Source organism: Pteropus medius, unplaced genomic scaffold (genome assembly GCF_902729225.1).
Source record: "Pteropus medius unplaced genomic scaffold, Ma_sr-lr_union100, whole genome shotgun sequence".
NCBI lineage: Eukaryota > Metazoa > Chordata > Mammalia > Chiroptera > Pteropodidae > Pteropus > Pteropus medius.
In genome coordinates, this window is record NW_024349798.1 from 10,513,916 (window position 1) to 10,658,094 (window position 144,179).

The following is a 144,179-nucleotide window of genomic DNA, read 5'->3' on the forward strand; positions in this document are numbered from 1 at the left end:
TCTTATAGATGAAGAAGCTAAGGCTCAAATATGGTGAATACATTGTCCAAGATCACCCAGTTAGAAGTTAGGAGGGCCAGGATCTGAACACTAGCTGGTCTGACTTCAGATTACTGGTATCCCTCTCTATGGAAACATTTTACCCAATTAGAGTGAGATAGCTAGGAACACCTGTACTTGCTGTTCACCTACTACACTCTCTCCTGCACTGCATTTGCAAAGGCAAGACTGGTCCAAAGAAAGGCTGTGCTGCATTCCAGATGGGCCTTGGGCCAACCCAGGGGGTGATCCAGTAGTCTATACCATCTCCTCGTGGACCCTGGCTCCTAGAAGGTCAAGGTTCTAGGAGATCCGCGGCCACTGTTACCATCCCTGGATTCAGGGATGGCTTTTCTTGGCTCAAGAGCAAGAAAAAGACCCGGGTGGGAGCTGGGCAATAGGGTCAAAACCGGGGGCAGGCAGAGAAGCTGGGTGCATGGTCACCTTAGCATCTGAGTGAGTAAATAAGGCTGACTCAATGAATCATAAACAAAAATGCTTAAGTAAGGGAACAAGGAATAAGATTAATGACAACAAAGTTTCACAAAATCACTAAATACTAATTATGATTGTATGTTATCTTAATATTCATTTTCTTTCCCAGAAATATCAATTCCACTTCACAGATGAAGAAATTGCTTGCCTGAAACAGACAGAGCCTGAGAGGACAGAACAAGCTGGCAACAGAACCTGGGTCCTCCCACCCCCTACCTCAAGCTCTTTCTAACACACTACACTACGTGTCAAAGAGAGCCCTGAATACATATCATTGATGGCAGGAAGTATGTCTACAAATCAATGGCAACAGCTTACATGGGATACGCTACCATCATTTCATCTCTCAGGTAATCAATGCGTCAACCCATCCTGCTCTACCCCATAGTGGCTTCTATGACCAACATTTGATACTCCGAGGACTTGCTTGCATCCCCCAGGCAAGAATGTCTATCTTCCAGGAAATCTCAGAAACACAAACTATCACTGAGGAGCTGAATATCATGGCTTCGCCAACTTGGGGCTTCCTTGCTGCCACCACCAGACAGCTGGAGCCCAATGAGACAAGGTTTTACAGTTAGTACTTAAGGCGAGTATCACAGGTAGACAGAATTACTCTTGAAGGCTTCAGTTGGAGATCATTCTTCTGCACCATCTCTAATTAGGTCCAGCCCAGCCAGCGTTGCTTCATCTCCAGTAAATGGAGACATCACAAGTTCCCTTAGGCATTAGATGGTATGTGTGAGCTACATTTCGGACCAGGTTCCTTACCCCCCCCCCCCCCAAAAACTTCCTTTATTACTTAGCAATCTGTTCATACTATAAGCGCTGTGCAGAGCCTGAGACTGCATAAAAGACCTGTGGTCACATCTCCCCAACTGCACAATTACCCCAGAGCACAGGTTCCTGACTGCAGGGTGGAATGCCCCACACTCCCACACTATTTTAAACTCTCTCCTTCCTTTCTCCTTCCTTCTCTTCTCTTGAGTAGAGCTGAATTTATATATGTCATTTGCATCTAGGATGTGACTTCACCATAGTCAACAGAGCATGGTGTTTGGAGCAGTCAGCTTTGGTTTCAAATCCCAACTCTTCTACTTCCTAGATGTAAGGACTTAGAAAAGTGCCTTTGCTTCCCTCTATAACTCCCTTGTTCCCGTGTTCCTGTTTACCTTGGGCTATAAAAACCTTTTGCTTTGTACTGTTCTTCGGAATTCTTTTCTGTTTGCTAGAATGAATGCTTCCTGATTTATGAATCACTAATAAATGCCAACTAGATCTGGATATTAAAGTGCCTGTAAAATTTTCTTTTTTATATATAATTTATTTTGTTTTCTTTAATTCTTTAATGTCACCACATATTTGACTCCTTTTACCCCAGATATTTTCTTTCAACAATAATCAATAATAATAATGTTTTCAAGTCTAAAGAATGGAAAGTTATTTTCTAGAGGCTCCAGTTGCTTTTGTAGGGACTTAGAGTATGTTGACCCAAAATACGCCACTTCGGCATACTGATTTTGAATTAAAGGTACTTGAGAAACACGCAGTATAAGAAAGAAAACTCTGACCCTCCTATATCCCCCTGAAAGCAGAGTGAAAGATGTCTTCCCTGTACCAGGAAGGGAGACAGCATCCTTTTCACCAGAGACAGAGTATTTAGGGCCAAGAAAGCTGTATAAACAAATCTTGTTGCTTCAACTCCATTTCACTAACCCTTGTCCAAACCCCTTTGTCTTTTCAGTTCTTCACAAATTGTTTCTTTGTCTAAAAGGCATAAAAGCTTCCTGCTTTGGTTACTTCTTTAGTATCATATCTTTGTGGGGCTCCCATACTAATGTACAACGTAATTAAATGTTTTTCTCCTGTTAATCTATGTTATTATCTTAACCAAGAATCTAGTAGGGTGAAAGGAAATTCTTTTTTTCTCCCCAACACTTTCTGCAAATAGAGAAAAGTAAGTGAAGTCCCTTTTCTGCTTTATTCAGTTCTCTCAGTGAGTGGGTTTGAATCCTACCTCTGTCACTCACTTGCTTGGAGATCTGGACCCAGAAACTCACTCTCCGGCATGGCCTCGTTGTCTTGGGGTTAAAGCAGGCCCTCTCTCCATTTACCTGGCAGTCTTTTGTCTGAGCAGTCTGCTCCCCATACCCCTGTGTCAAATCTTCTCGCCTTGGGCCATTTTGCACTATTTACATTGCATCTGGTTACCTAGACGGGGAGGGGACTTGGAACCCCTGCGGGCACAGAATGAGAGATGAAGAAAAGAGACTTCTTATCCAGAAGGGGAAACCATCTACACAACAGTCAGACCCTGCAGGAGGCCAGAAGGGGTGTCCCCCCAAACACCTGGGCCTTATTATGCTAAAAGTGCCTCTTTCTTTTCTCCTGCATTATAAAAGATTTCCTGTTAGTTTGGAAGATGCAGACTCGAGAAACTGGGAGAAGGCTGAGAGTGGAAAAGGAGTATGGAGCTGTCTGCCCTATTCTAACCACAACTCTGGCACATGCATCAGTGGCTGCCTTTAACAGATTGGCACTTTGAGCCAGTCATCAACACTAAGAACTTTCATGTGGTCAGCCATCCCAGTTACGCTTTAAAATTGGTTCCATTCTTATTCCCTTTCTTAAGAATGAGGCAAGTAAGGCTCACTGTGGTTAAATGATATGCTCCTGATCAGAGGTAAATAAGCATCAGGCCCAGTCCTCAAAACTGGGCCACCTGAGGCCAAACCTTATACCTTATCAAAGCATAATTCTCGAATATTTCTTTTTAAAAATTCTCATTCAACTAGATATTATGCATGTGTCCAAGTCTTATTTAACTATTTTATGAGGGAAGCAAAATAATGACGAAGCTCCATCATCACACCTTATTAGGATTATTGAACTGTAAGATGCCTGGCCCTTTGCTCTTGGTCCTCTCAAGGAATCTGCAACTGTCCCTTTTCAAGGGCTTTCCTCTGGTCCCTTTGCACTACTGCTCCCAAGTCTGGTGAGGACCAAGTGGAACTATCTCAGCAGGTAATAATGAAGTCTGACACAGCCGAGGCTGTGAGCTTCCTTCCAGCTCTTGAGGATGTAACTCATCATGCAAACAGACCACAGGGAAACATATTATGTACCTTCACCCTTTTACTTTGGCCACTCTTGTATTTATTTCAAATGTCTTCTTCTCACTGCCTTTCTCTATTAACCTCAGCTTCTGCTGGAAAGTCAAATGCCTCCAAGGAAAGTCATCGCATTCAGAGGCAAACAGGCAGAAAATCTGCTACAGGCTCATTGGGAAATGTACCATAAGCAAAAAGTCTTCTGTTCAAAAGGGCCGCTGGGGTCCTGACCTTGTTTTCTGGGGAGGAAACTGAGATAAGGTTGGGGGAGAAATTACTTCTACATCTCCATTTCTCCTCTTACTGATGTTCGCATTTTTCCCTTGGAATTTATTTCCCCAGAATAATTTTAACCATCATGGTAAAACATTCAAAACTTAATCCTGGTGTTTCCTTTGATTCAGAAAGTGAGCCTTTGCACAGGGCAATAATATCTTGTAATAATGCTCACAGTAAGGAAAGACATTCGCCTACGTATAGGAGAAAATCCAAATAATAGTGGCTCATTCAAGCAAAACAAAAGATATTTCTCTTTCCAAAAAAAAAAAAATATGCAGGCTGTTTTGGTGGTTCTGCTTTGCAAAGCTCTCAGGAATCCAGAGCCTTTTATGTCATTGTTTTCATCTCAAAGGTGATATCTTTGTTCTTATGGTCCAAGCTCTACATTCCAACCAGCAGAAAGGGGAAAATGACAAAATGAAGAAACACGCCTTACTTTGTAAGGCATAACCTAGAAGCTGTCCACGGCTCTTCCTGTCACAGCTCATTGGACAAAATGAAGTAAAATGGAAACACCTCATCCCAAAGGAGGCTGGGAAATATAGTTTTCATCCTGGGCAGCCTGTCCAGCCAAAAAAAAAATGGTGGATTTCTTTATACAGAAGAGGAGAATGGCTTTTAGAGAATGACAAGCAGTTGGTGCCGTGACCAGACAGTATTTTACAATATCCAGACCCGACTGGCGATTTTATTTGCCGGGGGCTTCTGTAAGAGAAATTTACCCAAGAAAAAGTTGTTAAATACTTGGAATTCTTTCCATTGAATTATATAACAAGTGAAAAAGATGTGTTCCTTTTGTGGATATGTGTGTGTGTGCATATCTATTTATCTATTTAAATGTATATATTTACTTGCCCTGGAATTTTCTGAAAAGGATCCTCAGGAGCCTATTAAAAATGGTTAACTTTGGAAAGTGGAAACAGACTGTAAAGAGTAGGGAGGTTTTACATTTCCTTTTATTCTCTTCTATACTGTTAAACGTACTTACCATGTATATGTATTTCCTTTATAATGATGAGAACTAGTTAATAAAAATAAGTGAGCTTCTGGCTTTGATTCAGAAGCATACAATTCAAAGTTGGAAAGGAAGTTAGAGGAAATTCAAGTCAAGATATACTATCGAATGGGAGGAAAAGCAGATTCATTGAAGATTCTTTTGACTGCTATGATCCTATTTGGGTTTTTTAATTATATGTAGGATATAAATATACATATGTAGGTGTGTATATAGATATAGCTACATAAAAAGAGAACAAATTGGAGAAGTACACATCAAATTGTGAATTGTACTTATCTCTAGAGGTTAGGGATGTGGAGGAGTTTCCTTTCCTATTTTATGTATTTCTGTAATGATTTCATTATTATATTGACTCATACCTTAATAAGCAGAAAAAAAAAACCAACATAGATAAAAATGGTAAGATTGCAAGCAGTTTTTTTAATTCCTCTGCAACAGTTCTAGCATCGAGGCTTTGATGAAATAATTTCAATAAAGGAGAATTCATTCACTCATTGCAAAAGAATGTACGAACTGTGGTCCACTGTGCTGTGCCCCAGGAATACAAAGATGAAATAAATCGGAAAAGGTAGATGTATTGAAGCCCCAGTAATGAAACAAGGGTAAGGATGGAAGAGCCAGTGAGCAAGGAGGAGGAGAGTGAAGAGGAGAGCAATGTTAGGATGGATCACACCTGTCTTGCCCATGGTTGTATCCCCAGTTCCTAGACTAGTGGCTGGCACATACTGGGTGCTCACTGAATATGTGTGGAACAAATGAGTAGCAGAGGAGCAAGAAATGGCAAATAATATAACTTCCCAGATGGAACGGTCATTCTACTAGCAGTGTAAGGAAGAATCAGAGATAGGATAAACTAAGACAAGCGTGATGGTTAATTGGTGGTGGGGTGGGGGTGGGGAATGCAGGACTGAATTTCTGAGAAGAATGGAAAAGAGAAGGGGAACCTCTAATTCTTAGACTGCTCTTTCTTTTGTGACATCTTCCTCCTTGTACTTTCCACTCATTGGTATTTTGCTATGTAAATAAGTGTTATGCTGGTGTGGTGATTAGAAAGTTAATGATAATTATCATCACTTCCTTTGGTTCTCTTACAATTAGTCTAGATGTGATATTTTATTTGGTATATACTCGATTCAATTATACTGAGCTGGCTCTGATGATGGAAAAATACAAAGGAGTTCATTGTTAATTATAACAGAATATTTACATAATTTCCAAACAGTCCCAAATTTAGTTCATCCTTTTAGAGTGAACCACAAAGGGTGATTTTGAGTTGCCTTATAATTTTCTTCCGCAATTTCTTTACATTGAAATTGTTACCTTTATAATAATACTTTGCGGGGGAGGGGACTGAAAATAAAAAAACACCACAAATATTATTTCTTCTGTTATAATCACTCCAAAAGTTTTCGGGGGCATTTTGGAAGGACTATAAAAGAAGAAAAACAATTCCAGGCTGCTGAAATGTGAAGAGGCCAAGTCTCCCCCACCTTTGCCAGAACATTTCCATGAGAAACTGATGGGTTGCAAATCCTTTGCTTGCCTTTGGTACTTCTATAAATCTCTTAGAGGTGAGTAAGCCTATTGACAGTTTTACATCCCAGATATGTTTTTCAAAGGTCTGGGATTCACGCCTTTTGAAAAGTAAAGTTCTGAGAAGATAATACTCTAAGAAATCCTCCTGTCTCCCTGTCACTGTGGGCACCTTTCTCTGAGCTAGCAGGGGAGGGAAGAAAAATTTTACTATCACTTTTTGGCCCGCTAAGGCAAGGAAGTCTTTTCCATCTATCCAAACAAAAAAAGCTTTTCAGTCCCTCAATACACGGACATATTCCCACATGCTCAGTACCATCTGGATGTGGATGAGATTCTCCACTTTGCATCTAAAGGTTGGATCCCTCGGACAAAGCCAGGGCAGATCTGCCCCTGAGATTTCCTAAATCTGAACTGGGAGCCAGGAGTTCTAGATTGTGGTCTCAGCTCAACTGAGGCAGGATAGTTAGCCTAGGAATGTTCCCTCTGCTCTCCAGGATGCAGCTCTGGAATTATTGCTTAGTCCTTTGCAGCTCCAGAATTTCTCCCTTGTCCCTCACTCGGCCTCTCTCTGTTTTGACTGCCAGCCTGAGAACCAAGCCAAAACCAGGAGGCAAGATGGATAGCCTTGAGACCCCCTCCCCTTAAGGATAAGGCTTTGGAAGTCTTTCTCTTATCCTTTGTCCAGCTTTGGCTAATTATAATATCATATCACCTACACTGCAAGCACCAAGTCTCCACCCCCCTCCCCGTCCCACTCCCCAAGAAAACAAAAGCCCGTAATCCAGACAGCTCAGGGCAACTCAGAGTTTGCCTGCACTTTTAAGTGTGTACTTTCGCTTTAACAAAACTTGCACTTCCTTGCTTGCTATTTGCCATGTCCTTGAATTCTTTCTCACAGCATAAGACAAGAACCTGGTCACCGGCGCTCCAGTCAGGCCCCTCTATGGACTCCTGCCATGACAAGCTATCCAGCATCACAACCACTGGAAAAAGATACTCAGGGGTTGCCCCTCGTTAATTTCGTCATCTATGCAGGGGAACTGGTTACTCTTTTCCATTTAAGTTACCACGAGATTCATTCAGATTTAGCTGGGCAGTGTGTCTGGTATCTTTTCCTTCTACTTCAGGGAGACAATGGATCAAATTCTCCACTGACATTAGTATCCTACAAACCTCTGCCAAGAATTTGATTAATGTCTGCCCCAAAGCACTATGGACAAATAGTGCAAAAAGTATGCCTTGGAGTGTTTAACAACTCTGAGGAATCCTCCTACTCTGGATAATGTCTTTTTTAATACACTGGAAAAATGAGAGCTTTATGCCAAAAAAGATGGCAATTTTCCTTTCTTGTCCAAAACCCTAGATGGTAATTCTTGGCCAAACAACTCGGAAAGAGAGTGAAGGGTAGCATCATCCAGGTGAAGCCTGTAAAGCCAGCACTTGGTGATAAGCAAGCTGGTTAATGCTGTTATAAATATTCAGCATTTTTCTGAAAAATTCAATCTAAGAAAAATATAGGTACAAAAAAAAAAAAACTCCACAGTTTCTTTATTTCTTATATCTTATCTCAGTTGAATGGTCTTTGTAAATAAAAAGCATAAGTTGGCAAAAGGAATAAACTCCAATGTAAAGAATACATTCAGATGCATGCATCTTAAACAAAGATGAAGATTCAGAGGTGTTTTGGAATAGGGACCTTCTGGCCTCGGATGTCACTGAACAGTGATATTTGGAATAATGTAATAGAAATACCAGTCTATAAGATTCAGAATTAATTAGCTTTGGCCAATATTCATGCACTCAACAAATATTTGTTGAGTATGTATTATGTTCAAGACATGGTACTTAGTGTTGGAGCAAAAACCAACATGATCCCTGTCCTCAAAGAAATTATTGTTGGAATATTGCTTTGCCATAAAAAAAAAAGAATAAAATTTTATCATTTGGGACAAAATGGATGGATGGACCTAGAGGGAATTATGCTAAGTGAAATAAGTCAAACAGAGCAAGACAAATACCATAAGATTTCACTTATATGAGGAATCTAAAAACAAAACAAAACAAAATAAACAAGCCAAATAGAAACAGATTCATAGATATAGAAAACATTTTGATGGTTGCCAGATAGGAGAGGGTTAGGAGGATGAATGAAAAGGGAGAAGGGATTAAGACGTGCAAATTACGAGTTATCACAGTCACGGGGATGTAAAATACAGCATAGGGAATATAGCCAATAAGACTGAAATAACTAGCTATGCTGTCAGCGGGAGTGATCACTTCATAACATATAAAGGTCTAATAACTTTGTTGTACACCTGAAATTACTATATTATTGTATGTCAACTATAATTTAAAAATTAAAAAATCATTAAAATTATTGTCAACTAAGGGAGACAGTTATTTATCGGACACACAAACAAATGTTTTGTCTCATATGTACTGAATTAGAGTCTCAGATAGATGGTTTTAACCCAAACAGAGACAGCAGAGGTGGCTCTCCTGAGAGAATGATGCTTAAGAAGGATGAGAGTTAGCCAGGTACAGGGAGGGATGAAGGGAGATTAGGAAGAGCCAACTGGCATGTGCAAAAGTTGTGGCTGGAAGGCAGTGAAATAATTCTGTAATTTCTAAATTATGATACTATAATGGTGGATACATATCATTATACATTTGTCCAAACCCACGTAATGTACAACACCAAGGGTGAAGCCCAATATAAACTATGGACCTTGGATAATTATGTCAATGTATGCTCATGGTTTGTAACAAGTGTACAGCTCGGGTGGGGAATGTTGATAAGGGGGGAGGCTGTGCATGTGTGTGGGCAGGGAGTATATCGGAAATGTCTGTGTCTTCCACTCAATTCTGCTGGACCTAAATCTGCTCTAAAAATAGTTTATTTAAAAAAAAAAGATATCTGTAGCTTCACAAGAACAAATGAATGGGAGAGCAGGGGATACTTATGCAAAATGAAAGTTAGAAGGGTGTCTACAGCAGTCCAGGCAGAAGAGGGCCAGGAAAGTGGCTATGAAGATGGAGAGAAGAGACCTGATTAAAGGAGCTATTTAGAAGATAAAATCAACAGGACTGGGTGATGGATTGGTTACAGAGATGATGAAGAGGGAAATATCATAAGCAATGACATTCTTGAGCTGATTCAAACTGGTTCTCAGGAGCTGACAGTTAAATTTTCAGAAATTTTGTAAGCTAATTGTTAAACATGGTCACAATTGGAAATTATAAAATTATAAAAATTATATATCGTATTTAAAAACAGGTAATACTCAAAATTTGTCATTTTCTAGTTACGTCACTACATTTCTCTATTATCTATGCCCTTGAGATTACTTATATCTACTGTATCTATGCAGTGGAAATGCTCTATAATGGAGTGCTACTGCCCATTTCCTCCTAACTCTGTGATATCATGGTCCATGATATCACGTCGGTAGCTTGAATTGGCTGTAGTGAAATATTTACACCTCAGAAATTGGCAAATGATACAAATCAAGGCTTTCTTTCCCTTAGAGAAAGAAATCAAGTTGTTAAACACTTCCTAGCACATTGGTCATATAAGTTTGCCACAAGACTGAAACGACAACAAAGGTTTTGGCAGGTTTTCCAGACAGAAGATCATTTTAGGGGTCTTTTTACCAGAAACAAATTATTATTATACCGTATTGCGAATTATGATTATTCTACCACCAAATTGTCCAAGCTTTTGCTATATGCCAAAATTGTGTTCATTGCTCAATGTGGAGTCTCTCTTTTCATCTTCACAGCTAAACTATGAGATTGGTACTCTCAATATCTCCACTTTACAGATGAGAAAACGGAAGTCAAACAGGTTAGGTGACTTGCCATGGGCAAAGTGGGGAGTAACCAGCAGAGCCAGAATTGGAGCCCAAGTCTATCTGCCTGAAGTTCTATCCTTTCTCTTCTGAAAAGAATTATAACCAAGGCTAACTTGAACTGAGACATCTTGAAAACCAATCTAGAGCTCCTTAAATCAGATGAGTTCTGGAGTCTTCCACTTGTCCTCCTCATTTCTCTCCCTACTCTGTGTCTTTCCTTCTTTGCAAATTCCTTCCCCACAAAGGGGTTCAGAACAGGCCTCCCCAATGTGTACTCTGGCATGTGGATTATTTTGAGTTAAAGGCAATCAAAACCCTGCCAGCTCAAGATTAACTTTTATCTTCCCCTAAAGAATTCAAATTGGGACCTTGCCCATAGTAAGAGTTATCAGCAGAAATAACTTTCTGAACTATCTGTAGGGCAGGGCAAACTCTAATTACTGAACATCTCTTATCGTCCTCTTAATTACTCTCCTCCCCTCTGAAGACTCAGGCGCCTTACCTCATTCCTTAGCTCAGGATGTTATACATACCTCATTTTACCTTTCTGTCTCTGAACCTCTCGTGTGGGTGGAGTTCCCATACATACATATGCAATTAAATTTGGTGATTTTTTTTCCTTTTTAATATGTCGCATGTCGATTTAATTATTAGACCAGTTGAAAGAACCTATAAGGGCAGAAGACAATTTTTCCTTCCAGACCTCCATGTCCCCTCATATCCAACTTTCTCTGCCTTACAAAGGCTTACAATTTCCTCATGGAGTGACTCAGAAATAAATGCAAACTATCATTCTTTTATTCATTTAATAATGAATATTAGAGCTGTAATTATTAATGCAAATAACAGAACTAAACATCACAGAGGGTCAAATTTACTAGTAATTAAAAATTGACAAAAGAATGAAATTTTCTCCACAAAATGTGTATCTTTGCTAAATTTATCCCAGGAAAAAAGGACTTGGCAGAAATAATAGTGCAAAAGGTACTACCCTAACCTGCCCACAACCTCAGCTTCATTATACTGTCTTTACAATACCATGTTTGTGCATGAATCTAATTATAACAGACTGAATTCTAGGTAAGCGCATGCGCACTAGGCAAAGAATTATGTAGCAGCCACGTGTCAATCAAAATGACCTCATGTGCCAGTCACCTAGGAACATCTTTGTAACCACCTATCAAGGCCTTAATATAATGCCACCCCCCCCACCCTCAGATTTTTACTCTCTATCTTCCTTGGCAGCGTGCCGTGCCCCCCCACCCTGGGGAACTATCCTTATTTCCATGTGGTCAGCCAGCTTTAGGCTTGACCCATCTTCTACCTCAAAATGTGCCTTTAATAAATAAAAACTTCTCATAATTGTCACTGAGTTGAAATTCAGTGACGATGGTAACAGAGTCCAACTCTAGTGTTTGATGAGTGCTACTTCTTTGACCTTACCTCCCCATTCCTCATTGGCCGCATATCTGGATAGGCTGATAAAGCCCATGGGTCCTTTCTTCTTTGGTGGTGGTGGGAAATTCAGACCTCACAAATCTCCATCCAATATATAGGAACTTTTCCTCAGCTTCACCCTTTAGCCATTACAAAGTTCATACCCACAATTTCTGCCTCCCTCTAGCCAATTCGAGCCTGCCTCTGCCTACCCTGCTCTCCCCTTTGTGTGAAGAGTTAGCTTTCTCTCAGATTCTCTTGGTGTGTAGAGCATAAGCAGCTGAGATGTCCTCACTAACATAGTTATTAATATCTCTAGGAACTTTGTTTTATTGGTTAGATTGGATAATCTAGGTATTTTCATACTTAACTCCTAAAACCATACTGTAAGCCCAGGATAGAAGACAAAAATTAGATATAAAAGGTTGCTTTTCCCCTCAATAAATCTATCTATACATTTATCCATCCAACTATCCATCCATCCACCCACCCACCCACCCATCAAATATTTTTGAATAGCTACTATACACCAGGTATTATATATAAGGGCAGAATCTTTATTCAGTTTTCAACTTTTAAAAGTGCAGTGATTCAGAGTTGATTCCCAAGACTCTGGGATGATCTGCCACTTCTACTTAGTATATAACCATGGAAAATCAAATGTCTTCATTATCTTCTGGGTTAGTCAGGACACTGGAGGATGAAAGAGACTAAGGAACAAAGTAAGGATGGTCAGGGTAGAGCTAGACTCAGGGGCTGGAAAATGTTTTTACCCTCTTACACACACGAATTTGATGCAAAGGATATTTCGAATACAATGTTTGGATCAGAATGCTATCAACATGGATGAATTACCAATGAGAAAGCATTATTTAAAGTAAATCTTATTAAGCCAGTTTAATTCTATGATCAATGATCTACATGGGTCAATTATTTTGATTTTCCTTGAAGATTTTCATTTTTTATTTTACTAAAATTAGTGGCAAAGAAATCAATTGTTTTCCACTTAAATTTTGCAACAGATTTTACTTAATCTATTATTTTTCCTGTATTACATATCCTGTATTACATATACAAACATGGTATTGTAAAGACAGTATAATGAGGCTAAGGTTGTGGGCAGGTTAGGGTAGTACCTTCGACATGCACAAGCGCGCACACATACGTGTGCGTGCCGCGCGCGCGCGCACACACACACACACACACACACACAGAGACACACATATCTGTGGCCAGATTAAATCAGTTATAGATTATGACCCTCCTGTCTTTTGTCTCTGGAGATGCAGGAGGGATTCTCTAACTACCAATAGGGTGTTCTTTGGGCGGTCTCTAGGCTAGGCCTCTATTCCTCTGTTCCTCTGTTGCTCATAGCTGACTATAGTTTATCAACTCTACACAAGCTTACATGAGAATAAAATGAGAGAATGTAGGTAAATTTGTTGGGTTTTTTTTTTTGTGAAAAATTTTATTTCATATTTGTGTGTGACTTTATCATCAACAATGTGATAAACCAAAATTTTTCTGTAAAGGACCAGATGGTAAATATTTTAGGCTTTGTGGGTAGTGTGGTTTGTTACAACTACTTAGTTTTGCCCTTATAATGCAAAAACCACTATAGATAATATATCGACAAATGGGCAGGGCTCTGTCCCTATAAAACTTTACTTATGGACACTGAAATTTGAATGTCATGTAATTTTCACATGTCATGAAATATTCTTATTTTTTTCAACCCGAAAAAAAATGTAAAAACCACTCTTAGCTCATAGGTAGCATTAAAAAACAGGTGGCATGTTGGATTTGGCCCATGGACTATAGCTTATAGAACTCTGTGATCAATTATTGTTATATTATTATTCAAAAATATACTCTTTCTTTCAATCAATGGGGCATATTTCCCAGCCTGATTGATGGTAGACTTGGCCTTATGATTTGCTTCAGACAATGAGATGTCAGCAAATTTGATGGATAAATGAGACAAAAAGCCTACATTTTCCTTTCCTATAATCTACTGCTCTAATTTCTCTTTCTGCTGAGCTCATACTAATGAGACAGAAATGTACTGCAGCCCAAATACCTTCAAGCACTCACAGTAAAGACGTCCAACCATCCTAGATACCTGCAAACAGCCCCCAGCCCCCGTCCTGGAGTTTTAAGATAAACTGAAGCTTCCTGCCAAGATATGGAAGCAACCCAAGTGTCTATCAATAAACGAATGGATAAAGAAGAGGTGATACATATATGCAATGGAATATTACTCAGCCATAAAAAAGAATGAAATCTTGCCATTTGTGACAACATGGATGGATCTAGAGGGTATTATACTGAGTGAAATAAGTCAGAACAAGAAAGACAAATTCCATATGATTTCACTTATATGAGGAATCTAAAAAACAAAATAAATAAACAAAACAGAAACAAACTCATAGATACAGAGAACATTTTGATGGTTGCCCGATGAGAGAGATGGTTGGGAGGCTGGGTGAAAAAGAAGAAGGGATTAGGATGAACAAATTTCCAGTTATAAAAACAGTCATAGGGTTATAAAGTACAGCATAAGGAACATAAGCAATAACACTACGATAACTACGTACAGTATCAGATGGGTACCAGACTTCTCAGAGTGATCACCTCGTAAGTTATATAAATGTCTAATCATTATGTCGTACACCTGAAACTAATATATGTCGACTGTGAGGAAAAACACTTTTAATATTAAAAAAAGACATTCCTGTCACTCAAAATTCTAAGGGTTTTACAAGCTCTATGTCAGCAACAGAGGACAAAAACCAAATATATTTCTTATGATACCATAATTTGTCTATTTGTTTCTCTTCCCATCTAGATTTCAAATGCCCAAAGGATGGGTCTAGTCACTTTGAACTCCCACTGTTCGCCACATAGTAAGAGTCAATACACGATTGCTGGTTTTATGTATCTTGCCACCATTGATATAATTTGGTTTTTTTTTTTTTTTTTTATGGTTTAAGGTCTACTTCAGAGACTTACCTAGCTCATTCAGTGACATGAGCTATGTGAAATCATTTAGTAGGTGATTTAATGAATATTTTTCAGGATCCTCTCCATCCAAGTCCAGAGAAGGTTATTGTCAATCAATTTTGACCAAGAACAATAAGGCAAACAAAAGTTTTATTTGGGGGTCTTTTAGGAATTGAAATGCTAGAGATACAAATTTGGGTAGAAACTCCAACTACATTCTGAGGGGGATAGAAAGAAACAAGAGTTTATATAGACATTAAAAAGGGGGCTTTCGAAAAGATTACACAAGTTACTTTGTGATTGGTGCTGGCAAGCAGATTTACACTATGCTATATGTGATTAATTGCTTATGTCTATTGCTAGGTGAAAAATTTATTTTTTTAAGAGAGAGATCAGTGATGCAGAGCTAGTTCCAGCAACTCTTAGGGTATAGCCACTGTGGTTTAGCTCAGTTCAAAAGTTCAGTTTTACGTGGGGGTGAAATGTATAAGCTCCGTTTCCTGGGGCATCCAGGCTCTGAGACTACTCTTTTGACAATATCAACTCCATTTTGCTGTTTTTCTTTCACACTACTGTCTCTGCCAAGGCCCCTTAACTTTTAGAGTAGAACTCAGATTTCCTGACTCTGGAGTCCTCTTTCCATTTCCTCCTCAAAGATACCCAAAGGACCTTTAAGAATATTGGTGATTGCGACAAAAGAATTTCCAAGTCTAGAGACGGATCCTAACTCTAGTTTCCTGACATCCTTTTTCATATTGTCCTCCCAGGTCATCCTTTTCCTATGACTGCATTAAATAGATTGAATCAAATGGACCCCATCATACCTGCTGCTCCTCTCCACTAGGGCCAGGAGCAGCCTGGCAGTACAGCCCCAAATAAAGGCAGACGGCAGTCAGAGCACTACACTTCTCCTTCCCCGACAAAGCAGAGACCCAAGGTCACAGAGAGACTTTACACTGACTTTAAATTTATAAGAATAACTTTACAGTGAGAAACCTGGCAAACACTACTTCAAGGTCAGCATCAATAGTGACAGGTCAATATATGATAAAAACAGTGCTTTACCTCTATGGTTTTCCTCCCCGAAACTCATAACCCTAGTCCATCATGTGAAGAACATGAGACAAATCCCAAAAGAGAGATATTCTAAAAAAATACCTGACCAGTACTTCTCAAAACTGTCATTAAAAACGAATGAAAAAAAAAAATGTTTGAGAAACTGTCATAGCCAAGAGGAACCTAAGGAGACATAATGACTAAACATAATAGGTGTCCTAGATGGGATCCTAGAACACAAAAAGGACACTCAGTAAGGATATCTAAGTCAAGTATGGACTTCGATTAATAATGATGTATTGCTATTGGTTCGTTAATGTGCCATACCAATATAAGATAATAACAGGGGAAACTGAATGCAGGGTATAGGGGACCTGTCTGTACTACCGTCACAATTTTTCTTTAAATCTAAAACTATTCTTAAAATATTAAGTTTATGTAAAAACAAAACAAAAAATTGACCATTTAATCTCTCAAAAATATGAAATTAATGTAAAATATTTCTTACAATATTTGTATTCGATTAGGAGCTTCAGAATAGACCACATGAATAAAATATAGCAAAAGCTGCAGAGAAACTGATTTTTCTTGAGAGCAAAAAAATAATACCCAGTACTTATTCAATGCTATGAGGGATCAAAGGAAGAACATGCCCCGTGAAGGGTAATTATTCCAATCAGTCTCCTGCTGCAGAAATCATATAAAGATGAAACTACACTCTGAGGCACTCTTTTAAAAAAGGGACATGATCCATAGCTTGCATCTAGTTTCACTGCCCTGCTGAGATGACACTCTTTCCACAGAGGGGAAAATTCGCTGCCGAAAAGAAATCCTTCGGATAACAAAAAACGCTGTCTCAGGAACTTCCAAATCAAGTCTGACCATTGTCGATGCATGGAGTAGTCATTGTTATGTGTGATTTTTCTCCAGAAGATGGAGCTTTAGTCTAAAATATGGATGTAAGACCGGTATGCAAACAGGGCCCAGAAAGATAGAGTTCAAAGAAAATGCATAAAATGGGGTCTATTGCAAAGGTTTCAAAAGCATTGTAAATCTCCTCTGAGTTGAGTTCATTTGACTTGATTCTCCCATCCATTATAAACACTCATTGTTTCAACGGTTTTCATCCAGGCAAAAAAGAAAATTTCAGTGGAAGTCATAAAAATGATAATGTGTCATTTTGCTTTTAATATGGCATTTCTCTTCCCAGAAGTCTAAGGGCTCACTATTAACTCATGCAGTCTGTATGTTGAAGGAGGTGACATTCACTGTTCTGGTAAACTTATTACACAGATATGAATTTTCTCCAAAATGCTCAGATGTAAAATTCATCTTTCATGCTTTATTTTAAAACAGATCCATCTGACTTAGCCCCATCTCATTCATATTTTTCTCATTTCTACCTTCCATATATAAAATCCTAGAGAAGAATACTGATTGTTATGAATCGAATGTTTATTTCCCCAAAAAGTTCGTATGTTGAAATCCAAACCCTAATGTGATATTTGGAGGAAGAGCCTTTGGGAGGTAATTAGGTCAAGAGGGTGCACCCCTTGTGAATGGGATTAGTGCCCTTATAAAAGAGGCCCAGAGAGCTCCCTTCTCTCTTCTGCCATGTGAGGACAGTGCCTGCTATGAATGTGGAAGCAAGCCCACATCAGACACCAAATCTGCCAGCACATTGATATTTGACTTCCCAGCCTCTAGAACGATGAGAAATAAATGTTTTTTAAGCCATCCAGTCTATGATATTCTGTGATAGCAACCTAAATGGACTAATACATGTCTTGATTTAAATACTCATCTTTGACTCATCATAGTGACTGTAGGGCTGGTCCCATGAGGAACTAGGATAACTCATGTGCCCATCCCTAGGTGTAGCCTGCAATGTGGGATAATGTGACTGGCCACTGCCTACCTTCTCTGAGGTCACTGAATATGAGCTAAATTTGCATTCTGTTATCAGAAGAAGGGAAATAAATGTTTTTAGGCAATAGTGTCTTCCATGCTATATGTATCAGTTAGCTACTGCCACATAACGAACTACCCCAAAACTCAATGACTTAAAACAATAGGCATTTAGAATCTATATAAGTCAGCTGGGTGGTTCTGCTGCTCTCAGCTGGCCTCACACATACATCTGTGTTTTATGTGAGTTCAGCAGGTGGCTCTGCTGATCTAGGCTGGGCTCTCACATGATGGAAAGTGGGCTAGCTATAGGCTGAGGTCCCTTGACTCATTTCCCAACATATTCTCTCATTCTCCAGCAGGCTAACTTGAACTTGTTCACATAACACAGTAAAGGGTTCCAAGAGAAAGAGCCAAAGCCGAAAGGCCCTCTTGAGCCCTAGGTCCAAACTGGCACATTCTCAATTCTGCTGCATTCCATTGGCCAAAACAAGTCATTAGGCCAGCCCAGGTTAAAGGGCTGGGGAAACAGACTCTATTTCTTGATGGGAAGAGCTGAGAAGTTACACTGTAAAGGGGTTGTTAGATGAAGAGATAAAGAATTGTGGTGGTTTTTGCAATCAATCCACCACATTTTTAGTATAAACTTTGTAAGGCTAGATCATATTTGTAAGTGTAGATGGATCACAACTGAGATGGAAAGATAAATCATGCAAAAGGGAATTTAATAATCCTCATAATTATGCTCCCCCACATTTTATGCAGTCATACCATTTGAACCACTACATTTTGGTGGGTGTTTTATTAGATTTACACACACACGCGCGCGCGCACACACACACACACACACACACACACACAGTATATAAAAGCTGGCTATCAATTCTCCAAGGACCTCCAAACAAAGCTACGTTTATTGGATTCACTTCAGTAAGGAAGAACATCATCTTGACAGAGTCTTGGTAATGTTGGGGAGGAAAAACTTTTCCTCTACCCTCTTATGTTCTTTATCTGGGGACCTGTGAATTAAATTAGCAAAAGACAGATTAACAGAAAAAAAAGTCACAAGTTTTATTAATATTTACGTGCATGGGCATTCACGGAATTGATGAAAACTAAAAGAAACAGACTCAGGGGCTTGTACATTCTTTTAACAAAGAAAAGAGGGTTTGGGCTTCAGGGGACAAAAAATTACAGGGGAATGACTAGGACATATCTGGAGAGAACTAATGGGAGAAAAGAGTTATTTTAGTAAGATCTGTCTATGCAAATTTATCTTGGTGTAGACTCCTGGTCTATAATGATGAGTCTAAGAGTCAGTCGCTTTTCTCTCCCTAGTACTTGGAGGAGGGAAAAGGCACTTTCCTCAAAGGGAAATTTATGCTCTGCTTTCAAGTCAGATAAAGGGAGATAGAGAGAGAACTCTTCCTATATTTGTTGATTCTAGTTGACTTCAGTATAAGATAATCTTTATGCTAAAGTGGCTTTTTTGGGGATGGCACATTCTGATCCTCTTCATCAGCAAAGAGTATTTATAAGATTTTAAGGTCTGGGCTAGGTAATTTTAATGTCGGTTTTGCAAGGTAGGGAACCATCTAGGATTGGGCACAATTTATGACCTAATAGTTCTGGGTAGGTGGACCAAGTGATTCTAAAGTCTTGAAGCAAATCTTGATGAGTCACCTATTTTCACTGGTTCACAGTCTTATCTTCCAAAAGCAAGTATTTCCTGGAATCAGTAGCTACATGTCTTATGCCTGATCTCTGTATTACTTAATATGAGCATGGAAAAATATTCCTGGTCCCAGTATGGTTTAATTTATGGACAGGAAATTATGTCAGTTTCCGTTCTCATATATATTGAACGTATATATTTTAGCCCCTACTTCTCTCCAACTCCACTTGTTTCTGGCTGAAATATTATATGACCTTACTTCTTAAAAGTATGAGATGATATTGAACTGCAAACAAAATGGATTAAAATTCAAACAAAACAGTCAACACAACACTGAAAAAGCTAGCTCAATTCTAAGTAGGGAATAAGTCAAAAGGCCTGATTTCACTATTTTTACAAGCAGGACAAAGACTCCTACACAATCTCTTTTAAAAATTACTTTATCTTCATAAAAGCCAGTTTTCTCAACCAAGGTTCAGTACATTTTTACAGTAACACTGTAAAAAGCTCTGACATTGACAGATTCCAAAGAAAATGAGGCAAGATATAAAACTTAAAATACTACTCATTTGAACATATGGCTAGACACTTTATTTAAAGGAAAGGACAAGGAATTCAGAAGGGCTATAATTAGAAAAAGACTTCATGCACTGCTCATAAGAACAAGTAGCTTTCCTAGGACCCTGCTTGTTTAAGATAATGGCCTCTGACATTTTGATAAATGGCTATATTGTACGAAGTCAGTAAACGTGAAAAAACACACTCTGTGAGCAGAAAATTGTGTAATATGACATACTTTTTGTTGTCTATTGATTGGAGTAGGATGATGAGTGTGTTGTTTGTTGCCATGACGATCATTTCCCTTTGTAGAGTGGACAACTGCACCACGGTATAGTGAGTTCCCCCAATGTTCTTGTGTAACAAGCTAAGGTAGGTGGAAGTCCTGACTATATCTTTTGGCTGATATAATCAGGAAAGCCTTCTGTTTCCACCCTATTCCATTCCATTCTTCATGCAGCAACAAGCACCATCTTCAACAAGAAAAATCATTATCTACGTAAATCAATCCCCTTTCACAAAACCCATCCCTACCGGCTCCCTGTTTTAGCCTAACTCCATAACCTGGCCCCTGGCTCTCTGGCCAATTCTACCTTGGACCAGTCTCCTCTGAACCAGTTTTTCATCATTGGAAGGTTTTGTCTACCTCTGCATAGCTGTTGCTTCTGTTTGGAATGCTCTCCCCGGCCCTGCCCTAAAACTTGCATGGCCGACTTCTACTCTCCCATCACATGGCAGGAAATCTCACTTCTACAGAAAGGCCGTCCTGGCCACTCTGGATACCATAAGTCTCCCCACAGCCCTTGCCCCTGTCTCAGCTCCTCATTTGTTTTTGTCGTAATTGTAAGAATAGTGTAAGTATATCTGTCCATTCACTAATTTATTGTCCTTTCCTAACAGAACATGACTCCCATGAGAATGAGGAACCCTGTCAGTCTTGTTCACTGAAATATTTCCAGTGCCTGCCACATCTAAACTCAATAGATATTTGTTGAATAAAATAAATGATAAAAGTCAAGCCAGAAAAAAAAAAATGGAAAAAGGAGGGAGGAAGGAGAGTGAAAAGGTTATATGATCACATCATTCAAGCACCTAGATCCAGCTGTGCCTGAATACAGGACAGCGAGATTTTTCAGTTATGTGAGTCAAAAATTCTATATTTATTGCTTAAGCCACTCTGGCTTGTGTCTCAGTCCTTTTCCATTAAAAGATCACTTAAACTTTTTGTTGTTGGGGTTGTGGTGGTGGTGATGTATATTCTTCAACTTTAATATCTTTCTACAGACTTTACTTTTAAAATGGCCACTACTGAATTCCTGTTGGCAGGCAGGTTTTTTGTCTGGTTAGGGGGTACTCCCACAGAGACTCTCCAGAACTAGTTATTGACAATTAAATCTATAGTCATAACTATAGACTTTTGTCAATTCTGATTTTCTCTGTACAAAAATAGTCAAAAACAGGTGTTTAGGGAAGTTGGGGGAAGAAATCTGTGAGCTGTCAGCCATGAAAACTCAAAAAAAAGATATAATTACTATAAAATCCTTGGCTTTCCATGTGAGCCCAGACTTCAAAGACTTATTAGAAGGGGTCCTCAAGTTTATACCTTCTCAGTCCCTACTTCTCTCAAGCCTCTTTCTTTAAAGCTGCATGAGAATTTATTCTATTTTGGGGCCAGCTGCTCTGCATGAGGGAGAATAGATAACAAGCGTGTCTCTGAGAGCAACAAATGTGGTTGGCCTTGGGTGGAAGGGAGTGGAGCAGATAAAGCTCCTTAAAACAGGAATAGGGAGTTGAAAAATATCATGTGTCTTTGGGAAAGAGAGAGATCATTATAGAACAAGTAAACACTGAGAGCCAGGGTTGGGATAGAGCACAGGACCCCACCCCTTGGGCAAGGAGATGAGGAGATGGTGGGGCGGGTCTACATGACCCCGGGAAGAGCCATTTAGAGAGAGAAGGGAAGCTGTGGGAGTGGTGTCAGGGTTCCCCAAGCCATGTCTGCAAGCTGCTTCTTGGACCTTGGTAAAAGGGATGTGTCTTCACTTCCATTAGTTGGAACACTGATGTAAAAAGCTTCAGAATTAATAATAAAGCTAAGGTAAATAGAGCTTACTGTGTGCCAGGGACTATTCTAAGTACTTTTCATAACCCATTTAACCCTGTCAAAGAAAACCTAGAACTGGACAGCAAAGTGGCAAAAACAAGTTTTACTCAGGAACTACTGCAACAGGAAAAGAGACCTCAGTATAGAACCGGGCTAAATATAACAGGAATAAATAAGTGAGAATGTCAAACCCAGGAGCTGGGTGGGGTTTAGTGGGTAGAAAATTACTAAATGGAAACATTAGGGGTAAAGGGGGCTCTGGTTAAACCAACCTAACAGGATTCTTGCTGAAGGCAGGCTAAGGTGGGCGGGGGGTCGGGGAGGGTGGTGGAGTTGGGGTGGGAATGAGGAATTTGATCACATACTGATGGTGATCATATATTGAGGGTGAGAGATTCCAGCTAAACTGACTTGACAAGATTCTTGCTAAAACTGGGCCAACGCAAAGGGGACACAGAAGTGCAAGGTCAAGGCGTAGCTGAGAAGAGTTCACAGGAGCCTGACTAAAGTTCGGTCAAAGAGAGAGTCTTTGTCAAACTTTAAGACAACTCCACAAACGGTATTATTCCCTTTTACAAATGAGAACATGGAGATGTGGAGGGGCCTATAGGCCGTGGACTCAGCACACCATGCTTAGAAGGAACAGTGGGGTGGACACTAGTCTGCTGCACACGTAGCCACTTTTTGCAAATCAGCCATCACATGGTCTTCTCCTTGGACCTCATTTCCAGCTATTTGAAGGATGACTAAACAACTCTTTGAGGTGCTTCCAAAGCCTTCCAAAGTGAAATCCTATTTTTTTCTTTATAGACTATTTTCAAGTGAAGGAGATCAGTATATGCCACCCCAAAATATGCCACTTTGGCATACGAATTATTTTCCGCCAATAGCATTTGAGTTCTTGAAATCCCTTATCTATCTAAAAGCTGAGCCTCAAAAACAAACAAACAAGCAAACAAACAAACAAAAAGAAAACCTCAATTGTCCTAAATCTCCTCTCCAGAAGCCACTCTAATCTCCTGGGATAAGAAGTAGCTACCATACCCAAACAGACATTGTCACAAGACTAGCCTATCTCTCATCCAGTCTCCTAAGGGCCAGCCCATGCATCTTTCAAAAAGTCATTTGCTTTTCTGTAAATATACTACTTTCTCCCTCTTCTCCTTCCCCTAAGTGAGGGATCTAGACCCCAAATTCTAACCACCTTTAAAGCTACACATCTCTGAGTACTCCCATGGGTATGTGCACTGCAATGCAAAGAAACTTCCGTTTGATTTGTTAATCTGTCTTTCGTCAGTCTAATTTATAGGGCCCCAGATAGAGAATCTAAGATGGATAGAGGGAAAATGTATTTTTCTTCCCTTACACTCGCCAGACTATCTTAAACACACCCTCCACGTTTGGTGAAATTTTTCTGCACAATGAAGCAACAAGTACAGCAGTCCTCCTTTATTCACAGCTTCGCTTTTGTGGTTTCAGTTACCTGTGGTCAACCACGGTCTGAAAATATTAAATAGAAAATTCTAAAAATAAACAAGTCGTAAGTTTTGATTTGTGCATTGTTCTGAGTAACATGATTAAATCTCCTGCCATTCCATTCTGTCCCGCCCAGGATGTGAATCATCCCTTTGTCCAGCATTCTCCACGCTGAATACATGCTCCCTGCCCTTTAGTCACTTTGTAGCCCTCTCAGTCATCAGATCGACTGTCGCGGTATCACAGTGCTTGTGTTCAAACAACTCTGATTTTATTTAATAATGGCCCCAAGGAGCAAAAGTGGTGATGATGGCAATTCGAATATACCAAAGAGAAGCTGTAAAGTGCTTCCTTTAAGTAAAACGGTATGTATGTACAGTCACGCGCCACTTAACGTTGTGCTGCCTGGAAAATTTCTGCTTGGCTATCATCCATGGGAACATAGGCTATCACCCATGGGAACATAACATTCTAACAATAAGCTTTCTGCTTCTGTACCCCCGCTTGCACACCCGACCTGTGGGTTGACAGTTAGTAAATAGAAGAAAAATAGACTTTTGTGTTCAGACAGAATGAGGAATGGGGTTTAGGGCTTAAAAACTCTGTACCTCTACATTTCGGGGCTGTTTAATTTGGGGTCTGCGTACCCCTGGCAGACCCAGCTGGCTGAATAAAGAGTGTGTTTCCTATAACTCACTGATTTCTGGTGGTCCGTGTGTCTATCGGGGGCTGGGAGCTACAACAGCGTCAGGGATACATTCTGAGAAATGCATCGTTAGGTGACTTCATCGTTGTGCAAGCATCACAGAGTATATCTATACAACCTATATGGTGTAGCCTGTTACACACCCAGGCTACTTGGTGCAGCCTATTGCTCCTAGGTTACAAGCCTGTACAACATGTTATTGTACAATATGAGATTTAGAGAAAATGATGCGATCAAGAGATGGGGTACACACGGGATGTATTAGGCTGCTGCCAGTGAAACACGCCACACTGTTTTGTAGAAAACTTTTTTATGAATAAAAAGAGCACACTCTAACATAATATAAAAGTGTAGTATAAGAAATATGAAACCGGTAATACACTCACTTACTACCACATATTATGTACTGTACATATTGTACGTGCTGTACTTATATACGACTGACAGTACAAGATTGTTTACACCAGCATCACCACAAATGCATGAGTAATGAGTTGCACTACGACATTATGACGACTATGTCATGAGACACTAGGGATTTTTCAGCTCCACTATAATTTTATGGGACCACCGTCATATATGAGGTCCATCACTCACTGAAATGTCATTTTATAGCACATAACTATATAGGAAGAAATACACTATATATGTATGCAGTTCAGTACTGTCCAGTTTTCGGCATCCATATATATCTTGAAATGTATCCCCTGAGGATAAGGGGAGACTACTGCAATTCAAAGCCTATTTTTATTTATACCGATGACGATTCTCCTTTAGGCTTTGAGGTTCGGAGCCTAAAAGGCTCAGAGGATATTACACTGGGTAATATGAAGTTTATTTCTTCAAGTTTTAAATCATATCTAGTAGCCACCCTAAAACTTAATGGTTTAAAACAGTGATGATTTATGATTTGTCATACTTTTGTGAAATGGTTGGGCAAATCTTTCAGTTGGTCTCACCTGGGGTCACTCATGTGGCTGCATTCAACTGGATATTCTAAGATGGCCTCCCTCACATGTCTGGCAATTGGCGCTACTGTCAGCCGAGACATCTTTATTCATCCTCCTCCTCATGGCCTCTCATCCCACTGCAGGCTCCACTTCCTTACTGGTTGTCTCAGGGCAGTGTTCCAAAACGGCAAAGGCAGAAGCTGTAAGACCTCCTGAGGCCTGGGCTCCAAAGTTGTACTACATCCCTTCCACCACATTCTGTATTTAACAAGGCAAGTCATAGGCCAATCCAAGTTTAGGGGAAGAGAAATAGACTTCATCTTTAGATGCAGAGAATGTCCTATTGCAAATGCGCATATATACAGGGAAGAGAGGAATTGTTGCAGTCATTCTTACAAACTACTATAAATCATGTGTCACCATTGCAGTGGAACCAACGAAAGCAAAAGTATTATTCAGCCTTAAGAAAGAAGGAAATCCTGCCATTTGCAACAACATGGATAGACCTTGTAGGCGTTAATGCTAAGTAAAAAGACTCAGAAAGAGAAAGACAAATACAGTATGATCTCATATGTGGAATCTCAAAAAAAAAAAAAAATCTCATAAATACAGATCAGTAGATCAGTGGTTGCCAGAAGTGGGGGGAGCCGGGTCGGTCAAAAGGGTACAAAGTTCTGGTTATAAAATAAGTCAAGGATGTAATTTACAACTTAGTGACCATAGTTAATAATGCTGTATCGCATATTAGAAAGTTGCTAAGAGAGTAGATCTTAAAAGTTCTCATCATAAGAAGAAACTATGTAAGGTGATCGATGTCAACTAGACTTATTGTGGTGATTATTTCACAATGTATACAAATATCAGATCATTATATTATACACCTGAAACTAATGTTAGTTATACCTCAATTAAAAAAAAAAAAAAAAAAAGAGTGCTCTTAGAGAAGGAGGTCTTAACAAAAAAAAGGTGGGGATTATATTGCAAGGTTAGGTTCCAGAAAGGGATCCCTGGTTAAAGATTGTGAATCTAGTCACAAAGCCCGTTAAAGATTGTTAGGCCATAAAAATCATGACCTTTATTAGATGTTTGGGGTAAATTCTAACTCACAGATTGCTGTTAATCAGATATTTCACCAATCAACAAAGGCATCAAACAACAAATTCCACTTCTATCAACAAATTGCTCAAGTTCGTTACCAGATATCTACACAATGTAACTTGGCCTTTTCTCAGTTTTTGGACTATTTTTAATCTTCTCAACACATATCCCTCTTTACATCCCCAGCTACTTTCCCGTCCTGGCTTCTTTGATAAATACACCATTGTGAAAACTAAAACCTGTTAAACACATATAAAATCTTTCCTATCAAGCAACTCTACTTGCAGCATTTTTTACTCTAATACAACATAGATGTAATAGCACACATTCAAATTTGAATTATAATTTCCTTGGCTTTCTGACTTTTTTCTTGATCTCTTTCTAGTGGTTTTCTTATCATTACATTAAACATAAAGGCTATATCTGTCCTCTGAGTAGCAAGCAATGGAGATCCATATTCATTGTCGTAGACAATAATGAGAATATATTGCCCCACAAAATTATTAAGCCCAGCAATAGAGCAGACTTCAGCTGAGACCTTATATAGCAGCTTAGCCATGTCGCCTACAACCTGATTTCTTTCTGACCCTCTTCACCTTCTCTAAAACTAGCTTCAAATGAAGGCTGTAAAGGGGTTCAGAACATGCCACCCCAAAATATGCCACTCTATCATGTTGATTACCTTGAGCTGAATATACCTGAGAAGTAGCAGCTGCAGGAAGGGCCCTCTGACCTCCCCCTTTCTACTTAAAAACAACTCATGAAGTTTCCCCTGAGAAAGGGACCCTCTCTGCATCAGGAAGGAAAGGACATTCTTATCACATCTTATGACATCTTAGGAGTCAATACCTGAAACGGATCTGTCCAAACCAACCTGTTAACATAACCCTTATCTTCCATGTTTCTCCCATATATTTCCTAGTCATTGTTCCACAGTTTATTGCCTCTAGCCAAAGCCCCTTCATCTCTTGTTACATCCCGATTTCTTGTTTTTCATAAGCTTTTGAGTCTAATGACTTCTTTGGGTCTCCATTTTCCTTTTGAAGACTCCCATGTACACGTAAAACTATTACTTAAAATCTGTATGCTTTTCTCCTGTTAATCTGTCTTCTGTGAATATAATCCTTAGGCTCAGCTACAGGACCTAAGAAGGTAGAAGGACATTTTCCCTCCCTACAGCTGGCTCCTAGTATGGTCAAAAGATGGCAGCCAGGAGTTCCAGGGCTATATACTTTGTCCCTATTAGAAGAAACATCTTTCCCAGAATTTGTCAGCATCTCATTACCTTTCTTAGGCCCAAATCTGGTCACATCTTAAGACAGCCTAGTCTTGGGGAATATAACTGTTTCTGCTGATTGCCTTAAACTGATCAGGTACCACCCCCGAATCTGTAGGTGGGATCAGTCCTATCTGAACTGTTTGGCTAATTTTGTTCAAGGAAATCTAGTGGATAGATGCCAATAGAAAGGAATGGGTGCCAGACAGCAAGCAATAAGGTTCAATGACATAATGGTTTAACTTTTAACTGTAAAATTCTATAGACCAGCAGCCTCCAAACTCTGCCATCAGGAACTGGTGCTCCAATGAGAATCTAATGCCTGATGATCTGAGGTGGAGCTGAGGCGGTGATGCTGGCGCTGGGGAGCGGCTGCAAATACAGATGAAGCTTCACTCATTTGCCCTCCACTCACCTCCTGCTGTGCAGCCTGGTTCCTAACAGGCCATGAACTTGTACCAGTCCGTGGCCTGGGGATTGGGGACCCCTGCTCTAAAATACATTGGAATAAAAAAAATTAAATATTCGTAGAAAGCTTTGTAAAAGTACTTTTGTTCATATTACACGTGAATGAGGGAGAAATGCTGTCCTTGCATTTACCATACATTGCCCCTCAGTTCCATCTAGAATATACAGGTAATAAACAAAAGTCTTTCATTCTATTAAGTCATCAAATGACCCAGCTGATTCTGCACCCTTTTCTTCTTTTAAATTTTTTTTTTTTTGATGCCATGTGAACATGTTCTTTTCACTGTTTTTCTACTTAATTCATTTGGAAGAAACATCTCACACCATTTCTCATTCATAGGAAAGGTTAGACAGGTCTTGACTGGTTCTGGAATGCCAGGAATTCAGGATGAAGATGAGATGTGATTTTATGCGTATTATTGAGCAAATGGGGTGGATGGCTGACAGTGCATGCGCCAAGTCTGGAACAGTATTTATTGGAGGAAATAACAGAGATAGGACAGTGTTAAGTGTGTGACCCCTCTCCCCTTAACTTCCCATCACCATATGGGGCAGAACACAGACCTAGCAGAGGCAGGTAAGAGTCTAGGGCTTACCAGCTCTGTGTGTGAGGATGTATCAGCATCCCCTGATGTCACCTTGGGGTGTGGTCCACATCTTGTGGATACAGCCATTTGCTATGACATACCACTTCGGCTCTGTTCTACCATATCAACATTGTACCAGAATGTTTATTCTTTTCACTCTCAGCTTTAACCAGATTCTGTAACCCAAGTAGACTCTTTCAACTGGAAGCCAACTTCCTCCCTAGGAGGCCAGTCTTCAGGGAAGCAATCGTCAGACAAGTTAATCCTTGCCTCTCTGTCCATCCCGATTTCAAAGGCTAGCTTCTATGTATCACATTTCACTCCACTCATAGACTTGTACCTGTACCTGTCGAATCCATACGGATTGTAATACTAGTCTCTGGCTTTGCTGTAGGACACTCTGAAGGATGGTTAGAACAGCAAGTTGGAAAAAGAAGATCATGAATAACACCTGAAAACCATAGACGAAATGATTCCAGAAATAGCCAAGAGAAGAGGTTCCAGACTGCTGATCAGGGCACCTTAGTCTACTTCTTTCTATCTATAGGGGTCTGATTGTTCTACCTTGCCACCAGTGTTAACCTAAACACAACACAGTTTGTTCAAGATACAGCTCACCTCTTGGCTGGCCAAGAGATAGTAAGGAGCAATTCTATTGTCTAAAACCACTCCGATTAAGACAGCTAGACTCGTTTGCTTATATTCTAAGACTTGAGACACTTCACTGGCTATTTAGTCTAACGGGGTGAAAAATTCCATGTGGAACTCACCAGTTCACTAATTCCCCAACCCAGAAATGAACCCCATATGAACCCTACATGAAGCTGTAGTATCATGTACCATGGACAACCACCACCTCCAGGCCCAAGGATGGCTGTGGATCCTGAGAGAGCGTCTTGGAAAACTTGGAATGGCCAACCCAGACTGCAGATTATATTCACTAAAGGCAGAAGGGAGATGGCTATTTGTCTAGACAGTCAGAACAGCCCATTCCAGGAAGTCATAGTCATTCATGGTCATTGCCAGAGGTGTTTCTACTGATAGGCATAAGCTTTGAGTGTAGTTGACTGAATCTGTAGCCGAGACTGGGAAGTGTCCATGGCCTGGAGAGAAGACAAGGTGCTCTATAGGACCCACTAGGCCCTGGAACATGGGTCCATTCTTGGTGGTTTCACAGGCAGGCACTGGGTAGGGTAACACAATTAAATATGCCAAGGGGGCAGGAGTGCTGGGAGCGGATCCTGGGATGGTGACCAACTCTCCCCTTCCACATCAAGTTCCATGATGTCCCACCCTAGGACATCGAAACAACACAGAAAGTCTTTTCTCCAACTTTAGATTAGGTTGTACTTTCATATACACTAAAGTGCTTAGCTTGTGCTAGAGGCATGCCAAACAGAAATGGCTGCTTTTCACATACTAGAGTCACATTCAGGGCAACAAGATGCTCGTTCTGTTGCAAGCACCACATGAGAAATAAGGTCTAGGAAAAGAACAAATTCTTGCTTCCTGTTGGGGAGGAAAATTTTTCCTTCTACCCTTCTAGGTTCTTTGGCTGCTCTGATAATCAAATTGACATAAGATAGATTAACAAGAGGGGGGAAAAAAACCTTAAATTTCATATGTACTGGGGCTCAATATGAATGTGAGGGCCCAGAAGGTAGCCAGGTAACTGAAGCTTATATAATATTGTGCTGGCTGAAAAATTACTGCTTGGCTATTGCCCATGGGAACATAACGCTCTAACAATAAGCTTTCTGCTTCTGTACCCCCGCTTATACAACCGACCTGTGGGTTGATAGTTAGTAAAAAGAAGAAAAATAGACTTGTGTTCAAACAGGATGAAAGATGTGGGTTTAGGGCTTAAATACCCTGTACCTCTGCATCTCGGAGCTGCTTGATTCGGGGTCTGCATACCCTTGGCAGACGCAGCTGGCTGAATAAAGAGTGTGTTTCCTATAACTCACTGATTTCTGGTGGTCCATGTGTCTATCAGGGGCTGGCGGCTATAACATTTGGAGGCCCCAGTGAGATCTCAGGGAGTGGCCCTGAGATCTAAGACCAAACCAGTCCCCGAAGCGGTTGCTGTCCCTGTTATGAACTCAAAAGGGGTGGCCACCCTGAGACGTTCCAGGGCCCTTGAACGCTGTGACAAGGTCAACACAATTGTCAAGGACGCAACCTCTAGGACACACTCTTTGTTCCTGATCCCGCCGGGAATCTCCAAGGCCTCGGCGTCTGAATAAAAAGGTATCTTTCTGTTGACCGGTCGTTGGGGGCCTGTGGAGAGACTGGACACAGTGATATCTCCTGGACTGTGACCAGGCCACGGGACGCTGCCTCCTGTACCCTGTCATTGGGTTCTGTCTATTGTCTTTGGTCTTGTCTGGTTTGTAGGTGGCAGACCTCTCCAGGTCCACCTACACCCCAGTACTTGTTCTTGTCTGAGTGTCTGTCTTGTGTTTTCTGCACAAGTGATGGGGGGAGGCCCAAGTTCACAGATGACACCCTTGGGGTGTCTCCTGTGACATTTCAAAGAAGGGTTTGTAGAGGGAGCTGACTATGGTATAAAGTTTTCTCCAGGCAGACTAAAAGCATTGTGTAAAGCTGAGTGGCCATCTTTTGGTGTAAACTGGCCTCTGGAGGGTTCTTTTGACAGGGGTTTAAGGAGGAATGTTTGGAAGATTGTCAGGGGAGACCCGGAACATCTCAATCAGTTTCCCTATATTGATCAATGGTTAAACCTTGTTCAGAACCCCGCTCCTTGGCTCCGCTGGTGTGCCCTTTCTCTAGGGGCATGAGTCTTAGTTGTGGGCACCCCGAAACATACAGCAACTGAATCTCTAAGACAGCCCAATTCCTCAGTCCTCCCATCTCCATCGGAGGACAGTGACCTTCCCCCACCCTATAATCCAGGACAACAGAGGCCAAGTAGCACCACCTCACCTCCTCAGACGCAGGCAGGTAACCCCTATGGGCCTCTTGTTCCTGCTCCAGGCGGGGCACCAGCCGATACCACCACCCCAGGAACATCACACAGACAGGCCCTTTATGATTTACGTGCCTTTCTTGACTAGTGACCTGTACAACTGGAAGGCACAGAATCCGCCTTTCTCTGAGAAACCCCAGGCATTAATGGGACTCTTAGAAAGTGTCTTTCAGACTCACAGCCCAACCTGGGATGATTGTCAACAGCTTTTATTTACCCTCTTCACCACGGAGGAAGGAGGATGCATTCAGGCCAAAACACAAAAGATAGCTGCAGGAGGGAGGAAAGTTGAGGAAGCAGGGGAACAGATTGAGGAAGAATTTCCCTCCACCCGCCCAGACTGGGGACACAATTCTCAGGCAGGGAGAACGGCATTAGATCGGTACCACCAGATTCTAATTGAGGGAATTAGGATGGCTGCTCGTCAGCCACTAACCTTTCTAAGGTAACTGAAGTTATACCGGGACCTCAGGAATCTCCCGGAGCGTTTCTTGAACGACTACAGGAGGCGTACTGGGTATACACACCCACTGATCCTGAGGCCCCTGAGAACCAGCGGACAATTAATGTAGCCTTTGCTACTCAGGCAGCCCCTGATATCCGGCGGAAACTGCAAAAATTAGAAGGTTTTGCAGGGATGAACCTGTCCCAACTTGTTGAAATAGCCCAGAAGGTGTTCAACTACAGGGAGGCACCGGATGACCCCAAACATATAGTTAAAATAATGGTAGCAGCCATGCAGGAGGAGAGACCAGGGAAGACTAGGGCACGACAAGGGAGATCAGAAAAAGGCCCACGTAAGGGTCACACACCCCTAGGAAAAAATCAATGTGCCTACTACAAGAAAGGCCATTGGAAAAATGAATGTCCTGAGAAAAACGCAAAGGACCAGGAAAACTGCAAGACTAAAATCCTCGTTCCTGAGGAAGAGGACTGACGGGGCCGGGGCTCTTGCACACTAAGCCCCCAGGAGGCCAGGGTAGCCTTAAAAATTGGGGGCAAAATTGTTAACTTCCTGGTGGACACAGGGGCTACCCACTCAGTGTTACTCGACCCAGGGGGACCAATCTCCAAACAAAAGACCACCATCCAAGGGGCCACGGGCAAAACACGAGAATACCCATGGACCACTGTAAGGACTGTAGATCTGGGGCGAGGGGTAGTGACCCATTCTTTCCTCGTAATTCCAGAATGTGTGGCCCCACTTCTTGGTAGAGACCTACTCCAAAAGCTAAGGGCTACTATCACATTCGGAGATAGTACACCTCAGATGTCCATGTCTGCCCTGTCAACTATCTTAGTTACCTGTCCTCTATCTGAAGAGTACCTCCTCTACGAGAAGGAAGGAAATGCAGACCCATCCATGGGGCCCTTACTAGGCAGACTCCTGATAGAATATCCAGGGGTATGGGCCGAAAGCAATGCCCCAGGGTTGGCTAGGCACCAAGCCCCGGTAGTGGTGAGCTTAACCACTACCGCGACCCCAAAATTGGTATAAGGAAGCATATCCAGCGGCTGCAGGAAGCGGGGATTCTCGTGCCATGCCAATCGCCACTGAACACTCCTTGCTCCCAGTCCAGAAGCCTGGTACTCAGGATTACCGGCCAGTACAAGACTTAAGAGAACAAGAGGGTTGAAACCATCCACTCTACTGTACCCAACCCGTACACTCTCTTAAGCTTGCTACTCCCTGAGAGAACTGTTTATACTGTATTAAATTTAAAAGATGCTTTCTTCAACGTTCCCCTAGCCCCCAGCAGCCAGCCCATCTTTGCCTTTGAGAAGACAGACCCAGAGGAGGGATTCTCAAGCCAACTAACCTGGACATGTTTACCGCAAGGATTCAAAAATTCTCCTACCTTATCGATGAGGCCCTAAGTGCAGATCTCCGTCCCTTGTGTCAACGTAATCTTGACTGCACATTACTCTAGTATGTTGATGATTTACTATTAGCAGCTGAAACCGAGGAGATCTGTCTCACGGCAACCAGGGACTTACTCAGCACCCTAGAGGCATACAGGCACCGAGTCTCCGCTAAGAAAGCCCAGCTGTGCACCCAGTCAGTGGCCTACCTCAGGTTTACCCTCAAAAAAGGAAAACGGACTCTCTCCTAGCAGAGGATTGAAACCATTCTCCAGATTCCCATACCCACCACCAAGAGACAGGTAAGAGAATTCCTCGGGGCAGTGGGCTATTGCAGACTTTGGATTCCTGGGTTCGCAGAGATCGCAAAGCCCTTGTACTCAGCTACAGGAGGAAATCAGCCCCTCACTTGACAGAAACAGAACAGAAGGCCTTTGACCTCCTCAAGCAGGCATTCATATCAGCCCCAGCCCCTGCTCTTCTGGACATCACCCAGGGATTTCATCTTTTTGTGAGTGAGACCAAGGGAATCGCCAAAGGGGTCCTAACCCAAACGCTAGGCCCATGGCGCTGACCAGTAGCCTATCTATCAGAGACTAGACTCCGTGGCCTCCAAATGGCCACCCTGCCTACGAGCCATAGCAGTGACGGCTCTCCTAGTCAAAGAAGCTGACAAACTCATCCTTGGGCAGAATCTAGACATTACTGCCCCTCACACAGTAGACGCCCTTCTCTGCAGTAACCCAGGACGATGGATGACGAACTCCAGAATCACTCAATACCAGGCTCTCCTCCTTGACCAGCCAAAGATCAACTTCTCCAAAGCTACTGTCATCAACCTGATCTGTTGCCAGATCCAGACCCCGAGACCCCCGTTCATGACTGCATAGATTTCACTGACGCTGTGTGTTCCTCGCAGCCAGACCTCAAAGACTCCCCTCTGCCTGAGGCCAATGAAGTTCTGTTCATGGACGGGAGCAGCTTCATGCAGGAAGGAAGGAGGTATGCTGGGACAGCGGTCGTAACTCTAACTGGTCACAATCTCTTCGCCATGGGACTTCTGCTCAAAAGGCCGAACTCATCACCCTCACTGAGGCACTAAGATGGGGAAAGGATAAGGCAGTCACGATATACACAGACAGCTGATACGCCCTTGCCACTGCACATGTACATGGAGCCATCTACAAGGAAAGAGGGCTTCTGACTTCAGCTGGGAAGGACATCAAGAACAAGGAGGAGATCTTAGCCTTACTTGAAACCATATAGATGCCTAAGGTTCATTGTAAAGGGCATCAAAAAGGGAATAGTCCCGAGGCTGAGGGAAACCAACGAGCCGATGCAGAGGCAAGAACAGCGGCCACAAGGCCAGTGGGGCCCCTATCACATCTACTGACTGTTGTTCCTTACCCAGAACTGCCTCCATCTCCAACCTATACAGTGGAAGAGAACATGTATTTTCAAGATAAGGGAGTCACTAGGAACCAAGAGGGGTGGTGGGTGACCCCAGATGTTAAAATCAGGCTCTCACAGGCCCTTGGAAGGACTCTCCTCCACCAATTACACCAAACCACACACCTAGGGTGAACTAAGATGCTCCAAGCTTTAGACCCCTACTTTCGCTTGTTAGAAGGGAGAAAAACTGCGGAAGAGATTGCCTCACGATACTCGGCTTGTGCCCAAGTTAATCCAAAGAAAGGGAAGATAGAAGAACCAAGGCATAGAGAAAGAGGAACTTATCCGGAGGAACCACTGGGAAGTCGATTTCACTGAGGTATCCCCGACTGTGGGGGGCTACAAATATTTACTTGTTTTTATAGACACCTTTTCAAGATGGGTAGAGGCCTTCCCTACCAGGAAAGAGACTGCCTTAGTAGTTACTAAGAAACTACTACAAGAAATCCTCCCTCGATTTGGTCTCCCCAGAACTTTAGGGTCGGATGACAGGCCAGCCTTCATAGCAAAGGTATCACAACAATTGGCTAGCTACCTAAATTTGCGATGGAAACTCCACTGCGCCTACCGGCCCCAAAGTTCCGGCCAAGTAAAGCGAATGAATCGGACCCTAAAAGAGACATTAGTCAAGTTAGGATTAGAAACTGGTGGGACCTGGATAGAACTTCTCCCCTTTGCTCTTCTCCAAGCCAGGCGTACTCCATATATTAATAGATTCGCCCCACTTGAAATCTTCTTTGGAAAATCCTCACCTTTAATACCTAGAATAGAAGAAGAAAAAAGGCAGAACTATGTAACCTTGTCTTACTTAAGTCTTTACAGGACCTTCAAAGTATACAGAAAGAGATTTGGTCTCGGGTTCATGCTGCCCACTCATCCCCAGGGGAGACTTCCCCATCAGTTTCAGCCTGGGGACTCTGTGTGGAACCGGAAGTTCACTTCCAAAGGACTAGAACTCAAATGGAAAGGACTCTTCACTGTCTACCTGATGACGCCCACTGCAGTTAAAGTAGACGGCTTCCCATCATGGATTCATCACTCCCGTGTGAAGGCAGCATGAGAGTGGACAGCTCAGGAAGACGGGCCCTTAAGACTAAGACTCAAGCGTACTTAAGTCTAACCCTCTGTTCCTTCCTTCTTTCCTCTTTAGCCCAGACATACAGAAACATACACCAGCCTAGAGTATGGGAGCTTATAGTAACCGAGACCAGTGAAATCATTGCCCAGAACATCACCAGCCACGGTACTCCAGAGATCCGAGTAGACTTGTGCCGGCTTGCCAGAGATCCCCTCGCCATTGCAATGGCTGGACACTGCCTTGGATCGGGATCCTTCCTAGGCAGAGGAGCATACTTAGGCTACAAGGTGGGGCCCGATGGGGCATATTATCGGCTGAGAAAAGCCTCTCAGAGATAGGACTCTGTATTTGTCCTCAAGGACATTACCCAGGGATATCCGGCCACATGGGTAATATGGGACTTGGATGTGAGGGCTAAGACCAATTTTCTTGTGCTCACTGGAGTTGTGAGACTATCTCCACTATAGCTAATTATAAAAAACAGAATGATGATCATATTAGATTAATAAGAGGACCAAGCCCCTCCACATGCTCTCTTGGGTCTTGCAATCCTATCATAATCACCATCAAAACTGGTAGCCCTGGGGACAACACTATTGGCTCACAGGACAGATATGGGGTATCAGATTATATAAAACCAGGTATGATTCAGTATTATATTTTACTATACAGGTTAAAGATTCTCCCAGGAAAGCTAACCCTATAGAACCCAACAAACCACTTCTAGTTCCAGGACTACCCCAAAGTCTTACACCTAAGAAAACTTCTGTTTCCGGAGCAACTCCAACTCCAGCTCTAGCCTCTCCAGGTAGTAGCCTAACAGCTATTAAACTCCAGGCATTCAACCAGCCACAACCAAAACCAGAAGGAGCATTAATAACTATGCTAACGACAATATACAAAGTCTTAAATAAGACCACCCCAGACATAGGACAAGATTGCTCGTTGTGCCTAAACCCAAAACCCCCTTACTATGTCAGGGTAGGAACTCCCCTAAACTTAACTGAGCTCAGCGGCGCACGAGGCTGTGAATGGGAAACTCCCCAACTTGCCTTAGGAGACATACAAGAAGAAGGAACCTGCCTAATTTCAAAGAACTATTCCAAGCTGTTGGCACAGTCGCCCTACTTCAATAACTGTAATTGTACTATCAAAGTACCTATCTTAGGGGGTAAATACTATAAGGCTCCAAATAATACTTGGTTAGCATGTGATAGCGGGCTCACTCACGGTGCTGCATCTGATCTTTTCAACTCAGGTGAGACTAATATTTGTATCCTAGTCTTTATGCTCCCCCAAGTGTCCCTTTACAGTGGGCCGGAAGGCAGACTCCACTTCTTCCACCAGGACTGGCTACAGAAATGGGCTGTACCAGTCTTAATACTCCTTCCTGTAGGACTTGGAATAGCAGGCTCTGCAGCTGTAGGTACTACTGCTCTCATCAAGGGAGAAAATGAATTACGTGAAATTGGAATACAGATAGATAAGGATATCAAGACCTTAAGAGACACCATCAGCAGGCTAGAACTTCAAGTTGATTCACTAGCAGAAGTAGTCCCCCAAAATAGAAGAGGTTTAGATTTATTATTCTTAGAACAAGACGGATTATGTATGGCTCTAGGTGAAACCTGTCGCTTCTATGCCAGTAACTCTGGAATAATTAGAGAAAGCTTACTACTAGTACAGAGAAATTTAGATGCCAGGTAAAAACAAAGACTAGAATCAGATAACTGGTTTCATAGGATGTTCAATTAGTCGCCATGGCTAACAACCTTCCTATCTGCTGTAGCTGAACCTTTAATCCTCCTCTTCCTCTTGTTAACTTTTAGCCCATGTTTCCTCAATTTCTTGCTTAGATATATAAGGAAAAGAATTAATTCTATTAAACTTTTAGTAATACAAAATAGAGGCTATGAGAAAATTCCACATGAAGAATCAAGGATTTGATTTTCCACTAAGGCCAGTGGGGAATGTGCTGGCTGGAAAATTACTGCTTGGCTATTGCCCATGGGAATATAACGCTCTAACAATAAGCTTTCTGCTTCCGTACCCCCGCTTGCACAACCGACCTGTGGGTTGACAGTTAGTAAAAAGAAGAAAAATAGACTTGTGTATTCAAACAGGATGAAGAAAGAGGTTTAGGGCTTAAAAACCCCGTACCTCTACATTTAAGGGCTGCTTGATTTGGAGTCTGCGTACCCCTGGCAGACCCGGCTGGCTCAAAGGTGCTGTATCCTCCGCTGCCTGGCAGGGTTTCACTGTGGTCCAACACAGCCCCGGCGGCCTGTGGAGATGCAGCTCTGCTCAGAGAGGCCACTGGGGAGTGGATGGTTCACCACTGCATCGGGTCTTAGGCTAGGAGGTGGCCACAGCAGTCCCGGGCCATAGCTCACCCTTTGGCAAGGGTGGAGTTTAGAAAGGCCCGTAGGCACAGGTGGTGCTTCTTACCTTGCAGTCTACTGAAAATCAGTATCATTCGTTTTCCTTTTTTAACTGCAGCAAAACTAACACAATTGGCTAAAATTGTTAGCACGAAATCTTGTGTTTCCACCTCACATTTTCTAATTACTCTGAATCTACAAGATTTTGGTCACCACAGTAGGGAGGGTAAAGGAAACACTTTTGCAATTGCTAATCTAAATCTTACAATTTTCTTTTAATCCATTTAATCTGGTTCTTAGGGCAGTGTTTGATTAACACTTATATCTTTCTCTCCCATAAAATTACGATGATGTCCTTTCTCTGGAAACAATTTACTCTCAACCTGATATTTTAAAAAGAGTAGGAGTATACCTCCTGGCAATGGGAGATGCCATGTTTGTTCTGCAGACCCTTTTCCCACCTTCCTCTCACCAGACCCTGTCTGGGCCAAGGAGGCACATATGCTCTCTCTCCCTCTCTCCTTTTTTTTTTTTTTTTGAATCTGAAGTTCTAATTTAGTCTAGGTGAGTCTATTGGACAGGGTTATGGAAGCCTTGAGGTAGTCATCTTCTATCTGCTATATGGATAAAAAAGTAGAAAAAACTAGACTACAGAGAGAAGCAGACATAGGAGACAGAATCCTGACGGCTTTTCAATACCGCATTTCCTTATGTCACCAAAATCTGCCTATGTTACTCTTTCTCTTAATAAATATCTTCCCCTTTCCCATAAGTTAATTTGGATTGTTTTCTGTTACTTGCAAAACATCCTGATAAAAGTCTATCCTTTCTGAAACAACTTACCTTTTAGGGAGACTTAGCTGTGAATCCACCATTTGGCAATTATGTCAAATTTAATATACGGATAACAACTTTTTTATTTTTTTTACTTCTATGTCTTTGATTTATAGAACTAGAAGGAAAAAACTGAAAAAATAAACTATGCAACAATAGAATAGAAAAAAGGAGGGGACATCATGCTATATCATCCAGTTGGACATGTTGTTCAGTAATTCATTACATCGATACAATGGAATATAGTGAAGTTTTTAAGAGAATGAGCTAACTCTATGCTGACATCAAAAGAACTTCAAGACATGTTTTGATTGATAAATAGAATGATAGTGTTAGAGTAGGCAGATAGCCAGATATGAGCAGAAAAGAGAGAAACCCACAAGGGCACAGATGTGGTCATCATGAGCCTGGATAAGACCTTAGGGGAACTCAAAAAACATAACATCCTGGCCCAGAAATAGAGGTGTTCTTCCCCACAAGAACATATGCATAGAACAAGCCTCGTTTGGCCTTAACCCAACTCTACCCTCATTGTACGGCTGTTATAATACCTTAGCATTGCAGTTAATGCTGTACACATTATGCACCTGACGCCATGGCAGTTCCTTAAGGACCAAAAAGGGTAAGAAAAGAGGCGTCTCCCAAGTTCCCAGAAAAGCCGCCTCCTTTCTCTGAAGAGACCACCCAGAACCATGAATATTCCATCCCCAGTCCCCAGTTAAGTGAGTAGATAAAGTCCCCAGCCCACTAGAGAAGCAGGGAAGCTCCTTCTCAAGCTTGCCCACTCTCCCGTTGGCTGTTGTTTCACTGTCTTCATTGCCTGTCAGTTAATTCTTTCTCACAACATTGACAAGATCCTGGTTAACTATCCGGTGACAATAGGATGAGCCCATTTATGTAATAATCAAAACTCAACATTTAAATGTGCTTATGTATAGGTGTAGGTATCTGTGTGTGTGTGTGTATGTGTGTAAATAAGAAAAGGGCTATAAAATGATGCTAAGAAGGTTAGAGAAGAGGTGTAAGTTTAGTCGTAAAGAGGGGATTTCAATTTCTACTATATAGAATATGTTTCTATATGGTTTGTGTTTCATAAGAATTCATATAGATAATAATTGGGTACATCAAAATATTTTAATGGATTTGTGGTAGTTTTAAAATATGCCCACAAATTCTAGAATATGCCTCTATTTAAGAGGTAAAATTTAATTCCCCTCCTCATGAATATGGGATGTTCCAGGTTTAGTTGGGCTTGCTTTCCTGCTCAGACCTGAAATCAACTATTTATCTAAGAAACTAGAGCTTCGGGAAATAATATATAGATTGAACACTGGGGGGATCCATTGCCAATAGATTGGTCATTGATTCTTGGCTTTTTCACTGGGAAAAATTAGAAATACATATTTCTTTTGTTTTCAAAAGAGAAAATAGATTATGAATTCACAATGTACAAAACAGAGTATTTGGATAATGGTGCTTTCATGATGTAGATGAATATGCACTTTCCTATTCTTTTTTCAATTACCTTTTTAAAGTTTAGTTGCTAAGGACACACCATCAAGTAATTTTTTCTTTTGGTAATGAATCTTTTAGTCAGCATGACAGAAACAATTATCCTCTCTTTTCCTAATATGTTACTTGTCTCTGAATCATTCAAATTAAATTGAGCTGTTGCATAACCAAAATTAGTATCTTTTTTTTTTTTTAGTGTAGCTAAATATTTTTAAAATAATATTTTTGAGGCAGAGTAGGAGAGGAAAACTTTTCTCTTGGGGAGGAAAACTTTTCTCTTCTAAGTTCTTTAGCTGGCCTAATAAATTGTCATAAGACAAGTTAACAGGAGGAAAACAAATTTAATATCATACAACAGGGAGCCCCACAAAGATGGTTAGGCAATTGAGGTTTATATGGTATCCTAAGGGAAGGAGAAGAGGGTAAGGTTCTGGGACTTTAAAGAGGTGAGGATGACAATTCACAGGAAGACGGGAAGAGCAAATGTTTGATAAACAAATGTTTACTGTGCCATGCAAAAAAGTCTTTCTGATGTAAAAACTTATCTCTGGGAATAGCTCTTCCTGGTACAGGCCCCCTATATAAATTATTTTAGGCAGTTACGTGTGGAGAGCGGGTTGCAAGCCGACAAGGTCCTTGCCATCTGTGAGGCCAACCAAGGGTTGCCTCACCTCCACGAATCCTCCTAAGAATGGGAAGTAGGAACAGATCAGAGAACAATGCGGGTGTTGAAATGCAAATGATTTTAGCAGGCTGTGTAGGGTAGGGGTTACCCTACGAAAATGCAAATGATTATAGTAGGATGTGGAGGTTGGGTGGGGATAATCTCATTTTAGCCAGCAAATGTATGCTCTTGTATAAAAGCAACTTGATCGCTCTCTACTCCATCAGTGGATAGTGGGCCTCCCTATCTCAGCTTTCTGTCTTCTTTCTTTTCTCAATTTCTCACCATTCCCACTCAGGATTATGTTGCAGGGCCACGCTGGATGTGGCAGGATTTACTACTTGTTGGACCTGACAGTTAAGGAAGAGGTATAAAGTATTTCTGAAGTCTGTTGGGTCTTGATTGTCTTCAGCTCAAAATAACCCCCATGCCAAAGTGGCACATTCTAGGGCAGCCTGCCTTGAATCTCATCAATATACATGATAAACACATGATTCGAATCAGAGTGATACTCATAGATTGGAAGACTCGGTATTGTTAAGATGTCAATCCTTACCATATTTGTCAATATAGTCAATATAATCAAAATAAAGTCACTCCTTTTTAAAATATAAAGTGGTAAGTGGATGTTAAAAGAAAACAGAAAGTACCTAAAATAGGCAAAACGATTTTGAAAAGAAAAAGTTGGACTTATACTCTGCTGCTCTACTATAAAGACACATTAATCAAAACCATGAGATAGTGTCATGACTATAAATATATAAATCAATAAAAATGAATAGGAAGTCCAGAAATAGATCTATATGTATATGGTAAACTGCTTTTTGATAAAGTTGTCAGTAATTCAAGAAGGCAAAGTCTTTTCAACAAATGCTACTGAAACAAGAAAAACAGTAAAAACAACAAAAGTGAACTTTGACCTTAAAGTCACACTATCTACAAAATTAACTCAATCCAGATTCAAACATAAGTCTAAAACAGACGTGAATCTTTGCAACCTTGGTTGCCAGGGTTCAGCAAACTATGGACCAAATCTGACCTGCCTGTTTTTGTAAATAGTCTCATCAGGACACAGCCATATTCATCCAATCATGTATTGCCCATAGCTGCTTTCATGCTACAATATCTGACTTGAGTAATTGTAACAGATCATATGGCCTACAAAGCCTAAAACATTTACTTTCTGGCCCTTAAAGATAACTTTTGCCAATGCTTGAAGCTAAGCATGCATTTATCATATGACCTAGCAGTTCTACTACGCTCAGGTGGAAAAGAAACATGGTCCCTGAAAGAGCTGTCTGCAGATGTTCAGAGCAACTTTGTTCCTAATGACAAAACTGGAAACAACCCAAATACCCATCAACAGGTGAATGGATGAACAAAGTATGGTTCATCCATACAATGAAATGCTACTTCCCATTTAAAAGGAAAAAAAAATAAAACTAAGTACACAGCAATGTGAATGAGTCGCAAAAAAATAACATACTGAATGAAAGACAAAAGAGTAGACACTGTATAATTTCATTTATAGGAAATTCTAGAACAGGTACAACTAATATATTTTGATTGAAAGCATATCGGGTTTCTTGGGGCTGGGCTTCAAAGGTTGGGGTGACTAAGAAAGGCACAAGGGAATTTTGAGGGGTGATCATGTCTGGTGTTGGTTACATTTCTCAGAACTCATTATACACAAATTTGTGCATTTTATTTAATTTTTACATCTGTACAGTTGATTTATTAAAGTAAAAAATGATTTGGACTAAATCAAATGTGAATTTATATAATGGAAACAAATATTAAAGCAAAGTCTCATTTTAGTACATCTGAAATCTATGCAGAAATGGACCTCAGGTCTGAAACTTACTACTGATATAAGCACCTGCGAGACTAACCTTTTGTTAAGGGTGTGGTTCTGGGCAAAGATATGCTAAGGGCCAACTTCTGCTTCTGTAATCTGCTTGCTTGTTTGATGTTAACTAGGGTGTGGTTAATCTGTTTGCTTGTTTGATGTTAAACCAGGGTGTGGTTCAAGGCTTTATGAGCTGCCTCTTTTGGGAGCCCAGGAGCTGATCTCCTCAAACCCTGAGTGGTAGAGAGTCAGTCGCCAGCTGGCTAATAAAGGCTCATAATTCATCTCAATTGGCTCTGTGGGTCTTAGAATTGATCGTGCCACAACACTTTGATCCTTTTAAGTAAATAGTCAGGAATGTGCTCAGTTGATTTGTGCTGGTTACCAATTCACAAGCAAATGAAAAGTAAACATTTGGATCGTGCTGTATTGACTTCCCATCAACATATTGGAAACCAGAGACTTATGACAAGCATATGGTAAACAGGCAGACATATAGTCCAAGTATTCCCTCTAGGGAGGGGATGTAAATATATAAAGACTATCTCAAATTAGAGGAATGGCAAGCATCTGTAGCCTGGCAGAATCCTCACTCCAGTTGGACCTTTTCATCAATAGCCATACAACCTCTGGGGAAGTCCAGGGAACTAGAACTGGTACCTTTACCTATTTGCATAGTTACCACTCTGTGGATGTTTCCATAAATTTAGCCATCGAAGGCACCTTATATTCTGTAACACCATCTGTGGGTATTTTTTAACCACATCACTGTCCCCAACTGATACCCATGTTTTATGTATTCCCAAAAACTGAACTTTTGACAAGAATGGAATAATTTCAGAGTTGACATTTTAGTTTCTGAACAGATCATCTTTTTCAAGATTAGTCTTGAAATATGTATGCTTCGTTGTTTGCAAATTCAGTTGGAAAGCTATTTTGGAAGCTAGGAAGTCCAAGTTCAAGGGGCCAGCAGATCTGATGTCTGGTGAAGTTCTCCTATCTGGTTAATGGATGGCTATCTTCTCTCTGTGTCCTTACATGGCAGGAAAAAAGAGATCTCTCTGGGGATTATTTTATAAATGCCCTCTATCATCTTGAGGATGTTCCCTTTTATTCTCAGTTTGTAAGGGTTTTTAAGAGAGGGTGATGAATTTTATCAAATGCCTTTTCTGCATTGATTGAAGTGATCATGAAATTGTTTTTGCTTCAATCTATTAATGTGATGTATTATAGTCATTAATTTTCTTATGTTGAATCACCTGTGCATTTCTGGGATAAATGCCAACTGGTTACGGTGTATCATCCCTTTAACACGCTGCTAGATTTGGTTTGCTCGTATTTTGTTAAGAATTTTTACATTTATATTAACATGGGAAATTGCCCTGTAGTTTTCTTGTGATATCTTTATCTGGCATTATATCAGAGTAATTCTGGCTTAGAATGAGTTAGAACATACTCTTACATCTTCTATTTTTTGGAACAGTTTAAGAAAAATTGTTGTTAATTCTTCTTTAAGTAACTGGTGGGATTCATCATTGAAGTGATCTGGTCCTAACCTTTTTTCCTTTGGAGGTTTTTGATTATTGATTCAATTTTTTTTACTTTTTATAGGCCTATTCACATTTTCTATTTCTTCTTGAGTCAGTTTTAGTAGTTTTTGAGTTTCTATTAAGTTGTCTATTTCACCTAGGTTAACTAATTTGTTGGCATATGATTTTTCATAGTGTTCTCTAACAATCCTTTTTATTTCTATAAAGGCAGTAGTCCCCATAATCTTTCCTGATTTTGGTAATTTGAGCCTTCTCTATTTTCCCCTTGGTCAGTCTTGCTAAAGATTGGTCAATGTTGTTGATCTTTCCAAAAAAACTAAATTTTTAGTTCTATTGATTTTGTCTAGTTAATGTTGATTTTCTGTTCTCTATTTTATCTATCTCTGTCTCAATTTTTATTATTTTCTTTCGACTTTGGTTTGGTTTAATAACTTTCTCTACTTCTTTAAGATATAAAGTTTGGTTACTTACTTGAGATCTCTTCTAATGTAGACATTTATAGTTATAGATTTTTCTCAGAGCAATGTTTTTGCTGCATCCCATAAGCTTTGGTATATTGTGTTTTCACTTTCATTAGTTTCAAAGTATTTTCTCATTTCCCTCGTGATTTCTTCTTTGGACTACTGACTAGTTAGGAACATGTTAAGTTCCACATATATCTGAATTTTCAAGTTTCCTCCTGTTATAGATTTCTAATTTTATTCCATTGCAGTCAGAGTAGATATTTTGTGTGATTTTAACCTTTTTAAATGTTTTGAGACTTGTATTGTAGCCTAATATATGATCTATTCTGGAGAATTGTTCCATACTTAAGAAAATTGTCTATGCTGCTGTTCTGGCATAGAATGTACTGTATGTATTTGTTTGGTCTGCTTGATTTAGACTGTTCAGGTCCTCTATTTCCTTATTGATCTTCTGTTTAGTTGTTCTATCCATTGCTGAAAATGGATATTAGAATGGGTATTAAACTTTCCAATGATTGTTGTAGAATTGCCTATTTCTCCCTTCAATACTGTCCATTTTTTCTTTATATGTTTTTCAACTCTTGTTAGGTGTGAATATGTTTATAATTGTTATATCTTCCTGATGGAGTGAGCCTCTTATCTGCTGCTACCACTACTCAGAAGCCTGAAAAGTTCAGGAAACCACCATTGATCGTCACAGCTGCCTTATATCACTGAGGCTGGGACTGGAAGACAGTCAAAGCCCAAGCAAAAAAACACAAAACAATAATTTGTCTTTCTTCCACTTCCAAATCTCAGGAAGTGCATTTCACTTGGGAAAATGTTAATAAATCCAGAACACTGGCCATAAGGGCCTCTGAAAAATGTAGTTCTCAGGATTCCAGCCCTGCCATAGAGAGAGCTCAGATGGATATGAGAATGAATGCTAGCCTTAGTCTTCTATTATTGCCATAACCAATACCATAAACTTAGTGGCTTAAAACAAAACCAACTTATTATCTCACAGTTCTATAAATCAGAAGCCCACTGGACTCAGCTGGGAATTCTGTTTATTGGCTCATAAAACTGGAATCAAGGTGTCAACCTTTGGCAGCCTGACCCTGCCTAGCCATTTCCTGCTGGAACGAGTTCGTTCCTGACTGCTCTCCACCCATCTCAAGGACTCCCCGGCTAACATCAATGTTTTCATAGCTTGCCAACCAATTGATGTTCTTCCTTATATCTGTAGCTATGTAGGAATGACAAGACTGTATAGAACTGCCTGTTATACAGTTTTAGACTTTGGATAGGAATCTGCTAAGCTGATGCCGGCATCAATAAGTGCTGCTTCCTGCTTATAGCCTCGGTATTCTGTCTCTCCATTCAAGAATCCAGCAACATTTCTGGGGGCTCGTCCGGGATGCGGAGACTGCAGTTTTTTACCTCCTTTGTCTTCGGGATCTGGCCCCTGGGACACTGGGAGAAGCAGACTTCACCTGGTGCACCAGCAGACCTCTTATCTGTGGGGAAGGATAAGATAACTCTTCTAATGGAGCAGGGCAGCAGCTCCGAGAGCACAACAGAACCCGGAGAGTTGCAGGAACCAGCCCAGGAGCACCGCCCAACTGAGTGGTAAGGACCCGGGTCCCAGGAACAGCCTGTCCATTAGAGGACAGAAGGGGAGTCTGATCAACTCCCAAGGTCACCCAAGTACTCTACATTTGTTAAAGGAAACCATGACCTCTCAGATACATAGGGCAGAGGGTGGAGTGTGTTTGGTGTGTGATTGCGTGTGACTGAGACGTGGCCTATCTACAAAGCAAGAGTCGAGCCCCTATTGGTGGTTCCATGGCGAATCTCATACAGCTCAGAGTGGTGTTACTGGATCTCTGTGAGGAATCTACTCCAGTGATCTGAGTCGGGGGTTATACCCATCCACCAATTGCTAAGAGGCACCTGAAAGATCACCATGAGGGGAGCGGCCGGAGACAGCAAAAGCGAATCTCTGAGTGCATGTGTGCCACCAACCATGGGTGGAAGGATGGGTGGACAACAGAGTAAACAGATACCTTTAGGTTGTATGCTTAAGAAATTCAAAAAGGGTTATTCAGGAGATTATGGAGTTAAACTCACCCCACAGAAACTCTGCACCCTTTGTGAGATTGACTGGCCCTCTTTTGGCATTGGGTGGCCAGCAGAGGGAGCTCTTGATAAGGAAATCATTGCAAAGGTCTCTCAAGTCATTACGGGTCAACCGGTCAACCTGGCCACCCAGATCAATTCCCTTATCTCGATTCTTGAGAGGCAATAGTTCGTACCCAACCCCCTTTGTTGAGAGTCTGCCTAGAGGAGAACTGTAGTGTCCTTGCCCGAGCCTTGGTGCCCTTCCAAGGTCAACTAAAGGAAAAGTCTGTGTTGCCAGCGCTAGGCCAGACTGGGTTCCATTCTGCTAGGCCCCCAGGAGCCTATAGTCCAAATGATAATCGGGGGCTGACCTATTGACTTTATGGTTGACACTAGAGATGAACACTCGGTTGTAACTCGGCCTGCGGGCCCCCTTTCTCAAAGACAAGCTACCTTTATGGGAGCAACCAGGGGATGAGCCCATCGCGCCTTCTTGCAGCCCTACTGGCACAACTTAGGAGGACAAGAAGTCGTCCACGAATTCCTATATCTGCCCGACTGGCCCGTAGCATTGATGGGACAAGATCTTTTATGAAAACTACAGGCTCAGATTACTTTTGATTTACATAGCCAAGCAGCCCTAACCTTGGGGAGGCCAAAAGCAAGGATCACATTGCTCACGGTTCCCCAAGGAGAAGAGTGGTACTTCTATAGTCTCATAGAAATCCCAACAGAGATTCGAGCTCCCCTTCAAGGTGCCCGTAGTGTGGGCTGAAGACAACCCTCCAGGACTGGCCCGACACATTCCTCCAGTGGTGGTAGAGTTAAAACCAGGAGCTGGGCCAGCCCGCCAGAAACAATATTTCATCCTCCATAAGGCACAAGTGGGGATCCAAAAACATTTAGAGAGACTTCTGAAGTATGGAATTCTCCGTCCCTGCCAATAATCTTGGAATATGCCTCTCCTGCCGGTTCAGAAGCCAGGGACCAATGAATAATGGCGAGTCCAAGATTTACGAGCCGTCAACCAGGCGACTGTCACCCTGCACCTTGTCGTTCCCAACCCATATACCCTCCTAGGCCTCATCTCCACTGAGGCAGCCTATTTCACCTGTCTGGACCTCAAGGATGCCTTCTTCTGTATTCCCCTGGCTCCTCAGAGTCAACCAATCTTTGCCTTCAAATGGGAAAGCCCTAAAAGCAGAGACAAGGGCTAGTTGACATGGACACAACAGCCTCAGGGGTTCAAAAACTCCCCAACCATCTTTGGGACAGCTCTAGCCTCAGATTTAAAGGCCTCCTGGCAAACCAACACAGCTGTACGTTACTCCAGTATATAGATGACCTCCTCTTAGCAGGAAATACCTACGAGGAATGCATGAAAGGAACGCATTTACTCCTCAATCTCCTCCGGGAAGCAGGTTACAAAGTCTCTAAAAGGAAGGCTCATATCTGTCAAAAAAAGAGTAAGATACCTCGGTTTCCACCTGTCACAGGGACAATGCCAACTCGGTCCAAGAAGGAAACAGTCTGCTCAATTCCCATCCCTACCACCTGACAAGCCCGCAAATTCCTCGGAGCAGCTGGCTTCTGCAGAATCTGGATACCTAATTTCTCCAAACTGGCCAAATTCCTCTATGAAGCCACAAAGGGGAAAGAACGAGAGCCCTTACTCTGGGAATCTACACAACAGAAAGCCTTTGAAGAAATAGAACAGGCACTCACCAACGCCCTTAGACTAGGACTCCCAGCCTTAACCAAATCTTTCTTTCTGTACATACACGAGCACACAGGTGTCGCAATAGGTGTCTTAACCCAACTGCTAGGATCTTGGCACCATCCTGTGGCTCATCTCTCCGAATTGCTTGACTCTGTCACCCATGACTGGCCACTCTGCTTGTGAGCACTCACAGCCATGGCCCTCCCTATGTCAGAGGCTGACAAACTGACTATGGGCAAGAACTGACAGTTCAAGTACCACATTCAGTAATAACATTACTGGAGTACAAGGGGCAATATTGGCTAACTAATGCCCAGATGGTCAGATAACAAGGAATGCCAGGCGAGAATCCACACATCCACCCGGAGGTAGTACAAACCTTGAACCCAGCCACCTTGCTACCTGTTGAACCCAGCCAGCCAGACCATGACTGCATTGAAGTCATGGATGAAGTGTTTTCCAGCCAACCCGACTTGACAGACCAGCCCCTCAAGGACCTTGATGTAGAACATTACACAGATGGTAGCAGCTTCATGAAGGGAGGAGAACACCTTGCAGGATAAGCTGTGGTGACCCTACATTCCACCACTGAGGCAAAATCTCTGCCTACGAGAACCTCAGCACAGAAGGCAGAGCTTATTACCTTGACTTGCGCCTTTCAGCTGGCAGCAGGAGTGCGTTCTAACATATATACTGACTTTAAGTATGCCTTCACCACCCGCCATGTACAATTCGAATTGTACAAAGAGAAGGGTCTAATTAATTCAGGGGGAAAAGATATAAAATATGGAAAGGAAATTCTATAACTCTTAGATGTTGTGTGGGCCTCTAAGAAAGTAGCAGACATGTACTGCAAAGGACATCAAAAAGGAGACGCCATAATGGCCCAGGGCAACCGCAGGGCAGACCATGTCACCAAACTGGCAGCAGCCGAGGAGATGGCTAGCCCTACAGCTCTGCTTCCCTGTTTCCCAGTCCTTTACCCAAATGGGACTCCAAGTACTCGCCTCAAGAAGAAGCCTAATTTAAGACTGAAGAGGGAGCCTCCTCCTGGTGGATGGTGGAAGTTCAAGGACAGGCAAATTGCAGTCCCTGGGACCCTAGCCCCAGCTTTGTCAAGCAGTTTCACCAAAGGACTCACCTTGGTCACGCTGCCCTAGAAACCACTCTGGGCCAGTACTTCTACATCCCCCGGCTCTCTAGCATCTCCTGAGTGGTGTGTGGACAGTGAGAAGTCTGTGCCTGCAACAACCCCAGGCAAGGGCTGTGTGCCCCACTCGGTATCCAAAGTGTCGGTGGCACCCCGACACTTCTCAAAGTAGACCTCACTGAAATGCCTCAATCACAGGGCCTCACGTATCTCTTGGTCATTGTATGCACCTATTTCAGTTGGGTAGAGGCTTATCCCACCTGGACTGAGAAGGTCTGGGAAGTAGCCAGACTGCTCCTCCAAGAAATTGTTCCACAATTTGGCCTACCAATTACCATTGGCTCAGACAATGGGCCAACCTTTGTAGCAGAAATGGTGCAGCTAATAGCCAAGAATTTAAATATTAAATGGAAATTGCATACCACCTATCAACCACAGAGTTCAGGACAGGTGAAACACATGAACAGGACAATTAAGACTCAGTTGGGAAAACTATGTCAGGAGACACATCTACATTGGGACAATGTCCTCCCCATGGCACTATTTAGAATCAGGTTGGCCTCAACCAAGAAGACTGGGTTCTCCCACTACAAGATCCTATATGGGCGGCCACCACCATCATCAAAGGACTATAAGGAGACCTCAAGGAAATAGGTGAATTGACTGAGACAACAGCTTCAAGCCCTAGGGACCACCTTCCAGACTCTCAACCAATGGGTTAGGGAAAGCTCCCTGTCATTATAATCATTGAAGTTCATTCCTGTAAGCCAGGAGACTCTGGGTAAAAGAGTGGAACATTCAGCCCCTACAACTCCTGTGGAGAGGTCCTCTTACTGTCATTTTGTCTACCCCCACTGCAGTTAAGGTTGCTGAAATAATGCCCTGGATACATTGCAGCAGGCTAAACCCACAGCTTCAGAGTGGGAATTCTTCTGAGCCCCTCAGGGCAACGCTCCAAAAGAAAACACCGGCTGCACCAACAGACCAAGGGTAAGACGTCAGCCCCGCTTTGGTCACACCAGAAGCTGATCAATCTACGCGTGGCAGAAGCCTGAGGACAACATCTCATCAGGATGGCAGCCCTGAAGACTCTTTTCCTTCTCCTCCTACTCCGCCACATGTGTGGCGCCAGTCTCCCCACTTCTCCTCCTTGTACCCAATGCATGCAAAGGTACAGGATAGGGTCCAACATTGCCACCGGCTTCACTTCCATAGCCAGCCTACCCAAAGGGTGTGCCTGCACTACCTAAACGCCATGCTCTGCACTCACTGGGGATTCCAATATGGAATGGAATACATAAAGGTTAAATCTGAGAGCGGCCAATCCTGCCGAGTGTCTGAAAAGTTAGGAGAAACTGGGCATGTTGGTGATGGACCTCAAGCGGGGGAAAGGTCCATAACCACATGGAGGGCCCAGCAGTCAGAGAAATTGTCCAATGGCTGCATAATTCACCCATACCTAAGCCTACACTGTCTTCTAGGCCCCAAAGCCCACAAATGTATGATTAGCTAAAGGTCACCTTGGACCAAAACCTAGGGAAGAACCTCTTTCTTGACCTAGCTGAGAGAATAGCCCATGAACTTGGTGTCACTAAATGCTGGGTTTGTGGAGGAGTACACGAGTGAACATTGGCCTTGGAAGGGAACTAGCCTAGATGCCTTCTACCTTCTCGAGTGGAACCACACAGTGGCTCGCCACGAAGAGGGTCGACCGCACAGCTGGGTCCTCTCCTCAGAAGTGGTAGAAGAATGTCTTGGTCAGATGAGTCCAGGATATACTCAGTGGGTTGGAGAAACCCCATGTAAAAGAATGCTATTTTTAAATCACACAGACCTAAACTTGTAGCCTAAGGCTCCTTCCTGGTATTGGGCCAATAAAACTGCAGTGAAAGTCCTCATGCTGTGGAGGTACCAGACTCTAAACCAAAAGTTAGAAGGAGATGATGCTCTCTGACCCAATCCAGGGTCTGAGCATCAAAGGGGCAAATGTGGCAGCCTGACCCTGCCTGGCCATTTCCTACTGGAACAAGTTGTTCCTAACTGCCTTCCCCCACCTCAAGGACTCTCCAGCTAACATCTGTTTTTTCATAACTTGCCAACCAATCATTGTTATTCCTTATATCTGTAGCTGTGTAGGAATGACAAGACTGTATAAAACTGCCTATTATGTTACAATTGAGGCTCAGCCTTTGGATAAGAATCTGCAGAGCCGGCATCAATAAATGCTGCTTCCTGCTTATAACCTCAGTGTTCCGACTCCCGGTTTGAGAATCCCACAACAAGCCAGCCAAGGCTCTGGGGAAGAATCTGCTTCCAGGCTTGTTCAGGTTGTGGGCAGAATTCATTTTAGTATGGTTTCCATGTGGGCACTTCCATCTTCAAGCCAGCACCCATGGGTTGAGTCCTTCTCATGCTTCAAACCTCTATAATTTCTTTTCTGTTGCATCTCTCGGACTTGCTATTTTGTCTTTAAGTGTTCATGTAATTACATTGGGCCCACTGGAAAATCCAGGCTAATCCCTCTATTTTAAGGTCAGCTAATTAGTAACCTTAACTACATTTGCAAAGTCCCTCTTGCCATGTGATGTAACATAAGCATGAGAAGAATACCAAGGGACGAAAATCATGAAGGTCAAAATCCTGCCTACCACCATCTTCACTGAAAGAAAATAGACCAAAAAAAAAAAAAAATTCCAACACAAAAGCCTAAGAGATTTGCTCAAGATCATCCATGTTACTCAGCTTTATCAATTACAATAGCTACCTTATACCAAGTGTCTACTATAAGTCTAGAAATATATAAGATGTAATTCTACTATCACATGTATTTCTTTTAAAAGACACTCCATAGTACTTCACGTAGTGTGTTAAGTAAGATGGGTTAAGTGCTTAGTGCAGTGCCTGAGACAATTAAGAATTCAATAAATCACTTACTGTTGTTGTTATTCCTGCTTTAAAGATCACTGTGGCTCTAAGAGGTGACATAAATTGCCCAAGACTACATGACTAATAAATAACCCAGCATAACTTTGAATGCAGATTGTCCAACTTCAAATGTAAAAATGGAAAATACTGCATGCAATAAACTTGATTAACATAATACCCTGCAAATATCAATTATTACTCTTAGTAAAATGACGCACAAGTTATCCTATTACCCTAAATAGACACGGCATTTCTAAAGGCTACTTACTCACTGTTGATTTAATTAAGTCCAAATTCTGAGCTGGCTCCAATTTACAGTTGATCCTGAAACAACTCAAGGATTGGGGCACCCACCTCTCACACAGCTGAAAATTCACATATAACTACCATCCGCCCTCTGCCCACCTGGTTTCTCAACCCAAGAGTACTTGACCCTTGAACAAGACAGGTTTGAACTACATCGCTCAACTGAACTATGCGGATGAATTGAACTACACGGGTCAATTGAAATAATCTGAGTAAACCGAGGTTGTTCAAGGGTCCATTGTACTTGACGCCTTCCCACATCATCTCTCTCTCAGCAACTCTATACATACCCTTCAAAATTATTTCCCAAAACAAAAAAACTGTTAAAAGATTGGAATTGTTTTATATTTTTGCTGATTTCTTTAGTGTTTTAGGACAGCTGGATTCTCATATCAGTTTCTGCAGTCAATCCGTCACACTTTCCAGAACCTTCTAGAAAATTCCATTGAAACACTCCTGAGATCACGGAATGAAAAAGGCAAATATCTTCCTATTATTTTGAGAATAGTATTGACCTTACAGACCCCCAGGGACCCCTCAACCATATTTTGGGAATCTCCTGAGTTAAAGTGTGTTATTTGGTTAGTGACTCACACATGCAGACTGTCTGGCCTTGTCTCATTTTTCTCGTAGCCAGTAGTTACAAGGCAGGCAGTTCTACCCTCTGCGATGAGGAGGGCTCTTTACCCAACTAGTGGATGGTTATATTTCTTGCACGTAGCACGGAGAGGGTACTCAGTTTAGAGAACGCACGGTAATCACTAAGAGGGCGATGATCTGGCAGCAGGGTAGGTCTCATGAAATCTGATGGGGCCTAGGGTGGCAGATCCCTGGGACAATTTCGGAAACCCAAGAAAACACAACGGGGCCAGGACCATGCGCCTGAGTCACAAAGTTTGAGTTATCAAGAAACTCCGTAATCAACATAGTTCAACGCAACACTTTAAAAATTCGAATTGTAAACTGTGGCCTGCCGGCTGTCTGCCAACTTTTTTTTAAATCAAGTTCTACGAATAATGATTTTCGGAAACTTCCCAAATCTTCGCACGAGTCACTCAACAGAAAGGCCTCGATCAGGCGCTTCGTCGCGTGACGCGCGAGTCAGGCCTAACGGACTCACGGGAAAGCGCGAGCGGTTGGTCCAACTCTCCGTGCCCCTTAGCCAACTTCCACTTCGCCGTCGCCCTTCGCCCCGCCCACTCCACCCAGTGGTCGCTGATTGGCTGGCTTGCCACACGTTCGCACTGCCATTGGCCCTGAGTCCATGGGGGTGGGCACAGGGAGACTTACCTCAGCGCGCCTCTTTAGGAGCGTTATTGTGCTAGGAGGTGGCGGTTTGAAACGGTTGTGAAGAGAGAAACGGCCGGTGCGGCGCCGCGCCAATGTAGGTACGCTGGGTCCGGGCGCGCGCTCTGGGCGAGCGGCGGTTGGCCGGGTCGGCGGTTTCGCGGTAGCCGCGCGCTTCTCTGAGGGCCGGTCGAGGACGCGTCGGAGCGCCGCGCGCGAGCCGAGGGCGGTTGAGGCGGGGCTGGCTGAAAGGCGTCTGCAGGGGCGCTGGGGCTCCGAGCTGGCCGGGAAGACGCCCGCGAAGGGCGAAAAAGGACGCGTCTGCAGCCGCTTTCTGAGCGGGCCTCGGGTGAAGTGGGAGCAGTGTCCGGCTCCGCGTGGAGCTGTCCCGCGTGGAAGTCGGGCCGCGGAGGGACACCGCCGCACGGTTTTATACTCGGCCAAGTGAGTGAAGCTTTGGGCTGGACCGGACTACTTTTACGCGCTAACAGATGAAATGTAGGCCCCAGCCCCAACTTTTGAATTCCGTTGCCAGGTTTCCTTGAGTGGTTTTAATCATAGTAATCCGAAGAATCTGGTGGCAGATCAGTTAGCTGGATTTCTCCAGGTGGCGAGGAGGCGTTCCTTGATATATGTTAGGAAGTAGGCACTAGAACACCAGGGATAATATGAAATTCTCAGTAATATGCCACAATGCCTTTTTTAATGAAACTTGGAGCACAACCATGTAATGTGCACCTGTTGAGTTGCCCAGTATAAGCGATGATGTAATTTAACTATGAAAGCCAGGTAGAGATGGTCCATAGAAGCTCGTTTTTTTAAGTTAGGAAAAATCAGAGACCATTTCCTTCATGTCGCCCTTTCCTCGCCTGCTTTCTCCAATTTAGGCAAGTTCAAAAATGTGCCCAGTACATAGGGAACAATTCTTTTGCTTTGTCTCTCGAAAATCTTGCTATACTTGGAAAACTGACTTCCACCTTTTCACGTTACTATGTTGAAGATAAAGTTTCTTACATAAGCCAGCACAGGCTGCTTGCTTTATGACAAGCTCGTTTTCACTGGTCAAGATCTAGAAAAAGATCATTGTACTGAATATGGATAATTCATTAGAAGAATTATATCATATCCACTTAAACAGACTGCTTTTCCAGATTGCGATTTAATACTCTTTTCCTTATGATTCTGTCATATATTCACTTGTAGCCAGTAAATGACCTGCGACATAACATTTTGCAAAAGAAATGGGGAAGGACATTCAAGATAAAGATATCACAGGAAAGCTATTGAAAATGCAAAAATGAAGAATCTGAATGGACTAATTACACTGAACTCAGCTTTTGTGATGTACGCCATCGTAGTTTATCCTTCAATTTGTTTTTTACAAATGTTGAGTCTGACCTTAATCAAATTAATCTACTAAACTCTCAGTCTTACCTACAGATTTGTACAGACCACATCCTAAGATTGACTTCTGCCTCAACAGAAATACATGAGCAGTGTCTTTTCGGAAATGCTTTGCGTCTTGTAAGAACTGGTGTATCTAAGTACATCTTGAATTTCTGCTCTTTCTTACCTTATTGGCCTTTGTACTTCACATCACCCTTCAAATCCACTGTACTTCCTTGCTACTTAATATCTTTAATTCTGGTGTGAAAATATTGCATGATCCCTGCATCTTTGCCTGTGCATATCATGTGGGTGTGTACAGATGTTATTTCATTTGATGTAATCAAATTTTAAGTAATATATTTGATAGTTAAAAATAAACTTTATACCTTTAAATGCACAGGCGTATTCTCATTAAATTGAGTGAGAGTATATTAAATATACAAAGAGCTATATTCTATCTTATTCTTTCTCATCCTCTTACATCATTTAAATGCTTATTCTGTTCTCTGAGGCTTTATTAAACCTCAACTCATACCTTTAAAATGTATTACTGTAGACTCAGGTAACTCTTATCCCTCTTCACTATTAGCAATCTAAGGACAGAAAGATTGTAGTAAGGCATTACTTAGGAGAAATAACCACTGTTCTCTGGGCAGGGGAGATAATCAGATATAATTTGAATTTTTGAACTGATTCAATTTCTAGGGATTAAAGGATGTTTATATATAGATCTTTCTAAATTTAATCAGTTATATACAGGTACTATATATATCTACTAAGTGTAGTACCATTAGTCTGAGGCTCTACTATATATAGTGCTGCTGATATGAAATAGCTTATAAGATGGCTACGACAAAAGTTGCTGAGGCCTTTTCTGGTACTCTTTATTAAGAAAAGAGTAACACTGTGGCTTTCCAGAGGTTCGTTTTGATGCTGAGTATTCATTTAAGCAACATATAATAAAGCTTCTATGTGAAAGGCATTTCACTTAGAATGTAAAAATAAGAGATCTCTTCTCAAAGCTCGTGACTAAAAATATATATTTGTAATGAGAAATTCAGATAAAGATGTAGGCTTCTTGGAGGAAGCCTTTCTTGAAGAGGTGATCTTAAACATGACCTTGAAGGAGTGGAGAAAACGGAAATGATATATGGCAATTGTGAAGAATTTGAAAAAAAGTGATAGGTTTATAGGAAATTAGGAGATAAAAATGATAGTTTCAGGAAAAACAAAATATAAAAATGCAATCATGATAATCTAGTTACGTAGAGACTATTTGTCTATAACAACTTAGTATTAACTGCAAATGTGATGGAAAGGCGGAATGTAGAAAAGAGCTAAATTCTCATCTCTAAGTGTAGGAACTTGACAGATAATAGCTAAAATTTGTAACTCAAGAAATACTAGTATAAACATTTTAAAATACTGAAATTTCAAAATAAGTTAATTAGTTAAAAGTAATTGCAAGTAGGCATTAGGTAATGCCGACAAACAACTACTTAATTTCATTATGAGCATCTTATACTGCTTCATTTTATGTTATTGATAAAAAAAAATTAAGTAGAGGCCATAGTCTACTAGCACTTACAAGCTGCTGATGCTACTGGTCCATAGACTACCCTTACAGTAGTAAGGATTAGATCATGCTCGTTATGAGATCGTCACCTGGTATAAGCAGTCACCTTTTGTCACTTTGTTGACCACTATACAACCCCTTCACGTAAACCTTGTTTCTTAATACCTTATCTGATTCGTACTTGTAATAAAATATTTCTTTGAGTATTAAGATCATGGGTTCAAATACTGAACCATTACTTTGAACAAGTTAAATAACCTACCTTAGATTCAAGGGGTTTTTTTAAGTTTTTACTTTTTAGAAAAAGGTAATGGTTAAAAAAAAAAAAAGATTTCGGTCAGTGGATTTTTTAAAAATATAACAAGAATTTCCCTTTGTTTAGTGTTTATAATAAGATATATCTGAGCAAGAAGCATTACTAGAGATAATAGACTTTTTGTAATTAGGAAAACCAGTTCACCACCAGGAATAGAGAAAATTAACTGAGTATATACACATAGCTTTAAACTATATAAGGGGGAAAAAAACAGTGATTGAACTAAAAGAAGTAGACAAATCTACAGTCATAGTAGGCCACTCTTAACATTCCTGTTTAATACACTGTACCCATGTTGGAATGTGTGTTCTGTTCAAGTATATGGAGCTTTTAGAAAAACTGACCATGAACCTAGCCTGAAAAAGTAGGACTGAAATCATTCAGAGGATATTATCTGATAACAGGTAAATGAAGCTTTCAACAACAAAAATATAACTAGGAAATCTGCAATTGCCTGGATATTAACATGCTTCTAAATAATCTACAGATCATAGAAGACATTACAGTGGAAATTAGAAACTACTTTGAACCAAATGATAAGACATGGTTTATCAAAATTTGTGGATTTCAACTACAGCAGGATGTAGAGGAAAATTTATAGCTTTAAATGCAAAGTTAGAAAAAGGACTAAAAAATATCTGAGTTTTCATCTCAAGCTGGAATAAGAACAAATCAAGCCCAAAGAAAATTGAATTATAATGTTAACAGGAAAGAAGAAATGGAACACTACATATGGTAGAAAGTCAGCAAAGCCAAAAGTCAGTGCTTTGAAAGCATTGATTAAATGGATAAATTTCCTAGTAAGAGTGGTCAAGAAAAAAGAATAATTCATCGCTACTATCAAGAATAAAAAGAGTACTACAGATCTTGCAGATACTACAAATATTAGAGAATATTATGAAGTTTATAAATTTGAAATTCTGTTGAAATATCTGAAATTATGTTGAAGTGGAAAAACAACTAAACAGAAAACTATGTAGAAAATACAAATGGTCCTGAATCTATTTTCCAAAATTCAGTCATAGCTGAAAACCTTTATCACTAAGTTAATTCCAAGCCCAGATGGCATTATGGTGAATTATTTCTAACACTTATGAAAGAATATCATTTGCAAACACAAACTCTTCGGAGAATAGAAAAAGATGTTCCACCTCATTTTATGAGGCCAGCATAACCTTGAAAACAAAACGTGATAAGGAAATTTCCAGACTCCTCTCTCGAAACATTGATATAAAAGACCTAAACAAAATGTTAGCAAATTGAATCCAGGAATGGGGTGGGGAAAAAGGCTAATGACTAAGGTTTGTTCCAGGACTAAGCTAGAATTAATATTTTAAAAGATCAATATGCAAATTCATTGAAAAAATGAGATTGCAGTCATGAGTTAAAATTTAACAATGGGACACATTCTGAAAATGCATCCTCAGGTGATTTCGTCATTGTACCAACATTATAGAGCATACTTACATGAACCTAGATGGTATAGCCCCCTACATACCTAGGCTACATGACATAGCCTATTGCTCTAGGCTGCAAACCTGTATAACATGTTACCGTATTGAATACTGTAGACAGTTGAAACACAATGCTACATATTTGTGTATCTAAATATAGAAAAGGTACAGTAAAAATATAGCATAAAAGATAAAAAATAGTACTCCTGTATAGAGCACTTCCCATTAGTGGAGCATGCAGCATCGGAAGTTTTTCTGAGTAATCTAGTGAGTGAGTGGTGAGTGAATGAAAGGCATAAGACATTACACTAGCGTAGACTTTGTAAACATTGCATACTTAGGTAATACTAAATTTGTTTTAAATTTTTTTCGATGATCTTAGCTTACTGTAACTTTTATAAGCTAATTTTTTAAACTATGACTTGTAATACTTAGCTTAAAACACAAATATTGTATAACTGTACAAATATTTTTTATATCTATTCTACAAGCTTCTATTTTTAATTTTTTTTAAACTTTATAAACTTTTTTGGTTAAAAATTAGGACATAAACACAAACATTAGCCTGGGCCTACACAGGATCAGGATCATCAATATCACTATCTTCCACCTCCGCATTTTTTCCCACTGGAAGGTCTTCAGAGGCAGTAACATGCATGGAGCATCATCTCCTCTGATGGAATACCTCCTGAAGGACTTGCTTGAGGCTCTTTATGAGGAGGTGTCACTGTTCAGAAATCTGTCTATGGTGGTTTGCTTGGTTTATTTTTTCATCATAGATTTGCTTATGATCAGATAATTCACCAAGAACATTTCTCTCTATTAATGAAAACCTTTCAGTGTTGGAGTCCTTGTTTTTAAACTTTTTAAGGGGCTTAGTCTGCAAATACTTCTGAAAACTTTCTATGTAAATTTTCTTTGAGGTTCTTTTTCTTCTCCTACAGTTTCCTTTTCTTTAGCTATGTATTCTGTCCCATTTCTAATAACTCCTCATTAGTCAATTAATTCCTCAGGAACCACTTCTAGGAGCTCCTCAGTGTCATGCTTATCCACAGCCAGGTGAAAGTTGTTTGCCATCTCAAACATAGCCTTGATTTTTGCAACCTCCTCTTTTTCGGCAATTTCTTTGAAGTCGTCAACAAACCTTTTAGTGTCTTCCAGATGCCATTAATATATTCACTCGTTGATGGCATCACCCCAAGCACAAGCAGAGTTCTTGACGTAGTCGTAGATGTTGTAATCCTTCCAGAATTGCATCATATAAGTGTCTTCCTCCGTTGCAGCAATAGCCTGGGCAAAGGTCCTCAGACAATAGACCTTAAAAGCTGCTATTATTCCTTGATCCATTGTTTGGATCGAAGAGGTGGTGCTACAGGGAGAAATGCCACTTTGATAATAAGATGAAGATCACCAATAAAAGGAGGATATCTGGGAGAATTATTAATAAGCAAAATCTTGAAAGGTGTTATTCTCCAAACAGTACTTCTGCATTTTGCTGGCATAGTAATTCAGTAGGTCATCTTGGAATGGGAGCAGGATCATCCATGAGTTCTTATTGCTTCAGTAACACACTGGCAGAATGTGTTTATTGATAGTTTGAAGGTCCGGAATTCTCACTGTGCCGGATCACAAAGGGTTTCAATTTGTAAGCCTGCAGCTTTGCCCCCAAGACTTTTCCTGCTCTTAAAAACCTGGAAGCCTGTTACTGACTTGACTTCCTTATGGATGAAAGTCTTTTCAGGCATTTGTTTCCAGAATAGGGAGGTTTCATCCATATTGAATATTTGCTGTGGCAGTTTTTGTCCAAAATCAATTGTTTAGAATTTCCAAAAATTCTTCCATCACTTTGTTCTTTTTCTTCAAGATCATAGCTACGGTGGAATGGGACTTACCTGAAGGGCAAGCAATAACTGTCACTGATTTTCCACCTTATTAGTCCTTAATCACTTTTAAATTTTTTTCCAGGAGAGTTGCTTGATGTGGCCTCTTACTGGCAACATTAGGAATGGATTTTGTGTGCTTTTAGGGATGAACAACACAGGATGAGATTAAATCAAGCACTAGAGAAATGATGCCATCAGGAGACACAGTAACATGAGCTATATGGGGCTGCTGCTGCTGGTGTAACACGCCATACTATTTTATAGCAAAGCTTTTTTTAATAAACAGAAAGATTACATTCTAAATAACAGAAGTATAATATAGTAAATACATAAACCAGTAACAGTAACTTATTAACATTTTCAAATATGTACTATACATCATCGTATGTGTTATACTTTTATACAACTGGCAGCATAGATAGGTTTGTTTATACCAGCGTCAACACAAACACATGAGTAATGTGTTGTGTTATGACGTTACAGCTGTAATGTCACTAGATGTTAGGGATTTTTCAGCTCCACTATAATCTTATGGGACCACCGTCATATATTTGCAGTTCATCGTTAACCAAAGCGTCATTATGTGGCATATGGCTGTGTATGATAATCTAGATATGAAAAGGCATTTGATAAAATTGAAAACACATTCATGATAAAATGCTAGGAATAGAAGGGTACTTCATTAATACAATACAGCATATCTACAAAAAAGTGTAGCAAAAGTTATATTTAATGGTGGAACAGTGAAACCCCCATACCTTATCCAAGATTGGTAGTGAGAAAAGGATTCTCACTACAGTATACCTATTCATATCATTCTGGAGGTTCTAACTAATAAGAAAAAATAAAGGTTAGCAAGAAGGAAAATACCATGGCATTATCTACACAGAAAGTTTAAAATAATCTAATTTATTAGATTTAATAAGTGAATTTAATGAATTGAAGATGTGATCAATAAAAAAAATCACTGATTATATTCCTATATAATCAGAAAATTAAATTTTATTAAGTTTATTGGAGTAACATTGATTAATACAATTATATTTTTTCAGGTGTACATTATCATTTGACATCTGTATTTTCTTTTGTGTGTTTACCACCCAAAGTCCAGTTTCCTTCACCTACCATATATTTGATCCCCTTTACTCACTTGACCCTCCCCCCCTATATTTAACCCCCTTCACCCAACCTTCCCTCCTCCTCCCCATACCAAATAATCAGCTCTAGTGGTAACAGTAGTCTATAGTCCATGTCTATGAGTCTCTGTTTGTCCTGCTCATTTGTTGCTTTTAGGTTTATATCCCAGATATAAGTGATATCATGTGATTTTCAACTTTTTCTGTCTGGCTTATTTCGCTTAGCATGATCATCTCAAGGTCCATCCATGTTGTCGCAAATGGCAGTATTTCATCTCTTCTTATGGCTGAATAATAGTCCATTGTATATATGTACCACAGCTTCTTTATTCAGTCATCTATCATAGGACACTTCGGTTGCTTCCATGTCCTGGCAACCGTGAATAGTGCTGCTATGAATGAACATTGGTGTTCAAATATCTTTTCAAATATGGGTTTTCAAGTCTTTGGGGTAAATACCCAGTAGAGGGATTGCTGAATCATATGGTAGATCAACTCTTAGTTTTTTGAGGAACCTCCATATTATTTTCATAGTGGCTGTACCAATTCGCAGTCCCAACAGCAGTGTATGAGGGTTCTGTTTTCTCCGCATCCTTTCCAATGTTTATTATTATTTGTCCTGTTAATAACAGCCATACCAATGAGATGGTATCTCATTGTGGTTTTGATTTGCATTTTCCTAATAGCTAGCGCTGTTGAGCATCTTTTCATATATTTGTTGGCTGTTTGTATGTCCTCTAGGGAGAAGTGTCTGTTCAGGTCTACTGCCCGTTTTTTGATTGGATTATTTGGGTTTTTTTGTTGTTGTTATTGAGTTGTATGAGTTCTTTGTATATTTTAGATATTAGGCCATTATCAGAGGTGTTGCTTGCAAATATATTTTCTCATTTGGATGGTTGTCTCTTTACCTTGTTGACGGTTTCTTTTGCTGAGCAGACGCTTTTTAGTTTAATGTAGTCCCATTCATCTGTTTTAGCTTTTACTTCCCTTGTTTTTGAGGTCGAATTCATAAAATCCCCTTTAAGTCCAAGGTCCATGAGTTTAGTTCCTATGTTTTCTTCTATGCATTTTATTGTTTCAGGTCTCATATTTAGGTCCTTAATCCATTTTGAGTTAATTTTGGTGTGTGGTGATAGACCACAGTCTAGTTTCATTCTTTTGCAGGTGGCTTTCCACTTTTCTCAGCACCATTTATTGAAGAGGCTTTCCTTTCTCCATGTTTTTGGCTTTTTTTGTCAAAAATTATTTGCCCATATAAATATGGGTTTACTTCTGGACTCTCGATTCTGTTCAACTGGTCTGTGTCTGTTTTGCTGCCAATACTTTGCTGTTTTGGTTACTGTCACTTTGTAGTATAATTTGAAGTCGGGCAGAGTGATGCCTCCAGCCTCGTTCTTTTTTCTCAGGATGGCTTTGGCAATTCAGGGTCTTTTGTGCTTCCATACAAATCTGATAATTTTTTGTTCTAGTTCTTTACAAAATGCCAATGAGATTTTGATGGGGATTGCACTAAATCTGTATGATGCTTAGGTAATATGGTCATTTTAACTATGTTGATTTTTCCAATCCAAAAACACAGAATATCTTTCCATTTCTTTGTATCGTCTTCGATTTCTTTTAATACGGTCTTATAGTTTTCATTATGTAGGTCTTTCACTTGTTTCATTAAATTTATTCCTAGTTATTTTATTCTTTTTGTTGCAATTGCAAAAGGAATTATTTTTTTCCACTTTTTTTCTGACATTTCGTTATTAGAGTATAGGAAAGCTGTGGATTTTCAAACATTGATTTTGTATCCAGAAACTTTACTGTATTTGCTTATGGTTTCTAGTAGTGTTCTTTGGAGTCTTTAGGGTTTTCTATATAGAGAATCATGCCATCCACAAATAGTGACAGTTTGACTTCTTCATTTCCTATTTAAATGCCTTTCATATTTTTCTCTTGTCTGATTGCACTCGCCAGGACCTCCAATGTTATATTGAATAACAATGGTTATAGTAAACAGCCTTGCCTTATTCCTGATCTTAGAGAGAAGGTTTTTAGTTTTTCACCATTAAGTATAATGTTGGCTGAGGGTTTGTCATATATGGCCTTTATCATATTAAGGTACTTTCCTTATATACTGATTTTGTTGTGTTTTGATCATAAATGGATGTTACATCTTGAGAAAATTAAATTTTAAAATGATGTCGCTTACAAAGTATTTTAAAAAACTAATACTTAGGGCAGTAAATTAGCAATAGAAAAGCAAAAGACATGAGTCATATAAAACAAAAACTACAATGACAGACAAATCCAACTATATCAAAATTAATGTCAAATGTGAATGGATTAAATGATCTAGTCAAATAGCAGAGATTGTCAGATTGGCAGAAAAACAGCTTCCAAATATATGTTGTCTACAGAAAATACACATTATATTGAAAGACACACATATATTGAAAGTAAAATGATAGAAAAAGCTATATCATGCAAATAGCAACCATAAGAAAGAGTGGTTATACTGATTTCAGACAAAATAAACTTCAAAACAACAAATATTCATAGAAGTAAAGAGAGACATTTTATAAAATGAAAGGGTCAGCCCCTCGGGAAGTTATAACAATTGTAAACATATGTGCACCTAATAACAGCACCAAAATATATGAAGCAATTATTGACAGAAACTGAAGGGAAAAACACACATTTCAACAGTAATGGAGACTTCAGTACAGCTTTACTCATTTTCATAATAGGTAGAAAACTAGTCAGAAGATCAATAAAAGACTTGAATAACACTATGAACCAACTAGACCTAGGAGACATCTTTTAGTCCACCAAACAACAGCAGATTACACTCTTCTCAAATGTATATAGAACATTCTCCAATATAGACATTATGCCAAATCAGAAAACCAACAAATTTAAAGAGATTAAAATCATAACAAAGTATGTTCTCCGACCACAGTGAAATGAAATTCAAATTCAATACCAGGAGAAATTGGAGAAATTCAAATTATGAAATACTTTAAGATAAATCAAAATTAATGCATAACATTCCACATTTTGGGGGTGCAATTAAAACAGTTCTTAGAAGGAAATTTGTAGTGATAAACGCCTAAATTAAAGATCTCAAATCAATAACCAAACTTTTAACCTAATACAAAAAGAAAAGCAAACTAAACCTAAGCAGAATGAAGGAAACAATAAAGATTCAAGTAGAAATTAATAAATTTAAGAAAGAAAAGAAAAGAGAAACTAAAATTTGTTTTTCAAAAAGACACCAAAATTGAGGCACCTTTACTTAGACTGACCATTAAAAAGACTCATATTACTGAAATCAGGAATGAAAGAGGGAACATTACTACCAACATTTTAGAAGTTAAAAAGATTATAAGAGAATACTATGGAACAGTTTACTTGTATATCACTCAATGAAATAGATGACTTAGACAAATTACTAAAAAGACCCAAAGGATCAAGAAGAAATAGAAAAGCTGAACAGTCCCATAATAAGTAAAGAGATTGAATTAGAACACAAAAAAAGCTCAACATCAGATGGCCTTGTTATTGAATTCTACCAAACATTTAAAGATATCAACTCTTTACAAATTTTTCCAAAAAGAGGAATACTTTCCTAATCATTCTGTGAAGCTAGTATTAACCTGATATTAAAATGAGACAGCAACATCACAAGAAAAGGAAACTACAGAACGATATCTCATCAGTATGAAGCAAAAATCAACAAAACATTAGCAAATTGAATCCAGCCACATCATGACCAAGTAGGATTTATCGCAGGAGTGCAAGGTTGATTTTACATCCAAAAATACATTACTGTAATGTACCATATCAGTGGAATAGAGAACAAAGCTATGTGGTCATGTTAATACATGTTGAAAAAGCATTTCCTGATAAAATCTATGTTCCTTCATGATAAAAATCATTCAGCAAAGCAGGTATAGTTTGGAAATTCCTTAAGCTGATAAAGGGCATCGGTAAAAATTTCACAGCTAACATCATACTCATGATTAAAGACTGAACAAGAACAAGACAAAGATGGTCCACTCTTGCCACTTCTATTTTACATTGAACCGAAAGTTCTAGTCAGGACTGTTATGCAAGAATATGAAACAAAAGACATCGAGATTGGAAAGGAAGAAATAAGACTGTTGACAGATGATTAGTTTATATGTAGAAAATCCTAAGAAATCTACAAAAAACTAGAGGTATAAGCAAGATCAACAGTGTTGCAGGTTATAAGATCAGTATGCAGAATTCTATTGTATTTCCATATAGTTATAATGAATAATCCAAAAATGAAGAAAAACAGTTTTATTTACAATAGCATCAAAAAGAAGTACAAAACATTCTGCAAACTACAAAATATTGAAATTAAAGATTAAAAATGGGAAGACATCACATGTTCATGGATCAGAATACTTGATAGAATTAAGGTAACAATACTGAAATTGATCTACAGATTCAACAAATACTTGATAGAATTAAGGTAACAATACTCCTGAAATTGATCTACAGACATTTTCAAAGTCTCAACGGGCTTCTTTGCAGAAATTGTTAATCTGATCCTAAAATTTATATTGATGTTCAAGGAACTCATGATAACTAAAACAATCTTCAAAAAAAACAAAGCCAGAGGATTCACACATCCTGATTTCAAAACTTACTAGAAAGCTACAGTAGTCAAGGGTATAGTACTGGCATAAGGACAGACCTATATATCAGTGGGATAAAATTGAGAACCCAGAAACAAACCTTCGTGTTTATAGTCAACTGGTTTTTGACCAGAGTTCCAAAGCAATTCAATAGAGGAAAGAATGACCTTTTCAAATGGTGCTGGAATAACTGTATGTCCACATGCAGAATAGTAAATGTGGGTTCCTTACTATACATTATATACAAATATTAACTAAAAATTGATCAAAGGGTTAAAACTACAAACATTTTAAATGGGTGACTCTTAATGACCTTGAAAAAGCAGTGATTTCTTAGATATGATGCCAAAAGCACAAGCAACAAATGTAAAATTAAACTGGACTTTATCAAAATTAAAGGTGTCAGTTTTTCAAAGTATACCATCAAAAATTGGAAACACACCCACAGAATGTGATTTAAAGTGTTCAAATCCTATCAGATAAGGGACTTAAATCTAGAAGAAATAAAGAACTCTTACAAGTCAATTACAAAAAGGCGAATAACCCAATTTTAAAGTGGGCAAATTATTTGAATAGACATTTTTCCAAAGAAGATATCCTGGTGGCCAATAAGCACATGAGAAGATGCTCAACATCATTAGTCATCAAAGAAATGCGAATCAAAATGACATTGAGGTGTACCACATCACTCATACCAAGATGGCTATGCAAAAAAAGATGAGTGTTGATCAAGAGGTGTTAAAATTGGATTCCTTATACACTCCTGTTATGAATGTAAACTGATACAGACCCTTTAGAAAACAATGCAACTGTTCTTCAAAAGGTTAATATAATGTTATTATGTAACTCAGCAATTCCACCCTTAGGCATATACCCAAGAGAAATAAAAACATGTCCACTCAAAAATGTATATTTGAATGTTCATATCAGCATTATTCTTAATAACCAAATTTAGTTTTATAGCAGAATGTGTACATACAATGTAAAAGTAAGGTAAAATCTGTAATGTAAATTCTAAATTCAATGAAAAAAGATACTAAAGGGGGTAATTATGAGAGTAAGGAAAAGTTAATTTTTTTAGATGAGATATACTCAATAGTTCCAGTCTTGAGCTCAGTGGTTTCTGAAATGTTGGCTGAAGAATGCTTTTAGAATGTCTTTAAATATACTGGAATCCATGGAATTGTAAAGCATATGTAGACCTTAAAAAAATAAGAGAGATATTTTCATATTAAAGTAATATGGAGATAACAAATAACAAAAAATAAATAGCAACAAAGTTATAAAAGTCAGAAAGCAAAAAAGTTTAAATGTAATTAAAGTTTTAATATACCATTTATAATATAATTGGATTAAGTACTATTAAAAGACAGACTCATTAGATTGTTTTCAATAAATTTTACAAAAGACATCTAAAACAAATTGCTGGGATGGACAACAGTATATTCAGCAGGAGTTATATCATCAAATAAAATAGAATGAAAGGGACAGATTAGATTATATTTTTAAAGTTTAATATTAACATGATACCATCAATTAATTATGCATCCAAGAGAAAATGAAAGTAGATCCCTTCCTCTCGCTATATGCTAAAATCAATTCTAGGTGGATTAAGGACTTAAATTTAAAAAGACATCTTTAAAACTTCAGAAAATATAGATGACTTATTTTTCCAACCCTGTGCTGCAAAATAGTACCATGAGCCAAAAGATTTTTGTGAAATGTGGCTTATAAGACAGCAAAGGATTGAAGCTGTTGAAGGGAGTCCAGAGTTTTGGTGTGCCAACAATCTCCCAGTGAGACTAAATTGCTGCTTTTTTCTCCCAGTAATAAATTTCGGTCAGTCTTTCTACAACAGGTAAACTATCCCTTCACCTTTTAGGCAGTTACTGGTACTTTTACTGGCAGTTTTACTTGTTTTTCCAGTTTTACTTGTTTTTTCCTAAATATTTGAATATAGAGGTTTTCCAGGGTGAAGTACCTCTCCTCAGAACCCTTTCATCATCTAACAAGTTGCACAGTTATGACTAATTATCTCATGTCATTTATAAACTTTAAGAATAATTGACTCTGAGCAAGCATTCCTATTACAGGCATACATCATTGTATCATGCTTTGCTTTATTTTGCTTCTTGAAATTTTGTGGCAACCCTGCATCAAGCAACTTTATCAGTACCATTTTTCCAACAGCATTTGCTCACTTTGTGTCTTAGTGTCACATTTTGGTAATTCTCATAATATTTCGGACTTTTTCATTATATTATGGTGATCTGTCATCTTTGATATTGCCATTGTAATAGTTTTGGGGCACCACAACCATGCCCCATGTAAGATGGAGAACTTAATTGGTAAATGTGTGTGTTCTGGTTGCTCCACCAAGCAGCCGTTCTCCTGTCTCTCCCCTCTCTTCAGTCCTCCCAATTTTCCAAGACACAACAAAACAATATTGAAATTAGGCCAGTTAACAACCCTACGTTGTCCTTAAAGTGAAAGGAAGAGTTGCGTGGCTCACATTAAATCAAAAGCTAGAAATAATTAAGCTTAGTGAAGGAGGCATATCAAAAGCTGATAAATAAAGGCTGAAAGCTAGACCTCTTGCATCAAACAGTTACCCAAGTTGTGATGCAAAAGAATTCTTGAAGGAAATTAAAAGTGCTACTCTAATGAACACACAAATGATAAGAAAGCAGAACAGTCTTATTGCTGATATGGGAAAAGTTTCCGTGGTCTGGATAGAAGATCAAACCAGCTACAACATTCTCTTAAGCCAAAGAGTAATCCAGAGTAAGGCCCTAACACTTCAATTCTGTGAAGGCTGAGAGAAGTGAATAGGCTGTGGAAAAGTTTGAAGCTAGCAGATATAAGGAAAGAAACCATCTCTGTAACATAAAAGAGCAAGATGAAGCAACAAGCACTGACGTAGAAGCAAGTTATCCAGAAGATCTAAGGTAATTAATGAAGGTCACTGTGCTAAACAGATTTTCCATGTGTACAAAATAGCCTTATTTGGAAGAAGATGTCATCTAGAACTTTCATAGCTCCAGAGAAGTCAATGCCTTATTTCAAGGCTTCAAAGCTCCAAAGGACAGGCTGACTCTTGTTAGAGACCAGTGTAGCTTGTGACTTTAAGATGAAGCCAGTGCTCATTTACCATTTCAAAAATCCTACGGGCCTTAAGAATTATGCTGTGTCTTTTCTGCCTGTGCTATATAAGTGGAACAACAATGCCTGGACGACAGCACATCTTTACTGAATATTTTTAAGCCCACTTTTGAGAACTGCTCAGACAAAAAGATTCCTTGCAAAATATTGCTGGACATTGACATTACACCTGGTCACCCAAGCAATCTCATGGACATGTACAATAAGATAAATGTTGCTTTCATGCCTGCTAACACAGCATCCATTCTTTAGCCTATGGATCAAGGAGTAAGTTTGACTTTCGGGTCTTATTACTTAAGAAGTACATTTCATTAGGCTATAGCTGCCATAGATAATGATTCCCCTGATGGATCTAGGCAAAGTAAATTGAAAACCTTCTGGAAAAGATTCACCATTTAATGTGCCATTAAGAACATTTATGATTTATGGGAAGAGGCCATAATATAACATTAACAGGAGTTTAGAAGAATTGATTCCAATCCCCACAGAAGGGATCAAGACTTTAGTTGAGGAAGTAACCGCAGATGTAATAGAAATAGCAAGAGAACTAGAATTAGAAGTGGAGCCCAAAGATGTGACTGAATTGCTGCAATCTCATGATCAAACCTTAATCTATTAGGAGTTGCTTTTTATGAATTAGCAAGGAAGTAGTTTCTTGAGATGGAATCTACTTCTGGTGAATATGCTGTGAAGATTGTTGAAGTGACCTCAAAGGATTTAGAACAGTACATAAACTTAGTTGATAAAGCAGAAGTAGGGTTTTAGAAGTGGGAGTTTAGAGGAAAAAAGTTCTTTTGTGGATAAAATGCTATCAAACAGCAGCGCACACCACAGAGAAATTACTCATGAAAGGAAGAGTCAATCAATACAGCAGACCTAATTGTCTTATATTAAGAAATTGCCAAAGCCATGTTACCCTTCAGCAACCACCACCCTGATAAATTAGTAGCCATCAGTATTGAAGCAAGACCCTCCACTAGCAAAAAGATTATGACTCACTGAAGGCTCAAATGATGGCTAGCATTTTTCACAACAAAATATTTGTTAAGGTATGTACCTCTTTTTAAGATATGCTATCTCACACTTAATACACTGTAGTATAGTGTAAACATAACTTTTATATGCCCTGGGAAACCAAAAAAATTATTTGTCTTGCCTTATTGTGATATTTGCTTTATTGTGGTCTGAAACCAAACCTGCAACATCTCCATGGTAAGCCTATATAAATTCTGAGATCTGCATTCCTTTTATATATTTTTATCATTTTACTGCTTTGGTAAAGCTCCATGCCCTCAGATTACCTGGACCAGAAGATTTCTCTGCCGCCATTATTTCACACATTACCACGAGGTAGGGAAGGACTTCTCAAAGAAGAGATTAAGCTTTAGCCATAAAAGAAAAAAAAATGGATAAATTTATATTTAAATTAGGAGGAGCAAATTCAAGCTGCATAATGCTAGAAGACACCTGTAACTCCTGTAACAAAGGATTGGCAAAGGATTATTTATAATATATTAAGTACTTTTAAAAACATGAGAAAACCAATAGAAAAAATGAGCAAGACATAACCAGGAATTTTTCAGAGAAAACTGATGTTCATAGTGGCATTATTCACAGTGGCCAGGACATGAAAGCAACTTAAGTGTCCTACAATATATGATTGAATAAAGAAGATGTAGTACATATATACAATGAAATATTACTCAACTATAAGAAGAGGTGAAATACTGCCATTGCGACAACATGGATGGACCTTGAGATAATCATGCTAAGCAAAATAAGCCAGACAGAAAAGTTGAAAACCACATGATATCACTTATGTGTGGGATATAAACCTAAAAGCAACAAACAAACATGACAAAAAAACAAACTCATGGACATGGACAATAGACTAGTGGTTATCAAAGGATGGGATAGGTAGATGGAATAAAAGAGGTCAGATATGTGGTGACAGAAAGAAACATGCAATGCAAAATATATGACTTACTATTGAATCGTACACTTGAAACTGACTGGATTTTGTTAACCAATCTCACCATAATATAAAAAATAATAACAAAAAAAATTTTGAATATTTGTGTACCTTATCGCTACTCAACAAACACACTCCAGTAATTGTTACAGTCAGGAACTAGACAAGGATGCCAATTCTTGCCATGGTTATCCACCACAGAATGGCCATTCTAGCCAGAACAATCAGGCAAGAAAAAGAAATAAAAGGCATCCAAATTGGGAATGAAGAAGTGATACTGTCATTATTTGCAGGTGATATGATTCTATATATAGAAAACCCTAAAGATGTCACCAAAAGACTATTAGAAACAGTAAACAAACACATGAAAGTTACAGGATACAAAATCTGTACATAAAAATCTGTGGCATTTCTAATACTACAATGAAAGAGAAATGAAAACAATCCCATTTACAATTGCAAAAAAAGGACAAAATACCTAGAAATAAATTTAACAAAGGAGGTAAAGGACCTGTGCAACTAAAAACTATAAGATATTTATTGAAAGAAATTGTAGAAGACACAAAAAAATATCAAGATAGTTCGTATTCATGGATTGGGAAAATTCACATTGTAAATGACCTTATTACCTAAAACAATATACAGATTAAATGCTGTCCCCCATCAAAATCTCAGTGGCATTTTTCCTGAGAGAAAAGAACAAACCAGAAGTTTAAAAACTGGGTTTCAAACTGTGCTACAAAGTTACAATAATCAAAACAGTATGGTATTGGCAGAAAACATACACACAGACCTATGGAACAGAATTGAGAGCCCAGAAATTAACCCAAACATATATGGGCAACTAATTTTCAACAAAGGAGCCAAAAACATACAATGGTGAAATTCTCTTCAATAAATGCTGTTGGGAAATCTGGAAAGGCACATGCAAAAGAACGAAACTAGACTGCTGTCTGACACTATACACAAAACAACTCAAAATGAGTGAAAGACTTGAATATAAGACTGAAACAGTAAAATACATAGAAAAAAAACATAGGCACTAAACTTAGGGACTTTGGTCTCACAAGGGTTTTTGTGGACTTGACTCCAAAGGCAAGGGAAATAAAATAAATGGTGCTACATCCAACTAAAAAGCTTCTGTACAGCAAAAGAAACCATCAACAAAACGAAAAGGCAGCCAGCCAAATAGAAGATATTTGCAAATAATACCTCCAAAAAGAGGCTAATAAAATATGTAAAGAACTCATACAACTCAACAGCAAAAATAGTTTGATTTTTTAAAATGTGCAGAGGCCCTGACTAGACAGTTTTTCAACAAAGACATACAGATAGCTAACATATATATGAAAAGATGTTCAACATCACTAGTTATAAGGGAAATGTAAATAAAATAAAAAAACGGATAACACCTCACAGCTTTTAGAATGGGTATTATCAATAAGACATGAAGTAACAGGCATTGGAGAAGACGTGGGAAAAAAGGGAGCCCTTGCACACTGCTGATGAGAATGTAAATTGGTACAGCTACTATGGAAAATAGTTTGGAGGTTCCTCAAAAAATTAACAGTATAGCCACTATATAACCCAGTAATCCCTCTTCTGTATATCTACCCAAAAAATTTGAAAACACTTATTCATAAAAATATATGCGCTTCTGTGTTCATTGCAGCATTATTCATAATAGCCAGAACGTGGAAACAACCTAAGTGTCCTTTGATATAGATGATTGGGTAAAAAAGACATGATACATAGATATAATGGAATATTACTCAGCCATAAAAAAGATGAAATACTGCCATTTGCAGCAACATGGATAGATCTTGAGAGTATTATGCTAAGTGAAATAAGTCAGACGGAAAAAGACAAGAACCATGTGATTTCACTTGTGTGATATGAAGCAAAAAGCAACAAATGAACAAACAAACTCATAGATCTAGATAACAGAATGGTGGTTACTAGAGGGGGAAGGAGGGTTGGGAGAGGACAAAAAGGGTAAATGGGGTCAAATACATGGTGACAGAAGATGACTAGGCTTCAGGTGGTGAGCACACAATTGACTATACAAGTATCATAAGGATATACACTTGAAATTTGTGTAGTGTTATTAACCATTGTTACCCCAATTAAAAGAAATACAGATATGCACCTCGAAACAAAATTGTCACAACATTGATGTTGGTAAAAAAGAAAAAAACAAAAAAAAAAAGAGAAAACTGGATATGACCCAAATATCTTTGATATATAACGGGATAAACATTTCATTATATTGATCCAATGGGTTATTTTGCCATGAAAATGTATGATTTATTGTTGTATACAACCAAATGAATGATTTTTGTCAATATAAGTGAAAAAATTATTAGAAACCTATAGTTTTCTCAAAAACAAGTAAAATTAAGTTGTGTATAGTTTACATATGACATTTATAATGAAACTATCATTTACAAACAGCAATTGAAGTATAAACCCAAAACTTTAGAATACAGATTTATCTCAGGATGAGGGAGAGAGAGAGGGGACATGATGTGGGAAACGTGAATAGAAGTTACTGGTGGCAGTATTTGGTTGAATGGTGGTGGTACAAAGATAGAATTTTCAATATGTTGTTATATTTCATAATGGATATTGCATGTCTTATGTATGCATCAAATGTAGAGGCATATTTACCCCCCAAATTTTAGGACTTTTCACTAGTTTGGGTTTTTTCCAAAAGCCCAGAGAAAGACCATAGCAACGTGTTCACATGGCTGGATGTCTCTGTAAGAGTTATAAAAGTAAGATATTTTAAACTGTAGTTATTTAAGACTGCTGTCTTCATCTTGATTTATTCTTACCTTTGTGTCATCTGGCAGTAGAATGGCTTCAGTCATTTTGTGATTGGGGATATACTTAGTGTGGATTTAATAGGATACATTGGTAGTTCACAGTCACCTTTTGAGTGTAGGTAGTTATGCCTTTCAGCCTGATAGTGATAGGACTGTGATCTGTAGTGCCTGGCACCTGAAATACATGAGTAATGAAGGAGTCAAGGTTTGAAATTTGTGAAGCCAGAAAGTAGTCAAGGAAAACAAATCCAATTAATCTGATGTTTAAAATTCTAAGTAGAGGATTTAGTTCTCATGGATTTCCAATCTAAAGAGAACTTTTCTCCTGTTAGAAATATACTCAATAATAACATGGCATATTCAATTAGAAATTCACCATTTTTTTGTTAAGAATTCTGCCTTTGAAATAAAATAGTTTTTGTGTTTATAGGGTACAAAACTGTAGCATTATCAACAAGATATCTTCAGGTGAAGCTGTTTTATGCATCCTGATTATCAATTTTAAAAATTAACCATGCTAGAATAAATACGTGGTTTGTTCATTCTCTCTATGACAAATACTACAAAAATTGTATTCATGAAGAGACTGAAATATGCAGTTGTATAGGAAAAATAGAATTCTCTATGGCGTCAGTCCCTTAATGAAAGTATGTTATTTTTATGGATTTTGTGATGTTTGTGTGTATATGACAGATTTTTTAAATTTGAATTTGTTGTGATTTCTTCTAAATAGTTACCTCAAACTTCAGGTCTCTCAGATCCTGAAACTGTTCATGATCAAATGATAAATTACATAAAAAATATAGTAAACAAAACTTCAAGTAAGTAAATAGATAATGATAAATGAAAAAATTACCAAGTAGCTTTGTGAGTTATTTGTGCCTTAAAAGTTCCTAAATTCTATCTTTGAGTTTAATAAGTGCTCTATGGTTTGTTAGATAAACAGTCTATCGTGTCGATATAATTCTTATTTGTTTTTTTTTTTAATGTTATGACCAATTGCCTTGTAAATTTGACAGTGTTTCTTTTTAAACATTTTTATTTGTCGATTACAGTTGAAATACAATATAAGATTTGTTTTAGATGTACAAAATAGACACTTATATAACTTAGGAAGTGATCACCCCAATAAGTCAAATACCCATCTGACATCCTACTTAGTTACTGCGATATTATTGACTATATTCTCTTTACTGTATTTTACATACCCATGATTATTTTTGTAACTGGCGATTTGTACTTTTTAAATCCTTCACCTTTTTCAACCATCCTCCAACTCCCCTCTCATCTGGCACTATCAATTTGTTCTCTATATCTATGAGTTTGGGGGTTTTTTTGTTTTGTGTATTTTGTTTTTTAGATTCCACTCATAAGTGAAACCACATGGTATTTGTCTTTGTCTGACCTATTTCACTTAGCATAATACTGTCTAGGCCCATCCATGTTTTCACAAATGGCAAGATTTTTCTTTTTTCTTTTTTTTTCTTTTTTTTCTTTTTGGTGGCTGAGTCATACTCCATTGTATATATACACCACATCTTTTTTATCCATTTGTCTATTGATGGACACTTAGGTTGCTTCCATATCTTGGCTATGGTAAATAATGCTGCAATGAACATATATCTTTTTGAATTAGAGTTTTCAAATTAGTGATGTTGAACATTTTTCATAAGTCTGTTAACCATATGAATGTCCTCTTTGGAGAAATCTCTATTCAGGTCCTCTGCCTATTTTTTAATTGGATTGTTTGTTTTTTTGGTGTTAAGTTGTATGAGTTCCTTATATAGTTTGGATATTAACCACTTACTGATATATTATTGGCAAATATCCTCTTCTATTCAGTAGGTTGTCTTTTCATTTTGTTGATGGTTACCTTCACTGTGCAAAAAGTTTTTAGTTTAATGTAGTCCCATTTGTTTATTTTTTCATTTGTTTCCCTTGCCTGAGGAGACATAGCCAAAAAAATATTACTAAGAGTGATGTCGCAGAGTTTACTCTCTCTGTTTTCTTCTAGGAGTTTAATGCTTTCAAATCTTAAACATTTAAGTCTTTAACTCATTTTGAGTGTATTCTTGTATATGCTATTTAAAAAGTGATGCAGTTTAATTCTTTTTGTATATATCTGTTCAGTTTTTCCAGCACCATTTATTGAAGAAACTGTCTTTACACCATTGTATAGTCTTGCCTCCTTCAACATAGAGTAATTAACCATGTATGGTATGGGTTTATTTCTGGGCTCTCTATTCTGTTCCATTGATTCTATGTGCCTGTTTTTATGCCAGTGCCATGCTGTTTTGATTACTATATCCTCATTGTAGAGTTTGATGTCAGGTAGTGTGATAACTCCAACTTTGTTCTTTTTGAAGATAGCTTTGGCTATTCAAGGTCTTTTATGATTCCATGTAAATTTTAGGATTATTTGTTCCAGTTTTGTGAAAAATGTCATTGGTATTTTGATAAAAGTTACATTCAATCTGTAGATTGCTTTGAGTAGTATGGACATTGTAATGTTAATTCTGCCTGTCCATGAGCATAGTATATCCTTCCATTTATTTGTGGTTTCTTCAGTTTCTTCCTTCAGTGTCTTATAGTTTTCCATGTACAGGTCTTTTACCTCCTTGGTTAAATTTATTCCTAGGTATTTTATTGTTTTTCATGCAATTGTAAATGGGATTGTTTTCTTAATTTCTCTTTACAATAGTTCATTATTGGCATATAAAAATGCAACTGATTTCTGAATATTAATTTGTATCTTGATACTTTACTGAATTCAATTATTCTAATAGTTTTTTGGTGATTCTTTACAGTTCTCTATATAATCATGTCCTCTGTAAATAATGACAGTTGTACTTCATTTCCAGTTTGGATGCCTTTTCTTTTTCTTTTTTTTTTAAATTTTTTTGTCTGATTGCTGTGGCTCGGACTTCCAATACTATGTTGAATAAAAATGGTGAAAGTAGATATCCTTGTCTTGTTCCTGATCTTAAGCTTTCAGTTTTTCACCATTGAGTATGATGTTAGCTGTGAGCTTGTCACATATGGCCTTTATCTATATTCAGTTATGTTGCTTCTATACCCACTCTGAAAGCTGCCCTGGCCCTCCAGCTATTACCCTGAAGCTAATCAGTTCAGTTCCTCCCTTTATGTCCCCGGCGCTCTTCGAGCTGCCATGCTTGTGCTGGTGCACAAGAGTGAGAGAGTCTGTGTGCAGTTCCCTCAAGAGGAACTCCTGAGACTCCAGCAGCCCTTCGTTTCACTCAGATGCAATCCCTGCTGGTTTCACAGCGAGGGGACTCCTCTTCCTAACACTTTTGCTCCTGGCTGGTAAGCTGAACGTGGGGCTGGGACTCTCACTAATCAGGGGGAACCTGTATACCCATGGTATCCCTTCCAATTCTTAATCGCCACACCATTGGTGTTGGACCTACTTGTTCCACATCTCCATTCTTCCTACCAGTCTCATCATGGCTTCTTTATATGCTTAGATTAGATATAGGACTTCTGTTCCTGTTCAGCTAATCTTCAGTTGGTTCTCAATGATAGTATTTCTATAAGTTAGTTGTAAATTTGATGTCATGGGAGGAGGCAAGTACATCATTTACCAACTCCCCTATCTTGACAAGAAGTCTTGCATTATTTTTTTTCCTAATTAAGTAGTAATTGTGTTGCTTGAGTACATACAGAAATTTATGCAAACAGGAAGAGAATATGGATGACTCATGTTTCCAATTGTAGGGGGTGACTTGTTTAGTCTCATAATATCGAGCCAACTGGTGAATACAGCTCTCGATCAGAATCAGATGGATTTTAGCATCCTTATTCTCTGTTTCTCTCAAGATGCTTTCAAATAGCAATAGCTTTCTTAATTAAATAGTAGAGATTCTCGGGGAAATCAGGAGGAAGTCTTAAGACTTCTGAAGATTTTATTGCCTGTCACTTATGCAATGCCATGTGAGTCTCTCAGGATCACATTGATTGGTGAGGGTGTCAGCCCCTTCTTGGCCAATTTGTAGACGTCCTCCTTCACACCATCAGACATCAACTTTAGCCAGGTGGTAGGGCAGAGCTGACTGAGACAGGCCTGTACTAAGATCAGACGTGTGACCTATGAAGGCGGGGGACAGGTAGCAAAACAGCAGTATTCCTTTCTTTTAAAACATTTATATACCTCCGGTTCAGATCAAAGTTGATGTGGATACTGAGAGATAAATACTAAAGTATTTCTCTGCTATGTAGTAGATTTTTCTTAAACTATGAAAAATAATTTAGAATTAAGTATTACAAAACCTAAATTGGCTTTCTTATTTGAATTAATATGTTGCATATCTTCGTGCTTGCTTTATACTCATGAGTATTGAGAATTACTCATGCAGTACCATTTATTTTGGAAATATGAATATTAGGAAAGCTTTAAAAAGGTGCCACTCACTATGTGTAGAAAATTGAATGTTCTCAACTCATTTAGTCTCATAATATTGAGCTAACTGATGAATACAGCTCTCAATCAGAATCAGATGGATTTTAGCATCCTTATTCTTTGTTTCTCTCAAGATGCTTTCAGATAGCAACAGCTTTCTTAATTTTATGAAGAAATGCAACTTAATCTTTAGATTGCTAAAGTATGCCCTGCTTAGATTATTTAAACCAGAGGTTAATGGTTATAGCAGTGAGGTGATATTACAAAAAGTGGCCAGATAAATTATCAGGCTTAGCATCAAATAAAGGATTACAGACAATAGAAATTTATAATTTATATAGTTTAGATTTATAGAAAAAAATTAAATTACTTGTACATTTATAGCAAAAGTAATTTTCAATAAAAATATTCAAATCTGGGGAGATAGTCTCAATATTATTTTAATATTGTAAATAAATGTTAGTTTTTGTCTGCTAGAGAAAAGCATTTAAATATGGTATCTTCAATTCTAGGATATGAAAGATGGCAAGTCCAGATCGAAGTAAACGGAAGATATTAAAAGCCAAAAAAACAATGCCTGCAAGTTGTCGGAAGCAAGTAGAGATCCTGAATAAGTCAAAGAATGTTGAAGCACTGAAAATAGCAGCAACTGGGAATAATGTCTCAAGTGGTAACCAGAATTCAAGTACTGGTGTCATAAGTAACAAATGCAGACATTCTGAAAATGATGCTTCGTCTATGGACTCTAACAGAAATTTCGTATGTTCACAGAAAAATGAAGTATTTTCTCAGAATTTAATAAAACCACCAGAAATTGTTGATTTGAAAACAAGATTGGGACATATTGAAGAACAAGTTGTGTGCCCTTGCCAAAAGCCAAGTAAAACAATAGAATCTCCCAGGAAACTGTCTACCCAAGAGGCAAAAGATTTGTCACAAAACACTTCAGAAAACTATTTTGAATGTCAGGCAAATATAACAAGATCCTTACTTGAACAACACAAAGAGGATTGTAATCTGGGATCCATTAGTCATCCACCCAGTGTACTGAGTAGTATAATTCAAATGCCAAAGTCTACAGTAATCAATATCTTGGATGATAAGAGAATTGACAAGATGAATTCTCATTTTGAAACAGACTCCAATTCTGCGTCACATGATAAAAAGCAAAATGATGTTTTGATTTTAAGTGCAGATACCCGTTTTGTGCTTGTTGATAAAATACCTACATTGGTGAATTCAGTCATTTCTCGTAACTGTGCTGCTGACATTTTGAAAACTGAAGAATCCTGTAGAATTTGTCATTCAAGCATTTCAAATTGTAAAAATACAGACTCAATTTGGCTATCATCACTTGACACAGATAATAATAACAGTAAGTGTTTATTTGTATACCTTTTGGAGAAAAAATAGTCATTTTCTTTTGGGCGACTTTATAGTCTCATATAGAAACAGTTAAGTACATGCAGACAGGAAAAAAGTGAATAGTAATAATTATTTCAGAGTGTCTTGTTTCTGAACCACTCTTCTCGGGGAAGGGGAATGTTATCCTTCATATCCAGAGGGAAGTAGATTATAGCAAAGAAGAAATCAATCACTTTTAAGAGTACAAAAAATCAAAAATGGTTTATGGTAATTATTTGGTTTCTTTCACCTACATATTTTCTTATTTTGAAGTTTTATTTATTAGATTAATAAGGAGGCTAGTTGAAAGAGAAAGTAGATTTTTTAAATTGTTGGTGAATCCATTTCTTTTCATAGAATTGACCTTTTAATCACGTCAAGTATGAGCTTGATAGATGAGAATATATACACATATACATACATACGTGTGTGTAGAGCAAGAGAGAAACGCATCAAATAATTAAACAAGGAAGGTCTAAGGTTATAAAATCATTAAAATAGTAAAAGTATATTTCATTAGAAATGGAGTGTTCTTGTAGATTAATGAAATATAAAAACAAACTGATTTCATAGGATAAATTTTATGTTCTTGTCTAGGCTACAGAGTGATCATTTAACAAGATGAATTTTAAATTACTTAAAAATAGGATTACCTATTAAAAATATGTAAGACTGTCTAACTGCTTATAAAAATACTATAAGACCACTAAAATAACTGCACATACAGGATTAAATGCTATAACTTATTCAGGTTTCGTTAGTATTAAATGTGTATTAACATTGAAGGAAAAGTGTATCTGAAACCAGAACCCTATCTAGGATATTCATTTTTTTAAAAAGTTAGATTGTCATAATTTTTTATACAACTTCATTTTCTAAAAAATGCTTCCATGGTCACAGTTTAGTTTTTCCATTTGCTTAGAGAGTCCCTAAATTAGAGCATTCCCATTTCCTTCATTAGAAGGAATATTTTTATCTCTGATCTTTCCATCTCCCCAAGGCCATAATCAAAAGAAGAGGATGTTTTCAGAAAACAAAGAAAATGTTAAGCGCATGAAAACTTCAGAGCAAATTAATGAAAATATTTGTGTAGCTCTGGAAAAGCAAACAGCATTGCTGGAACAGGTAAAATATTGGGGCTTAAATATTTGCTTCCGAAAATTTTACTTTTGATTAGTAAAAAATGGTAAAGGTTAATTGATCTCCACAATGACTTAGTACAGATGAATTTCACTTGATACAAAACTGATATATGAAAACTAAAATAACAGAAGTATTAGGGAAAGATAATTATTTACATTACCAAAATACCTCTAGTTTCTTGGGAATGATCCTTTGCAGAGTAACCTAGATAGAGTGCTATCGTAGAAAGAGAATGGGCTTTTTAGTCAATACTACATTCCGCTTTCTTCGTGAGTCAGATACTGTATGACCTTGAGCTTTGCTGAACAGTCTGTTTTGTACTAATCATGGAGTTCTTTGATTTACATCTATAGCTATTTGTAGACCTTACCACAATTGTCTACAACTTCATAGGCTCAGACAGCCCAGTTAATTGCAATGTCCTATTACATTCAGGTTTACTTGCCCTAATTTCCAAGCTTACAGAGATATGCTGTGTTATCTGACATTTTGCTTTATAGTATTATTAAATGCATGTTTTGCTTTCATTTTTACCCCATTTCATCTCATTGTACTGTATAGTTGCCATACATATCTGACCAACTCTGAGTTTAACTGTAATGAGCTTCAATTTTAGTGGGTCTTGTTTTGATGATTATATCTGCTATTTTACAGTATTTGCCACTTGAATACTACAAGTAAGTCATTAAGTAGTAAATTAATCCCTGTCAGCTGTGATGGAAAAAAATGTCCCAGTTCAAACCATCCTGCTAACAAGATATCAAAAACAAAAACACTACTGTTTTCAAGAACAGACCAGTACAATTATATAGTTACATATTATACGAATGTGTATTCACATAATAACTGGAAACATTTTGAGACTCATGCAGAATCAGCTTAACTGACGAGTCAACAATTTTTCCCTTTCTACCTCTTGTTTTCTTCCAGAAAGACCAAAAGAGACACTGATAAAAAATATAAGTGTTCTGTTGTTTGCAGGATAGTGGTAGCAGAATTATGGTAAGCATGGATCTAGTTTAAGGAAAAGATTGGGGATTACAGCTGTGTCTAATTTCAGATGAGTAGCTTAATTCAGAAATATGTTCTGATATGGACAGATATAAACAAAATTTACTCTTTGAAAGTTTTCATTTCAGTGGCATGGAAAAAATCAAGGTTTTCATTCACTATTATCTGCCTCACAAAATACTTGGACACAGAAAATGGTCCTTCTCAGTGAGGTTTAGGGAATGCAGTTTATTTTGTTATCTACCCTGCCCAGAAGTTTACTGCACATTCTCCACAGACAGTTTGGGTTTTAGCTAATCCCTATCTTTTTACCTACCTCTAAATAGCTGGCTTTCCCTCACTAGATGTTTTGATTCCTGTCCAAGCAGTAAACTTTCTAAACACTTGTTTGTTTTTCTTGTTTGAATCCCAGTGGAAGAGCGCCTCCCATTCTGACAGTGTTCTTTCCTACTGAGAGCCCCGGAACTGCTGACTCTTACCTCTTGAGATTTCACAAGGATCTTGGCTAGTTGGTTCCAACTAAATTACTGAAGTAGAGAGGTTTTTCTTCTAAAATCCAAGTTAGTCTTTCTACCCACGAATCTTTCTCCAATCTTTAGGCCACTTTGGCTACAATCTGCAAATTGTATCTAGGACTTCCATCTGATTTCATAATTTGGACACATTACCATCAGCAGAAGACATTCATGAGGTATTTGGTGGAGGTGATTATGTCTTACTTCTGTGTGAGGAACATCACCACTAAATGAGAACAAATGTCCACTCTAACCAAGAGGAATCACCCCCTTGGTGGACATTCAGTTCAAAATTGAGTTTTAAGAGTCTGCCTCTATCTGAATCACCAGAAGTACTTGTTTAAATTGTGTTTTCTTGAGCTCTAATAGTTGAGGACTGTTGTTTTAGGCTACTCATCTCAAACTTACCTGATAAAAATAATTAGTGATACTTGTTAATTATACAACTTTTCCACTTCCTTTCCAGTAAATTCTATTTGGTAAGTCAAGGGGAGGGCCTAGGAATTTTACTATTTTAACAAGTATCCCATGTGATTCTTCCTCACCACAGAAGTTTGAAAAACACTGTATAGCCTTTGCTTGTTAGCAAAACAATATTCCCCTATTCAAAACACTTAAATATGTGTCTCCAAGATTCATCTGGGTTAGAGCTTCGCATTATGACCCCAGGCAGTAAACTGGTAAGCATACAATAATCCATTAAAACCACACATGAGTGACAAGTAATGGCTGTCAGTAAAAATGGTATGTGTTTCTGAGCATTTATTTACATAGCACATGTATTTTAAGCACTTAATTTAATCAAATATTTAAAAGTCGTAAAAGTAATCACAGTCATGTCTAATAATATTGAGGAACCATTGAAGAAGTATTAATGAAGCATTACAGAAAAAATCAAGTAAACAGTAATGTTGAAGAATAAGAACAATTGAAATGAGAAGGCTAAAACCTTGGGAATAATCAAATAAAAGTACTGAATATGACTAATCATCCAGGCGATAATCAGTATAAAAGAGTTTAACATAGAAACTTTTATGTTCCAGTTTTGAGCACCAAGAAGTAAGATATTAAGGGAAAGTTGTAACTATTACTAATAAATACCTTAAATATATTGTGACAGGTTTTTTTTGCTAAGAGACTACCTACTTTGTTATGAAAATAGTTTACAGGACAATACACATTGAGCAAATAACTACAGTGGATGTTTCTAAATGTATGGCTCAGCAGAGCTGCTCATATCAGTGGGCATTGAGATTAATTATGCTGCCTGAAAATAGGGCAATCTGTTTTGTAAAAACCAACCAAATGTAAAATACATCAGTATTTCATATGATAGCTACTGTGATCTGTTAAAATACCATGCCAGGTAGCATTAGTCACCACATAAATGTCCCTGGCTTCTTTCAATTTTAACAATAAGAAAGTCACCCCTAAAACTATGCAAGTAAAAGATATTATCTTGTATATTTACTTCCTTTGTATCAATTCAATGTTTTCCACCTTATGGAACTCTTTTGCATGTTATCTTTTTATGTTCTTATAAAAATCCAGTGAGCACCACTCATTCAACATTGTATTAGCTACCTATTTGTGGACAAGAAAAATGAAGCTCAGATATGTTGTGACTTCCTAAAGGTCATATACCTTGCTAATGGCAGGGTCAAGGCTCAGACTTTCATAATTTACTTCATATCAGCTACAGACCAACCAACCTTTTTTATTGGGCTCTGGTTTTCAGATAAATGGAGTTCCTTTTTAGAGACTACTAGGTTTCAGTAATGGTCATTACAAAATATAAATGAGACATAGACTTTTGTTTCATTAATATATGTTATGGGATTCAGCTGAAACTATAGGAAACTAAAATCAAGAGAATTTAATTTCTAATTTATACGTATATTTAAATATTAGGTGTTCTCTGCTGAATTTGATATTCGACTTTTATAAAACTTACTATTATAGTAATATAAATATAAACATAAAAATATAAACTATATTTTATTGCTTAACAGTAAATCCAGAAAAGAACAAAGCTATTTTTAAGAAGTAGGAAATAAAATTGCTTTTAAATTTGAAATGTGGGGTGTTTTGGTTTTTATTTTAAAATTCTAGGTCAAACATTTGATTCGACAGGAGATCTGTAGTATAAATTACAAACTATTTGATAACAAACTGAAAGAATTGACCGAACGCATTGGGAAGACACAGTGCAGGAATAAACATGAAGCAATAGCTGATGAACTCTTCGTAAGTTTCTAATTTCATTTGATTTCGTTTGAGTCTTTTAAAAAGTAGAATTTGGTGATATTTGGTATGTTAAGAAAAGAAAACAATAAAGGCAGGCCCAAATATGATCCCTGTCTATAAACCTGACGTATCAGATTCTGTAGGTAATAGAATTTATTCTATCTCAGCAGTATTGGCCCTTGACAAATGCTTTTAGAAATATCAGCCTTTCGGTGTTGATTGACAGGCTTAATACATAGGCAGTTTCTTTTAATTCAAAATATATTCTGTATTTGAGCTTGTACAACCTGTTTCAAGCATTTTTCATGGTTTCTTTTTGTCGTTATTTTTGTATTAATCTTCTAAGGTTACTTGCTGAGTGGTGTTTCTACCAACATTAATTTTATTATGAATGTTATAAGTTTGATGTTTTTATCTTCCATTCTAGAATGTCATACTAGCATCAAACGTGATTTTCTTATTGAGGTAACATTGGTTTATAACATTATGTAAATTTCCGGTGTACAACCTTATAATTCAATATCTGTATGCATTATAGCATGCTCACCTCCAGTAGTCCACTTTCCATCCGTTACCAAACATTCGGCCCCTTTACCCATTTCACTGTCCTCCAAACCCTCCTTCCCTCTGGTGACCACCAGTCTGTTGTCTATACCTAAGAGTTTGGTTTGGTTTGATTTGTTTCTTTTTTGTTTGAGTAAAATTACACGATTTTGTCCTTTTCTGTCAGACTTATTTCAGTTAGCGTAATACCCTGAAGGTTCATCTGTGTTGTCACAATGGCAATACTTCATCTTTTTTTAACGGCTTAATAGTATTCCATTGTAACTATACACATCTTCTTTTTCCATTCATCCATTGATGAATGCATCAAACGTGATTTAAATCTTTGGCTTATATAAGAATTTCTCATTTATTTGGGTGGATGCAACACTAGTCTCACAACACTACTTTGGCAAATAGTTTTTCCTCCATCTCAGTATATTATTTAGTACTCTGGTTTCATATTTATTTGTTTTCCTCTTTTTCTTCTAGGCAAAAATAGCAAAACTTCAAAGACGTATTAAAAAAGTATTGTTATCTCAAAGGACTTGTTTGCAGCCAAACGTGTTATCCAGTAATACAGCCTATAAGGTTGGTATAAACACATAGGAGTTTTAATAACTTGGTTGACCCACATAAGTAGTTGAATTGTAAGAAATGAATATGTTTCCAAACTAAGAAGCTAAAAAGGCAATAAATCGATACTTAGAATGTTCCTGTGACTTTATCTCTGGGGAAGACACCCTTAGGTAGCCAAAAGTAAATGCGACTTATATTACTTTCATAAAGTAAGTAGAGATATGATTTGTGATTGCCTAGACTACCCTCCCCACCATTTTATCATGATGAAAAGTTTCAAACATATACAACACAGTTGAAGTACTTTTACAGTGAATATTTGTATACACAACACCTAAATTCTACCTTTACTATTTTAATATATTTATTTTTGTCATGTATCTGTCAGTCTTTTCATCCCCTAAGCCATGTTTATATTTGGTACATTCATATACATATGTATGTATTTTGTTTCAAAATGTACTTTGCAATGTATACTTAAAATTTAAATATAATCTTCAGTATATATACAAGAATTTCTTTTGTAGTGTCTTTATTCACTTTGGTGTCATATTTATGCTAGCCTGAATAAATGAATTGAGAAATATTCCTTCCCTGTTTTCTGAAAGTTTATGTAATATTTTTATTACTTCCTTAAATGTTTTGTAGTATCCACCTCTGAAGACTATCTGGGCAAGGAACTTTCTTTGTAGGAAGACTTTTTCTTGAAAATTCTATTAATTTAATAGGTTTCGGGAAATTCAGATTTTTTCATTTCATCTTGTATAAGTTTTGTAAGTTATCTTTGGAAGGAATTTGTCCATTTTATCTAAGTTGTTGAATTTGTTAGCATAAAGTTATTGATAAAATTTCCTTATCTTTTTAATATTTGTAGATCTGTAGTGATATGCTCTATTTCATTTGATACTGGTAAGCTACTTTTTTTTTTTTTTCTTAATTGGTCTTGCCTAGGGTTTTTAAAATCTTATTAATTCTCTATCCCTTTTCCCTTTTCTGTTTTTTATTCTTCTTTTACTAACTTCGGATATGATTTGTTCTTTTTCCAGCTTCTTAGAAGAGAAAGGGCATTAATTTTTAACCTTCTTTTCTACTGGAAAACATATAAAGCTATAAATTGCCTTGTAAGCAGTGCTTTTTCCTAAGCACCTTTTAAGCATCTTCTCAGTGCTTAGATAATGTACTTCTTAGTGCAGATATAATTTTTGATATATAGTATTTGTTTTCCATCAGTTTAGAATAATTTCTGATTTCCTTTATGGTATTACTCTTTAAACCATGAGTTATTTGGAAATGTGTTTAATTTCCAAACATTTGGTAGTTTTTTTTGCATGTTATTTTTATTGATAATCTAATTTAATTTTGGTCAGAGAATATACTATGTAAAATTCGATCTTGATTGTTATTGACACTTATAGTCCAAGATATAGTTTCCCTTGTTGTATGTACACTTGTAATGTTCTGTAATTGTCACTTTTGTGTTAATTCTGCCAAGATGGTTGATAGCAGTGAATGATGGCCCTGAAAAGATGTCTATGACCTAATCTGTAGAACCAGTGAATATCTTGCTTCACATGGTAAAAGAAGCTTAGAGATGGGGCTCAATAGTCATAAGGATCCTTATAAAAAAGAGTCAGGAAGGGCGCAGCAGAACAAAGAGATAGGACAGTAGAAGCAGAGGTTGGAATGATAATAGAGGAAGGGGCAATGAGCCAAGGAAAGCTGGCAGCTTCCAGAAGCTGGAAAAAGGAAACAGATTTTCCCCTGAAGCCTCCAGAAGGATGCAGCCCTGCAAACAACTTGATCTTAGCTTAGCGAAAGTGATTACAAATTTCTGGCCTCCAGTACTGTGATAGAATAAATTTCTGTTGTTTTAAACCACCCAGCATGTGGTAATTTCTTATAGCATCCTCAGGAAACTAATACAGAATGTGTGAGGTGCCGCCATAACAAATACCTGAAAATGTGAAAGTGGATTTGGATGGGGTAATGAGAGGCTAGAAGAATGTAGAGCCTAGAAGAATATTGAGAAGTGTGATTTTTTAAAAATCCTGATTGCCTTGAACAGACTTTTTGTAGACATATAGATGTTAAGGGCTGCAAGTTAGGGCTCAGAAGGAAATGAGGAACATGATATTGGAAACAGAAGGAAAGGGGGTTCTTTTTACATAGTGACAGGAAGCTTAGCTGAATTATATCCCTCAGTGATATGGAAAACAACTTGTAAGTGATGAAATTTTATTAGGCTGACAAGATTTTTGAGCACAGCATTGAAGGTTTGGCTTGGTTTTTTGCTTCTTATAGTAAAATGTAAGAGAGAAGAGATAAAGGAAACTGTTGAGCAAAAACAAACCAGGAAGACTTGATTTGGGAAATTCTAAGCCTGTCCCAATTGCAAAAGACCCTAAAATTAGGAAGTTCACTGTCAGAAAATTATGATCTGGAGAGAAAGCCAATAGTGTGTCAGGACAAGCTTTTGCTAGAGCCTTGGAAAGATCAAAAAGTCAGAATATTCAGTCACACAGAGAGCTCTTTGAAGAAATTAGGCATTTGACTTTCTTTCAGTAGGCAGTTACCCTGTTTAGATTTACTGCGTAGTCTTGGACTCCTGTTGTGAGCTCTAGTTCCAGCGACAATTTACTTTTCAAAGTCCTTGCAGTGCTATTCTGGTTGGCTTCGTTCTTACGGCCCCACTGGATCTCCTGTTCCATCCCTGCTGGTGCTGCCTGGCCTCCCCAGAGATGTGGGTGGAAAGTTCAGGAAATGTTGGCCTGTAGTCACTGCCACTGCAGTAATTTGGACCTGCAGCTGTGGAGCAGGAACACTGCTGATGCTTCAGTAGTCCGCACACACCACAAGTGTATGATGATGGCCCCATTGACACTGCCGTGGATCTGGCCCACTGCTGTTCCAGGGGTGGAGTCCTGGGGTTTGGTTCCTGGCTGGGCTTTGCTAACATTGGCACTGCAGCCAGTTAGGGCCACTGCTGCCCCAGGTGTCAGGGGGGATTCAGTTGACACTATTGCTGCAATGAAACTGGCTGCTGATTTTGCAGGTATGGAGTGGGAGATTAACCACCTTGCTCCAGGTTTGGGGAGAAGGATGGATCCCTGGCCTTTCTGACACTCAGTGTAGGATGTATGGATAATCAAAAGAAAACTCAAGGAATTCACTGTGGTGTTGCTTCTCAATCTTGAGGTCCCCAGACAGACTGCCTGCCCTCTTTTCACCTTTCATAGGGATTTTATGATTATCCATTGAATAATTTCCAGGGTATTTAGTGGTGCTTAGAGCTGAGGAGCATGGGAAAGTGAGTCTATGCCACCTTGTCCTGGAATTGAAAGAATACTACTATTTTTGCTATTGTTTTACACTGTTGTTTGAACCTATTTCTACATATAAAATCTATACATGTAATATAATAACATTTTAGAATTCTGCCTTTGTGTATCTTTCTGTTCATGCTGTCTATCAGAAAAGCCCATGAATTGGGCAAGCAATTGATCCTTTTGTATTAATTAATAGACACATATATTTTAAATACTTCAAGTTCTTAACCAAAGCATGGACTAAATGTTTCAGCTCCCAGGTTTTAAACAAAACTCATTAAATGAAAGAGCAAGTTGAAATTTTATTTATTTTTGGTCCTGACTCATTACTAAAAGTATAACGAAAGCAAAAAGTTTCCTTGTTAAATTCTAATGTTTATTAATTCCTAAAACTTGGTATAATAGAAATAAAATGTGTCTAGGTACTTCATTTTTCCTTCTTTCCATTCAGGGAAAGTTAATTTGTACTATCATTTTTATTTCTTTGAATTTTTTTTTAAATTCATTTTGACAGAAAACAGCAATCATGGTCTTCAGCCATTGACATATCTATAATTTAATATATGTCTTGCCATATATTTGTAAGACTATTTTAAGAACATTTTCCAAGTGAAATTTTACCTATCATCAATTTTGTGTGGAAGGAAACAATTGTTAACCATCCCCTCAATTGGTTTTTCCTCATCCAATTGACAGGTTGCAAATTCAGAGTCAGTTAATAGTCCATATGAAAGAAAGACATCTGTGAACTCCGAACCTTCTCACCTTTCAGAAAAAGCAAGTGAAAAGATTGATTTGTCACTGGATCATGATGAGGCTGTTTCTGAAAGGTAGGCATTTCCACAAAAAATGCATAAACTTATTTATCTAAATATATACTTGTAAAGATATACCCTTTTCTTAATTAAGCATAAAATAACTTAAAGCTTTATATTTATATGAAGCTTTACATAGGAATAGTGTAATGATGGAACAGAATTGGTTCTCCAAAGCTTTTATCTTATTTGTTTTAACAATACTAAATAAATTTGAATTGGTTAGGTGTCGAGTTTTCATTGTGATGCTTTCCATCTGTGGTATGGTATCTGGAGTGAGTGACTGGAGCACTACAGTAGTTTCCAGATTAACATGCAGAAAAGTCAAGGCCCTATCAAACAGTAATTTTAAAAAATTGGATAGAAGAGTAAGACTAAGAAAGTAAGACTAGGGGGAAAGTGCCTAAAATTGCACATTTTTAAAGTACTATCATGATAATTTCAAATTAGAGTCAGTGGGTTAAATTATTTGCGTAATTGAATCACAGAGCAGCTGAGACATCTAATCTCCAGTCTAGCTTAAAATATTTGGAGCTGGTAGGGAAGAAGTAGTTTAGTTTAACAAACATGATTGATGATCCAGGCCTGGATTAATGTTCAAGGAGGTGAGTGGGGAGTGGGGGGAGGGCATCTTAATGAATTATTTTCTCTTCGCTGATGATTCTCAACAGTTTCTCTGAGCTTTATAATATTATTTAGTCTTAACATTTACTACTTAAAATGTCTGATGGTTTTACTTTTATTTGTTAAATTATACCTCAGCTTTTAAAAAGAGGAAAATATACAAGCAAAAATAAGTGAATTAAATGATGGCCATTGTCTGAAGTACAACACCCTTTCCCAGAATAACTGTGTATACTCAAGGACGCTATAAAACGAATGAGAAGCAGTCTGGTCTATACCATTTGCAGTAGATTGTTGATATTGGGACTATACATGTAGTTTTGACTCTTCAGGGAAAACCTAATATTCCATGATATTGAGAGGCCCATATTTCAGTTTTAAACCAGGAAGTTGCTGTGAAGAAGGCATTTATTTAGTTCAAGAAGACAAGAGTCACATTTCAGTGAGTCTTTGTTGTTACCACTTATTGATGCATGTGCTAAAACTTAAAATAACAAAAAAAATTAAATGCTGATAACAAAAGTAAAGAAGAGCCTTATATCTATGATATGAACAGTCCACCTAAACTCCAATCTGAAATTTGTGAAACTGTTTCAGGCAGAACCCTCAGCCCTTGGCGAGTGTGAGAATATGTGTCACAAATGTGTCACTTGACTCTCATGGGTGGATTCAATAATAAGTTTTGTAAAACATTTAAGGAAGAAACACAAATTTTAAACAGACTAGAGCAGGTCCTTGAATAATGACGGTTCATTCAACCTTGTTTCATTGTAATGTTGACGAGATGCTGTAGGAATTTAATTCTTGTTTATATCCATTAGTCTATGATCAAAGTGGTTTCGCTATAGTCTTTTCCCTTAAAGTCACAGAACCTATTGATGATGTAAAGTGAGGACTTACTGTATTCCAAAGGGAAAAAAAAAAGAGGAAATATTCTTCAGTTCATTTTAGGACACTGGTACTAAAATCTAGTATAACTAAAATTAAAATCAATTTAAAAATTTTACAGAAATGGAAAATTGCAGTCCACTTTTACCCATGAAATAAATACAGATATTCTAAACAAGAGACTGGCAAACCAAGTTCAACAATCCATAAAAGTTGGGTTTGTCCCAGGAATGCTGCAATTTTGGTTCAACAATAAAAAAATCAAAGTAATTTTCCAGGAGAAGAATCATCAGCTCACAATAAATGTAGGATTTAATAAAATATCTATGATTAAAAACAAATTTTTGCCAAACCTGGAATTGGAGATAACTTCCTTAATCTGAAAAAGAATATCTACAAAAACTCTAAAATCAAATCTGGTGGTAAAATATTGGAAATATTCACTTTGAGATACAAAATAAAAGGATGCCTGTGCTCACTACTTTAACATTATACTGAATAGCTTGGCTAATGCAAAAATACAAAAAAAAACAATGAAAGAAAAGTAAAAATAAAGGATTCAAAAAGAAGCAACAATAAATATTAACTATTCTTCGATAATTGATGGCATGTATGTAGGAAATCCAAAGGAATTTACAGATAAATTATTAGGATTAATAAGAATTTAGAAAGATTGTCAAACTCAAATATGTAAGAAACCAATGACATTCCTATATATCATATATGATATATAAACAAGTAGGAAATGAAATTTTTAAAAATTCCAATAGCACCAAACATATCAAGTGCCTAAGAATACATTTAACAAGACATGTAGTAATTCTGAAGAACGTTACAAAACTCTGAAAAATGTTAAAGAAGAATTCAGTGGAGAAAAGTAGTATGTTTATGGTTTGGACAATGCAGTGTTATGAAATGTTTTTACTTTTGCTCAAATTAATTTATGGAGTACAATTTCAGATTCCCAGTGTATAATTTTATGGAGCTTGACAAGCTGATTTGATTTGATTCTAAAATGTATACGTAAATGCAATAGGTTAAGAGGCCAAGTTATACGTTAAGTAGAAAAACAATTTGGAAGGAATTTGCCATCAGATGTCAGAACATTACAAAACTACAGTAATTGGATAATGTAATATTTGCAAGTGTATCTTAATATGATATTGCCAAATAGAACAGCGTGGAAGAGTCCAGAAGCCTGTGCATGTTTGTATGTGATATATGATGGAGATTGAGTGGCAGGTCGTTTGGGAAGTTATTGACTTCTATTAAATGATGTGAATTTGCTATCCGGGTTGGGAGAAATATGAAAGAAATTGGATCCCTATGTCAAGCTATACATAAAAATCAATCTCATGTGGATTAAGGAAACTAAAGGAAAATTATAAAGCTCTTAGACGGTAGCATCTGAAATACCCTTATCATAAAAGAAAAAGTGATCAGTTTTGCAACATTAAAATTAGAAACTTCTTTTCTCAAGAGGCACTATAAAGATAGTGAGAAGACAGGCTATCGAGTGAGAGAAGATACTCGCAGCACATATAACCTGTAGAGGACTAGTACCCAGAATACATGTGAAGAACTTCAACAGATCAATGAGTAAAAGCCAGATAATACTAAAGAAAAATGGGCAAAAGACTTGTACATCTGCTTCACAAAAGAGGAATTCCAAATGGCCAATAAACATATGAAAAGGTGCTCACCTTTATTAGTAATCAGGGAAATGCAAATTAAAACCACAATGAGATACCATTTTATATCAGATAAGGAAAAGTAAAACATTTTAAAATCTGGTAATACAAGGCATTGGTGAGGTTTTGAAATAGAATTGGTTTTATTTAACATTTTGTTTTGGGGTGAGTAAATTGGTATAGTACTTTAAAAAAAAAATTGTCATTATCCAGAAATATTGAAGATCTGAATATCCTTTGACATAGCAGTCCCATCCCATGATATATACCTTGCCTGGAAACATGTATACATGTGCAATAGGATATATATAGAGAGAAATGTTTATTAGCAACATTTTCCATAATGGCCAAAAACTGGAAAGAAAAAATGATGTATAGTCGAAAAGAAAAATAAATTGCAGTAAGTCCATGCAATGAAATCCATACATTCATGAAAATGAAGGAACCACAGTCATGTTCAGCAGTATGAGTTACACCCACAAAACAGTATTGCAAAGCAGACACAAAAGAATAGTATGATTCCATTCAAACAAAGTTCAAAAATAGCCAGAAAAACAAAAGTATATTATTTAGGAATTCAAAGCTAAGTGCTAAATCCAAAGAGTAAAACAAGGAAATTAGTACCACAAATGCTATTTTTTGGAGGAGATTTATGACACAGGTTAGAGGCACATAGGTTTCTGAAGTGCTGATAATTTAAGATATATTTACCACAGTGTTGGCTATGTGGGTACTAGTATAATTATTTCTTAAACAATGTGTATTTTTAATTCAATTTGAAAATAATTATTAGAAAATTTAGGTTGTTTATGTTTAATACAAACTTACTGATATATGTAGGTTCATAACTGCAGTCTTACTACTTGTTTTCTATTTGTCCCATCTATTTTATGGTCCTTTTCCCCCTAAATATGTCTGTCTCTCTGTTTCCGTTTTAGAATTTTTTAATTCTTTTTTTCCTTTCCCCATTACCTTGTTAATTATATATATTTCATTGTTTCTTTAGAAGTTATCCTAAAGATCATGATAGGGATTCTTGATTCTAATATTAAAGTCTAATAATATGAATTTCTACTTTTACCATTTTGTAGGCAATGCTTGACCTTCGTACACTTTAACTCCATTTACTGCTTGCCCCCATCTTTTGTGTTTTCATGCATTTTAATTTTATATTATATCTCACAAAATAATATTACTATTTTTTGTATAGTCATTATTCATTTACAGTTACCCAAATATTTACCCTTTCTATTGCATTCCTTCCTGTATTTCCATCTTTCCACCTGGAATAATTTTACTTCTGCCTGAAGAACTCCATTTATTATTTATTTTTTAACTTCTGCTCAGGATGAATTCTGTTAGTTTTTATTTGTCTGGAAATACTTTCATTTTTTCTTTATTTTTACAGGATATTTTAACATGGGTATTGAATTGTAGATTGACAGTTATTTTTTTTTTTTTTACTACTTTCAAGATGTTATTGTCTTCTGATTTCTGTAATTTTTATTGGAAAGTTAGTCGTAGTGTTACTTCTTTGAAGATAATACCTGTATTTCTCCAGCTGCTTTTAAGATAGTCTACTTCTTTGGTTTTAGTCAGTTTGATGCTAGTTATGGGGTATTTTGTTTTGCTTTTTAATGTATCCTTATCCTGATTGGGGCTCATAGTCCTTGATTCTGCGGCTTGCCTTCTTTCGTCGTCATTGAAAAATTCTTGGTCATTATCTCTTCATATAGTGCTTTTGTACCATTCTTGTCTTTTCACCCCTTCTTTCTAATTATGTGTTTCTCTGTATTATGTGTTTCGCTGTATACTCCATCTTTTTTGTTCTCTATGCTGTGGTCTGGGTACTTTTCAGTTTATTAATCTTTTCTTCAGCAAGATTCAAGTGGCCATTAAGCCCATGTATTGCGTTCTTAATTTCAGTTTGTGTAATTTTTCTTCTTTCCATTGGATTCTTTTTTATAGATTCAAGTTCTCTGGTGAAATTTTTTATTTTGTTATCCATGCGTTAAACATTTTATCACTGTTATTTTTTGATCCATTTCTTATGACTCTTGTATCTGGGTAACTTTTAGCTCTATTTGCTATTCTTCATTTTTGTCCTCTTTTTTTTAAACTTTTCTAAAATTAAGTTTATTGGGGTAACATTGGTTAATACAATTATATAATTTTCAGGTGTACATTATAATTTGACATCTGTATATTCTATTGTGTGTTTACCACCCAAACTTCAGTTTCCTTCAGCTACCATGTATTTGATCCTCTTTACCCACTTCGCCCTCCCCCTACCCCTCTATATTTGACCCCCTTTACCACGTCTACCTCCCCCTTCCTTCCCCACCTCCTACCCTCTGGTAACCACTAGCCTATAGTCCATGTCCATGAGTCTCTATTCATTTGCCCTGTCCTCTTTCTTATTACACCTGCTCATTTTTTTTTGTTTGCATATAGGACATTGTGTATTGAAAATTACAGAGGCTCTAAATCACGTTATCTTCCATCAGAGTGGGTTCGCCCTATATTCTTTGATACTCCTCCCTTTAAAAAGGTGGAGCCTAATTCCCTTCTTGGGCTATATGTAGTCACAGCAAATAGAAACGGTAAAAGTGAGAGTATGTAACTAGATCATAAAAGACATCATAGCTTCCTTGCTTTCTCTCAGATAGCTTGCTCTGGGGCACTTTAACTGCCACAGTAGCATGGAAGCAAGCATAAGTTACTCGAGGATATCAAGCAACCTGTGCAGAGTCCCAGATGGTGAGGCACTCTGCCAACAGCCATGTGAGTAAGCCACTCTAGAAGCAGAACCTCCAGCCCCAGTCATGCCTTCACATGAGTGCAGCCCCTGCCAAGCCAACAACTCTTCGTAGATCCATCAGAGAAGAAGGGTTACAGAGCAAACTACTGCTCCCAAAATTAGAGAGACAAACATGTGGAAACTGAGAATCACAACATATAGGAATTGGGACAGAAACCCATGAGCAGAAACCATAGGAACTAGTACAGAGGTAGGAAAATCTAAAACCATGGGAACTAGTGCAGAGGTAGGAAAATCTAAAACAATTTTGTGAGGTTTACCTACAGAAGCTCTACCAGGTCCTCAGAATATTGCAGAAAAATCCTCTCATGCTTCCAGCAGAGGGAAGGTAAAAGGAACCTTTTGAAATGCACCAGAGCTTTCTCTTAACAAGGCCTGCCATCAGGAGAAACTATTTTCAGAGCTTAAACTATCTGGGAGAAAGGAAATATCCAACTCCTGCTCCCCCTAGCCTTCCGCATGGAAGATGGGAAATACCCAACTATAGTCCCCTCTAGCCATCCTGTCTCACCTAAGCTCTAGGGTAGAGTGGGGTGGGGGGGTGGGACTGAGAAGCACTAGTGAAGTTTACATTCCAGGGGCACAGGCTCACTAAAAGTCTGAGACCTAATCATAGGTCTAGTAGAATGCTACTAGACCTCTATTACTATATTACTATATTACCACTATATTACTAAAGGCCAGTTTACTATAGTTCCTTTTACCCAGTACATGTCTACCTTTTAGTAAAATTACAAGACGTACTAAAAGGCAAAAAAAAAAACAAACAAACAAACAAAAAAAACCCACAAAATTTGAAGAGACTGCACAAGTATCAGAATCAAATATGGCAGGAATGTTGGAATTATCAGACTAGGAGTTTTGAAAAACTGTGATTAATATGCTAAGGGCTTTAATGGAAAATATAGATAAAATTCAAGAACAAGTGGATAATGTAAGCATAGAGAGATGGAAATTCTAAAGAAAAAGAAATGCTTGATATAAAAAACACTAAGCAGAGAGAGATGGAAATTCTAAAGAAAAAGCAATGCTTGATATGAAAAACACTAACAATTGAAAAATGCCTCTGATGGACTTATTAGTAGAATAGACACAGCTGATGAATCACTGAGCTTGAAAGTATGACAATAGAAACTTCCAAGATGAAAAAAAGGAAAAAAAGACCAAAAAAAAAAACCAAAAACCCAGACTATCCAAGAACTTGGGCAACTACAAAGGGAGTGACATACACGCAATGGGAATATCATGGGGGAAGGAACAAGTGCAACATTTGAAGGAATAATGACTAAGAATTTTCTCCAAATTAATGTTAGATACCAAGCCACAGATCTAGGAAGCTTAGAGAACACCCAGCAGAAAAATACCAAAAATACTACACTTCAGCATATCATATTTAAACTTTAGAATAGCAAAGATAAAATCTTGAAAGAAGCCAGAGGAAAAAACGCTTACCTATAGAGGAGGAAAGATGAAAATTACATTTGACTTCTTAAAAACTATGCAAGCAAGAAAGTGGAGTAAAAATCTTAAGTGTTGTAAGAACAAAACCACCAACCTAAAGTTAAGTACTCCAAAATTATCCTTCATAAGTGAAGAAGAAATTAAGACTTTTCTCAGACAAACAAAAATTTAGGATATTTGTTGTCAGTAGACCTGCCTTACAAGAAATGTTAAAAATTCTTCAAAGAACTTTTATATCATATCATAAATTATATCAAAGGAAAATGATATGTTAGAACATCAGATCTACATAAAGAAAAGATCATCAGAGAAGGAGTGAGTGAAGATAAAATAGAAACTTATTTTTCTTCATTGATTTAACAGACAGGAGTTGGTTCAAAATCATAGCAACAGTGTGATTGTGCATATCTGTGTGCTTACATAAAAGTGAAATGAATGACGTAATGATTGAAGGAACATGAATGAAAAATTGGGAATGTTTTGTTGTAAGATACTTGCACTACTTGTGAAGCAATATAGTGTTATTTGAAAGTGGACTTGAATTAGTTGTAAATGTGTATTGCAGACTATAGGGCAACCACTTAGAAGTATAATTGATATGTTAAGAAAGGAGAAAAAATAGAAGCATAAAATGCAGTTTCATTCTTAATTGTCAAAACTTGGAAGCAACCAAGATGTTCTTTAGCAGGCGAATGGGTAAATAAACTGTGGTACATTCAAATAACGGAATATTAACGGTGCTAAAAAGGAAATGAGCTTTCAGGCTATGAAAAGACATGGGCATATCTTAAATGCATACTATTGAGTGAAAAGCCAATCTGAGAAGGCTATATACTGTATGATTCCAACTATATGACATTCTAGAAAGGACAAAACTATAAAAAAAAGAGACAATAAAAAAGATGAGATGTTGCCAGGGGTTACTGGAGAGAGATGAGTAGGCAGAGCACAGGGGATATGTAGGGTAGAAAAATGACTCTGTATGATACTGGAGTGGTGGATACATGTCATGTCATCATTCATTTGTCAAAACCCATAGAATGTACAACATTAAGGGTAAACCCTATTATAAACTATGGACTTTGGGTGATAATAATGTGTCAGTGTAAGTTCAGCAGTTGTAACAAGTGTACCACTTTGGTACAGGATTTTGGTAGTAGGAGAGGTTGCGGGGGTGAGGAACTGGGTATATGGGAACACTGTACTTTCCACTTAATTTAACTATAAGCTAAAATTGCTCTGTAAAAAAGTATTAATTTTTAAAAGTACCAAATATTGCTGAGTGAAGTTAAGGGCGATATGGTGAGATATGCCATATTCATTAATCAGAAAATTTATATTAATGTCACTTTGCCCAAATTGTTTTGTACATTTAATGCAATCTCAATCAAAATCCTGGCAGCATTTTTTATAGAAAGTAACAAGGTGATTGAAAATTTATGTGAAATTCAAAAGACCTAGAAGATGAAAACAATGTTATAAGAAAAACAAAGTTGGGAGACATAAACTACATGAGTTCAAGACTTACTATAAATCTGTAGTAATTAAAACAATGGTATTGGCATAAGGATGGACATATAAATCAATGGACAGAATAGAAAGTATACATATAGTCCATTGATTTTCAACTAAAATGCTGAGGTAATTTAATGGTGAAAAGATAATCTTTTCAAGAAGTATTGTTGGAATAACCAGAGGGGAAAAGTAGACCTCTTAACCTTACGCCATATACAAAAATAGCTTGAAATGGATTATAGACCTAAATACAAAAGCCAAAAATTAAATATATCTGTAAGAACTTGGTATAACCCTATATATAGAAAATTCATCTAGAATTTTACAGGCTTGATAAAATTTACATCAAGATTTTCTTTAAAATTTTGATTTAAATGCCAAACTCATAAAAGTGGTATCAGGGTCAAATAGAAGCAGAAGATAGTCTTCTGACCCAGGATATTCTGTAGCCATAATTAGCATTATTTACCATCAATGCTTAGTTTAGTAAAAGTGTGGTAAATACTGCTACTATAGTGAGGTAGTCGCAGAATTAATTTTTAATAGCTTTATTTGTTATAGTCCTACAAAAGAGTCAAAGTATCTTAATGGAATTCTTTCAGTTACGTGTTTCATTTTCATGAAGGCAAGTGTATGTGCCAGAGTGACTTTATATTACACACTTATGTATATTATATACTTCTAGATTGGATTCATTGTAAGTAGAAGTCTACTAAGTTTTAAGAGTCCATTATTATTGGATATCCATAAACTTTTGGTCACATAATTGGTAATACATAGGTATTTGGTTTTATCATTTCCATTTCACCTCCACAATTATTAGATTAAAACATGTCAGTTACAAATGTTAAGTTAGAAGAAGAATTCTAACCATTGATTGTATGTTTAAGCTTAAAAATGCATGTTTAGTTTATTTTTTGTTTAATTTTTTTATCATTTTAGTAACGATGATGTTATGTTGATTTCTGTGGAAAGCCCTAGTTTGACAACACCAATTACATCAAATCTAACAGGTATCTTAAGTTGGTTAAAATATGATCAAATTAGAAAGCTTAAAATCAGTATTTGTTTAGAGATTTGAATATTCTTTTAATAAAATTCTACTCTCACAAGTGCTTTAATTTACATTTGGTTAATATTACCTGAATAAGTAAATGATCTCTTAATATAATTGAGGTTTTTTTTTTTAACTTTGTGTTTTATCAATTCATGGCCTTTTGTTTCTTTACTATTTGTTTAATGGCTTTGTAAGTTATAAAACTACTTACCTTTTCATATACATTATTTTTACTTGTTTGCTCTGGCCTGTTTTAGTGCTTTGCTTTTTGGTTTATCTATTAAGTTATAGTATACTTAAGATTTAAAATTTGGCTATTCTTTAGTTCTTTGATTTTTAACTTTTGGTGTTTTTATAGTACTTTTCGTTGCTCTGTAGAGTTTCTCTCTTATTACATTTATATAAAAAAATCTTTAACCTTAAATTTCCAATAAATTTCCTCACAGATTAGTATCTTGTTGGCTCATAATTCCTCATTCAAAATTCTACATTTCTTTTTTATTTTTTACTCTGTATTAGAGTATTTGCATCTTAATCTCATAAAATTTTGCCTCCACGTGTACAACTACTTAATTGTTCATCTGGTTTAGGCGGTTAAGACTATGGATCAAAGAGTTTAAGGGATATTAAGCATCTGCCTGAGGCTTTCTACTGGTTCTAGGAAGAATGCCCCTCAGCTCTCTGAGGCAGTCTAAAGATATTGTGACTAAAAAATGTGGTACCTCTCCAAGTTTATTTCCTATTAATTTACATATAGGTTTTCAAAAAAGAGTTACTAATACAGTTGTAAAGTTACAGGATAAAATCTTTTGAACCAAAATTACATTTTTTTAACTTGCTCATCAGTCTTTGGAATAGGTGGTCAGTTGAGTTACTTTTTATGATTGTATAATAAACCGTTAATTATCATTCCCATTATTGTGTTTCAGCATTTATGTATTACAAAGTCCATAAATATTTAATAATTTAATAAACATGTCAAATGTTCATATTTTAAAAATTTTCTTTTAGATACTGGAAAAATTACATCAGGAAATTCTCACAATTCACCTGATGCTAAAACTGAAGTTACGGTAGGTAATAAATATTGTCTGCGAATGTTGTTTATTTAAATACATTAGTTTTAGGAACTTTACTGTTGCTACATGTTGGATGACTCAGCTTTGTTATTCATTCTTTGGGAAATTCGTTCTCTGAGAAATTAATCTCTGACTAGTTAGTATAACCAGGTTCCAGTCTAGCTTAAACATTAACAGGCAAACAGGTAATGATAAACATATTTTACAACCATACTTCCTTACCAAATTAACTTATATAGATTCTGTTTAGTCATATTTTCAGAAACTATATAGTATTTCATGACTTTCTCTTTCATAGTAGAGTTAAATTAAACCATGAAGACTTAGAGAATGTTCAATCTCTAGCTTCTATATGATAATGTTAAATGATGTGTGTTTTATTTTTAAAAAACATTTTCTGCTATTGAGGCAAAACATTTTTTTAACATAACTTTTCAGGCTGTAGAAACAAAGAAACTTGATTCTGTGATTGACCTGACGGAAGAAGACCTGTCAAACTGCAACACAGGTAAAGGATTTGTCTTTCTTTTTTTAAAAAAGAAGGAAGGGTAACAATTCAAAATGCGTTTGACCTGTTTACGAGGTTTGTTTTAGGATGTTAGTGTGTGTGTGTACAGTTCTGTGCAATTTTATCACATGTAGATTTGTATAATTGCTGCCACAATCAAATTACACAAATTACACTCCAGGGTTCCCTCATGTTTACCCCTTCATAGCTACATCTACCTCCTGTCCCCAGTCCCTAAACTCTGGTGACTACTAATCTGTTTCTACCTCTGTAATTGTTATTCCATGGATTTGAGACAAATATGATGACACGGTGTGTGTCGTTCTGAGATTAGCTTCTTTCACTTAGCATAATTCCCTTCGAGGGCTATCCAAGTTGTCACGTGTTATCAGTAGTATTCCTTTTTATTGCTGAGTAGTATTCCGTGGTAGGGATATATAATAGTTTATGTATAATAGGTTATCCAGTCACTCACTGAAAGACATCTGGGTTGTTTGGGGCTATTCTGAATCTCTTTTCTCCCTGTGGCACGCACATTTTCTTCCTTAACCTTAACAATAGAGGTTGTGAGAGGATAGGATGCTAGAGCGTGTAAACAAATCCAACAAAAGGCACTGGAAAAAAAGAGATACTGTATTTAATTAATAGTTTGCAAACCGTGAATACAGAGCCTGACAGTGTTCTGCCAAGATGAAGGAAAGGCCATTTTTTATGGAAAATCTCCCACCGATAGTTTTAGTTCGTTTCATGTAAATGGGGTTTCCAAATTGTAGTTTGGATTGCTTGGCATAAATGCAAATGTAAGAGTACATTTTGTACAGTTATAATTGGTTGGAGCAGGTCATAGTCTATTGGTTGAGTGATAACATGGTGATGAGAGAATAAAGAACTTCTCTGTAGTGCTTGACGCAGGTAGGGTAAGCGTGCAGGGCATAGTGTGGGAAACAGCTCAGCTCTGGTCCTTCCCAGCATACAGAGTGCATAAGAGGCCCCCGTCAGTACGTGGCCACTAGACCCTCGTTTTGACTTTAGGCCTGGTTAACCATAATGAGTCCAAGTCCATCTCAATAGATGAATTCCTTCTCGGGGTTCAAAGGCATAACATGAAAATGTAGACGGAGAATGACAAGTTGGCCTCTTTCTCAGATTGAAACAAAAAGAAGTAAAATACAGTCCTCTGGGGCCGGTAACCAGTTGTAAGGTTTCATCTCTTAATAACTGTACGTGAATGTTTATGGTACTTTTTTGATGACATGTTTGAATTCTACTTATTAGCATAACTAAATTATGTAATATTTTTAAAATGGAGATTATATAGGAAGTATGTAATCCAGTTCCTTCCCCCCTTTCAACTATGGATCCAAAAAAGGTTGGAGCCATTGGAATCTCCAGGTACCTCATGATAAGATTTAAAAACCCTTCAATTTCCAGTTTCAACATGAAGATTAAAAATATAAATTTGAAAAATAAAGTCCATAATGAAGTAATCAGTTACTTTTTTTAATGATTAAGATTACTGAATTGTTTCTAAACTGCATGATACAGGATTTGAGATACAGTGAAATACAAAGTAAGAACACAGATTAATTCAGTGCTTAACAAAATAAGTCATACCTTTAACTTGGTGGCTTCAGTTTGAAATCTAGCAAATGGAAGGATAGTTATGCTCATTCATGATGCTAACTCGTGGTGATGTGAGTCTGTCCTGTGGAATGTACAGTTCTGAGTACCAGTCAGGTCAGATTTGGGTTGTTTCCCATATTCCCAGACTCGGTAAACGGTATCAATAGCTCACTCAGTTTCCCAAGCCAGAAGTGGAAGAGTCGCTTGACTCCTAGATCTGCCTCATTCCAACATCTAGTCGGTTTTCAAGCCCATCATTTCTGTCTCCTGAGAAGCTAACAGATCTGATTCATACTTTCTTATTTTAGAATTTCATCACCTTTGGCCTGGTCTGTTGCCATAACTTTTTAACTAATATTTCTGCCCTGACTTAACTGCTTTTAATGAATCCCCCAAGTTGCCACTAAAATATTATTTCTTACATACAAATCTGGTTATGTTTTTGTCTTTAGGGTAAAATCTAAACTCCTTAACATATGCAAAGATATGCAAATTCTTAGTGACTTAGACTCAAAACTTTTCTAGCTTTACCTTCTACAAACTATTGAAAGAAGGAATGTTAGTTATGGAAAGTTGTATTTGTTAGAATCTTTTTTGTATGAAACTGTTCGCTTGAAAAATTAAAAGTCATTTATGTCAGCTTTTGTGTGATGATTAACCTACAGATTATGCTTTTACAGATCTAGTCCTAATTATTAAAACCAGTTAAAAAAGGCTGTACAGACTCTGAGAATTAAAATCATAAAGTCATTACCTCTTCTAAAAAAAATTTTTAACACCAGTAAATAAAGTGACTAATAAATTAACTTTGAAACACAGTGCACTCTTAATTATCCTTGTCAGTTAAAAGAAACTTACAAGTTTAACAAATTTGATTTGGAGAGGTTCATAAAGTGTATGAAACCATTATATGACTGCATACACAAGGGATCTAAAATGGTTTTTACTGCTTAATAGATGTGTTTAAGTTTCTAAAAAGCATCCACCCAGGGTGCAGACTACTATTCTTTGCTTGAAGGCTAAGGGATTGATTATTGCAGATCAGTTTAACTTCTTAAACCTTGTGTTGTCCACAGAAAATCCCGTATCCACCCTGGAGTCACCTATGAAAGCTGTTTCTATCTCAAAAGAGACAACTCAAGTGGCACAAAGTGCAACCCAGGTACTGACATGAAACGCTGTGTGGGGACAGTCGTCCAAACTGAGTGGAAATGGAAGTGCACGTTTTACTCATCAAAAAGTAATTTGGGTCATATTTCAGCTTGGAAAGTGCTTTAATGTGCTTTTCAAACTGTGCTATTCTGAGTCTATTTACACAATTAAAATACTGTTATTGAATTTTCTAGAAGCTAGAAATTAAAATAAATAGAATTTTTTACTCCACAAATTGGAAAAGATTTTTGTTTTAAGAATAATAACCATCGTTGATGAGGATAGGGGGAAATGGATGTTCTCGTCCACACACACTTTTTATGTAAATGAGCACAGTGTTGGGGAACACAATTTGGAAATGAGATGGAATGTTATCCAGAATATGTGTCACCCAACCCAGTGCGGGGTTAGTGATATTCCAGTGTAGAATCTTAACTCCGAAAGAAGCTTAAGCTCGAAAAGACTAGATCCAGCCTCACATATTCTTGAAGCATCTTTTTGTTCTTAGGATTTGGTAGAACTGCAGCTGACCACTTTAAAAGAATTAGAACCCACCAATTCATCTCACTAAAGTTTTTACAAATGTGTTTTAGGTTCCTGAGTCCTTTGAGCATCTGCCACCTCTCCCAGAACCACCACCACTGCTACCTGAACTGGTAGACAAAATCCGGGACACACTTCCTCCCCAGAAGCCTGAGCTTAAAGTGAAACGGGTGCTGAGACCCAAGGGCATCGCCCTGACTTGGAACATCACCAAAATCAATCCCAAGTGTGCGCCCGTGGAAAGCTACCACCTCTTCCTGTGCCATGAGAACCCCAATAATAAGTTGGTTTGGAAGAAAATTGGAGAAATTAAAGCTTTACCACTCCCAATGGCCTGTACTTTATCTCAGTTTTTAGCTTCCAACAAATATTATTTCACTGTCCAATCTAAAGATATTTTTGGGCGATATGGACCATTTTGTGATATAAAATCTATCCCTGGGTTTTCCGAAGCTCTCAGTTAAAAGAAAAATCTTCATTAATTATATACTGTACTACATTGTTTTTTTTTTTTCATATTTAAGTTGTTTATTTACAATATGCCATCTTGAAGGGCCAGTAAGATTGTGAGCCCTTTGTAGAGGGACAGTCCTCTTCCCTATGTTGTAGTGGCCTCCAGTTTTATGAATTTCTGATTTGCATTCAGTAAGTACTTCCAATGGATATGTTCTAGAACATCCACTATCGTCAATCCATGTCTCTAAGCTGTGCTGTGTATGATACCTTTGGTGACTAAGGAACTGCTGCTATCAGAAGCCCGAAGATACGAGCAGCCACCATTTACTCTGTAGACAATCAGCTTTAGGTCGCCTTCCTGTGGTCAGTATAGGTACAAGAAAAATCAGTTCTTTACTGAGGCCAGGTAATCCCTGGGGTGCATCTCCAACAAGATTTTATGAAAATGAAAATAAATGTCTTCCCATTCTGTTCAAATTCTAAGGGCTATTAATTTGTGCCCTCACCACCACCTCCTTTTTTTTTTTTTAACGTCTATTTAGGGAAATAGTCTGGAGGTATTCCCTAAATCTGTATACATATGTATAATAAAATTAGTTACTCATTGTGTGCTGTGTACACAAAATATACAATATCTTTTATAAAAGCATCCAACCCACTATTTCAGTTGAAGAAAATGGAATTGTCTGCCTTAGATTTAAGGCTTTAATTGGCTGATTCCCTAATGCTACACTTTGCTCATTTCCTGGCTGCCATCATTACACTAGGGGTCTCCGATAGACATGTCCTGTGCACTTCTCTATCTGAGGGGCCGCTTCGCTGAAGCTGTGGCTGGCACAGGAAACCCAAGAAACTTGATGAGTGAACAGACTTGGTAAGTCAGGATCCAGTGGGACAAACTCTATGGGATGTTGAGAAAACGGGAAGATAACCATTAGTGTGAAAGAGTCTGTTAAAAAGAGGCATTCTTTTCTGTTACATAGTGAAAGTTCAAGCCTCCAAGGCACTGAGATTTTTTAAATGAACAGAGAATGGTTTTCTTTGGCATTTGTGGATGCCTTCACCTCTTCAGCCATGAATAAAGCTGTTATTTTTCAGTCTCCTGTGTCTTTCCCTTCCAAAACATTACGACCGAAAGAGCCAGCCAGATTCTGGGCTGAAATGAATGGGATGAGCTGCCCTCTGCAGCCCCATTTCGGGCTCACCAATGGAGTGCATCCTGCGGCCTGGGACGTGGGCTCCCTTTCAGGGAGGATTGTACCTCAGGTTGATGTAAGCTAGACAGTCACTCACTAAGGGAAGCCCACAGACCATAAACAAGATTTTGGTGTGTGTCTCCAAAGTGAAACCGCATCCCCAACCGGTGAATCGGCAATGTCGATCAGCACGCAAGTCTTAAAAGTTTTCACAGTAATAGGAAAAGGGAGGAAGGCGTGACAGCAGGCATCTTAGAAGTATTAATGTTTCTCCCCTTTTGGAGGGCAGGAGCAAGATTCTCCACTGTTATCAGTGACACCAAAGAGATCCAGTACATAGTTCAAAGAGCAGACCCCACCGGTGCCATGAAACACTTCACATACTTTTGTTGGGAAACTTTTATGCCTCTTTTAAGAGACAGGACCAAAGTCTGATAAGCTAAAATTGAATATATTGACAAAAGGCTATTAGGTAGCTCTTGGAATCGCCATGGAGCTGAGAGACTCAGGCTTGGGGAAAAGGGGAAAAAAAGGTGGTGACAAATTAAGTTTCAAACCTGAGTTTATGCAATTCACATTCTACAACGTAATGATATGTTAAGTTTACCCATTTTAAAGATGGGAAAACTGGTCAGAGTTTAGACAGCTTGCCCAAGGCACAGAGACCCAGCCCATTCAAACCCAGTGCTCTGGTCCTAGGTTCCTGTTGCATACACCACACTGTGCTGCCTCGTGGGGACCAGATGGGTGGAACAGGAAGAATTCACCACTGTTCCTGCCGCCATGTGGCTCCAGAATCAAAACCTCAGACACACATCTGATTGGCTTATCTTAGGGCAGGTGTCGAAGCTGCAGGTGAACAGGAAAGCAAACCTCTGCCATTTTTGGGCAATGAGCATTACACTATATCGCCCTTGACACTCATAAGGCAGGCGTGATGGTTTTGTATTGTGTCCGTGTCACTAACCTGGAACTACCTCTCCCAGGATGTCCTCTAGCCGTTGGAAGGTTAGCGTTGGTTATGAGACACTGCATAAGATTCTGAGGCAGAAGTGAAACAGCAGTCAATTTCAGAACGTTTTACGTTCTGAAAGTAGATACAGGGCATCAGTGTGGCGGTTTATGCCTGCTTGCTGAGCTGCTGGCTCATGGACCTGCAGCTTCAGCCAGAGATGCCTTTGGCCTGTCCAAGTACAAGGCCCATACGTGTGCTGCTTCGTGCTTTTCCCACAGACCTGTGATTCCCGTGGTCTCAAGGGTGGAGGTGGTGACACACACATGCTCTTCTAGTTTGTACTTGCTCTCATCCACATCCATCCTTGACTGCCACCTTGTTGATGTCTAGACTCCAGACTCAGTACTGGATCCAGAGGAAACAGTTTGCATAGCCTTCTCCACTAGCTCTCCCACACCAGGCCACGTCTAGCCCTATGATAAATTCCTTTTTCTATAACTTCGATGGCTCCCTCCCTAAGATTGTGGGGAGTCCTCAGGCAGAGGAAGCATGTCCTTGCTCTGGGGCTTGAGTAGGGCACACTAGTTTGTCCAACAGTCCTGGAAAGTGACACATCTCATATGTTGCTCTCACAGAGTATGAACTTGGGTCTGAAAGCCAGTTCCAACACATTTCATTTCTCTGCTCCTCCTTTTCCTCCATGTGTAAAGCGAAGGCAGTGCTGACTCCGACATTTCGTAATAGGCTCCTTCCCTACCTCCCTTCTCTCTCCCTCAATCTTTCCTTACTTAACCAATTCTGTTGCATGAGACCAAGAACCCTAATTGATACAAGGCCATTGTAAGGAATTTAATGAGATGATATAAAATAGCAAAGACGAAGCAAGTTCTTATTAGTAAATGATAGAAAGCAAAGAATGAAATAAAACCTTTGCTAGGGGACAAGGGAATTAGAAATACCACATGTCCCAGGTAACTGCTGATTTACTGGAGCAAGAGGGTCCCAGCCCTTGTCTCAGCAAGAGACAGCATGTCACTCAGAGGTGGCCATGGAGGTAGAAGAAAATCCTTTTAAAAATTACATGTGAACACATTCTCAGTATGAAGAAAGAGGCAGGGCTTGAAGAGAAAGATGCAGCCACAAGACAAGGAAATGGGAGCCACCAGAAGCTGGACGAGGTTAAGAAAGGATTCTCCCCTAGAGACTTCAGAGGGAACGCACCCCTGCTTATGCCAAAGCGACTTATTTTGGGGCGGCACATTCTGATCCCCATCACCATGGATAAATTTTAAAAAATCAAGTAACTGATATTGAACTTCTGGCCTCTAAAACTGTGAGAAAATGCATTTCTGCTGTTTTAAACCACCAAGTCTGTGGTCGTTTGTTATAGCAGCTCTAAGGAAACTAATACAGTCACTCTTCACTGGAGACCACGATTTGTTCATAACAGCCCTCACCCAGTATGCCATGGAGGTGGGTCCTCCTGGGTGCTCCTAGACACTTGCAGTGGCTGGGAGGTGGCTGTTTCCCACCAATTAGGAAGACACAAAGCCCCCACCCCCAGTCTTCTCTAGGGGTCTTCCCTCAGGGAGATGTATCCAACATCATGAAATGAGATTGAGACCTTATCTTGAACTGGCCGTTGGCAGCTGAAGTAGCAAAGACTTGGAGATAGCCTAACACTTTCACCCATTACCCATTACACAAATCCAGAGCAGGAGTAAAAGAATTAAACAAACAAACAAACAAAAAACCACTATAATGCAGAAATCTAATGCTGCAATCAGTTCCTACCTTTCAGCTTCATGAGATTGTGGGATGGGAAAGGTACAGTTACTTGATTTTTTTAATTTATCCATGGTGATGGGGATCAGAACGTGCCGCCCCAAAATAAGTCACTTTGGCATAAGGATTATGTTGAGCTAAAGGTAGAAACAAGGCATAGGAAGAGTTCTCTGCCTAAAATCAGGGCATAAAGTTCCCTTTGTAAAGGTGGCATAAATTTCCATTTGTAGTAAATGATAGAAAAGCAGAGAATGAAATAAAACCTTCTAGTACCTAGAAGACAAGAGATGGCCCCGAGAGAGTCTGCATAACAAACCTTACTAAACAACCCTTATTTACTATGCATTTCCTAGTTCCCTTCCCACAGTGCACCCCAACCTGGAGCCCAAATCCCTTCCTTTTGTCTTGTCACTTCTCCATAATTTATTTATCTCCCTTTGTTAAAGCTCAAGTCTAACCCTTTCTTTGGGGTTTCACTGATTTTCTCCGAAGCCTCTGTGCACGTAAAAATATTAAATGTTGTATTCCTTCTCACCTGTTACTCTGTCTTTCGTCAAATTCCCAGAACCTAAGAGGGACGAGGAAATGAAAACAGACTCAGATACAGAGAACAAACTGATGGTTGCCGGATGAGAGAGGGGGACTGGGTAACAAAAGTGAAGGGGTTAGGAAGTACAAATCGCTAATCACAAAATAGTCACGAGGCTGTAAAGCACAGCATAGGGAAAATAGTCTGTAAATTGTAATAACCACATATAGTGCCAGGTGAGTACTAGGCTGACCAGGGCCGGGGGGGATCACTTTGTAAATTATATAAATGTCTAACTACTGCACTATACATCTAAAACTAATATAAAGTCATATAGAATGCGAACTCTAACTGGAAAATAAAAATAAAAGAGAGAAGAAGAAAAGGTTTTCCTCCTCTCCAGTGGGAACTATGGGTAGTGGGACTGTCCTGGGGTGATGGGAACCCCACCCACTGGGATCCAAACATCTAACGTGTAGGCGTTACAATGGCTGGTAGGGGATGTCAACAGATTAGCTATTTAGATGGGGAATAGGACAAAATTAGTTAAAATTCAAACTGTCACTGGTCAAGAGGCAAGGCCCTTTCATACGATGAAATAATAATCCATACACCAGGATAGTTTTCTTAAATCTCTTCGAAAAAAACAATTTCCCACCATTTTAAACTCAGGGCTTGGGGTTTGGGGAGCGAACAGCCGTGTGTCAGTGCCAGTGAAGTAAGAGCAAGCCATCTTCAAAGCAGATTCTGGGTTTTAAACGCCCAGCTGAAGCCACATGGAGCAGACAAACAGCCCAGCTGAGCCCGACCCAAATTTCTGCCCCACAAAATTGTGAACAAGATAGAAGTTATTTTAAGCCGCAAAGTTTAGGGCACATTTATGAGGCAGCAACAGCACCTGAGACACCAGTAGACTGTCATTCATGATAAGGAGTTTGGTCATTAACTTCTAGAGAACCACGGAAGGTTTCAATTCAAATGGGTGACAGGACCAGACTGGAGAGTTGAGATCGTAACCACATAAGAACTTAACTTCTTTAGAATGACATCTTCCCTAATGCAAGCCAGCTTTATTCACTCGCTTTCTTTCAACCAGATTATTCTGACTTTGCACATACATCACGTCCCTTCCCTTAACCATCAAGCCCTGGTCAGCATCGAACTCTCTCAAGAATAAAGCCTCAGGTCTACCGACCACAATGAAGATACAATAACCAGACCCCGAACTACAGCAAAGTTTCGGTCAAACTAAAGATAACACCTTGACCTCAGTGAAGTTTCAGCCCTGGACCAGTGAAAGTGGAACTACCCCATGGACCACAACCTCGTGAAACCAGACGGGGCGACGCCATGGCTGACATCGGGACCTGATGCAATGATCAACTACCCGCTATCCTAGCCCCGACCAATCGACCAGTCAGCAGAGCCGTGACCCAGTTCCCTTAGCTACCATGACTAATGACCTTTCCCCTATAACCTATCCCCTAGAGGCCATGGGGAGCCAGGTCTTTGAGTGATAGTGATAGGAGCCATCGTTTGCAAAATTCTTAATTTTTTTTAGTAAACCTATTAAGTTTTTTCTCTCCTCCTGTCTTTGGAGAAAGACCCTCTCCCTCAAATTTAGGTAATTACCTTGAAACTGGAGACCCAGGTCCTCTGATAAGGATCACGGAAACTGGTCGTTGGCTCATTATAAGGCAGGAATGGCTTTAGGCCGGATGGGGCCCTAAGAGTCCAAGAAGAGAGGGGACCTTTAACTCAAGTTTTTTCTCCTTTTTTTCCTTTTACGAAATATATTAACCAAACCTGTTTTCTTTCACTCGCTTGATGGGCAAATGAATGACGGAAACATAACTAGATATATGATTCAAGTAATGAGTTTGTATCTTTTTCCTTGTTTAAGGACAGAAGTGGCATTTCAGTGGGATACTGAGACCCCATCCTGACAAAGGCAGAGAGGGAAAGAGTTCCATGAAACCCCAATAGACAGGGACTATGACTCTCCTCAGCAGGAAGCAGATACAGAAGAGACCTCCCGTCCCTCAACATCCATACTAATAAAAAAAGGGGTTTCCAAGTTAGGCAGGAAAGTTAGGGGGTTTTGGGTCCACCTGCAGAGATGCTGAGATCATCTTATTCTAGAAAGGGTCTGCACTAGTCTGCCCACAATTAAGTAAGCCAGAAGGCATTTTGGGGCTAAAAGTAACTTATACAAGGAAACAAGCAAGCAGAAAATTGGGTACTAGTTTCAGCCAGTCACTCGCACCTGTGCAATGAAGGCCCCAACGACCTTCAACTCACCTGAGCCTCATTATACCATCATTATAAGATGATGCATATGCCCAGAAGTTCAATATCATTGTAACCGACTGAATTTTGAGAACGAACATGCGCAGAAAGCAAATAATAAGTCATTGGGTCCTGCCATCTTAGTTGTCAATCAAGAAAGCCCACTTCTCTAAGAAAAGTAACTGCCCACAGCAAATAGGGATAAAAACCCAGGAAGGCTTTGTTACTGTGCCCTCGAATCCTGAGCCTTTTGAGCGTCTATCCTCCTGCTCTGCCGCTCCCACGTCTGGAATTGTACTGTTGCTTTACTTTCCCTTCTAAGAAAGCTATTCTTTCTGCTGTATTTCCATGTCTTGCTCAATTCTTTGTTCGAGACATCAAGAACCTGGACAACGAGCCAAGAGGGGAACACCGCTCTCCAGTAACGATAGCTCACCTGTGTCTCCGGGCTGGGTGCCAGTTCCCTAAATAAACATTTACTTTATTTGCTGCAAACTCCTATTCCCATCTCATTTGGCTTCGATGCTTGTGGACATGAACTCCTTTCGTTCGGTTAAAAGATTACTCTGGTCGCCTTGTAGAAAACAGGCTGGGCGATGGGGTGGGGGTGATGGCTAGTGGGGGAACCAGGGTGACAAATTACAAGTCTGTCATGATGGTCAGGGCAAGATGACAGCAGCTGGGACTGGGGTCATGGAAGGGATATTCAAGGCCAGAGGGAACCAAGAATATATACCTCCCAGGGAACCTTCAATGTATATACCAGGTCCGGACCCCCTGGGTCCAGTTATTCTGGCCCAAAGCCACTGAGGAAGGCAGAATAAATGTGCAAGTCCTTCTTCTCCAGGAAAAACAACATGGCAGAAGGACATGTAGAATGACCATAAAAGAAATCACTGGAATAATTTCTCTCGGGAACATCTGATTTGAAAGAGAGAGAGGTGAGAGAGAGAGAGAGAGAGAGAGAGAGAGAGAGAGAAAGAAAGAAGAGAGAGAGAGAAAGAAAGAAAAGAAAGAAAGAAAGAAAGAAGAAAGAAAGAAAGAAAGAAAGAAAGAAAGAAAGAAAGAACGAAAAAGAAAGAAAGAAAGAAAAAGAAAGAAAAAGAAAGAAAAAGAAAGGAAGGGGAAGGAAGGAAGGAAGGAAGGAAGGAAGGAAGGAAGGAAGGAAGGAAGGGCTGAAAGAAAGAAAGAAAGAAAGAAAGAAAGAAAGAAAGAGAAAGAAAGAAAGGAAAGAAAGAAAGAAAGAAAGAAAGAAAGAAAAGAAAGAAAGAAAGAAAGAAAGAAAGAAAGAAAGAAAGAAAGAAAGAAAGAAAGAAAGAAAGAAAAGAAAAGAAAGAAAGAAAGAGAAAGAGAAGGAAGGAAGGAAGGAAGGAAGGAAGGAAAGGAAGGAAGGAAGGAAGGAAAGATTGATTTATCTGGTCAAACCAAATTGTTTTGGTTTGTAATCAAGATTTCAATTGAACATAGAAATATATACAGCTCCTGGTCAGTAGCCAGCGTTGAGGGCTGTAGAATGTCTGTGGTTGACCTCCCACATTCAATGTCACAAATTCATCCCTGGAAGACCTGAATGAACAATTTGGAAAAATGGCCACCAGGTGGCAGTCGTGCGTCTTCTCCTAGCCTCTGAAATCGAAATAAACGTGCTTTTTGTCCTTTTCTGTGTCAAAGCCAATCGATTATCACAACACTGAGTAACCTATTTTTGAAATATGATTCTCAGTTGATCACAAGTCTTTACTTGATTCACAGATTGTAACTGAAATTGCTTTAGAAGTTAGTTGGCTTGTCTAAAGAGTCAGAAGTTCTTCCCTGATGGTGTCTGTTCTCGATTCCAGAGCGGCAGCTCTACTTAGAAACAAAAGCCTTTGCACGTGGATTTTATCATCATGCAAACAGCTCCCTCCTCACTTCATTCATTCATTCCACCCTTCGTCAAATCGGAATTGAATGATGTAAACTAAAGGCAATTGGTTTAAGCTCAAAATCTAATGCAAGAGGAAAAAGACTCAAAACTCGATGAGACTATGGAAGTAACTCACTCTATGTGGTCTGTGCTGAAAACGTAGGTGCTTTTCTGATGCACTAAGTTGAATGTGGCAAAACGAATAGCATAGAAACGACTCACATTATCATCCCCACTTCAGCTCTTCCCCTCACCCCATGACCAGTAAACACAGGTGCGAGCTTTCCGGAACATTATAGTGCCACGCGGACGTAAAGAGAGTACCTTCAGAGTCATCAAATGGCCAAGAACTTACACAGCAGGAGGATTTATGCGAGGGACCTAGAGCAGCCCCCAGAATTGTGGCACAGACTAGAGAAGGCTCGAGAAGGGGCAAAGAGTCAATCAAAGGAACAGGGGCTGATAGAAACTTGATGAGATGCAGCTGCTCAGGAAATAAACACCAACTGGGTTCTCCATCCTCACTGCCTAGGAGATCGTCTAGGAGAGACACGTCGATTGGTCACGCTCTCGGGTCACACACCACAAGACACCTGGATCGACCTGCCCACTAGCTTGCCCACAGGGCGAGAGAGATGACTCTCCAAAAGGAGTTTGGGGTGTCGTTACCAAAGCAAGGAGGACTGCATATTAGCCAAGCAATAAACATCCATGTCAACGTGATTAATAGGTATTTTGAAAACCTGTGGACCGTGAGAAGATGAGATTTCCCTTTTTTTTTTAAATTGATCCGTTTTGGTTGAACTAAATGAAGTCAGGTCATTGCATTTCCAAACCACCTCTAAGGTCCGCTCTGCTCAGGAAGACAAGAATGAGAACCAGCAGAGAAGAAATAGAGTTCAGGTGGGTGGGGCCGTCACCGCCTCCTACTCTCGGCTGCCGGGCTTCGGTCATAGCGTCAAGCTCCCCATGAAATATTCCCCACTTCAATCCACCAACACCCTTCAGCCCAAATCCCTGAGAGCTGGTGAACATGGCAGATTCCCAGGGCCGCACCCCTTAAAGGCCCCACTCCACAAGCCTGGGGCGCAGCCCAGAAATCTGCATTCTCAGCACGCCCCCCCAGGGAATTCCAAAGCAGCGAATCCATGGACCACGCTTTAAAACACTTCTTTTCTCTCTCCAACAAGTTACAAAGTCTCTTTCTCACACGTTGAGACAAAAGTCTAGGCTAAATCTGAAACCAGTTGAGGTGCCGGAGAAATCTGGCAAGTCACCGCATTTTGCCCACTGGCTCTCTCTGCCTCCTTTGCCGGAAAACAAGCCAAGTAAGACTCAAGCTGGGATGGAGGCTGAGTCATCCTGCCTTTAACAGGTACTCCCATTACTGTGTCAGCTCACCCAGAAGCAGGCAGGCCATACCTTCTATCCAGCGAAGACAACTCAGGAGGTTCAGTATCCGCAGCTCACCCTGAAGCGGGCAGACCCGGCCTGAACTGCTAGCGGCCCACCCCTCCCATCTATCCCCCAGAAAACCTTCTGGGCTGGAGCAGTGGCTACACAGGCTAGCTCCACCCTTTCCTGCTCTCCCTGGAGCCTCTCCTCCCAGAAAATCCATCTCCGGGTGAGCTCAGCCACCGCCTCCTCCAGGAAGCCCTTTCTGATTTAGACCCACTGCTCATGACTGCTGTCCACTCTGGAACCTTTGGCACTTCCCTGAAACACCCATTTGACCCTGTCACTTTTTTTTTTTTAATTGTAGTTAAAAAATAAAACATAACATGAAATCTACTCTCTTAACAAAGTCTTAAGAGTACAGTCCAGTGTTGTCAACTATCACTGCTGTGTTATAGAACAGCTCTCTAGAACTTTCTCATCTTGCATGACACTCTGCACTCATTGAATAAACTCCTCATTGCCCCTCCCCCAGGCCAGGGCAACCACCATTTCACTGTTTCTATGCCTTTGACTGCTTCAGACACCTCACATAAGTGGGATCAAGAGGTACAAATGATCAAAACGTCCATCGACAGATGAACAGGTAAAGAAAATGTGGTATGTGTATGCAATGGAATATTATGCAGGCATAAAAAAGGAAGGAACTCGGGTCACATGCAACAACGTGGATGAACCTGGAGGACATTATACTAAGCAAGATAAGCCATTTGCAGGAGGTCAAATACTGCATGATTCTGACTCTCATTCGATTCCACCCAAATCATAACATGGAGCAGAGACAGGTTCTCCACACAGGCTGCACGTTAGAATCACCTGGAGAACCTGAACAACTTCCGCACCTGGGCTGCTTCCCAGACCAATCAAAGGGCGACCTCTGCAGGATCCGGGCTTCAGAAGCTTCCCAAGTGGTTCCAGCATGGGTAGTGAGGTCGAGAACCCAGGATTTAGAGTCAGAAAATCTAATTTCAAGACTTGAATCTGCCTCTTACTTGGTAGGTGGCCTTGGCCCCGTGACTTGACAGTAATAAGAGGAGCACTGAGTGTAGGCCCCCTGCCGTTGCTGATGAGGCTGTTTCCATTTTACAGGAAGCAGAGGCTCAGAGACATCAAGCAGTTTGCCCAAGGTCACATAACAGGGACCAGATCTGAAAGTTCTGTTGACCTTTCAGAGTAATTTTTTCAGGACGAAAGTCTGCCATAGGGTGACCAAGAGGAAAAGCAATCTTCAGGAAAATGCAAATCCAAGCAGAGCTAATAGGACAGAGGCACGGTGGCAGCCCTGTTCACACCTGTCCCCCGTCTCCAGCTCAGGGTCCGGCTGAGTGAGGATGCTCTCCTGGCCGGGGTCTCATTGCTCCATCGGCACCCTTCCCCGCCATTCCTTCTGGTCTAGGCGACAGCATGTCACAGCAGTTTAACTTCCCCTCCTGGCCACAAAAAAAAAAAAAAAAAAATCCGTCATTTAAGGTAACTGTGTGCCAAAGTCAGGTCACACCTCCCTTTCCTCTTTTGTGTCCAAGCTCCTGGTGAAGTGACACTAATGTCCTTCTGCCACAGAGAAGCAGTTTATTCCTGGTTTCGGTAACAAATATCGAGCAAATACACAGTTGAAGCTGTGGGACCAGGAGCATCCTGTGCTGCTCACCTAGGTGTTCACAGGTGTGGCCTCTGCGGAGTAGGCTGTCATTGGCTTTGTCCTATTTCTCTCCCAACGGCTGAGGACCGGCTTTGGGCCAGCCACCCTTGCTGGTGAATTCCACAGCGCTGCCCTTGCAGCCACCTCCCGGCTGCCAATCACCGTATTTGCTGGTGTATAAAACCCTCCTGCAGTGGTTCTCTAATGAGGGCAGTGCACCTCCCTTCCCCAGGGTCTGGAGACACTTTTGATTGTCACGATTCTGAGTGTATGTGTGCCACTGGCACCTCAGAGGTGAAGGCCAGAAATGCAGCTAAATATCCGACACACAGCATAGCCCCACGACCGAGAATTATTGGGCCCCAAATGTCAGCGGGGCCAACATTGAGAAACCCTGGCACATAGTAGGGAGCTCTTACGAGAACAATTTTTGAAAGAAAACATTCCCAAACACTTTTTATCCCAGTTATTTAAAATGACTTTGAAGTGGTTTTGACTGAAAATATATTCTTTTTCTCACGTGAGAATAGTAAATTCTACACTGACATCCAGTTGCAAACTGTAAATCTGTCTCATAATAAGAGTCTAGTAACTGAAAGCAAAGAGTACAAAAAACACGTGGCTAAAAATAAATTGAGCTCGCTGGAAATAGGTACATAGTAATGTCCTGGTCATAATACATTTAACTGTAGAGTAATGAGGAAGGCCTCGCATTCGCTTTTATCCACTATGTCGGATTTGACTAAATTGAATGTAAGACAACATAATCTTTGCTACGGTGCTTTACTGCTCTGTTGTGTTGCCACACACCACCACCAGGGGGCAGTAGTATTACTTGCTCTTTCACTTTCTGGCTACTAGGCCTACTGATGTCCGTAAAGCAAACGCATTTCAGGAGGGTAAATTTTTGCAGGAAGGAGTAAAATTTCATATACACATCTGTATATAAAATACTCCTTGCTCCATGTTTACCTCCAAATGTAAAGTGAAAACCCATCTGACTTATGTACATGGGTCTGATCCCTTAAAATGAGGGTTTGCGAACTTTTGTGATCATCAGAATAAACGGAAAGGCTTAGACAATTCAGATTCTGGATCATGCCCCGAGAGATTTAACAGACTTAGAACCTGCATTTTCACAAGTGTTCCATCTGTGCCCTAAATTGCTTCATACACACACACAACACACACATACATAATCATTCTCTATTTTATGGCCTGCACCCCCATCCTGCTGGTTAGGTGCTCAACAAATATTGGGCAAATGGGAGATGGAATGGACCACCGTCAGAGCTAAGCACTAAGCATTACCCGCCTTGTGCAGATTAAGACACGAGGTTTAAAGAGTAGTTTGTTGGAGCCTCTCCCTGCGGCTTCTAACTGCAGAGTCGGATGGGAACCAGCAAGGAGTCTGGGTCTGAGGCCCACGTGTTTTATAGCGCATGGCTCTGCCTCCCAGGGGCAGTTTGGTTGGTCACAGAAATCCTGGGCTGTGGCCTCAGTTGGGAGCAAGAACAGTAAAAGACCAATCACAGCTCCTGCCCGTGGGTGAGGAGTCGGAACCCGCAGCTCCTTAAAGCCAGACGCACTCAGTTATCTGCTCGCCCCAGGCACCTGGCCAAGGTGCTGCTCCTGTGGTCATTGGTGTGGGGGTTACACAAGGCCTCCTCCAGTTCGAGTCCTGGGTCCCTGCCATTCCAGAAGCTCGAGTGGGAGTTGTGGCCAGAAGCGGGTGAGGGTATGGGGCATGTTGGGCTTTCTTGGAGGCTGAAAGCATCTGATCATACACCCAGGTGTGGCTAAACCAACATATATATATTTCTAATCTCCCATTGGGTTGGGAATGTGTTGCGAGGCCAGCTTGAGAGGAAACCATTTCAGAAAGAGGAGATTTGGGGGAGATCTGACAAGGGAGGCACAAAGCTTATGTCTGAATTCCCTTACAGCAGTGAGGACACTAGAGTTTATGCTTTTTAATATTACTTACATCCTCCGGAAAATGGGCCCATGTAAGAAAGATGAGATCGGAGGGGGGCCGTGGTAGGTGGCATCACAATTACATTCTAGTCCCCAGAAGCTGTGAATATGTTACTTTACATGGCAAAGGGACTTTGCAGGTATGATTAAGAATCTTGAGATGGGAAGATCATCCTGGATTACTAGGGTGGGTCCTTCTAACAGGGAGGGAGAGGAACAGAGGGGAGAGAAGATGCTGTGTTGTGGCTTAGCAGACGGAGGGGGCCGAGTGCCAAGGAATGGAGGTGGGCTCTAGGATTTGGGAAAGGCACATATTCCCAAGTGGAGGACATGGGCTCTTCCCCTTGAGCCTCCAGACAGAACCAGCCCTGCTGACAGTCACTGAAACTGTTTGAGACTTCTAACCTGCAGGAATATGAGATAACTAATTCGTGTTGTTCTAAGCCACTACATTTGTGATGATCTCTCTTACGGCAGCCCTAGGACACTCGGACAGGACTGAATGGAAACTACCAGGCGGATACTTCTGGTGGTACCCAACTGACAGGCAGCACTTAAAGTCACATCACGTAAGAGGAAATCATTTTCTCCCCTCTTCCTAGCTTTCTGATGACATCCAGCAGGTATGTCCTGATCATTGTTTAACACCAATACGTCTGTTGCTAACCTCCTTCCTTAATTAGCAGTCCTCAGGCTCAAAACCTCCTGCAGGCAAGTTCGTCATATGCATTTAATAGCATCGTTGCTTTTAATCACATCTAGTTTTTAATTGGGTCACTTATGACAACTGATGCTGATTTTCAACTAATAGTTTCCTTTTGAATAAATGAATTTATATAAAAAAGAGTTGATTTAAAGAAAAAATGTTCAGTAAAAAATTGTGTAGGCTGTACACACCTGTGAGCAAAGAGCACGTAGGTGGGCTATGGATGAATAAATTTTGGGAAGCACTAGTTTAACTGTGGGTAAACAGGGAACTGACTTCTGCTGGGATTTAATAGACATTTGCCATTCTGTTTGATTGCCCAGTACCTTAACTTCCTTCCTTTGTTGGGGAATTTTCTTCCTTCTGAGTCTTGGTGGGTTGCAGAACTTACCTCCCGCCACATAAACTAAAAACGCCTGCTAAACATTTCCCTGCCTCCCTTGCAGCGAGAGCATAGTCACGTGACCCAGCCTTCACCAATCAGAGGCACCGGGCCAGGCTCCCAATCCAAAAAGTGTAGGGATGGCACAGTTTCTTTCTGACAGAGGTACTGGCCGTGTGAGATCAAGTTCCTGGTACAAGCGGTACCGTCTGGTGGAGAGAGCTGTGGTTTCCTCACCCAACTCTGCTATGTGGAACATGAGGCAATCGGGGGGATTCGGCTGCCTACTCCCAAGCCTGTACACTACCTAATTTTAACAAATTGATTTTCTGAATCGGCCGAAGTCACTGCTGCTTGCAACTGAGCACCCAAATACTAAATCCGGGTGCTATTGGCAACAGACACTCTAATGGGGAATTGGCTGCATGGAGGTGGCAGAGCAGAGGGCGTCGAGGACATGCTAGTCCAGGCTGGGAAGCGGTGGCCCTCGCCTGGCTACTGCAGAACATTAGGTTTACACCAAAGTTTGGTAAACGTTTTCTGTGAAGGGCCAGATAGTAAACGTTTTAGGCTTAGTGGTCCATATGTTCTCTTTTACAACTACTCAACTCTGCTTTTGAAAGCAGCCAGGAACAATATGTAAATTAGTGGGTGATGCTACAGGCCAATAAAAGTTTATTTACAAAAATCAAGTAGTGGGCCGGATTTGGCCCATGGACCATAGTTTAATCCTGATTTAAATTGGCCCCTATTTTCTACCAACAATGTACCTGTGGATATCATAGTATCAAAATATTGTAGAAACACATCAGGATGATGTCATGTACAGCTTCTTAGAGCCTTCAGTAAGTTCCTATGAGAAAAAGTTAATCTTGGGGCAAAGATGGTCCATCTAATGGCCAAAATGGAAGAAAACCTGGCTTCAGCAAGATGCTTTCTGCCTGAAACCTGCAATCTAAACTGATGGAGGACGTAAGGATTAGGAGGTTTGCAGGGATGGGCAAGGCAAATTCTAAAGCAGGGGTCGAATTTCATTCTTCGGGATCAATCATATGTGAGGCCACAAGCATTTGGTGAATGGATGAATGAATGAATGATAGGCTAATTTCCTGAATGGAAGAAATATAAAACCGAGTGCTCTGGGGTAGCCCTCATTCACCTGCCACACAGACCAATAAATAAATAAATAAATAAATAAACCTAGAAACACGAATATAATACGAACAGTGGCCCCTGGAGGTTTTAGTTTGCAATCCCTGGGTGGAGACGAGAAAATGTGGGTTCCCTAGATAGCTTTTCATTACTTTTGTCATTTCTTAGGTGAAAATTAAAGATCTCCCTCTTTCTGAATGAATTTTTCTTTTTTTAGTGGAGCGCGCTACAAAGATGGTCTTATCTCCACTGCCACCCATACCTTTAAGGCAGAAGTCTTTATTAAATACAAACTAAAGAACAGGACTGGCTACATAATTTGACAACCATGAGAAATGAAAATGTAGGGCTGTTTGCTGAAATATCGTTAAGAACTTTAAGACGGCACGAACCGATCACTGACCCCGCTGGGGGCCCGTCGAAGCATGGGGCCCTGTGCAGCTGCTGGTCGCTGGTCCCAAGAGCTGGCCCCACTGGAGGCAGAGGGCGTGGAAGATCGTCCTGTGACCGACTGCTGGTCATTCACTGCTCGCTGTAAACACGGCACATCGTCTCGATGAGAAACTGGGTGGCCCCCTGCCACTCCAAATGGCATTTTACCCTAGATGTTGGCATAGCGGGAACAGCAGAGTCTGTTGCTCTAGGCGATTTGCTTTTAAACTTTATTTTTCATGTACAGTTATACAAAACATAGAAAATGGACTATTCGAAAGGCACACGAAGTAGAAAGTATCTAACTACCCCTAAAGTCACATTTGTCCCCAAACCAAGATTCAAACTTAACCTCTAGGCTTCTCCCCAACATTTTCCCATCTCCACTGCTCTCCCAATATACAAACCTGTCCAGCGAGCTGCATTGTAAACAACCATAAGCGAGTTTAGAAACCCCCCACCCAGGCATGACCATGCTATGGCTTCTGTCTAAGCTACTGTGTTTAGTGAGTTTACATACAGGCTTGGGGGTCCGGAGGTCCTCGTCATCAGTTAATACAGAGCATCCTAGAACCTCGTTAGGGATGCGCACAGGCACACAACCTGTAGCAGAGGGTATGGAGAGCATTTTCCTGTATTCAGGTATAAATATATACATTCACTCAGAGCAACAAATTGATTTTCCAAACTCAACTGAAGAGACCCAAAGTAATTTTAATGCAAAAAAAAAAGCCCAAAATGAGTTAGTCTGTCTCCATCCACAGCCCCTCAGTGAAAGAATTACAGTCCTTCATAAAAATGTCCTAAAATGCGCAAACTACAGTTCCTTCAAATTGTTCTTATCGGTAGTATATTTATTTGCCCCTAATATTTGCTTCTTCGATGTCTTAGCTACTTTTCTTGTTGTGGTTGTTCCTTAATGACTGATAATAAGCACGGAGCGAGGGCTGATTCTGCCCACGGGTCAGAAGTCGGGTTATTTTCTCCCTCATGTCATCATCACCTCTTTCCCCGCTCCTCAAAGCACGTCAGACCGTGGAGGGAAAGGCAGCTCTCAGGTCACAGAGCCTCGGCATCGCAGACGGATGTGGGCGCGGAAGGCTGCGCAGTAGTGGCAGCCAGCCAGGAAAAGCCATGGCATCCTTTCAGATTCCCACACGCCCCTGAAGGTTAGTGGGGAAGGAAATCCAGGCGCTGCTTGGGGATCAGGCTTACCAGACTTCCGGTTTGGAGAGCTGCTCACTGCCATTGTGGCCACCAGGAAACTACAGAAAAGCCACCTGGGTAAAATGCTTGGGGCACTTTAGACCCGCCTCCTTCCAGAGGCTCAAGTAGCCTCCTGCAAACGCCAGGGCGTGATCCATGCTCCCATCCACCACGTACCCAGTGACAGTTTTCCATCAAGGCAGGAGGTGGCACTCTGTCCTGTCACTGCCCCGAGGTCACCCTGCACTGTCTTCGCTGGTGGCTTCTCCGTGAGTGCCCTAAGAGAGGATGTCTCGATTTGCTTGCTCCTCGCACAGTGCCTGGGACGTAGTCAGCACAGAGCACTCTTGACATGAACGAATGACCCAGTCTTGCACGGAAGGAGCCCGAGGTGGCCCTAGAACTACTCAAAACAGGCACCTCCCCGGCTCCTCTGGAACTGGGCTGATGGCAAATCACCGCGCCACTTTGCAGGCCAAGTGCAGAAAGCATTTAAAGAGCTCCAGGCCCAAGGACTTGGGGACAGGCCCCACGCCAGCCCAGGCCCAGCTCCCCGGCAGCACGCTCTCAGCCCCAGAGGACAGAGACAGCGAGGTGCGGGCAGCTGCTTCTACGGGCATTTCTCTGGGTCACCCGCATCATCACCCCCCTCACACTTGAAGACCAACTTTCCAAGGCCGCATTTCCCTGTGCCGTCTGGGAAAGGCCTGGAGCGAGCGGCACCCGCCCCGCTCAGGTCTGCGAATCGCGGCCATCTGAGTCCCTCTCATGGCTTCGCTGGCTGTCAGGGACTCCAGGACGCTCCGTGGGAGCAAATGGTCTCCGGGTGGAACAGACGACACTGCCCGACAAATGCCGGGGTGACTGAGCGATACTCAGGCGGATCTCGACGTCTCCGGGAGCTTAAAGACCGGCGGGCATGCGGCAGGCTCTCCCCGCCCCCGCCCCACGGGGCCTCCCTTTTCAACCCTCTTCGCAGCCTTCAGCAGGGTTTGTGCTGTTCCCCTAACTGGTTTTCAATCCATCTCCTCCAATAGACGGTGAGCCCCGCACAGAGACTGTCTCAACGTGGTCTCTGCGTGCCTGGCGCACCGTGTTCCGTAACTTATGTTGATGAATGAATGAATGAATGAATGAATGGTGGATGGGTCCTCGAGGCTCTAGAAATGGGGTTAGTGAAGGCCGGCCAGCTTAGAAGGCAGGGAAGGAAGAGAAGGGGGAGGCGTTCTGACTCCGAGTAGGAAGGAGGCTGCGCCTCCTTCACCCCCTCCCGCCCCGCTCAGGGTGGCTGGCTAGAGGGACGCGTGGCCTGTGACAGGAGTTTGGGTGGTCCAGATGGAAGCAGCTGTGGAAGACAGTGAAGAATCAAGAGCTGATGGAGGCCAGGGCTCTGGCTTGTAGTGGGGTCTGGACCCAGATCCCCACCTTGACATAACTTTACATCTGTGAGGCAGCCCTGCTCCCCAGCCCCGTGGTACCCTGCCCCGTGGTACCTCACCCTAAGGCACGTTAGCATCACCGAGGAGCTTGTTGGAAATGCAGGTTCCCAGGCCCCATCTGAGGACTCCTCCAGCCCTGTAGGCCTAGGGAAAAACCAGTAGCCTGCATTTTCCAAGGTGTGCTAGGAATCACAGGTTGAGAGGTTCTTTACCTCGGGGTGAGCCCACATCGAATCCCCAGGTTAAAGATGACCATCCCTAAGGCAAGCAGGTGACATTGTCTGCAAATGGGGGTGGCACTTTCTGGATCCAGCCATTACGGGTGGGTGGGGGCTCTGGGCTGGATGTAGACAGAACAGTGGGGGCCATGCCCCGTCTCGCTCATGGAGCCCGGCTAAACCCCAGGAGGTTCCATCCCTCACCTGGGCCCGCCCCCGCCTTTCCACCACTAACACCCAGAGATTCAGGAAGGGGAGCTGAGGGAAGGGGGACCTGGGGGGGCCCAACCCTGGGGGAAGTTGTCCCCCCCCGACCTGGCTTTCTCATTTTCTTGTCATCATATCACATATGTTAAGAATCATCCCGCTGGATTTTTGGCTTGGTCCTGTTGAGATTTCCGGATGGGCGGGAATTCTGAATTCCGGCCTTCATTCTCTGATCTCAAGAATGCAAAAAACTCTTTTTTTTTTTTTTGTTTTGGCTTTTAAAGGAAACAATATGTCTGCTAGAAAAACCACACACACAAAAAAATGATTATATACAAAACGGTTATCTGGACGTGGATTCTGTGCTGCGGCAGAAGCGACCGAGCGGCTCTGGTGTCTATTTGCGCTTCCTCAGGATCAGGTACATGAGGCCACTGATGAAGGTGAACGCGAAGGCCACCCACGCCAGGATGAAGGAGTAGCCATAGCTGCCCCCCGAGGTCTGGGAGTAGAGCTGCTTGTTTTTAGTGTGAAAGTCTTGGCGTCGGTCCGTGTAAATGGAAGCAGCGATCATGACACACAGGCCTGGCGGAAGACAGTAAAGATACCGATTAATCACGGACATGAGGGAACGATGGCTGGGGCTGAAGGTCAGCGTCAGCTTCTACGATGATAGGTATTATTCTGGTCTACTGGAAAGATGACAGCAAATATTTTGCGGCAGAATATCGCTGCCTCCTGTCTCCATTTTGCTCCCCATTCTCGCTAGCTGAACCCAATTCTATCTGGGCAGCCATGTACCCAGCCCAGAGGATAAGTCATAATTGGTCTAAGCCAGCGATCAGCCTGACAGTAAATAGTTTAGGCTTTGTGAGACCCGTACATTTCCTGTCATCAAATACTCAGCTCTGTACTTTCCCTTGCTCACTGCTTTAGATACTGTTAGGTCAGGGTGGAGTGTCTGGAGCTGCGGCAGCCTTTTTGGGGCCGTGAGGGGATCATCACTGGCACTCTGAAGGTGACAGCATACGAGGATGAAAAGAGTGGGGGTTCTCGATGCTGCTGCTGAGCTGCCAAACCAGCTCTGGCACCTTCCATCCCCAAACTATTTGTTACATAAAAAAAGTAAAGGTCTTGGTGGCTGAAGTCGTTGTTAATTGGATTTTCTCTTACTTGCAGCCAAAAGCATCCTAACTGAAACACCAGCATTCACAGATATTAGTGCTAGGATGAGATTAAGAACCTGGATTTTCCTTGGGGGATCCATTGTCTCTCTGGCCAGGTGGGACTGTCCATCAGGTGCCCAGCCCTTCTCTGGCCAGGGGGCTGACTACATAAGACAATCCCTGCTGATCAGACTCTTGCTCCTAGACCTGAGTCGAGAGCGAAGTCACACTGTCTTCAATTCACACTGAATCTGCCAGCACCTCCCTGAAGTGACCGCCCACCCGACTCTGCTGCCTGAACCCTCTTTCCAAAACCTGGTTTTCAGCTTTCCCTTTGATTCCCGCCTGCTCCCCCAGAATCCCATCTCGTACATGAGTTGGAGCATCTGCTGCTCACACGTGAACATCCCTGACTGATAATAGCGTCTGAACACTCCAGGCTTGGGGCAGAACAGAGAGAGACAGGTCCTTGGACCAGAAAATGGCCAAAGGAGTTGTTGCGGGCGGAAAAGGAGGGTGTGAGTCTCGTATCAAAATCTGGGCAACTTTTGTATATCCAAGTAATCGGTTTGGGCTAAATGGCCTTACAGACAGACAAATGGAGACAATGACAGAATGCAAGTGTCAATGGGTGACTCCCCAAGGCCCCGCTCTGCATGTTCAGTTATGGTATTCAACTGCCTTTAATGGGGTGAGCTGTGGGATGCCCGAGCCTCTTACTGGGAGATACTTAGGCAGTAAAGGAAGAGACAGAACAGACGTCCCCTCATGGGTGCCCTCGGGCAAGTCGTGTCACATCTCTCGGCCTCACTGACTGGGTCTGGGTCACTGCTCCCAAGTGCTGGGCTCCTGGATGGGAAGATGAATCCCCAGGTTCTAGCCCAGCTGATTCTGATGCAAGAGGCGGAGATGGGGCCTTGGGGTGTGCACTACGGAAGGGTTCCCGAGGGATCCTCGTGGACCCGGGGCTCAGGGACTGAGTGACCTTCCAGGGTCTTTCCCACTTGAAATGCTTTCATCGCCCGCCTGGGCCCTGTAGGGACGATGCCTGGCTGGTCAGGTAAGTCCCCCGAGGGGCTGCTGCATGTGACCAACCACCCCGCTTTGCCCAGGACACAGGGGTTTCCTGGGACGTAGGACTCTCGGCCTTAACAGTGAGACAGTGCCAGGCGAACCGGGCAAGCCGGTCACCCTACTGAGCTGCTGACATGTCTCGGGTCCATGCTGAGGGCGTAGCAGGTCTGACTTCACCCCGGGGTGCGGGGTGAAGTCTGGGAGGTAGACGGCCGGAAGGAGGCAGTGGTTAGAACCAAGCAGCGGGTCGGCTCTGAATCCCAGATTTTTTTAATTCTCATCAAGCTACTTATTAAATCCTGATTGGAAAGTACAATGGAAGGGGCTTCCAGGAAGCTTCGACTCTCCACTGAGTAACAGCAACAGATGACCGATCGCGATTTCAGCTTCACCACAATTCTAAGTAGCAGGAAGTGTTCTGAGACATCTTTTTTCTCTAACTCCCTAAGGCGTGAGGCCATGTCTTGTTCATCTCTGTATCTCTAAGCAGCCCCCTAAGGCCTGGCCCTGAGTGGGCAATTCTGACATCAACCAGCCTGAAAAATCATCTGTTGGTGGCTGCCCACTAGCTTGAGTCAAAGGTTCCCAAATCCTACAAGACTTACGTACAACACCCCGTGGAGTCCAGCCCAGCTGCCACCACGCCCCACTCCAGCTCTACACTCCGACCCCACTGGCCAGCTCCTGCCACGGGGCTTCGGCCATGCTGTTCCCTCTGCCTGGCACACTGTTCCTTCCCCTCTGTACCAAGAGACCACACTGTAGACAGCCAGTCCTACTCGCCCTATGGATTCCAGCTCAGGAAGGACGCCTCCCGACCCCCTCACTCAATCCAGACTCCAAAACATAAGATATCCCACTGTGACACCGCAGCCAGCTCCCCCTTCGCAAGCCCCCGCCTGCCACACTCCTCCTGGTGTCCGAGGGGGAGGGCTGACGTCTCACTTACATGACAGGAGCTGGATGATGGAGGTTAAAATGAATCTCTGCCCCTGTTTGAGGCGGAAGAGCTGGAGCAGGAAGAGCAGGAAGGCGACGCAGCAGAGGATGGTGGACAGGATCATGGTGGCCTGGACCACCTGCATCGTGGCGTAATCTGTGGGGAAAGGAGAACGCGGGGCTGAAGACCACAGGCCGCTTGGACCCCGGGGGGGCACAGACGGTGACAGCTCCAGAGTTGGGGACTCTGTGTGGGGCGTCAGGCTGTTGTCAGCACCGTCTGAGCCCGGGAGTCTTCCTGACACCCCTCCCTCTGGTGTCCATTTGTGCACTGGACCGGACGGGCCCGTGTCCTTATCTGGAAAACGGGGCAAAAGCCACCTGCTCTGCATTCTTCTCGGTCTGGGTCGCTGCTCCCAAATGCTTGGCTCTTGCAGGGAGAAATTTTTTTAAGTACAAATCCCCAGGTTCCAATCAGGCAGCTTCCGGTTCAAGAGGTCAGGATGGGACACGGGATGGGTCAGGACTGGGGGTCTGCACTATACAAAGACCTCTGGAGGGACTCTTGGGGACTTGGGGCTCATGGAACTGACTGACCTGGAAGTACACAGAAGGGAGTGACCTTATGATCACTACTTCGGAAAGGAAGGAGAGTTTTCAGATTAGTCTCACAGAGGGCAGTGTCAAGAGGTCGGGGCTCCATACCGGGGGGTGACAGCAGAGAAAGGAGCCAATCTTGGGGGAGGGAGCCGCACAGAGAAGCACACAGCTGGCACCCTGCACCGCATGCGAGGGCCTCAGTTTCCCTACTTGTGAAATAGGGACAGCAAAGCTCCCGCCCCAGCAGGCTGGGAGAGTGGGGTGAACTCATGCGTGGATTTTCGGGGTTGTCCCTGAAAGGGAGTACTGTGTAAGGGCTGAACATTATTACCAGGATGCAGGTCAGATGGGTGAGGGGACAGTGCCCAAAGCTGCAGAGGAAAATCTAAGAAAAACTTTTTTTTTTTTTCATTTTTGCAATTTCACCTGAAAGTGACTGGAGGGAGGCATAATGTTAAGTCCTTAATGAGCTGTCTGGAGCGACGGCTCTCGCTCACGCTGGCCACTCATCCGGATCACCCGAGAGCATCCGGCCCTGCCCCCACGGCTTCTGCTGAGAAGCCTGACAGAGCCGCATGCACACAGATGCCACGGCCGCGTGTGAAGTCCAAGGACAGGCAGAAGGAAACTAAAGTGACGGGAGTCGGAAGTGGTTGCCCTCGGGGTGGGGGGTGGTGGGAACTGAGTGGAGAGGAGCCCGCGGGGATTTTCAGGGGTGATGGAATGTTCTCTACGCTGCCCTGGATGGTGGATACAGGGGTCTACGCATAAGGGTCAAAACTCTTTGAACTGAGACCTTAAGAAGTTAGCATTTTCTTGCTTGTAAATCATAGCTCTGTTATAAAAACATCCGCCAGGGTACCCCAAGATGAAATAAATCAGAATCACTAGAGGTACTGGGATCAGGCCGGGGCGGGGTGGGGGACGGGAGTGTCGAGTCCACCTTAGAGCCACAGTTGTGACCCTCTGGCTTTAAGTGGTGTTTCCCAAATTTGCCGGACCCCAGGAACCACCTGGGGTTTGTTAAAACTAGATTCCTGGGTCTTTTCCCCTGAGAGTCTGATGCATTCTGGGTGGGCCCCAGGAGTCTGTACCCCAGGTGATGAAAAACATGGCTGCTGTAGACTCAATGCTTGTGTTCCCCCCAGATCCGTACGTTGACATCTTAACCCCCAGTGTCATGGGATTTGGAGGTGAGCAGGTCACGAGGGTGGGGCCCTTGGGAACAGGATCAGTGCCCTTAGAAGGGGAGGCACGACAGCTTGCTTCCTGTCCCTGTTCTCTGCCGTGGGAGGACACAACAACCAGGCCGTCTGCAAACCAGGAAGAGCATCTGTCCTCACCGGACACCGATCTGCCCGCACCCTGTGAGAATAACCGTCTGCTGTTTAAGCCACCCGGTCCACGGGGTCCCGTAATGACAGCTCGCACGAAAAGACAGCAGCGTGCTTTTAGAACAGGGTTCCTCAAAGTTGGGGGGTGGGTACAGAAGGCTCCACTGGTGGCCGACGAGCTCTGCGTACATGGGTCCTAATTAGGGCGCCGGCCAACAACTCACCTCCCGAGAGGGACATGCACTCCGCTCCTGTTTAAATGTGTCTGTGAACCTCGAGGAGGAGCTCCCCGCCTTACAACGCCTGCTAACGACTGGGTTTGGTGGTGGTTTTGTTTTGAACGAGAAAAGAACCATAAACAGGCTTCGGGCTTTCAAGAGGCAGGTGTGTCTGGTAAGGATTTAATATCATCGTTTGATTTTCAATGTAGCATTTTTAAAAAGTTTTCCTTCTCTCGTAGCAAGTGATGCCAGCTTCTCTCTTATGATAGGGATGTAAAGTTCTCTTTAAAGTAAATTGATGTGAAGAAAAAGTGAACTATTTTAAAGTAGAGATCAGCATGTTTTTTCTGGAAAAGCTGCACACAGTAAATATTTTAGGCTTTGTGGCCACATCGTCCCTTTTTTGCATATTCTCCTTTGTTTTGCTTTGGAGCTTTTTTGTTGTTGTTGTTGTTTGTTTTAATAACTCTTTAAAAATGTAAAAAACCATTCTTAGCTCATTGAACTGAATTCGGGTGGCAGTTTGCCAACCCCCGTTATTTTAAAGAAAAATAGCAGGTAAGCAATTCCACGTAGGGGACACGGAACGCAAACGGGCTTGGGGGAACACTGCCACCGAGCATGGCCAGTTCTCCCAGCAGACCAGGCACACCGGTGACACTTGGGGCTGGCAGAAAACCGGGATGAATGGTTGTCTCCAGGGTCAAGGGTTAACATGGCGGATACACAGACCGAGAGGGGAGGTGGCAGGGACCACATCACGTGATTCAGAGCATAGGCTTCAGAGCCGGTCACATCTAGATTGGAATCCTGGCTCCATCATTTATTCCTGGCTGTGTGACCTTGGGTTTCAGCTCTGGGCCTCCGTTTTCCCATCTTGAAACTGGACCAATGATCCCTGCCGGTGGGGTGATGAGATCACTTATGTAAAGGACAGAGCCCCATGCCACGAATAAACCTCCAGCAGTGATGCCCTTCCATTGGTATTTCAGCTGCATATTATCACGGGTGTCGATGCTGTTATTGAGGGTATAGTGCAACTTTTTACCAGCCAGTGAGCAGGGTCTCTCTCTTTCTCCCTAAACAGGATCGCCGGATTTGGCAAACAAACACGAGCAAACACAGGAGCAGAGGGCCCATTAAATCTGACAATCAGAGGAACGATCATTTTTAAGTATAAGTATGTCCCGCGTAATATTCGGGACATACTGAAACGAAACCGTTCATGGTTTCTCTGAGATACCGAATTAAACTGGGCATCTAGTATTGTATCCGGCACTGAGAGCCCCAGGGTCTCTTCCACCAGCCATCGGTTTGACGACAGAAAGCAGAGCCGTCCTGCCCAGAGTGAGGGAGGGTGGTCGGCGTGTTTTAAGGGGTTTGCTGCCTTGGCCCAGCTCTCCTGTGTGCTCCAGCTCGTGTGGAGGCAGCCACAGCGGGCGCTTTGCTTTTCTCTCCAGTTTACAGCGGAGGATATTGCGAATCACCTGCCCCAAGGTAAGGCGACACAGCTCCCAAGAGAGCTAGCTCTTGGGTTTCTGCCGCCGCAGGCTGCTGAGATAGGGAGGAAGTGACACGAACCCTAATTAGGTCTCGGAGCCTATATAAGGAGAGGCTTGGATAAAAGAGGAGGGGGAGGAGAAGATTCCAGATGAGACTTGAAGAAAGGGTGAGGGAGGGAAGCTCTGCTTGGCCAAGAGACACAGGAGAGAAGGATGGGCCCCATCGCAGCCGCGGTCGGTGGTTCTTCCAGCCTCTGGCTTCGTCACACGCCCTCTGGTCTCCAGCAGACGCTGTCCCCAGCTCCAACATGCACTGAGCTCCTCCTCCCCCCACCCCCACCCCCACCAGGCCCCGCCCAGTAAGTACGCCGAGGGGGGGAGGGGGAGGAGTCAGAGAACAGCATTCCTCGCGCACTCGGTGCCTCTCCATCCGTTACACACTCACCGTCAAAGTCGTAACCGATTTCTGTACAATTCGTGGCGTTGAGGCAGATTCTCCAGACATCTGCAGAAAACGTTTCCCCTACCCACCAGGCCTGTAACGGAAATGGAAACACAAGGGAAGGCCGATGGTTAATTATGAAAGCGCTCACCCCTAACTGGGTGTGAGGCAGGGCAGCGAATGGCTATTCTGGACCGGAGCGTCTCAATCTGCAGCGTGCACTCGGGTCGCCTGCGGATCCGGATAAAACGCAGATTCTGATTCCGAGAGGTCTGGGGTGGGGCCTGGGATTCTGCATTTCTAACGAGCACCCAGGTGACGCTGATCTGACTAAAGTAAGAGATGGTCCGGGCTTTCACGGGGTGGAGAGGAGGAGACGAGGCTCAGGTGGTGGCAATAAGTAGACAGTGGTAAATTCCACCAGCACTACAGGGGCGATGGCAGAGGGGGACGAGGAAAGGGTGACGTCTAGCAGCGGGGAAGCCTGGTATGGACGAAATGACCAGACGAGATTCTCTTGCCTCCAGTCCAAGTGCTCACCTCTCTCTCTCTCTCTGTGCTTCCGCTCTCTCCAGCCCCAGAAGGCCGTCCTCTGCCTTCCGTCCCGCAAACACTGGAATCTACCCCCCCGCCCCGCCATGCATCGAGTTGACAAATGCTCACGGAGCCCCCACGACGTGCCCAGCTACAGTGCCAAGCACAATTCCTAACTCGTGATGAATATCCTCTGACTCACTGGTTGGCACGAACGTCCATCTGTGCCTTCCCAGTAAGTGTCACAGTAATATGAATACGTGGGCAGCTGATGGCTTTTCTGACCTTAATGTCTATCTACCCCGTTCTCTATGTCTGGGACCTTTTCGGGATCCCTAAGGACCAGGTGCAAGGAATAGAAAAAGGAGGTTCTAAGAGAACATTCAATACCATTTATTTCACCGAGCGTAGGCCCCCTGGATCACAGCAGGGTGCAAATACTTTAACTCACGGCAGCTCTTCGAGAACCTGCAGGAACCCAAACCTGATCATACACTCACCTGCCCTTATAGGATCTAAGCCAGGGGATCTGAAATGGTTCGAATCCCAACTCTGCCGCTGGCTGCAGTGTCAACGCCGGCAGGAGCTCTAATGGCCCTGAGGCCCAGTTCTCTTGTCATAAATGGTGCCAGGAGAGGACCGACCTCACAGACTTGAGGTGAGGACAACTGAGATGATGCACATCCAAGGGCCTAGCCTGGGACACGGCCCGAGCAAACGCTCTCTAAGTGACAGGGGGTGCGATGGCCTATATTATTAATGTTATGACGATTGTGCATATGCAGGCAGAGCTGGTGGCCACTGCTACTCAGAAGGTGCCCTTTTTGGCTTTCTGAGCAGTGTTTCTGACTAAATGTCTCTGCAGTGTGAAATCATCAAGACTGAAACCAGGCCTTTGGAGGGAGTATACAGCATAGGGGACCTCTGGTAAAAAGCTTTGTTTCCTGCTGGGAGGGATATTAATCTATATCAATGGGTTATTTACCAAAATCATCCCTGCCATGTGGCTGAGAGCTGGATACTAAAGAAAAGAGTTAAATTTTTCGTGGGAGCATGGCAGAGCTAGAAGAGCCCCAAGCATGGGCTCTGCCGGGGAGGGCATGGCCAAGCGGGCTACGTTGGTATATACGAGGGACCCTGTTGGTATGATGTCGGAGGGAGGAGGGTCAGAGATCACCTGGGATGGGTCACCTGGGGAATCTGGGGCTGTGGACCTCAACTGGGGGTGATGTTGCCCACCACGGGACACTTGGCAATGTCCGAAGTCATTTTCGGGGGTGGGAGTGCTGTTGGAATCTCGCAGGCAGAGACTAAGGATGTGGCTAAATGTCCTACAGTGCACAAGCCCCCCCACCCCGCAACAAAGAATGATCCAACCCAAAATGATGACAGTGCCAAGGTTGAGCCACTGACCCCAAGAGGGATGAATTTAAGCCGAGTCCCCAAAGGGCTTCCTACAGCCAAGGAGTCACGCCAGGCTCTACAGGAGAGTCAGAGATGAAAGGAACAGGTTCCTGCCCACTCAGACCTAAATATGGGACGTTCTGAACCCTGACACTTAGGGCAGGGCCCGCAGGCCTGGGCTGAGCAAAGGGGCACGCCTTGGTAGGGAGGACAACCCCAAATCCTCATCACCTCGGAGGAGCTCGCAATCCCACTACTGACTGCGGAATCCAGGGTTTGGGGACGGTCAGTGGAAGGGGAACTTACATTGTCGATGGTGGCGATGAAGAGCAAGGCCGCGGAGGTGATGTGGAAGAGGATGATGAAAGCCAGAAGCACCAGCATTTTCACAGGGCACGGTGGGCCGGGGGTCACGTCACGTTAAGAGCCCAGAGAGAGGGGGGCGGGATGTGCTAAAGGGGGTGAGAGAGAGAAAGTCGAATTTGTCAGTGACAAAGCCCAGGAAAATGTAAGACGAGCAACTTTGAAGGGGGCTTAGAACATCGAAAACAGCTCTTCCCAACTTTCTTGGCCCGGACGGAGGCTTGATCAGAGTCTAGCTTTCTTTCCGAAGCTGTTCTTTGTTGCATCCAAATGCCAAATATTCCTTGTGACGAAGTCGGAGATGAGGACCAAGTAAAACCCCTAATTCAGAAAAGCATCACACCCCTTCAGCATACCAGGGGCACCGGGGCAGGGAAGAAGAGGTCTGTGTGTGTCCCCCACCCACCGGGCAATGCCCTGGGAACTTTGTTTGCTCTAAAGGACACGTACCCTCTGAGCTGACTATTCATCATCACAGTCCCTGCCTGTGTAACATAGCAAAATTCATCCCGATACAAAATGACTTCCAATGGTCTCGCCATTTATAAAATTAATCCCCACTCAAACACCCCTTCTCTTAGTATCTATCCTCATTTGAACGACGTCTCTAACCACAAAATGCAAACACAACGTGTGGCACGCAGCCGCCATTTTATTTTCCTCCCTCTGGAAAAACTGCATTTCCCAGACTCCCTCGCAGTTAGGTCGGACCTCGTGACTAACTCTGGCCTGTGGGCTGCAAGCAACATGGGTGCGTGTCATATCGGGGCCGAAGCGTTTCCGGGTCGAAGAGCGGGTGTGAGTTCTCCAAGCTCCTTCCCCCTGATGTAGCAGCTGGGATGGTGCAGCTTCAACACAGTGAAGCCTCATACTTTGGACAGATACTGTGACTGAGAAATAAGCCTTTGGATGTTAAACCACTGATATTTCAGAGTAAGTTTTTTACTACGGCTGGACAGTCTGAATAATACTCCACAGGAAGCAACTGCACAGTAAAACTGGAAATCTTGCAAGAGAACTAGGGTTGTGCCAGGTTGATGTGGCGCTGGAGAACTGCTCAGATGGCACGAAAGGCCCAGATATGCAAGGGCTCGTCTGAGCTGGACTGGTTCGCAATAAGAGAGAGAAAAGATAAACATGGATGATGTCGGGGGAAAAAGGCATTCAAAAGAATGATCTAAATAGCAGAGGGTTAAAAGCGACGTCTGGAAAAACTGGTGAAGTCTTTGAACATTCTTGCGAGCATGACGGTCATTCTTGGTCAAACGACACGCCAATGTCAAGTGAAGATGTCACATCAACCAACCTAGTTGGAAGAATGAACACTACCAATCCCTGAAATCAACACTTGATTCGTTTTTCTTTTGTTCCAATGATTTGTGGAGTTACTATTACTGAAGTTGTATAGAACATATAATTTTTAGTTTCACATAAAAATACAGTCCAAATCAGATATTTACAATGGCATTTTAACACCAGTTTTACGTGGATTATTTTTACTTGTAACAGTCTCTCTCCCCTACACACACACACACACACACACACACACACACACACACACACCTTTTTCTAACCATTTGCGAGTAAGTTGCCTACACCATACTCTTTTATGTCTAAATATTTTGGTATGTATCTCTGAATAACAAGAATGTTCTCTTACATAACCATAGTAAGATCACAAGAAATTTTACATTACACACACACACACACACACACACACACTATTAATCTCATCTATAGTTCATATTCAAATTTCTCTGATTATCCCAATAATGTCCTCAGCTATTTATTTTTTCTGATCCAGAACAAATCTAAGATGATGCACTGCATTTTTTGTCACGTCTCTTTAGTCTACTCTGGAATGGTGCCTCAGTCTTTCCTGGCCTTTCGTGACATTGGCATTATGTAAGAGTATTTATTTTGTAAAATGTCCCTCAATTCGTTTCGTGCTTCTTGCTGACTGGATTCGGGAAACGATTTTTTGGCGGGAGTACTACATAAGTGACGTGCCCTTCTCAGTGTCTCCCACCAGGGGGCACAAGATGTCAGTCTTCCCATTAGTGGTGATGCTAACTTTAATTAAGTGCTTAAGAGTCACCAGATTTATTAAATATTTCTCCTTGGTAATTAAAAAGCAATTTGTGGGTGGAGAGAGAGTATTTTTACTGTGCTAAAATGTACGTCATATAAAACTTACCATTCGTGACATTTGGTACATTCGTAGTGTTGTACATCCATCACCACCATCTAGTTCTAGATCATTCCATCACTGCAACAAAAATCCCTGTGCCTGTTAAGTAGTTGCACCCATTCCTCCCCGACTTGGCCCCTGGCAACCACTCATCTGCTTTGTCTACAGATCTGCCTGTTCTGGACATTTCTTATAAATGGAATGATACAATACTGTCCTTCTATGTCTGACTTCTTTCACTTAGCACAATGGTTCCAACGTTCATCCTTACTGTAGACTGTGTAGGGAGATGTTTTAGACAATGAAGAGCTCCGATCACTCATCGAAATATCACCCCAAGAGTCTGAGCATCCACTGATATTTCTGAAATAGAATCATTTAAAAAAAAAAAAAAAGCCTTTTCCTGATACCAACTCTCCCACCTAGAGAGTCATGCTGCATGAAACTCTCTCCAGGACTCAATAACCATGAGCCGGGAGCTGTGTGGCTGCAGAGCTCGGGCTGGGCGGTCCCAGCTGCAATTCTGTGCATCATCACTTGGAATAACCCAGTGAGCCAGCTCAGAGATTCTTCCAATTCTTTTAAAAAGCATAAATCCCCCTTTGTTTAGGCCTGCGTCATTCTTAGCTGCCATCATATGCTGCCTCCAGAGAGATGCATTTCTGACTCTCAAAAAAAAAAAAAAAAAAAAACAAAAGACAGAAAACAAAACAGTCTCATGTACCACGCTGAACGCCATGGAACTTTGATATCAGCGGGAACGCCTAAACGCCAATCTCAGCAGGCAGTGCCATAAACTCCAGGGTGATAAGTGCTTCATATATTGTCCAGCTCAGATGACACAAATGCTTATGGACACACAATTAAGACTTTCTATAAAAGGAAAAAGAAAAGGTTTACAACTCAGTCTTCCCCCAAAGGACATAATTTAAATGTTACAAGGCATGATTTGGGATGGTATAGTCATGTGGCATTAAATAACACGGAAGCACACAGAGAGAAGGTCCCCATTCTAATTCTGGGTCGACCAAGACAAAAAAGACCTAGTTTGGTGTTAGTCTGTCTCTAACAGGCGCCAATTTTTTTTTTTTTTTTAACAAAAACAAAACAAAGAGCAGAACTTTGGGGAAGCCATAGTATGTAGTTAGAATTTAACAATGTTGCTTTACCATTATAGCATGTTTATTTTAAGGTTCTTCCTTTTTACAGGAAGTAATACCATTTACAGTAGTGACATAAAGTTTCCTTTAAACAAATTTACTGAAGTTTTAAGAAAGATATTATGTCACTAAAAGGACGGGTGGTCTTCAGTGTCAGCAAAAATCCTGAGAGCGTTCTTACTTTGCGTTAACGCTTGGGAGTGATTTCCGTCAGAATTCCGTAGAGAAATGGGTGAGTTTTTACAGGAGGTCAAGTGAGGTCTCGAGTCCTGCGTAAGAGAAAAGCCTGGCAGCACACAAGGGTGGCTATGGATTGGTTTGAACTGTTGAGTATCCAGGAAAGTTAGGAAAGAGAGAAGTAAATGTCGCCTACTTAGTGTTTTCCCATGGGGACATCTGGAATTCAGATCTAGTGACCTCGCCAGAAGCTTGGGAGGAAATTATTCATGAGTAGACGAGATCTCGGGAACCTTCACGAGAGACTAGAAGTGGCACTTTACTCCTGCATCTCTAGATCAGAATGAGTCTCCTCGACAGCAGACTCCCAGCTCCCTTCCCAGAAGCAACCACTCTTCTCAGCTTCTTGTGTCCCTTTCCGGGGACATTTGCAAGGTGGGAACAGATACTCCTCCCTCCTCCCGTTTCCCTGTGGCCGGGGGGGCTGCACCAGAGTAACAGTTCCGGCCTCACTCTCTCCTTTGCTCCAGACTGGAGGAGGCATCTGGTGTCCACTTTCTGGACTGCTGGAGCCCGGCCATCAAGGCAGCACTTGGCCCTTCCTCACACCTCCTCCCTAGACTAGGAAGTGGGTGTGTCTGCTCTGCAGGATCCCGGTTTCCCTTGGCTGGAGGGGCCCAAGGGCTAGTGATGGGTAGGGTTGTGGAACCCAGAGCTACGGCAAACCGATTTGGCCACATTCTCAGCTTAGTCAACCTAGCCTTTTTCACCTAATAACATCCCTCAGAGAACATTCTCTTCCAGTGCATACGAATCCACCCCATTCTTGGCGTGGCTGCCTGGCGATACTTTGGGTGGCTACGCCACTCTACTCAACTAGTTCCCTATCGGTGTCCACGTAGGTCATTTCCAGGCTTTTTGCTCCTCTGAACTATGCTGCCAGTGAACATCTTCACACTTATTTCTTCGTACAGATTCTTTGAAATGTAAAGGTGCTACATATAAAAGGTATAAAGATTTCATTTATTTCATTTTTAATTTTTATTGAACTAAATTAAATTTGAACTTGATTTACTGCACAGCATCCTGGACACTGCTGGTGCCTTGTTAGCCTTGATTTTCAGAGGGTCTTCAGGAGGTGAAAAATATTGGACCAATTCGTATACATGGCCTGGGTGGGTGGGCGAGCCTTGATGTCATGCTTTGCCTCATTAACGTCCCTTAGTTCCCCCGGAAGCATCACTCTGGCCTCTACAGACCAGTCTTTGCCATCCCCAGGGCTCTCCCCAGAGCTGCTCTCTCCTGCCCAAAGCGTACGGCCACGTTTTACTCCTTTCCTTGGTAGATAACAAAGAAGACAACTCCCCAGGCTGGATGTCGGATGAAGCCTGGCCCGCCAAACCCAGGTGGCATCAAATTTGTCCTTGCCATTCACAGAAACTTATTTCTCCTTCAAAAGATGTCATACTGAACGCTGACCCTTTGTCCCCCTTTTTGTCCTTGCAGGCCACAGTGCTCTGCCAGACGGGCCTGGTCTCGGTGCCCTGGAGCGGAGTTCTCTGGAGCGGTCTCTCCCTTCCGCCCCCAGCTGGCTCTCTGTCACATCGTCTAGGCCTCAGTTCAGACATCCTCTCCTCGGAGAAGTGTCCCTGATCCCCCAGTGTAAAGGATCCATGTCCCCTCCAGCACCGTCTAACCCAGTGTCCTCTATCCTATCCCCCTGGTTTATTCTCTTCAGAAAACGTTCATCGTCTCCAAATATCTTATCTGTTCGCTCGTCTATTATCCATCTCTCCCTCTGTTCCCTGCTGCGGCCGGTGCACAGAAAGCTACTTGCTGTCATTTTCCAGTTCTAGAAATGCAGAATTGCAAAGGCCCTTGGAAAACTCAAAGCCCTGAGTGTCCAGAGATGGGAACTGACGTGACTTGCTCTGTTCCCACAGCCAAGCGGGAGCAATGCCAGGCCTGGCTGGTCTCCTGACCCAGACTTGATGGGAGACTCCCCCATGGGTGCCTGACCATCTTTCCACAGTCAATGGCCATTTCCCAAAAGCCTCTGCTGCTTTCAAGCACAATCTTCACTTGGCAGTTCAAACCAGCTTGCTTTGCCTTTGGCGATTTCTTCTGGGGCCGAGCGGGATCTTCTAAAAGGCTACCTGGGTTTGGACATTACCTGTCTGAGGTGAGAGACTGCACCAGTGGAGCTTTTCAAGTTCCTGGCTAAATAATCAAGGTCTTATGATTGGCAGAATTTCTTTTTTGATTTACATAATACATGTAATGATTAAGGAAAAAAAAAAAGATAATAGAACTAAAAGGCATATGATTAAAAAAAAACAAAACGACCACAGCCTTCTGCCCTATCCCAGTCCTCATCCCTAGAACCCCTCGTTTTTAACCCTTTCAGCCATCTTTTTTTCCTCCACAGTTCCATATTTCCAAACAATACTCAAGTACTTCTATTTCCCGGTTCATCTACTGGAAACATCACTTACTTCCAGCCTAGGGGAGAGTTTCTTTCACCCATCATCCCAATACGGTCTTGTCACTCTCGCCTCAAGAACTGTCACTTGCACTGTGGCCATGTCAGGTGTCAACTGCAGAGCCAAATAGTGTACTACGATTGCACATTTTTCTTAAAACAAACAAACGAACGCCTCTTCCTTTCTCTAGCATCACTAGTTGCCTGTTTCCCCCATCTCGGTGGCTCCATCTGTTTTGCTCATTACTTCGGTTCTTTCCATATTTGTTATCACTCCAGTTCTTCTATCGTGGAACCGGGTGCACAGCAAACGTATGGTTCCGCGTGCAAGCCTGACATTAGATTCCTCTTTCGCAGGGTTCTTGCCCCGGCCAGTCCCTCTCTCACTCTGTTCTCTTCTGCTCTCTGCCATGTGCAGCCTCAGCCACTGCTGCTGTCACAGGATGAGGAAGGAAGACATTCCCCAGGGAAGACGAGCACATTTGCACCTAACCGGGGCCAGGGGACAGGACGCCAGCATCACTGCAGGAGAGAACAGAGATGAAGCGGATCCCTGGGGAGGGGTCATCCCGCATGAAACCAGACTCCTTATGGTGAAAGATGCAGTTTTACACAGCACGTCTTGTCTTAGATCTTCACGTCGACCACGTGGAGCTCACAGAGCGAGGTAGCATCGTCCCCATTTTACAGACGAAAGACTGAGGCTTAGAAAGGCTCCAGGTGACTTGCCAAAGTGCGGAGAACGGGGGCTCCAACTCCTGGTTTTCCAACTCCAAATGCAGGACGTTTTTCTACTACCCTCTTCCCTGCTCACACGCTTAGGGCCTAATGAGAGTCACACGGTGGCCTAATTAAAAATCATGCGAGAGGGCACGGCCAGTGTCAAGCCCATTTCGTTGGCTGGATTTCCCTCAAGCTGTGCACCAGGCAGGAGAGATCTGGGAAGGCAGCGTCTCTCTGCCCTGGCTCACTTGCTGAAGCTGAGATGTGACGGCGCTTATTAAGAGAGGGCCGGATGAAGAACTATGCCTTCGTCTTTCTCCGTTTGTACTAAAAATAGAGTTTCCTGCCTTCTTACTCTAATCCCATTAGCTCACTGGCCAAGCTGAAACCTGTGTTGTCTTCATCGACCTACACTGAGACTGGTTCGAATTTTGGATCCTTAATCGCTAAAAGGATTCATTCTGACACAGTAGCATGGACTCGGTTCTGTTTCTCCCAATTTATCACAGCCTGGTCCCGTTCCACCCGGAAACTCAGGCAGATCTGGCAGAGCACTATGCCTGGCCTCCCCAGCCTTGATTTCGGTGCGCTGCATCTTTAGACCGAAGGCCTAAACACTCCCCATTCTACAAAATACCTGTACCATAACCACAGGAAATAATATAGAGCACAGGGTATTAGAACTTACAATTAAAAAATTTTTTTTTTCAGGAAAAATATCAGTAACCGGAATAGGAGGAGCAGCAAATGAGTTTCCACTTCCAGCCGGGGGCTGGGCGCTGGGAGGTGCGGGCGGAGCCGCGGAAACCCTGCACCCTGCACAGCCGCTGGAGGACGTGTGGCTCTGTGAACGTCACGAAAGGCTGATGGCTGACAGGAGGAGGGGCGGTTCTCCCAGAAATGTCCATCCAGATCTCAGATACACCAAGAAATGCCACCTCCTCGCTGTCTCCCAAACAGAGGTGCCGTCCTGCTAGGCGCTGGTCTATTGTTTGCTTGAAAAGGGAAGCGTGTGTGTGTGTGTGTGTGTGTGTGTGTGTGTGGTGGTGTGTGTGTGTGTGTTTGTGTGTGTGTATGGACACGCACTGCACATCTAGCCCTGGGTGTGGAGAAAGTCCTGCCCTCCATCCCACAGAAACAACATCTGAATTGCCACCGATGGCCGGACATCACCATCAGGGTCTTACAGGTGGAGAGAAGGCCCCGGGCCTGCCAGCGAGGGTCCCCTCTTCTCCCTTCATTAAAAGCACAAATCTCCAGTGCAGGGAGCTCAGCCCCTGCTGTTGTCACACTGACTATTGCTCTGACACACACCCCTTTACGTGCAAGGAAACGCCAGCAAGCCAGCTGCCTTCCCACGGGGAGAGAACACGCTGTTAAGATGACCACTCGGCCCGCCCGGTTCTATTCCCACGCTCGGGAGTCCTCCTTACAATGTAAACCACGGCTCACTCTCGGCCTGAGCTGGAGCCTTTTCCTGGAATTGTAGGCGAAAGGACAATCCTGTGGTGTGAAGCCTTTCAAAAGAGACCTGAGATGTTTGGCACCTAGAGGTCCAGGCCAATTCCCCCAACCCAGCAGTGCTCCGCCCACAGCTCCCCGCCTCAAAAGGGAGGTGCTGGGCTCTGAGCCCTGGGGAAGGCCGGCTGGTAAGCAGTTTCCTGGGCCACACTGCCTGATAGACTGACTCCCAGACACACTCTGGAGCTGGCAATTTCACCCCAGGCTGGCTGGAACCCAGGCCCCTCCCACTGCCCATAGCACTTGGAGGGGACAGTGGCTTCGGCCTCTGTCTTCAGGAAGGCGGAGGTGACCTCAGCCTCCTGCCCTGGTATCTAGACACCA

General features: G+C 40.7%; 2 protein-coding genes across 2 annotated transcripts in view; one reads left to right on the forward strand and one right to left on the reverse strand.

Moving 5' to 3' along the window:
- The first annotated feature begins 54,826 nt into the window (after positions 1–54,826).
- Positions 54,827–107,649, forward strand: ATF7IP2 (activating transcription factor 7 interacting protein 2). Its single transcript, XM_039885318.1, has 12 exons — positions 54,827–54,861; positions 80,061–80,923; positions 81,953–82,077; positions 85,734–85,868; positions 86,904–87,002; positions 91,013–91,146; positions 94,736–94,738; positions 101,074–101,144; positions 102,200–102,255; positions 102,706–102,775; positions 105,475–105,560; positions 106,144–107,649. The coding sequence occupies exons 2-12, from the start codon at positions 80,071–80,073 to the stop codon at positions 106,555–106,557; spliced, it is 2,046 nt and encodes a 681-aa protein (XP_039741252.1). The 5' UTR covers positions 54,827–54,861; positions 80,061–80,070; the 3' UTR covers positions 106,558–107,649.
- An 18,698-nt stretch (positions 107,650–126,347) lies between these two features.
- The window catches only part of EMP2 (epithelial membrane protein 2), a 32,739-nt gene continuing 14,907 nt past the window's right edge, over positions 126,348–144,179 (reverse strand). Inside the window, exons 2-5 of the mRNA XM_039885320.1 lie at positions 135,545–135,690; positions 133,304–133,394; positions 129,212–129,358; positions 126,348–126,607 (exon numbers count right to left, since the gene is read on the reverse strand). Of these exons, the coding sequence (XP_039741254.1) occupies positions 126,420–126,607; positions 129,212–129,358; positions 133,304–133,394; positions 135,545–135,622 (504 nt within the window). The 5' untranslated portion in view covers positions 135,623–135,690 and the 3' untranslated portion in view covers positions 126,348–126,419. The remainder of the gene's footprint in view (positions 126,608–129,211; positions 129,359–133,303; positions 133,395–135,544; positions 135,691–144,179) is intronic.

Coding starts and splice junctions, on each gene's coding strand:
- ATF7IP2 (XM_039885318.1), top strand. CDS start 80,071: ATGGCAAGTCCAGATCGAAGTAAACGGAAGATATTAAAAGCCAAAAAA. Junction 80,924..81,952: donor TGACACAGATAATAATAACA/GTAAGTGTTTAT, acceptor CATCTCCCCAAG/GCCATAATCAAAAGAAGAGG. Junction 87,003..91,012: donor CCAGTAATACAGCCTATAAG/GTTGGTATAAAC, acceptor TCCAATTGACAG/GTTGCAAATTCAGAGTCAGT.